Source organism: Oncorhynchus tshawytscha, linkage group LG05 (genome assembly GCF_018296145.1).
Source record: "Oncorhynchus tshawytscha isolate Ot180627B linkage group LG05, Otsh_v2.0, whole genome shotgun sequence".
Taxonomy (NCBI): domain Eukaryota; kingdom Metazoa; phylum Chordata; class Actinopteri; order Salmoniformes; family Salmonidae; genus Oncorhynchus; species Oncorhynchus tshawytscha.
In genome coordinates, this window is record NC_056433.1 from 44,596,504 (window position 1) to 44,740,682 (window position 144,179).

At 43.6% G+C, this 144,179-nt stretch overlaps 1 protein-coding gene and 1 long non-coding RNA gene across 11 annotated transcripts; one reads left to right on the plus strand and one right to left on the minus strand.

Moving 5' to 3' along the window:
- Positions 1-28,123: 28,123 nt before the first annotated feature.
- Positions 28,124-31,605, minus strand: LOC112250625. Its single transcript, XR_002953548.2, has 3 exons — positions 31,298-31,605; positions 30,646-30,707; positions 28,124-30,522 (listed from the first exon to the last, which is right to left on the minus strand). It is a non-coding gene; the product is annotated as an uncharacterized LOC112250625 (long non-coding RNA).
- A 3,334-nt stretch (positions 31,606-34,939) lies between these two features.
- On the plus strand, positions 34,940-90,606 carry LOC112250626 (dynamin-like 120 kDa protein, mitochondrial). Of its 10 annotated transcripts, none has more exons than XM_024420929.2 (30): positions 34,940-35,156; positions 35,896-36,223; positions 39,112-39,208; positions 39,735-39,851; positions 41,624-41,671; positions 43,766-43,854; positions 45,641-45,841; positions 49,152-49,205; positions 49,813-49,923; positions 50,104-50,190; positions 53,000-53,113; positions 53,600-53,680; positions 53,827-53,901; positions 53,983-54,054; positions 54,183-54,282; positions 54,498-54,628; positions 54,934-55,006; positions 55,191-55,263; positions 55,433-55,548; positions 60,886-60,950; positions 62,865-62,941; positions 63,767-63,932; positions 65,812-65,964; positions 66,130-66,238; positions 66,735-66,955; positions 67,409-67,525; positions 68,192-68,285; positions 71,582-71,692; positions 88,774-88,846; positions 89,489-90,606. In XM_024420929.2, the coding sequence occupies exons 1-29, from the start codon at positions 35,128-35,130 to the stop codon at positions 88,836-88,838; spliced, it is 3,174 nt and encodes a 1,057-aa protein (XP_024276697.2). In that variant the 5' UTR covers positions 34,940-35,127; the 3' UTR covers positions 88,839-88,846; positions 89,489-90,606. The 10 variants fall into 10 exon arrangements, with proteins under 10 accessions (XP_024276697.2, XP_024276699.2, XP_024276698.2 ...); XM_024420931.2 differs by having other exon boundaries at positions 49,813-49,917; XM_024420930.2 differs by having other exon boundaries at positions 43,769-43,854.
- The last annotated feature ends 53,573 nt before the right edge of the window (positions 90,607-144,179 follow it).

A 144,179-nucleotide genomic window follows, 5' to 3' on the forward strand; every position in this document is an offset into this window, starting at 1 on the left:
ACAGCTTACAGACAGTAGGCAATTAAGGTCACAGTTATGAAAACTTAGGACACCAAAGAGGCCTTTCTATTGACTCTGAAAAACACCAAAAGACAGATGCCCATGGTCCCTGCTCATCTGCGTGAATGTGCCTTAGGCATGCTGCAAGGAGGCATGAGGACTGCAGATGTGACCAGGGCAATAAATTGCAATGTCCGTACTGTGAGACGCCTAATACAGCACTACAGGGAGACAGGCCGGACAGCTGATCGTCCTCGCAGTGGCAGACCACGTGTAACAACACCTGCACAGGATCAGTACAGCCGAACATCACACCTGCGGGACAGGTACAGGATGGCAACAACTGCCCGAGTTACACCAGGAACGCACAACCCCTCCATCAGTGCTCAGACTCTCAGCCTATTGATGACAGAGGGTGGACTGAGGGCTTGAAGGCCTGTTAGGCAGGTCCTCACCAGACTTCACCGGTAACAACGTCGCCTATGGGCACAAACCCACCGTCGCTGGACCAGACAGGACTGGCAAAAAGTGCTCTTCACTGACGAGTCACAGTTGTGTCTCACCAGGGGTGACGGTTGGAGTCGCGTTTATTGATGAAGAAATGAGCGTTACACCGAGGCCTGTACTCTGGAGCAGGATTCATTTGGAGGTGGATGGTCCGTCATGGTCTGTTTGTGGTGTGCCACAGCATCATCGGACTGAGCCTGTTGTCATTGCAGGTAATCTCAATGCTGTACGTTACAGGGCAGCCCTCCTCCTCCCTCATGTGGTACCCTTCCTGCAGGCTCATCCTGACATGACCCTCCAGCATGACAATGCCACCAGCCATACTGCTCGTTCTGTGCGTGATTTCCTGCAAGACAGGAATGTCAGTGTTCTGCCATGGCCAGCGAAGAGCCCGGATCTCAATCCCATTGAGCACGTCTGGGACCTGTGGGGGCTAGGGCCATTGCCCCCTAGAAATATCCGGGAACTTGCAGGTGCCTTGGTGGAAGAGTGGGGTAACATCTCACAGCAAGAACTGGCAAAGTCCATGAGGAGATGCACAGCAGGACTTAATGCAGCTGGTGGCCACACCAGATACTGACTGTTACTTTTGATTTAGACCCCCTCCCTTTTGTTCAGGGACACATTATTCCATTTGTTAGTCACGTCTGTGGAACTTGTTCAGTTTGTCTGTCTCAGTTGAATCTTATGTCCATACACATTTTTACATGTTAAGTTTGCTGAAAATAAAACGCAGTTGACAGTGAGAGGACGTTTATTTTTTTGCCGAGTTTAGTTAGTTCAGAGTTCGTTTTGATATTTCAACCTGTGTGTCCTGATAGCGTCTGGTGTGTGTGAACAAAATCAACATGCACGCAAAGCGGTCTGGTCAGCATTTTACAGTTTTAACTTAAATCTACTATCTATGGCAAGACCTGAAAATGGTTGTCTAACAATTTTCACCAACCAATTTCACAAAGTGTGAATAATTTAGGGAAGAATAATGGGCAAATGCTGCACAATCCAGGTGTGGAAAGCATTTAGAGACTTACCCATAAAGACTCACAGCTGTAATTGCTCCCAAAACGGTGCTTTAACAGTACTGAGTAAAGGGTCTGAATACTTATGTAAATTTAATATTTCAGTTTGTTTTTATACATTTGCTACATTTCTAAAAACCTGTTTTCGCTTTGTCATTATGGGGTATTGTGTGTAGATGAGTGAGAAATCAAATATTAATCCGTTTTGAATTCAGGCTGTAACAAAATGTTTAAGTCAAGTGGTATAAATACTTTCTGAAGGCACTATTCAATCATTTCCTCCAAACTGCTTGCGCAAGCAAGTCCAACCTAACCCATCTACTTACTGTTTTTTTAGGCGCTTAAATAGGACGAGCAAATGTCAGAGTGGCATCGACTAGAAGACGGCTAACCTAATATTTGTATATTTCTTAATTCCATTATTTTACTTTGAGGAGTGTATCGTTAGATACTACTACACTGTTGGAGCTAGGAAGACAAGTATTTCACTACACCCGCAATAACATCTGCTAAATATGTGTATGTTACCAATAACATTTTATTTGAACTAGGTTTCCCCTTTATTTGTAGATTGTCAGAGTACAGAAGATTTTGTATGACTCAAAATATCCAGCAAAAAAAGGAACTTGTGCATTTCAGGTAAAATAACAACCCAATGTTTATCTCCCAGGACAAATTAGCAAGCAACAGCAAGCTAGCTAAATGGCCATGAATGTTTGTTTTTCAACCTGTTCCCAAATTAATATCATTGGTTTTGGTATTTTAACCTGTGTGTCATGAACGCATCTGATGGGGATAAACAAAATCACGATAGCGTGCAGAGCCGGTTTGGTCAACATGTAACATTTCCATGTGTTTTAGTATGATGAGTTAACTTGAACCTGAACCCTTCTTGTCCAATTATTTTGTCAAGTGATTGTTGCGAATCAGTTCCTCAGCAGCAGCCAAGAAAACCATAAAAAAAACATTATAAGCAGAGACATATCCAAAGTCTTTCAAATGAATGGGAACCTCATTACTGTGATGGCACCCCTATCTAGAGGCCACAAATGAAAGCATATCATTCTCCAGAAAATGTAGTGACAAAGTGGTCTAAAAATAGGATGGCGTTACAAAATATCAGTTATACATTTTTATTCCTGAAGGTCACAGTTGCCTTCCTGCTGGATTCAGTGTGCCCGTGATGTGTGGACGTGGGCGTGTGTAGAAGTGTAACCTCTGGTCACCCCAGCTGGGGAGAGCTGCTCTCCATCTCCTCCACTGTTTGTGTCCTCCCAATCCCCTTTATGACCGGAGATTGTGTGTGGTGTCCTTAGTCTAATGAGTGCTCTCGAATGTAGGAACATTGTCCAGATGGCAGTTCATTATGGTGACATTATTGTTGCTCATATTCAGCAAGTCAGAGAAGGTCTATGAACTGAAGCTCTGCTTTATGAGTGTAGATGTATTCAGTGCTTCCCCTACAGTTAAGCAAATCAAATCAAATCAAATTTTATTTGTCACATACACATGGTTAGCAGATGTTAATGCGAGTGTAGCGAAATGCTACAGGAACTAGAAGCACAAGCATTTGCTGCTAACCATGTGTATGTGACAAATAAAATTTGATTTCATGTTCACAATGTTGACATCAGAAAACCGCTCACCCACACAAGGCCACACACGTGGTCTGCGGTTGTGAGGCCAGTTGGACGTACTGACAAATTCTAAAAAAAAAATGACGTTGGAGGAGACTTCAATGAACATTCCATTCTCTGGCAACAGCTCTTGCGGACATTCCTGCAGTCTGCATGCCAATTGCACACTCCCTCAACATTTGAGGCATCTGTGGCATTGTGTTGTGTGACCAAACTGCACATTTGATTGGCCTTTTATTGTCCCCATCACAAGGTGCACCTGTGTAATGATCATTCTATTTTATCAGCTTCTTGATATGCCACACCTGTCAGATCTTGGCAAAAGAGAAATGCTCACTAACAGGGATGTAAACAAATTTGTGCACATTTGAGGTATCTTTTATTTCAGCGCATGAAACATGGGACCCACAATTTACATGTTGTGTTTATTATTTTGTTTAGTGTAGTAGTAAATATGGATTACTTACAGACCAGATTTACAAAACAGGGCCCATATTCATAAATATTTTCTCAGAGTAGGAATGTATAAGGCAAAAACAGATCCTATATCAACTACTTTGAAACTATTTGGCCCAGATTCCGACCCAAGTTAAGCGGATGTAAATGGAACGTTTTTCTATCTATGCATATTCTGACCTTGAATGTAAGCATGAGAATAGCATGCTATTAACCCACTAATGGTGGGTTAAGAGCATGCCACCACCTTTACGCACGAGGAAACCATTAACAAGGTCTAGCGAGCCTACATGTTCCAAGTGGGAAAAATATCTACTTCATTTTTCCCCCAATAGAAATAACAGTAACACTTGACACCCAGTGTCATACCTCCTTATGACATGGTCATAGCCATGTCATAACAGCTGACATAATAAAGGCAATCTGCCTATATGACTACAGACACGTAGCACTCACGTCTGTAGCCATGAAGTGCTTTGAAAGGCTGGTCATGGCTCACATCAACACCATTATCCCAGAAACCCATAGACCCACTCCAATTTGCATACCGCCCAAACAGATCCACAGATGATGCAACTTCTATTGCACTCCACACTAGAGGTCTACCGATTATGATTTTTCAACGCTGATACCGATTATTGGAGGACCAAAAACAGCCGATACGGATTAAATCGGTAGATTTTTTAAAATTATATGTAATAATGACAATTACAACAATACTGAATGAACACTAATACATCAATAAAATCATTTTAGCCTCCAATAAATAATGAAACATGTTCAATTTGGTTTAAATAATGCAAAAACAAAGTGTTGGAGAAGAAAGTAAGACTGCAATATGTGCCATGTAAGAAAGCTAACGTTTAAGTTCCTTGCTCAGAACATGAGAACATATGAAAGCTGGTGGTTCCTTTTAACATGAATCTTCAATATTCCCATGTAAGAAGTTTTAGGTTGTAGTTATTATAGGAATTATAGGACTTTCTCTCTATACCATTTGTATTTCATATACCTTTGACTATTGGATGTTCTTATAGGCACTTTAGTATTGCCAGTGTAACAGTATAGCTTGCGTCCCTCTCCTCACTCCTACCTGGGCTCGAACCAGGAACACATCGACAACAGCCACCCTCGAAGCAGCGTTACCCATGCAGAGCAAGGGGAACAACTACTACAAGTCTCAGAGCGAGTGACGTTTAAAACGCTATTAGCGCGCACTCCGCTAACTAGCTAGCCATTTCACATCGGTTACACCAGCCTAATCTCGGGAGTTGATAGGCTTGAAGTCATAAACAGCTGCTGGTTGAATCAATGGTTACGAGCCTGCTGCTGCCTTCCATCACTCAGTCAGACTGCTCTATCAAATCATAGACAGTTATAACACGACAACAGACAAATACGAGCCGTAGGTCATTAATATGTTCGAATCCGGAAACTATCATCTCGAAAACAGGACGTTTATTCTTTCAGTGAAATACGGAACCGTTCCGTATTTTATCTAACGGGTGTTATCCATAAGTCTAAATATTCCTGTTATGTCACAATTACGTAAAATTCTGGCAAATTAGGAGTCCCAAACTGTTGCATATACCCTGACTCTGCGTGCAATAAACGCAAGAGAAGTGACAATTTCACCTGGTTAATATTGCCTGCTAATCTGGATTTCTTTTAGCTAAATATGCAGGTTTAAAAATATCTACTTCTGTGTATTGATTTTAAGAAAGGCATTGATGTTTATGGTTAGGTACACATTGGAGCAACGATACGCACTGCATCGATTATATGCAACACAGGACACGCTAGATAAACTAGTAATATCATCAACCATGTGTAGTTAGCTAGTGATTATGATTGATTGTTTTTTATAAGTCTAATGCTAGCTAGCAACTTACCTTGGCTTCTTACTGTATTCGCGTAACAGGCAGGCTCCTCATGGAGTGCAATGTAAAGCAGGTGGTTAGAACGTTGGACTAGTTAACTGTAAGGTTGCAAGATTGAAGCCCCCTAGCTGACAAGGTAAAAATCTGTGTTCTGCCCCTGAACGAGGCAGTTAACCCACCGTTCCTAGGCCGTCATTGAAAATAAGAATGTGTTCTTAACTGACTTGCCTAGTTAAATAAATCTAAAACATTTTAATAAAATAAAAAAATCGGCCAGATCGGTGTCCAAAAATAGCGATTTCCGATTATTATGAAAACTTGAAATCGGCCTTAATTAATCGGCCATTCCGATTAATCGTCGACCTTTACTCCACACTGCCCTTTCCCACCTGGACAAAAGGAACACTTATGTGAGAATGCTATTCATTGACTACAGCTCAGCATTCAACACCATAGTACCCTCAAAGCTCATCACTAAGCTAAGGATCCTGGGACTAAACACCTCCCTCTGCAACTGGATCCTGGACTTCCAGACGGGCCGCCCCCAGGTGGTGAGGGTAGGTAGCAACACATCTGCCACGCTGATCCTCAACACTGGAGCCACCTACAGGTGCGTGCTCAGTCCCCTCCTGTACTCCCTGTTCACCCACGACTGTATGGCCAGGCACGACTCCAACACCATCATTAAGTCTGCAGATGACAACTGTAGTAGGCCTGAACAACGACGAGACCGCCTATAGGGAGGAGGTCAGAGACCTGGCTGGGTGGTGCCCGAATAACAACCTAACCAAGACTAAGGAGATTATTATGGACTACAGGAAAAAGAGGACCGAGCACGCCCCCATCCTCATCGACAGGGCTGTAGTGGAGCAGGTTGAGAGCTTCAAGGTCCTTGGTGTCCACATCAACAACAAACTAGGATGGTCCAAGCACACCAAGACAGTAGTGAAGAGGGCACGACAAAACCTATTCCCCCTCAGGAAACTAAAAAGGTTCTACAGCTGCAACATCGAGAGCATCCTGACTGGTTGCATCACTGCCTGGTGCGGCAATTGCTCGGCCTCTTACCGCAAGGCACTACAGAGGGTAGTGCGTACGGCCCAGTACATGACTGGGGCAAAGCTGCCTGCCATCCAGGACCTCTACACCAGGCGGTGTCAGAGGAAGGCCTTAAAAATTGTCAAAGACCCCAGCCATAGACTGTTCTCTCTACTACTGCATGGCAAGCGGTACCGGAATGCCAAGTCTAGGACAAAAAGGCTTCTCAACAGTTTTTACACCCAAGCCATAAGACTCCTGAACAGGTAATCAAATGGCTACTCGGACTATTTGCATTGTGTGCCCCCAACCCCTCTTTTACGCTGCTGCTACTCTCCATGTATCTTATATGCATAGTCACTAACTATACATTCATGTACATACTACCTAAATTGGCCCGACCAACCAGTGCTCCCGCACATTGGCTATCTGCATTGTGTCCCGCCACTCACCAACCCCTCTTTACGCTACTGCTACTCTGTTAATCATATATTCATAGTCACTTTAACCCTATCTACATGTACATACTACCTCAATTAGCCTGACTAACCGGTGTCTGTATGTAGCCTCTACTGTTTTTCACTGTCTTTTTACTGTTGTTTTTATTTCTTTACTTACTGTTCACCTAATACCTTTTTTGCACTATTGGTTAGAACCTGTAAGTAAGCATTTCACTCTAAGGTTGTATTCGGCGCACGTGACAAATACATTTAGATTACTGGTCACTATCATGACACATTTAGACCTGTTATGACAGTTATTTTATGGCTGTTTATGGCACCTACATAAGTGTCAAACCCTACAAAAACAAGGCAAAACATTCTATTACACCACTGCCTACATATCAACAGTATGTTATATAGATATATTTTTTACCATATTAAATTATTATTATTGTAAATGCGCACACATTTATGTTACACATGCACCTACCCCTGCTCTGTTGCTGATGACTGGATTGAATGCAGGAGCAGATTACAGAAGCAGGACAAGACACCCTCTTTTTGACTGATATAATGGTACACACGTGATAGGCCTATCTGGCTTAGATGATTAGAATGGTCATATTGCTTTTTGACAATGTCAAAGTGTATTTTCTAAAAGTTACTGTATTTAAAATGATGAACATGACTCAATTATTTATTACAACAAATTATTTATGAAACAAACTTTCAAATAAAAGTAAACTTCTTAGCAGGGGGAAAAAAAATATTGGAATAAATGTGGGTTTTGCCACTCGTGTGTAGGCTTTATAACCAGCCATAAAATAAGGCAATATATGTCACAACAGGTGAAAATACAGGTCATAACAGTGTTATGACCATATTATGACACGTTATGTCAGCTGTTATGACACCGGGTGTCAAGTAAGGGGTTACCAAAATAACACTAATTTACAACTTGATACGAGTTAGGTAAATGATATATCCGTTTGGAAAAGGGCATTGTAAATACAGTGAATAGGCTATAAATAGCTGTGCTTTTCCTCAGATTTGTAATAGTGTGCCCTCAATTTGTGTGGATTTAATTTGGATACCTAAGCTATAGGCCTCTGTAGGGCTGAATCTGCCAAACTTTTCAATATGTATAATGTTAACTCTTTCAAAAAAAGATTGGAGTTTTGGAAACTGCAATAAAATAGAAGTGCAGTAACTGCAGTCCAGTGTGTTATTTTGGACAGAATAACTGCAGTGTAGTTGCGGTTATACAGCACTGTAACTGCAGTTACAACGCAAAAGTATTGCAATTAAAGAACAGTGTTGTTTTGGATGCAGTATTTGTAGTGTACTGCAGTTATACTGCACTCTGACTGCAATCCTTTCAGTAAGGGAAATATTAGCCACTATCGGGAGCTACCATCTTTAATACCAACAAACATTTATTTTTTTGCATAATTGCATTCCTTTCAGTTTACCTTTTCTCTATCACATTCTTGTAAATTGAGCGTCGCTAGCATTCGTGGATCATATTAGGCTAACGTTGGGCAATATAGGACATGTAGCCGATTTGAATCATTAAAGAATTTAGACCACACTTAGCAGGTTAAACCTGGAGCACGGTTCACGACTGGACCGTCTTCATACAGTTCCATAATTATTGATAATTAGGGTAGATGTATATGATTGTTCAATCCCTATTGTACATTTTTCCCCACCTTCCAATATTTATTGGATTTAACTTGAATATGACAACTTTTCGGATGAATCAAACCACCATTTTTTTATTCGTCAATATACACTATTTCGTGCTTAAAGGCACTTCAAACCGTTTTAATGATTCATATGTTCCTAACCATAAAATTAGTTTAAATAAAATACAAGATCAGAGCATATTTAAATCTGCCAGTTGGTGCTGATACGGAGACTAATATGCATAGATGGCTTTCTTTAATTGATCTAGTTCTTTAGTTGGAGGCGGTTTACTGGTGTTTATTCAGAGCGCGCAATGTAGCCACACCTACAGAGCGCGCTACGCGACGTAATGGGATCTGCCAATACGTGTTCAGTGTGTCAAATCGGAGGGCCTGTTGTCCAGACCTCTGGCAGTCTCTATGGGGGTGCAACAGGGTTCAATTCTCGGGCAGACTCTCCTTTGTATATATTAATGATGTCGCACTTGCTGCTGTTGATTCTCTGAACCACCTCTACGCAGACGACATGTTATGAGTCTATAAAGTGCTTGTTTGCATTTACAATGATAAACATCAGAGAAAAGGAAGCTTATATTTTGGGTTCTCATGTAGTGTAACAGTTTAACTAAGCTCACGAGTCATTTAATAAGTTATATTCTTCAAGCATCAATGGATATAAGTCATATAAATCCAAAAATGAATGTAGGAACTACAGATTGCTCCTTTAAGTCTATCAAAAGTGCGCGAGTTTGAGCATGTGTCCATTAGGCCAATGGATTTTTATTGTATTTTTTAAATCAGCTTGAATTAGATTGAGCAATAAAAGCCCCACTTTTATTCCATAGGCTGGGATCCACACTATGCAGCCGTTGCAAGAACGCATTTTTCACTGGCCGTCCACTGGTTTCAAAAACAATGAATGACAGGCAGATTTAACTTCTTGAATTTAATTATTGGGTTCAAATACCGATTTAGATTTGTAAACAGCAATCCACAACAACCACAATCCGTAAGGCGCAATTAGCTAAATGAGAGAGCAGCAGTGTGATTCACATCAATGCGCTGTGTAGATATCAAGTGATGTCCGTATCGCCGTAGACCACACAGTCGCTCTCATATTTACCGCCAAGCGTTTAGTCAAATTGGACGCCGACAGCAGTCGCACCATTGGAAGACAGAGCTTGGACTGCAGGGTACAAAAGTCTATTCGTGCTCTTTTCCCGCGATCCATCAAACACATTTGGTGTGTCATCATAGTGGTGCCTGATTTACGGGCAGACTCGCTCACGCTATTCAAATGTAAAATTAGCTCCTTTTTACAATGCTGATTTGAATGTCATTAAGAAAAGATAAGGTGTCCATGTTTTTTTTCTCACAATTATCTTCCTTGAATTTAAAAGTAATCCTCTAAGTAATCTATTTTTTCAAAAGTATATGTAATATGATTACAATATTTTTTCTGCTAATGTAATGGATTACAGTTGTTTTTTTCCCATCCATCCCTGTACTGCTCCTGCTGGGAGCGAACCAGGGACCCACTATACACGTCAACATTTTCTATGAGCTCAGGTTGTCACGTTCTGACCTTTTTATTTCCTTTGTTTTGTCATTATTTAGTATGGTCAGGGCGTGAGTTGGGGTGGGCAGTCTTTGTTTTTCTATGATTTGGGTATTTCTATGTTTCGGCCTAGTATGGTTCTCAATCAGAGGCAGGTGTCATTAGTTGTCTCTGATTGAGAATCATACTTAGGTAGCCTGGGTTTCACTGTGTGTTTGTGGGTGATTGTTCCTGTCTCTGTGTTTGCACCAGATAGGACTGTTTTGGTTTTTTCACGTTTCTTGTTTTTGTATTCAGTTGTTCATGTGTACATTTACATATTAAAAGAACCATGGACACTTACCACGCCGCATATTGGTCCTCTGATCCTTTTCGCCTCTCCTCTTCGGAAGAAGAGGAGGAAATCCCTTACAGGTTATCTGTATGTCACAATAACTTGTTAGACTGTAGACCAGGTCTCAAGCATGGTTCACCAAAGCACCTCTGCTATGAACTTAAAGTATATTTAACCCCCAAAGGAATAAAAGGGTGTCTGACTGGGGGTCAACTAATGGCCTCACTTCCTGCTCCTGATTTTAGTATTCTGACCATTTATGGTTAGGGGAGAGTGGGGTATGTTTAGACATTATTTACATTTAGCATCACTCCTTCCAGGAAAATATAGTATTCTTTCTAATAAAGATACAGTGCATTCGGAAAGTATTCAGACCCCTTGACTTGTTCCAAATTTTGTTACAGCCTTATTCTGAAATTGATAAAATGTATGTTATCCTCATCTACACACAATACCCCATAATGACAACTGAAAACAGGTTTTGAATTTTTTGCAAATGTATTGAAAATAATAAGCAGAAAATACATAAGCATTCAGACCCTTTGCTATGAGACTCAATTCAGCTCAGGTGCCTCCTGTTTCCATTGATCATCCTTGAGATGTTTCTATAACTTAATTGGAGTACACCTGTTTTAAATTCAATCGATTGGACATAATTTGGAAAGGCGCACACACCTGTCTATATAAGGTCCCACAGTTGACAGTGCACATCAGAGCAAAAACCAAGCCATGAGGTCGACGGAAATGTCCGTAGCGCTCCGAGAGAGGATTGTGTCAAGGCACAGATCTGGGGAAGGGTAGCAAAAAATAAAGTCTGCATCATTGAAGGTCCAATAACATAGTTTCCTCCATCATTCTTAAATGGAATAAGTTTGAAACCACCAAGACTCTTCCTGGAACTTGCTGCCCAGCCACACTGAGTAATTGTGGGAGAAGGGACTTAGTCAAGGAGGTGACCAAGAAACCGATGGTCACACTGACAGAGCTCCAAAGTTCCACTGTGGAGATGGGAGAACCTTACAGAAGGACAACCATCTCTGCAGCACTCCACCAATCAGGCCTTTATGGTACAGTAGCCAGATGGAAGCCACTCCTCAGTTTAAGGCACATGACAGTTCACCTGGAGTTTGCCAAAAGGCACCTGAATGACTCTCGGACCATGAGAAACAAGATTCTCTGGTCTAATGAAACTAAGATTGAACTCTTTGGCCTGAATGCCAAGCAACACATCTAGAAGAAACCTGGCACCATCCCTACAGTGATGCATGGTGGTGCAGCATCATGCTGTGGGGATGTTTTTCAGTGACAGGGAGACTACTCAGGATTGAGGGAAAGATGAACAGAGCAAAGTACAGAGAGATTCTTGATGAAAACCTGCACGAGAGAGCTCAGGACCTGACTGGGGCGAAGGTTAACCTTCCAACAGGACAACAACCCCAATCACACACAGCCAAGACAACACAGGAGTGCCTTTGGGACAAGTGTCAATGTCCTTGAGTGGCCCAGCCAGAGCCCGGATTTGAACCTGATCAAACATTTCTGGAGATACCTGAAAAGCTGAACAGCAATGCTCCCCATCCAGCCTGACAGAGCTTCAGAGGATCTGCAGAGACGAATGGGAGAAACACCCCAAATACAGGTGTGCCAAGGTTCTAGCGTCCTACTCAAGACTTAAGGCTGTAATCGCTGCCTAAGGTGCTTCAAAGTACTGAGTAAAGGGTCTGAATACTTATGTAAATGTGATATTTCAGCTTTTTTATTTGATTTAAGATTGATACATTTGCTGAATTTCTAAACTTGTTTTTGCTTTGTCATTATGGTGTATTGCGTGTAGCTAAAGGGACAAAAACAAGTATCAATTTTAGAATAAGGCTGTGATCAGAATTCATTTGAACAGTTTTGATAACATAGCTTGTCCAAAAAAAAGTGGTCTTTTGGCACAACTTACGGGGTATGGGGTAAGTTTAGCCACAGGGTAAATTAAGCTGCCAACAAGTTTCTGTACTGAATTAAATATTAAATTCTTAGTTTAAAACCATGTCTCTATTTCCCAAACACAATCTTTTAATAATTTGAACCATCTTTTAACACTGACACCACCAGCCGTACTTTGCACATTTTAAAAATCAGATTTAACATATGAGGTAAGAGTGCCTGGCCTATCTCAGCTATAATGCCTTGCATTATGCCTGGGAAGAAATACTTGCTATTGGCTCAACTTATCCTATTGGCTGAGCTTACCCCAAACATGTTGACTATATTAGTCCACTCAGCTACAATGATGGACTTTCATGCTAGGTTTAGGACCTTATATAGAACAATCTTAATGATTTACTTTGGTTTAGATACAAGCATCATGAAACCTCTAACACAAATTCATTTGACTTGGTGTAAATCTTTTTTTTTAAATTTTTTTTTACTTAACTTGCTTACCACTTTCTCTGTGGTTTCTTCCTTCAGACATTAAAGGATAACCTCTCCCTAAATATCTGGTCAAATGATTCATTTTGTGTATGGTTTTATAGAAACAAGGGTGGCTCAACTTAACCAAACTCTCCCCAATATAAATATATTGAGGAAATACAATTCTCTCATCAATTGTTGTTTATAGGAAGTGAAACAAGAGTGTTAAAGATATGCTACAGTACATTGGTAACTAGTAAGTCTTTAAACCTCCCACTTTGGACTGGATGTGTCAATGTGTAGTTCATACTGTACATGCATAATCTATGAGCAAAATTATCGTTTTACCTCAATTAGTCACAAAATCCCTAGTTTGAAAGTGACTTATGGAAGTTGTGCTGCGCCATTTTCCCAACATGTGGGCCAGCCCTAAGCAATTCGAGTTCCAGCCAATGAGATTCAACCCCTTGCCATTTGAGTGACAGGTAGCAAGAAACACACATCAGAGTGCAAACTTTTACACTTTTTCCCCTTCTTCATACAACTTTAACTGAAGATACTATCTACATTAAACACTAGAGCTGAAAAACTGACACTTAGCTAAAAAACTCAATGCTTCAATGTCTGAATGCATTAAATTGACAACAGCAGTGCGTGTGTTAAAAAATAATCACTGGGGAAGCCAAGCCAGGGAAAAGCCATATTACAACTGTTGTGATAATTGTGTTGTTAGCTCTATAATATCCTGTTACATCATGGTTGCAAGGCATGTGAACTGTAGGCCAAAGGCAGAGACAAGAAGACAGTGGCAGAATAAGTTAAACCACACCTGTTTTATCATAAAAGCGGGAAAGCAACCTCAAGCAAGTTAATGTTTACGAAATTTGACTAAACTATTGATTTAGAAGTCGCAAAGAAACAGGCTCTGCCTCCATTATTTCAGCACCATTTTAGCTTCATCAAATCAACTATGCTCAGTCTAATACAGTGTCAACTAATTTAGTCGAATCAAAGTAATCTAAATATGATATTGCTGTCAATGGTTACAATTTGTGTGTATATGCACGTGCGTTCGAGTAGGAAAAACATGTTGACTCACTATAACGTAGACGCTGGGAGTCGGGAAGCAAGTGGTGAGTTTAATAATAAACAAACCATGGAACAATACAAGAAACTACATCATTACTGCCTGGGAAAAAACCCAAAGTGAGTGCCAGATATAGGGTAGGTAATGAGTAAGGAAATGGAGTCCAGGTGTGCCTCATCATGAGGAAGAGGTGAGCGTAATGATTGACGCCAAGTGCATGTAATGATGGTTGCCAGGACCGGTGGTTTAGTAAACCTGCGACAAGCAGGAGTAGACCTGAGATTCACCCTATTTGTGGAGAAATGCCAATGCCATCTGCCTTTCTTTCATGTTGACGAAACGGTCTATGACTCTGTCATACAGTACATGCTTTTATTTTTTGTTGTCCTAGGCTACCTGGCTAAAATCCTTGCTCTCTAGCCTTACTTCCTTCCATGGGCAACATTAGCTAGTTAATCTTCTACACCTAGCAACATATTGAACTTAAATCCTTTCAGTTCAGGGGCACAAAGTATGAATTTATGGTTGGATCAGAATTGCCGTTATAATCATTGGCCAGTACGGAGAACTAAGTAAAACCACAAGTCCAAATCACTATCTCCATCCATGGCTAATTTAGTAAAGGGCCAAGTTTAGCCAGCTAGCTACCGGAGGACAAGAACATAACAATTCAAGTTTTTTTTTTCCAATGACGTATCTCGTTGCGATGTGATAAGAGTGAAGCCAAATCCACACGGGCTTCCCTTGACTTTGTTTTGGTGCGCCAGGACCATTCACAGTTGAGCTCACTTAGTTTAGCTCAATGCTGTTTGGCTATTATTTTTTAAATTGTTTTTGGCTTCCCTTGCATTCAATGCTACAGGCGGCAACAATGTCATACTCTTTTTAACCAAACAGCATCAGATAGATGGCCTACACATACAGAGAGGCTCAGTTTTTCTTACTTGGATGCTTTCTCCGGTGAGATACATTTAGCCTCTTGTGAATTGAAGGAACATTATGAAAACACAGAGAGATGAAAGATACAAAATAATTGTATATGTTTTTTTGTTGGTACATTTGACAGGAAATAAAATGTATACACTTTTATTTACAACAAACAAAATAATTTCTCAACATTAATGTACAAGCAAGTGACTTAAGCTTTTGTTTAACACAGCACCAAATCATTTTTAAAAAGCATGTGACAGAAAATGAATGATTTTCTCGGCATATAACAAAAAAACCAATAGATGTACATTTTCGAAAAGTGCTATAACATAGTATCCACTATGATCCTTATCAGCACCATAATCGAAAGGAACCCCATGTGAAATGCAAAGATTTACATGATTATTTGGCATCAGCAGCATTGCTTGCCTCAGTAAAAGGGAGTGTAATAAGCCTAAGCATTTTAAAATGGTCCTGGGTGCAGACCCTCAGACAGACCCTCTGAGTCCTAGACTTGGCACTCCGGTACTGCTTGCCATGCGGTAGTAGAGAGAACAGTCTGACTGGGGTGGCTGGGGTTTTTGACTATTTTTAGGGCCTTCCTCTGACACCGCCTGGTGTAGAGGTCCTGGATGGCAGGCAGCTTAGCCCCAGTGATGTCCTGGGCCGTAAGCACTACCCTTTGTAGTGCCTTGCGGTAAGACACTGAGCAATTGCCGTACCAGGCAGTGATGCAACCAGTCAGGATGCTCTCGATGTTGCAGCTGTAGAACCTTTTGAGGATCTCAGGACCCATGCCAAATATTTTCAGTCTCCTAAGGGGGTAATAGGCTTTGACGTGCCCTCTTCACGACTGTCTTGGTGTGTTTGGACTAGAGGTCGACCAATTAATCGGAATGGCCGATTAATTAGGGCTGATTTCAAGTTTTCATAACAATCAGAAATCAGTATTTTGCCCATTTTTTAAATATATTTTTTAACACCTTTATTTAACTAGGCCAATCAGTTAGGAACACATTCTTATTTTCAATGACGACCTAGGAACGGTGGGTTAACTGCCTTGTTCAGGGGCAGAACGACAGATTTTTACCTTGTCAGCTCGGGGATTCAAGCTTGCAAACTTACGGTTAACTAGTCCAACGCTCTAACCACCTGCTTTACATTGCACTCCACGAGGAGCCTGCCTGTTACGCGAATGCAGTAAGAAGCCAAGGTAAGTTGCTAGCTAGCATTAGACTAAAAACCAAATCAATCAATCAATCATAATCACTAGTTAACTACACATGGTTGATGATATTACTAGTTTATCTAGCGTGTCCTGCGTTGCATATAATCGATGCGGTGCACATTCGTGAAACAGGACTGTCATTGCTCCAACATGTACCTAACCATAAACATCAATGCCTTTCTTAAAATCAATACACAAGTATATATTTTTAAACCTGCATATTTCGCTAATATTGCCTGCTAACATGAATTTCTTTTAACTAGGGAATTGTGTCACTTCTCTTGCAACAGAGTCAGGGTATATGCAGCAGTTTGAGCCGCCTGGCTCGTTGAGAACTGTGTGAAGACTATTTCTTCCTAACAAAGACAGCCAACTTCACCAAACGGGGGATGATTTAACAAAAGCGCATTTGCGAAAAAAGCACAATCGTTGCACGACTGTACCTAACCATAAACATCAATGCCTTTCTTAAAATCAATACACAGAAGTACATATTTTTAAACCTGCATATTAAGCTAAAAGAAAGGTAAGCAGGCAATATTAACCAGGTGAAATTGTGTCACTTCTCTTGCGTTCATTGCATGCAGAGTCAGGGTATATGCAACAGTTTGGGCCGCCTGGCTCGCTGCGAACTAATTTGCCAGAATGTTACGTAATTATGACATAACATTGAAGGTTGTGCAATGTAACAGGAATATTTAGACTTATGGATGCCACCCGTTAGATAAAATACGGAACTGTTCTGTATTTCACACAAAGAATAAATGTTTTGTTTTCGAGATGATAGGTCATTAATATGGTTGAATCCGGAAACTGTGTTATAATTAAGTCTTTGATTTGATAGAGCAGTCTGACTGAGTGGTGGTAGGCAGCAGCAGGCTCGTAAGCATTCATTCAAACAGCTCTTTCGTGTGTTTTGCCAGCAGCTCTTCGCAATGCTTCAAGCATTGCGCTGTTTATGACTTCAAGCCTATCAACTCCCGAGATTAGGCTGGTGTAACCGATGTGAAATGGCTAGCTAGTTAGCGGGGTGCGCGCTAATAGCGTTTCAAATGTCACTCGCTCTGAGACTTGGAGTAGTTGTTCCCCTTGCTCTGCATGGGTAACGCTGCTTCGAGGGTGGCTGTTGTCGATGTGTTCCTGGTTCGAGCACAGGTAGCGGCGAGGAGAGGGACGCAAGCTATACTGTTACACTGGCAATACTAAAGTGCCTATAAGAACATCCAATAGTCAAAGGTATATGAAATACAAATGGTATAGAGAGAAATAGTCCTATAATTCCTATAATAACTACAACCTAAAACTTCTTACATGGGAATATTGAAGACTCATGTTAAAAGGAACCACCAGCTTTCATATGTTCTCATGTTCTGAGCAAGGAACTTAAACGTTAGCTTTCTTACATGGCACATATTGCACTTTTACTTTCTTCTCCAACACTTTGTTTTTACATTATTTAAACCAAATTGAACATGTTTCATTATTTATTGAAGGCTAAATTGATTTTATTGATGTATTATATTAAGTTAAAACAAGTGTTCATTCAGTATTGTTGTAATTGACATTATTACAAATACATGTTTTATTTTAAAATCAGCCGATTTAATCGGTATCGGCTTTTTTTGGTCCTCCAATAATCGGTATCGACGTTGACAAATCATAATCGGTCTACCTCTAGTTTGGACCATTCTAGTTTGTTGTTGATGTGGACACCAAGGAAATTGAAGCTCTCAACCTGCTCCATTACAGCCCCGTTGATGAGAATGGGGGCGTGCTCGGTCCTCCTTTTCCTGTAGTCCACAATCATCTCCTTAGTCTTGGTTACGTTGAGGGATAGGTTGTTATTCTGGCACCACCCGGCCAGGTCTCTGACCTCCTCCCTATAGGCTGTCTCGTCATTGTCGGCGATCAGGCCTACCACTGTTGTGTCGTCTGCAAACTTAATGATGGTGCTGGAGTCGTGCCTGGCCATGCAGTCGTGGGTAGTGTGCTTCCCTTTGTAGTCTAATAGTTTGCTGCAGGCTCAGCCAGTTATTTGCAGTGATGCAGCTTGATCTGTATTTAGACCAGCCTGTGGGGCATCGCTACCTGCTCTCTGCCCCCTCCTCTCCGTCCTCTACATCCTCCTCTATGTCCTCCTCTGTCCGCTCAGTGACTGGGATGAGGAAAGACACAGTGTGGAGTTCAAACAGACCGGTCATAGCAATGTTAACGCAGTATCTTTGTTTACACACGACTGCCTACTCCTTATTCTGATAACAGAAAGCATCTACTAGTGAGGGGAGTCTACCTGGTACAGACTTACCAAGAAGTGGGTTCTGTTCAAAGGTGTTTCCCCCTCATCATTCAGATCCTCTATAAAAACAGAGGAAAACACAGTGGAGGAGGGACACTATTTGAGATGGGAAACACATGTATTCACTGATAAATAATCAACATACCCATAGCAGGAACCTGTTCAATATGAGTCTCCAGAAAGGGCACTGTAAAAAGAAAAGGTATTGAATGAGCAGAATGGACCAAAAAAATGACGTGGTACCAACGTGGAATAGACGTTGAATTGACGTCTGTGCCCAGGGGGACATCTATAGAAACACTTACAGGGATTTGTTCCATATTTTCCTCCAGTAGGGGCTCTGAAACCAGAGCAGAATAGGCAACACTGCAGTGAGGGTTGTACCTCATCAACAACAAAAATACAGATACCATGAGAATGACAGGTAAAAAGTGTCAATATTGTAAAGTATAAAGTTGCTTTGCTGTGTGTCATACCTGCTGCACCACTCAAAGAAAAGGCAGCATGGAGAAGCAGGGAAATTGTCAACATCGCCAAGGTGATGATGCACTTTTGAAAATGAGACGAATACGATGACAATATGTAACAATCAGAGGACATTTATGTTAGAAATAAGAAAGAACTCAAAACAGCAACATCGGTGTAGGGGTGAGAAGAGGACTTGTGAAGCACAGGTAAGTTCTGCAGGTTTTGTTCAGCTGGAATAAGAGGTGCACTTTTGTACTGTTAACTCACATGGCCAGGAGGAAACAAATTGGCAATTTGGGGGGGGGGGGGCTTTTTTGCAGAAGCTACCGATTGCCTCATCAAAATCTTATAGGATCTTTCCGATGCACATCAAAGTGCTGTCCACCTTCGGGTTTTTGGCAACTTTTCAGCGGGAGCTTGCCAATCGGCAACTAACATCCCTCGATGACACCAATGTTTTGGGTGCAATCTTCAGCATCACCAACTGTAAACATACAACAGGTTGAAGTAAAGAGGAGTTTCTTTGCAGTCAATGGGTTCCCAAATAGCCTACAAAACAGAGAAATAGAAGGCACCCACATCGTCATAAAAGCACCATCCCAAAATGAGTTCAACTTTGTGAACAGAAAAGGCTTCCACTGATGTGTGATGCACAAAATACACTGCTGAATGTGGTGGTAAAGTGGTCGCGTGGAACGCACAACTCCTTCATTCTGCAGAACAGCAATGTTGGCCTATAGGCCTAAAGAAGGGAACTGTTTCGGAGGTACACGCTCAGTGACCAGTTTATTAGGAACACCCAGCCAGTACCCCTTGCCTCCAGAACAACTTGAATTCTTTGTTGCATGGAAACATTGCTCAATTGGTATTAAGGGACCTAACTTGTTCCAGGTAAACATTCCCCACACCATAACAAACACCCGCACCTGCCTGCACCGTTTACACCAGGCAGGACTGGGCCATGGACTCATGCTACTTATGCCAAATCCTGACTAGGCAACGTTTTTCCACTCCTCAAATGTCCAGTGTTAGTGATTGTGTGCCCACTGGAGCGGCTTGTTCTTGTTTTTAGCTCATAGGAGTGGAACCCGGTGTGGTCGTCTGCTGTAATAGCCCATCCGTGACAAGGACTGACAAGTTGTATGTTCCGAGATGCCGTTCTGCACACCACTGTTGGTACTGTGTCGTTATTTGCCTGTTAGCTCGCACGATTCTTGCTATTCGCCTTTTACCTCCCACCAACTAGCTGCTTCGCAAACAGGACTGCCACTGACTGGATGTCATACCATTCTCTGTAAATCGTAGACACTGTCTTGAGTGAAAAGCCCCTGAAACCGACTGTTTCTGGGATACTGGAACCGGCGCGCTTGGCACCGACCATCATACCACGCTCAAAGTTGTGTAGGTCACTCGTTTTGCCCATTCTAATTTTCAGTCGAAAAGTAACTGAATGCTTCGATGTCCTGTTTGCCTGCTTTATATAGCAAAGCCAAGGCCACGTGACTCACTGTCTGTAGGAGTGAACGGGCGGTGTACCTAATAAACTGGTACATACGGAGTGTATTTGCCATTGCTAAAGCAACTTGACCCTATTGGTCCTTTCCTTGTAGCTATGTTTTTGGTTTTACTGGTGACTGGTCAAACGACAACTGAGCAAGACAAATAAAACCTTTTTGGTTGTACTCAATCTCTGACACTAGCACCTCTATTTCAGTCTCAGAAAATGTTTCTCTTCTTTTTTTCAGTTGGGCCATTACAGGCTATTTCATGGTAAGGCATTGTATATTCCCCACAGGCTTTAATGGGATTTATGACACATGATGAAACACATGCTGTGTTTGGATATTCATTCCAGTGATTAACGTGGACATTTCACACACTTGTCGGAATCTTTGCCGGTGTTGCGTCCATCTAGATGGAAGGTAGAAAGGAATGATATTGCCAGTGTTTAGAAGCTTATTTGGGGTTCCTAATCTTCACCACCATTGTCATTATCAACAACTTATCATCATCAACAACACTGGGATCCAGCCTCCTCACATTTCATATTACTATTTATACCTCCCCCTCCCTCACACACTAACTTCTATCGATAACAACAAATAAACAGTCAGATTACTGATTACCAGTATTGTTAGTGTGTGTGAGAGAGTTTCAGTTAATTGATTCTTGCTCACAGATACAAGACATGCAGAATTTACACCATTAAAAAACTGATAAACACTCACTTAAAATACATTAATACATGGTATAATTAGAATACAGGACACTTAAAACATGACAGGACATTTTTTTTTAATGATGAAAACTGCAATGTTTAAATGTGATAGTTAAAAATTGAATTCTGGGAAAAACATATAAGAGCCATTGTTGTACATTCTGACAACAGTGGGTAATGGTGTTTCTCAGTCGGTTTGTACAGGCAGCTAAGTTTGTGTGTGTCTCTCAGGAGCCTGGTGGCAGGTCACCTCTTTTCGGAGGGAGCTGGGGCCTCATTTAGCAACTGTGCGTACATACAAAATAGAGCCCAAAATGTGCACGCGCCAGTTTTCATGCAAAAGGCATTTAAATTGTTTTAACCTGACATGAGAATGTGCTCATGCAACTCACCTAGTGGTTGAAATAATGTATTGCAAGCTGGCAAGTAAGTATTTTGTGCAAATGGGGGATATATTGTATTTCATGGCTATGACGCTACAAGCTTGGCACACCTGTATTTGGGGGAGTTTCTCCTATTCTTCTCTGCAGATCCTCTCAAGCTGTCAGGTTGGATGGGGAGAGTCGCTGCACAGCTATTTTCAGGTCTCTCCAGAGATGTTCGATCGGGTTCAAGTCTGGGCTACTCAAGGACATTCAGGGACTTGTCCTGAAGCCAATCCTGTGTTGTCTTGGCTGTTTGCTTAGGGGTATTGTCCTGTTGGAAGGTGAACCTTCGCCCCAGTCTGAGGTCCTGAGCACTCTGGAGCAGCTTTTCATCAAGGATCTCTCTGCACTTTGCTTCGTTCCTCTTTCCCTCGATCCTGACTAGTCTCCCAGTCCCTGTCACTGAAAAACATCCCCACAGCATGATGCTGCCACCACCATGCTTCACCATAGGGATGGTGCCAGGTTGCCTCCAGGCGTTACTCTGGGCATTCAGGCCAACGAGTTCAATCTTGATTTCATCAGACCAGAGAAACTTGTTTCTCAAGGTTCGAGAGTCCTTAAGGTGCCTTTTGGCAAACTCCAAGTGGGCTGTCTTGTGCCTTTGACTGAGGAATGGCTTCCGTCTGGCCACTCTACCACAAAGGCCGGATTTGGTGGAGTGCTGCAGAGATGGTTGTCCTTCTGGAAGGTTCTCCCATCTCCACAGTGGAACTCTGGAGCTCTGTCAGAGTGACCATTGGGTTCTTGGTCACTTCCCTGAGTAAGGCCCTTCTCCCCAATTGCTCAGATTGACCGGGCAGCCAATTCTAGGAAGAATCTTGGTGGTTCCAAACTTCTTCCATTTAAGAATGATGGAGGCCACTGTGTTCTTGGGGACCTTCAATGCTGCAAAAAATGTTTTGGTAACCTTCCCCAGATCTGTGCCTCAACACAATCCAGTCTCAGCATGCTATGGACAATGCTCTGACAAGCACTGTCAACTGTGGGACTTTATATAGGCAGTTGTGTGCCTTTCCAAATAATGTCGAATCAATTGAATTTACCACAGGTGGACTCAAACCAAGTTGTAGAAACATCTCAAGGATGATCAATGGAAACAGGATGCACCTGAGCTCAATTTCAAGTCTCATAGCGAAGGGAAAAGAAAAAAGAGGACCAAGGCACTCTATATATAATTCATTAAAATGCCTTTATTTGTATGGCATGTTCAAAGGAAACAAAGTTTTTTTTAAACTCTGCAGCATGACCTTCGTAGGGAGTACAAAGAAATGATAATACAATGTCCTCTTTCGAACAGCTTTTTCCAATCAGCCCTGATTAGTAGAGGGAGTGGTTACAGAATTCATTGTACAACACCTAAAAAAATGGTTCTAACCTTAAACATGACTGGGCAAAGTGCCAAGAATAGGAGAGCCATCTATTCTATAGTACACCAGAACACAGCAAACATGGACCACAGTCTAAAAATAGCTGAGGGCAATAGACCAAAATGTCCACTAGATGAGAGCAAAGGGACCTTTCACAACCCTACAGAAAAGGTGAGAAATCCATGTCTTCATTTAAACCAGGGTAGTCAGTGGCCTGTAGTTTGTAAATCCAAAAACGTTCCCTTTGGTTTAGCTGTTTAAGACGGTCCCCTTTTTCTAATTGAGGCAGGAACCCATACCCATAGCTTGTAGGGAGGCAGGGTTGCCATGGTGTAAGGCAGGGGTGCACAATTTGAATTCAAAGAGGTCCAGTGACTAACATTTTCTCCCCCCAAAAGTTCCAAACCGTTAAAATGTCTAACGTGCGCTATGATTTGGGGGCATATGTAGTACATGTATAGCTAATAAACAAAGTACAACATTTCAATAATATTTATTGCACATCTTCAATGCAGACACATTATTTAACATGAGGTTAAATAAATATGCAGCCCAATCATAAATAAAAGTAGGCCAATCACAAATGTTCTCATTTCAAGCAAAACAAGACTGCAGCTTCACAAAAAAAATAACAAGAAGTGCCTGTTTCTGAAAAAAGTGCTTTGATTTTTAAACAAATAAGAAACCACAGGTTTAATATTTATTGCTCCCACTCCCTCGGCACTCTCCCACTTCACCATCTCTCTTCTTTAGTGAGGGAAATGGGCTGTTGCTTGCCCTGCCAGTCATTTGATCCTTGGCTGGAATGGAGTCAGTGCCATTGTCATGCACATACTGTATGTAGGTGCTCATTGGTGAGTCTAGAACAGTACTTATTGTTAATGATGTTCATAGTGGAGAAAGAAGACTCACGACTGTATGTGGAGCCAAACATGGTCAAGGTGTGTAGTGCTACTTTGGTTAGACCAGGGAAAACAGTCTCAGGCACGGCCTGCAGCCAGAAAGGGTCATGATCAGTCAGTTGAAAGTGCTCTCGCAGTGCAACATTTGCTTGCAGATCAATCTGTTCCATCTGTAGGAGATCCAGCATGTGTCCACTTGAAGGTCTGTGTCACCCCCTTTGAAAATCGCCTGACATCTGTGATGAGGAATGGATTCTCAATTAGAAGGAGCTGCTGTCCAAGCAATTTCTGAAGTTTCCAATCAGTTTGTCTCTGAAGTCAACAGGAGGAGAAACATCTCTCTCACCATGAACCTGTTCCTGCACTTTTGGGAAGTGTGCACAGTCTCCTTGAACACTTCCAGTTTCCTCTGGAAGGAGCGGACAGATGTCATCAAATCACAAACTGAATTGTTCTTGCCCTGTAGTTTCACGTTGAGCTCATTAAGGTGTGATGTAATGTCTACCAAAAAAACAACACTATCCATTTTGCTCTCGTCTTGCAAAAAAAGTGAAAACTGTGTTGCCTTCTGACTCTTGAGCTGTACTAGGAAAGCTGTTATTTCCTTTTTATAATGGACCAAAAGCGTTCCAACACCCTGCCTTTACTGAGCCATCTTAAGTTGTTGTACAGCGGTAGGTCATTTGCCTCAACTTCTTTCAGGAATTCTCTCAGCAGGCGATGTTGGTGAGATGAGGACACCCAGAGGAAGTTGATGTGTTTTATCATTGCATTCATCACTTCAGCATACTCTTCTGACAGATTGGCGCATAGGACAGACTGATGAATGATGCGGTGGTAAGCTGTGAGATCAGGGTTGTCCTCTTTCAGCCGTGCCACAGCCCCTCTCTTCCGATCATGGCAGGGGCCCCATCTGAGGTGATAGAGACCACTTGATTTAGATATCCCCCTCTTTCTCGGCATCTCCTTTATGGCCATGTATACAGTTGAAGTTGGAAGTTTACATACACCTTAGCCAAATTCATTTAAACTCAGTTTTTCACAATTCCTGACATTTAATCCAAATCCCTTGTTTTAGGTCAGTTAGGATCACCACTTTATTTTAAGAATTTGAAATGTCAGAATAATAGTAGAATGATTTAGTTCAGCTTTTATTTCTTTCATCACATTCCCAGTGGGTCAGAAGTTTACATACACTCAATTAGTATTTGGTAGCATTGCCTTTCAATTGTTTAACTTGGGCCAAACATTTCAGGTAGCCTTCCACAAGCTTCCCACAATAAGTTGGGTGAATTTTGGCCCATTCCTCCTGACAGAGCTGGTGTAACAGGGTTAGGTTTGTAGGCCTCCTTGCTCGCACAGGCTTTTTCAGTTCTGCCCACAAATGTTCTATAGGATTGAGGTCAGGGCTTTGTGATGGCCACTCCAATACCTTGACTTTGTTGTCCTTAAGCCATTTTGCCACAACTTTGAAAGTATGCTTGGGGTCATTGTCCATTTGGAAGACCCACTTGCGACCAAGCTTTAACTTCCTGACTGATGTCTGGAGATGTTGCTTCAACATATCCACATAATTGTCCTTTCTCATGATGCCATCTATTTTGTGAAGTGTACCAGTCCCTCCTGCAGCAAAGCACCCCCACATCATGATGCTGCCACCCCCGTGCTTCAGTTGCGATGGTGTTCTTCTGCTTGCAAGCGCCCCCCTTTTTCCTCCTAACATAACAATGGTCATTTTGGCCAAACAGTTCTATTTTGTTTCATCAGACCAGAGGACAATTCTCCAAAAAGTACGATCTTTGTCCCCATGTGCATTTGTAAACTGTAGTCTAGCTTTTTTATGACGGTTTTGGAGCAGTGGCTTCTTCTTTGCTGAGCGGCCTTTCAGGTTATGTTGATATAGGACCTGTTTTACTGTGGAAATAGGTACTTCTGTGCCTGTTTCCTCCAGCATCTTCACAGGGTCCTTTGCTGTTCTTCTGGGATTGATTTGCACTTTTCACATCAAAGTATGTTCATCTCTAGGAGACAGAACGCATCTCCTTCCTGAGCGGTATGACGGCTGCGTGGTCCCATGGTGTTTATACTTGCGTACTATTGTTTGTACAGATGAACGTGGTACCTTCAGGCATTTGGAAATTGCTCCCAAGGATGAACAAGACTTGTGGACATCTTGGCTGATTTATTTGGATTTTCCCATGATGTCAAGCAGAGGCACTGAGTTTGAAGGTAGGCTTTGAAATACATCCACAGGCACACCTCCAATTGCCTCAAATTATGTCAATTAGCCTATCAGAAGCTTCTAAAGCCATGACATAATTTTCTGGAATTTTCCAAGCTGTTTAAAGGCACAGTCAACTTAGTGTATGTAAACTTCTGACCCACTGGAATTGCGATACAGTGAGTTATAAGTGAAATAATCTGCTGGTACACAATTGTTGGAAAAATGACTTGTGTCATGCACAAAGTGGATGTCCTAACAGACTTGCCAAAACTATAGTTTGTTAACAAATTCGTGGAGAGGTTGAAAAACGAGTTTCAATGACTCCAACCTAAGCATTTGAATATGGAGCCATATTCATTTTTTTCTGAACAGAATGAGCATATGTTTGTCTACTGTGAAGAAAATTCACTGTGGAACACGCACCTGAATGCATTCATTACCAGTGGCGACCCGTCATTCAGGGCAGGTGGGGCTCCCAACATTTTTAGCAAAAGAAAATAATTTACATGCTAAAATCGCCATTGTTCAATGCTAATTTCTATAAGCACCATTACAATCGTTTTTGAATTTCCCTGTGAAAGACTAAACACAGTAAAATCATATTTAAAAAAAATAATTTAGCAAATCATGTTGGCATTAACATTGTTTACCCAGAAGTAAAATGATAGAACATTTGTAAATTCCCGTTTACATGTGAATCTGTCCATGAGATATTATGTTGGCAATAGAACAAGCTTTCAATTGATGCTCACCTGTGCCAGATTGCGATTTATAATGGTCCGTTTTTGGATTTCGTAAACAACAACAGTAATTGTGTGATGGCGGGGATGCAGGGTTGTGTTCGAAACAAAACATCAAGCTTGCTTCTTTGAGTCATAAAAGTGCATTGACATGATTTAGGAACTGTGCACACTTTGGAGAGGTGTGTGGCTGCTTAGAGACACCAGTTTGTCCTCTCACTCAAACCCTTGTCATGTATTTGTCTTGTGTTGCACCTACCCCTTCCTTTTCCAGAAATATTCTTATCATGTTACTAAATGTTTTTCAGATTTCGTCATCAACAAATGCCGCGGAAAGTACAGTAAATGTAAAATGCATATACAATCAACAGTGTAATGTTTAGATTGTGTCCGGTAGATTGTGTTGGTAATTATGGGACCACCTTGTGACCACAATTTTGGTATGATAATTTCCCCATAATTACCAAACTGTTCCCACTCAATTGCTGCCTTCCTTAGGCATACGTTTCTCATATTTATTCTGTAGGAAACATTTCAATTTAGCCCTATCCATACAAGTCAATTCACACAAGTATAAAGGGTTAATTAAACATTACATTTAAGTTCTGTAGAGTTTAAATTTATTCCAACGGAGGACTCCTCCTTCAGACGAGTGGCGGACATGGTGGACGGTGGCTTCATAGCCTCTCATTGTCCAATGCATAACATCCTCAATCTCGTGTTTCTATACATACAGTACGTTGCTCCCGCGCTGCCTCAGCCCAGATCGCACTCAACCAGCAGAGGGAGCAAACACGCAGCCGCCAGCAGGAGAGGAGGAGGAGAGGTTGTGAGACACGTTCTCCACATGTTAGAGCCAGTGGCAAAACTAGAGTTTTATACATGGGGTGGCCAAGGCTACTTCAGGGGGCCCATAGACCATGACAGAAAATGTGTGTGTAACCCTAACCTGGCATCTAAGGAGCATGAATGAATCCTATGATTGCTGAATTAGAGGTTGAAGTGATAATTCACTTAAGCCGGAGTTCTTCAAAATGTGGCAGATACTGTAGTGTGGTCCAAAAGGTTTACTTCACTAGAATTCTTTAACATACTATGAATAGTCAGTGTCTCTACCTCGGAACTGCAGCTCAATGTCTTAGTCACATATGGGAGAGACTTGGGTCACTATTTTCATGAATATATCATCTGGGTCTATAAAATGTTGAACATCCAAAATATTTTCAAAAAATAAAGCTCAAGCACCAAAGAGAAGATAACATTTGTGTGTTACATAAATTGCATTGTTTATTTACAACAACAAAAAAACACTGCAATTTGACATACCTGGTATCAAGCAGAAATTAACTTGAAAAATAAATTGGGAGCCCATCAATATTACAGACTTACATATTTATGTTCATAGATATGTTAACTAATAGCTAACAAAAGTTTTGGAATCTGCCTAATCAAGACCGAATAACATCTGTGTGACATGATACCCTTTGGATTTATGATTTTAGAATGTCAAGTGTTCTAGCTAGTACACAGTGCAGGTTTTAATCATGACCAGAGGGACCGCCTAAGTGCCAAATTATCCTAGGTAGATTTAAAACAGCATAATTCTACTGTTCTGGTGAGAACTGGCTAAATGTTTCACAAACTCATCCATGTCGAGGGAGCATGCCCTCCTTGACTCAACACTGAGAATTCCCGAGGTGACTTAACCTGTCATCGACCATTGTTGACCTCAGGTGGGTTTTAATCGGTTTTAAAGCTGAGAAGCTTATCTCGCAAGAAGCACTGCTGACTGGTGTAACAACAGAAATCTTGCAATGTCGAAATAGCTCATGGAAGACCTCTTTATAAGGTTCTAGAAACACAACAAAGTCAAGGAGAGGAGACGGTCTGTCCCTTCCACTTTTCTCTCTTGTAGCAAGAGGCCGCTTGGTTTGATGAACCTCATGTTTGAGGTCCTCTAAATCTGACTCAAAGGCAAACAGAGGCTCCTCATTCAAGAATGTTGTACTCTTTGGGTTGAGAGACTGGACCCCTTTGCATCATCTCGCAATTTTGCTTTGAAAAACGCTTCTGCAGCTCAGCTGTTAGACTGTCAAGCACCAGATAAAAGATAGCTCTTCGGAAGCTCTCACCATCACTTTGGTCACTATTTTTCTGTCCTACAGTGCTCATCATCAATGAGTCGTGAAATTTTGAGCTTGTTTTAGGCTGTCTAAGTTTGTACACTTATTTTGCAGTGCTCTGCAACCTCTTTCCATAGTTCTCCAAAGTCACCCTCTGTAGTCCTGTAATGTGTCTGTAAGGGCACCTACTAGATCCACAGCCCTTGCTAGGTCGAGAGCGCTTGATTGGTGCAAGTCAGAAAGACATTTGGCATCACCAAGCACTTTATAAAAAAAGGTAACCAAAAGCCCTATGAAATGTCAATCTGAGAAAGAAGGCCCCTTGCCTCCACTGATCTATCACCACTATTTTCAAGTGTGATATCCTGTAGCACTCTCAGAACTGCTGGAAGCCTGTCCCTCACATCACATGCCGTAATCTATCTGCATGCCCACCTTCCATCCGTAAGTCTCTGTCGTTCCCTGGGCTGCTGCGGCTACAGCTCTTTTTGAACTGCAAGCCACTTGAGATGAACGTACGAGCCAGATAGAAAGTTATAAAACTGCTGCAGGAGAGCAAAAAAGTGAACTGCCTCAGGCACCGATTTTACAGCATCGACAAGAACCAAAACCAAACAATGTGCGTTACAGCGCACATACAATTTTGAATCCGAACAGACACACCAGAATGCTTTCCGCTCATGACGGATGCACCGTCATAGCCTTGCCCCATAAGTTTCTTTCTGTAGTCCAGAACATGTTTTTCAAGGCAATCAATTATAATTTTTGTGAGACCTGCTGCATCTAAGCTTTCAGCTGACTGAAAGTGTAAAAAGCTTTCGTGGATGGCCCCATTGTTCTTCTTTTCTTTCAATCTCTGGTTTCATCTGTAATTACACTAAAAACGTATCTTTCTTTTACCTATCTTATTATTTCACTTTGTACCATCTCAGCTAAGCCCTCAAGAATTTCATTCTGGATTTGGTGGCTTGTGTACTTAGCATTGCCACATGCATTCATCCCTTTCTCTATGAGAGGGTCATGCTTTGCGATTTCTTCTAAGTGTCAAAAAAATCACCCTGGTTGTGAGAGTCAGACTCTCGATGACCTCTCTGCGCTATATTTTGAGTGGCAGTTAATAGGAGCACATCTGCAATTGTTTTAATGTAAGTACAGTTTTCCTCCACTTACTTTTTCCGGTCCTCATTTATGACGTCTAACATTAATGAGTTGCTGTCAATAGCCCCTTTATGCTGATTCCAAGCATACACAGCATTGATATGATGCTCTGCCTTCGAATGGAGCTTAAACCCAGAATCTTCAAATAGCGCCTTTTTCCAGTTACAATAACCCTACTGTGATGTGAAGGCAGATTCAGGTCTATTGGGCAGAGAAAAATGCATACAGGCGAAACAATAAGTCAAATCTTGATTTACAGAATATTCAAGCCATGAATTGTCCTTATTCCAGGAGATGTTGAAAGCCCTTTTCTGAGAACCATGCTGAGTTCTGGGAAATGTTTTCAAACACGGCTGGAACAGGACCCTCTTCTCTGGATCTTCAAAACGTCTGAAATACACGTTAAATGTTGTGTCATATCTCCACGGAAATGTATCATTTAGGCATCCACAAGATTAGATACTAACAGCTGCTAACTAAAACGTGTAGTTTAAAGTATAGGCCTTGGCCTACCATTGTGTTCTTTTGTAGCAGAAGTCTGATATCTCTCCCTTTCTTTTCATGTTTAATTGATCCTATACAAAAAAATAAGACATCTAAGCATCCAATTACCCACATTTTTGTCCAATCTCAATCTTAATTACAAATCCCCATTATCATAGCTGTACCTTAATTAAAATCATCTACCAGCCAACTGTAAATTACTCGTTAGATCATGTCTACCCCTACTCTGCAGTAAGTAACTTAGCTAGCTATACTTTCTTACACCTTCACAATAGCAAACAGGCTATCTGCAAATTGTGGTCATCTTTTGAGTAACGTTAACAGATTGATGATAATAACCAATTGTTCGTTTTGAGTTCAAGTACGAAAATCTAACGGAGTTAGTGGATTTCAAATTGCTGAATGTTAACTTGCTGAATACTGACAGCTGTAGCCTAACGTTACTAGTTACCCAACATGAGCTAAACACTGCACTGTGTTTGCGTGTATTACTAGCACAGATGAAAAACATAAGGTTAGGCTAAATTGGGCACCGATATCTCTTATCTGGTTAACTGTCTGTTAATGGAGCCAAATGTCTAACGTTAACTTACACAGCGACTCAACTTTCGTAAATGTTGTTCAGGAAACCGAAACCCGATGCTAAAACCTTAAAACTTACTTTAAATATGATGCTTTCGCCAATCGCGAAAAGAGCTCGTGGAACTGTGGAAATACTCTCTCTTCTTCTGTGTGTCCTTCTTATTCTTCTCTATCTCGCAACCAACGTTAACATTCTCTCTTCCTCGTCCTCGATTTGAATAACTGCGTCGCCGAACATCAAAATAAATGCTTCTTTCAACAAGAGGTGAAGTGAGAGGTCAATCAGCATCAAACTGCCAGGGGTGGCCAATCAGATGTCAGGGATGCCACCCCTGACACCCATCTGGCTCCTTTATTTAATGGGAGAAGCAAATCATTTGAACAAATGTCAAATCAAATAAAAATGTATTGGTCACACACATGGTTAGCAGATGTTATTGCGAGACTAGCGAAATGCTTGTGCTTCTAGTTCCGACAGTACAGTAATATCAAACAAGTAGTCTAACAATTCCACAACAACTACCTAATACACACAAATCCAAGTAAGGATGGAATAAGAATATATATATAGAAATATATGGATGTGTTTGTTGTATTCGGCTCAGTTTATAGTCTGCACCCCAAATGTCACCGTATTCCCTTTATACTGTATAATGCACTATTTTAAATGAGGAGAGAACCTCCAGAAACTGTTATTTTGTGTGACTGTGTGTGTGTGTGTGTGTGTGTGTGCGTGTGTGTCAGTGGCGGTTGGTGCTGTTTAAGAGGAGGGAGGAAGATTTTTTTCATGAGCATAGCCTTTTTTCCATTACAGCATATTGGATGATCAGGGTTGGGAAGTAAAGGATTACAAAAAAACAGCAACTGTAATCTATTACGTTACCAGCATTTTAAAATTTTTTAATCAGATTACAGATACTTTTGAAAAACTAGAAGATTACTTCGAGGATTACTTTGAATATCACTTCTCTGTTTTCTCAATGACATTCAAATCAGCATTGAAAAAAGGCGCAAATGTAAGTTTGTTCCACCTGAGCGAGTCTGACCACAAGTCAGAGACCACTATGATGACACACCAAATGTGTTTGATGGATCGCGGGAAAAGAGGAGAAATAGGCTTTTGTAGGCCGCAGTCCAAGCTCTGTCTTCCAATGGTGCGACTGCTGTCGGCATCCAAAGATTATCCAATTTGAATAAACGCTTGAAGGTAAGGATGACAACAGTGGTGTAGTCTACGGCGATACAGATATCACTTATTATTGATATCTACATCGCGCATTGATGTGAATCACACTGCTGCTCTCTCATTAAGCTATTTGTGCCTTACGGATTGTGTTTGTTGTGGATGGCTGTTCACAAATATAAAGGTGTACTTGAACCCAAAAATGGTTGAATTCAAGAAGTTTAAGATGCCTGTCAATCATTGTTTTTGAAACCAGTGGACAGCCAGTGGGAAATGCGCTCTTGCACAGCTGCATAGTGTGGATCCCAGCCTATGGAATAAAAGTGGGGCTTTTATTGCTCAATCTAATTCATGCTGATATTTTTTTTTTATCCAATGGACACATTCTCAAACTCACACACTTTTGATATACTTAAAGGGGCAATCTGTAGTTACTACATCCATTTTTGGACTTGTAAATTATATATAGTATATTAATGTAAAGATATCATGTAATCGTATTATTATGTGTAGTAGAAAGCGATGGGTTAGAAGAAGCCTACATAACCAACCCATAAAGTAAAATTTATCATCCATATATGGCCAGCTATGTCCATTTTAACATTGATTTATCCTGCAATAGATGTTGTTCAATTGGTAACATACATTTTTGTCTTATCTTATGCCGCTTAAGGGGAAAGTAATCTAACTGAATGTAATCAGATTACGTTACTGAGTTTGGATAATCCAAAAGTTATGTTACTGATTACAATTTTGGACAGGTAACTAGTAACTGTAACGGTTTACATTTGGAAAGTAACCTACCCAACCCTGTGGATGACTGTCATTCATTTTCCATACAACCAGTTCAATGTAACAGCGATTCGTTTAGGCTACTACATGTTACTCAAATTTTCCCTACACCCATTATGATGTGAATGAAAGTTTACAATGTAAGTGCACACAGGTCGAGAGAAGAATTTGAGGTGACAGACAGTGACACATTCAATACTGCCTTGAACACTCCAGCCTGCATCTAGCTGATCTAGGCTGTAATCATGAGTCCAACAGCTGCAAACAAGAGTTTGTATTGGACAAATTCAGGTATGTTTATCCCTGTTTTGTTCCGCTTGCTTCCATTTAAGAAACGTTTTCCACACAATCGGCAGAATGAATACACCCCTGATCACACGTAAACACAGTTCACTTTCATAGCAGCCACATTGAATTCCTTCTCTCATCTATCCGCTCTCCTCCTCTCACCTTTTCCCTAAACTTGTGGACTTCAATGCACAACACATCAGCTGTATGTGACCAGGCGGAAAAAGCCAAACAATATCATAACCGCTACACACAGCCAACATCATTGTCACCATATTAGCTAAAGCAATGTCATAGTTAACATAGCTAATAGAACGAGTTAGTAAACTCGCTACAATCATGCAGTAACACTACAGTGTACAGTCAGTAAGCAGTTTAGCACTTACACCGGCGGTCCCAGTGGCAATAAATTAGTAAAACCAAAAGCTTACCTTGACTTGGAAGAGTTCCAGTGTTATGTTGGACAGTCATAGCTGTTATGGGTGTAAGATGGCACAGTGAGGCCATCTGTTGGTAAATGTTCATTACTGCAACTCTTGTGTTTTACAGGGGTGCTTGAGATACCCGGATGTGTTGTGATGTACTGAACAAGACTGGTTACTGGCATCAATGCCTCTGTCTCGTCATTTAACATTCAAACAATAGCCACCTAGCTAACATGGCGTCCCTCTATTTTGGCAGTGTGTTTGAGTAGGCTAAACTAGCTAGCTGCATTTGCTAGCTAAGTAAGTGAAACTGAAAAAAAATGACAACCTCTCTCTCTCTCTAAGAAATTAATTTGTTCAAAACTGTTTAACTGTTGTCTTTCTCTCTCTTTGAGTCAACTACTCACCCCATTTTATGCCCTGCAGTGCTAGCTAGCTGTAGGTTATGCTTTCAGTACTAGATTAATTCTCTGATCCTTTGATTGGGTGGACAACATGTCAGTTCAAGAGCTCTGATAGGTTGGAGGACGTCTTCCAGAAGTTGTCATAAGTATTGTGCAAGTCTATGGAAGGGGGTGAGAACCATGAGCCTCCTAGTTTTAGATTTGAAGTCAATGTACCCAGAGGAGGTCAGAATCTAGCAGTAAAAATTGGACATTGTAAAAATTGGAGGATTCAGAGAGCGAAGCAATGACCCATCATAATTGTACAACATTGAGGAGTCATGAAGTTGATATTGTGTATTATTAGACCATCCACACCCTAGAGTATGAGTAGTTCTGGATTTGTGCTACTTTTTCAGCAATTTTGGGAGGTCCACAGCTTCCATGGAAGAACAATTAAGACACAATGGTGTTTTTAGTCAGATTACAGTGTGGAAATTCTTACTGTAATGTTTGAAATAATAATATATCCAATTGATTTACATGTTGACAAATTAGAGAAAATGTTATATCATATGAGATGTGATTGAGTATGTACGACAGATACTGTATAGGAACCTAAACCACCATTGACTGTGTTTTGGCAGTGCTAATTTGGAGGTTGGACTCATTGCCAGAAAGTAGACCTGTCATTCCGATTTCTTGCCGTGTCCTTGTTAGCTAGCTAGCAATAACCAATGTGTACCATCTGGAAAGATGATTTAAATAGTGCCTAAGCGCGACTTTATAATACATTTGCACTCACCCCTTGTTGGTAACTTAATAGCAACAGCTAGCTATGTTACGAGTTGGAAGAGCAGTGGCCTGGTAAGTGGGGTAATAATATTTCCAAAAGCTCAACCTTTAGCGCCAGCTGGCTAGTTTAGCTAGCTAGGCTATATCGAGCTAGTTAGCAATGCTGACCACAATACTATCTAGACAAGTTAAACAATTATACATAGATAGACGTTTGCAAACAGCCAATAGTTGATGGCAGTGATGTACAACTTCTAATGAAATGACTGGCTAACTTTTCTAGATAACGTTAGTTGGCTAGAGCCGGTAGCGGCTGATTACGAAAAGGTTGTTATTCCTCAGTTGATGGTCAGGAAGCTGGTTAACTGGCCATTAGGTAGTTACGTTGTAAAACAAATGCCAATCACTGACAAGCGGCCTGCTCGTAAATAGTTTTCCAACTAGCTAGCTAACGTTGGATGGGGTGTGTGCTGGCCATCTGCAAAACAAAAGCAAAGGCTGACATTCTGGTAGCCAGTTAACGTTAGCCAGTTAACGCAGTCAACTAAATTAGCTAGCTAACGTTACTGTAGTATTTTTAGGTAACTAACGTTACTGTAGTGTATTTAGCCAGGCAGGTGTTAAGCTAGCTTTCATATTTTTTTTTCCGCTTTCTTTCAATCAACACTGTCATGCCGTTGTTCATCATCGTGTTGTAATGTACAGTTATAATTAATCTTTCAACTAATCACACCAAACTGATGTCTGCAGAAGGTAGTGTTGAATTTACTTGTGGGTCTTAATCCCTGACTCGTTTTCTCTGTCTTGTCAGCGTGGCCTGCAAGAACCTGGTCTCCAAAAACATGGGGGTGAGGTTCAGGATGCCCTTGCAGAAGCTGCACCCGCTGTCCCGTGCCATCCACCACCGGTACAACGCCAGTGCCAACGCCCAGCACCCCCCGCACTGTTCGGCAGCCCGCCACTTCACCTCCATGTCCCGGCTGCCCATGCGGCCTCCCAAGCCTCCCCCAGGCGGCCATGGCGGCTGGCGCTACCAGCAGCACCGCAATTTCTGGATGCTGCGCCTAGCCTCTAGGCTGCTCAAGCTCCGGTACATCGTGCTGGGCTCGGCAGTGGGAGGCGGGTACACCGCCAAAAAGGTACCGCACATTTGAGGTGGAGGAGAGAGAGTTGAATGTTAAGGGAATGTATCCTAGACACATATTTTCCATTGAAAGTGCTTTGTAGTCCAGGACTAGGCTTAATCTGTGCCTGGGTTTCTGTCCCATAATTTTGATAGAGAATCTGTTTAAAATCTAGATAGTGGTTGACACTCTGACACTAATTGGCTTTACTTGCTTGGTAAGAGCTTTGAGAATAACAAACACATAGATATAGTGGTTTATTACCATTCACATTGGGCATAGGATCAAGTGATATTGAATTTGAATGCTGCTTTTGTAATCCTAATGTATGAGTCCACCTACTGTTCTTAACATCCAGTGAAACCGAGGTTAATTGCTCTACAGTTGACTGCTGCTCTGCTAGGGTGTATGTTTATTCAGGTCACGTGACGCGCTAGGCTGCCAGCACAATGAGATGCCCTTACGAGCGTGTTATCTCAAACCCATTTCACTATATGCACCAGGTTAACATATGATTCTGTTGAAGTTTAGCTTGTGTATGCTAGATGTCCAGACTCCCGTCACGCCTCTATTTTTAACCCAGACTCTTTCAAGACAGAAGAAAGGAAGGGACCTTTTAAAGACTTAACCCTTTCCTGTCACTTAGAATGTGAAATATGCCCTATTAAATACCATGGCATTGTTGAATACTCGTTTCTGATTGGCTTGAAGGGCATTCTAGAGCGTGCATTATTTAAGGGATAGTCTACAAATGCATAGAGCCCCAAGTTGATTAATAATCAACAGAGCTCAGAGTTAATTATTCCTTTTATACCATGGTTATAATTGAACACACTTGCTGTTAGAAATGTGTTAATTTGCTGGTAGAAATGTGTTCAACAGCCAGTGAAAAAGCAGCTCAATCAGAACATGTAAGAAGGAACTATATAGCCATTGAATTCTATTGTGCAGGTATACCGTGCATTATCGGGAAATAATGCACACTCAAGAATGCCCTTCAAGCCAATCAGAAACGAGTGTTCCATTGTATAATTCCCTATAATGCACGGTATAAGTCGATGGCTATGAAGTTCATTCTTACATGTTCTATGTTTGAGCTGCTTTTGAAAGCAAAAGCTGATTTTGAAAACATTATTGACATTGTTGAATTAGATTTTCACAATAGCAATATAGGACTAATGGTTTGGTTAGCTAAGCTAGCAAGTCTATTTGTTTGGTTACTAGGGCAACTCCTGTAGCTACCTAGTAGGGGTGTGCTGATCTCATCGTAATCGTATCGGTTTTATCACATTTGATACTTGTAATCGTATTTACTTGTGATCAGAAAACACGGAAGTGTGTTTTAAATGCCTGTAAAACATGAACAGTACAAAAAGTATGTATTAATGCACCATCATTTAGAGCACATCTCTGAGCACATCGTCGTGTTCCTTCACTCATTTGCACACATTGTTCAAAGTTAAATTACCCCGACGGATGAAAATGTACATGATTTTCATACTTAGTCCTATTCAATTATCAACAGAATAGGCTATTCACCTAATGCATGGCTGGCTGGCTACTACTGCCTGCATTTATCCCAGACACAGGTTTAGATGAAGGTAGTCTAATTCGTTTGTCCCATTTATTGTTTCACTTTCAAGAGGAGCAAATCATTTTTCCTCCCAACACTTATGCCACAACATTTGTCCAATCAAAACAAACGATCTACATTTGTCATTTTATTTTCTAATGATCTGTCGCTCTGTAAACGTGCCCGGGCAAGAATAAATAATAATAGCAAGCAAGCATGGCTTGTATCTCATCGTCAGCAATTGAATAAAGTTGACAGAAAATAACTAGATTGAGCAACAGTGACTAGCTCCAGATTCTGATTCATACATGAAGGTGAGACTTGTGCCCTGGGGGAGGCGGCAGAGATGCCTGCCTGTCTGGGGGAAATGAGAGCATCTTGTTCTAATCCAAACATTGCAGCAGGCTCAACAGATACCCCGCCCGTTTCTTTATAGAAAGAACTCGCCAATAGCACTTCATACTGTTTCAGTGAGAGAGAGATGGGTGCTGGCACCTGAAAATAACTTTATTTCAATCACGGATAATTACAAAAAGAAACTTGCGTCATAATTGTATTCAGAAAATGCTCCATATTAGTTATGATACTTGTTTTGAACGAGTACTCTGCACAGCCCTACTATCTAGTAAACCTGCTGGCTACTTCAGTGAATGTTGAACACGTTTCTAGGTGCAAATGTGTTGAATTCAGGGCTGGCTCAATTACTCTATAACCGTGTAACCGATAGTTATGGATGAAAATAAAATAACCTTTTTAAGAATTATTACACATTTTTGGAACGAATAGATGCTTGAAGACGGGATGGCCGGGCATTCATTCATTTGAGTCCGTTTCTGCCGTAACATGAACTCTTAACAACGTGATAACTTCCTGCTTTGCTGGTATGCAGGAAACTTGCAATGGTCGCCAGTCCACCCATTATGTCACCATTGGCTTGAACTGGGTACGCTCATTCCATTCAATCTATTTCTATAGCTTCACATCCATTTTTTTTTTGTGCTGCTGTTCTAACAGTTAATACGGTGACCGTGGTCTTTTGGTTGGCCAGTTACCATCATCTACAATTCCATGACCGTCACAGCCGTAGTTAGATTATAGTCGTGGTATAAGCGGGATAATCAACTCGGAAAAGATCTCTGGAAAATAATGCCACGCCATGGAAGTGCCACTCCGCTAGAACACATACCCCTTACTTATTGTCTCCTAACCCATCCCTTGAAATGTTGTTCTTGTTAGTCTTTAATGGAGGTATTTTGTTGTTGTCCCATATATATATAGAATTGTAAATTGACCATATGATTGAAATGCCACTTATGTTCTGTTTTTCCAGACCTATGAGGAGTGGAAGGATATGCTGCCTGATATGAGTGCATACAATTGGGTAATACCTGATTTTGTCTGGGAGCTGAGTGATCAAATTGACCTAGGTAGGTGTGTCCCCCTGTATGCCACAAAATGCCTCGTTAGAAGTCTGTGAACTTGAAAGTGTTAAACACCTTGTCATGTTGGTTTCTTCTCTGTCAGTCAGTGCAGTGTGTGGTTGTTCAGATGTGAATTGTAAAACATTTTAATAAGCATTCAGACTGAGCCATTGCTATTTTTCTCTTAAACTGGAATCCTTGTTGGTGAAACTGCCATGTCCGTTTTGCGATATTTCAACAACGAAGGAGTTGCTGCAAACAACACACTGTTTTTTTCACCCCCCTCTGACACCATTGCATGCGTGATATAATTTTTTCCCGATGTGCAATGCTCCCCAGCTCTGCTTTGTAAACAAAACAATAACAATAGCCGTGGGGCGGACAGTGGCGCTGTTTCCCTCTTTAAGGGAAACAGTGGATTCCATCTTTAAGGCTGCTTATTTAGTTTGGTTCATTTAAGTCTGATGCAAGGAGCAGAACATTTGTTCAAATGGTCATCTCCACTAACCATATCTCACTTTTCTACACACAGATAAACTAACCAAAATTCTGCCTGAGTTAGAGGAGATTGCCAAGCTCCTACCCGAGTTACCTGACTTTGATAAGATAGGAGAGAACTTCACCTTCCTGAAGAGCATACTCTCCACCGGTGAGTACACAGTTTTGTCAGATAAAAAAAAAAAAAATAGATTGCCATTTTATGCTTCAATATGCCCATGTTGGACAAACCAGTTAATCAACTATTTTTTGCATAGGATTAGATTTTTTTTATAGATCTTAGGTGAAGTGGCAAAAGTGCTCAATGTTTTGAGCTTTATGAATCCAGAATAGCTATTAGCACCTGCCCCAGGTGGTAGAAAGTCACACTCCACGTCATTGGTTATCTGAATTTGAAGTGGGCTTCTTTTGTCAAACCTTGTCTAATCACACCTGCATTACCTACTGTTTGCATTCTACTTTCCAGCAAACAGTTAAATGTTTTATTTTCGCCAATTTACGGTCCCAGTTCCAGCCACTTTTCACTTTCCCGCCCCTTATCTGGGCTTCTGCATCATTGATGTCCTTGTGAAGTGTATCTAACACCACAATTGGGCTGCCTTGTGTTGAAATAGTGCTGCTCAGTATGCTGCTTGCTGGAAGTCCAGAGGAAGTGAGGAGAGAGGGGTCACACTCTAGGGTGTATTCACTAGGAAGCAAATGGGCTGAAATGGGGGGGGACTTACCTGAATTTGTCATATAAGAAACTATTGTCTTCGTTGCTAAATGTTTTCCCTTGCAGAACATTTTGCTACGGCGTGCACTAATGAATACACCTCGAGAGCTATGGCGCCATTTCCACCCGTCTCTACGATTGACATTTTTCAAAGCATACTATAATTATGTACTGACGGCAGCTGTTTTTATAGGCTAAGTCACAGATTTTTGAATTTTGAGTACTAGAATGGACAGGAACCTTCTTCTGCTGGGCTAAAGCTCAGCCATTTTGGTCAGGGAGTTGGTCATCCATGATCTTCCAGTGCTGTGATAAGATATTGTGTAAAGTAATTTATTTTTTATGTGTCTGAACTGTATATTTGTTACCTAGGGAGCCAGACAGTTTTTTTTTTTAGAGGAATGATTCCATAAATGTTTCAAGTGAACAGCCAACATTCCATTCAAACAATGCAGTCAATCCACAGCCATGCACTGACTGAGATCAGTTGATGTTATGACTTAGACAAATTGTAAATGCAACGACTACTGCTATTGTTTTCCAAGAAAACAAAAATGGAGGCATTTATGTGCCATTTACATATATTTTAGAAGCTATTTATACATCAAATTTGTATGAAACCTATATAGATTGCATTTATAATTATATGACAATATTTTAGGGAGACAGTTGTAATTACAACATTTCTGATATCACATGCCTTTTATTGTCCTGTAAAAAGAGGGATTTGGCCTCTACCGCCGTTCAGTCCAATTATTAGACCAGTTTGGATTTCTCCCTGACTAATATGGCTGCCATTTTCACCCCATTCTGGAACTTTGAGGGTTTATGACATTGCCCCTCGAGTAATTTAATAGGATCTCTATGGGCTAAGTATAATTTCCAAAGTAACTGGGTCTAATTTAGGTCAATATTAGTAATTTGATATTGTATGCATGTGATGAGCATAAGTGAACAGTACCAATCCATTGATTTCACACAGTCAAATTAGGTCAATCGATTAGTTATCCTGTATAATGAGTAGTATCACAATTGCATGCCCAGATTGCAAAAGTCGCCTCTGGACTTGCAGGACGCAGCCACAACAACAAGCTCACTTGCCACATGTGTCCAGCAGTGACCCTGCTCTGACCCCTTTTTGCTTCAGTCTTTTGATTTTTTTGTTGTGTTCTTCCTCCCACCCCCCTCCCCCTCCGCATTCTTCACAGGTGTGAGTGTGGGTAGTGAAGGAGCTTCTGGTCTGCGTCTGTTGTTAGGTGTGTACACCCCACACTCAGCCCCTCCTCTCTCTTCCCTGGCGCTGTTTGAACACCCAACGTTGGTGTGTGTGCAGCAGCACCCTTGCACACGTGGTTAACAGGGGTTTGGAGCCAAAGACGATGTCAAGTGTTCCTGGATTGGCACCTCCTAACTCAACACGATTGGCTTTATTTATTTACCAACTGATTTATTTGTCCAATAGAGCATCACAGTGGAAATATCATAATACCCTTAAAACCTAGCAGTTAAACCATACATTTATCTCATTGGGGATTTTAAGACTTAAAATAAGCGCTGTGTTTCGTGTAGGTTTACCCTGGTGGTGTGTTTTGATAACCATGTACATCTCTCTCGGACAAGATGACTTTTATCAATATATTCTGCTCTATTTATTCTCAGATTTGAGCATGCTAATTAGCTATTTAAAACTTGCACCGAATTGTCAATTTAAAGAAATGTATCCAATTTATTCATTACTATGTTTAGCTAACATTAGATAGTTAATCCAGAGATTCTTACCTTTGCTTCGATTCGGCAGTCTCGTCCAGATCACGATGGTATTTGTAGTTCTTTATGATAGCCACGTTAGAAGCTAATAAGCATCTAATTTTCTTGCTGGAAAATACAAGTGAATATATTGATAAAAGTCACCTGTTCCTTGAGAGACTTACACGATTATCAAAACGTAGGGTAAGCCTACACGAAACACAGCCATTATTTTAAGTTTTTCTAAAATCACCAATCGGGGGGAAATGAATGGTGGAAAAACAATTGGAACCTTTTCCCTGTTTGACTGCTTGGTTTTATGGGTATTATGACTCATTCTGTGGTACTCTATGCTGCTGTCTGAGACGCCAATGACAAATTATTAATGGAAGGATTTGTCTTTTGGGTGGCCGTAGTACCAGAGTGTGCTTTGATTGACACACAGGCTTTAATTGATGCAGAGGATTTAACATTACGTCATATTGATATCAAAAGGGTGCAGAGAAGGACATTTTGTGTACTGTCCCATTGTGTAATTGAATTCCTCTAAAAACACAATTCCTCCGAAAACTGAATTGGACAAACTTGGAATTAATTGAATTGGATATGATAATGACGATCTTTATCCTTCTGGTCTACAGTGCTCTTAACAACAGATACAGTCTGTTTGTTTTGCATAGTCTCCTCTTCTCCCTTGTCATGCAGTTTAGTCTGACTGTGGCTTTTGTCTGTTCTGCTTGTGTGTTTCTGTATTTTGACTTTCAAGATCCTCCTCTCTCTCTGGCTTCCCTGGGCTCTCCCCCCTCCTGTACTTACATTATGGGATCCCTTATCCTTGGCTGAGAGGGCTCTCCTTGTCTGCTGGTAGCTGATGCTTCTCAGATGTTTGGAAGAAGCGCAGTGTCTTTGATGGATGCAAACACCTCGAACCACATCCCTCTTCTTTGACTTGCTAAAACAATGGGTGTATTCCTTTCATGTCCCAAGTGGTTCCCTATGTAGTGCACTACTTTAGACATGGGCCCATGCGGCTCTTTTCAAAAGTAGGGCACTATATAAGGAATAGAGTTCCATTTGGGACGCAGTCCTGTACGGTATGTGCGAGGCTTGTCATTGGCTGGACGAGAGATTGTTGTTCCATGACACTAAAGGGCAGTTTTTAAGCGATAAAGCCCGTGGGGGTTTGGTTTATGGCCTATACACCACGACGAACGGCTGTTCTAAAGCACGACGCAACACGGAGTGCCTGGATACAGCCCTTAGCTGTGGTGTATTGGCAATATACCACAAACACCTGAGGTTCCTTATTGCTATTATAAACTGGTTACCAAAGTAATTAGAGCAGGACAAATTACCACGGCTTTCAGCCAATCAGCAAATTCTATTGTGAGCAATATTTTCCAAACATTTGAGATTCTGTCACATGGGACCGGGTGCTTCTTCTGATCTGGGGCATAGATAAAGGCCTCTCTAATGTTGGGCATGCCAATACTTTTGACTCATTATTACTTATTGCTAATAAACTATTAAAGATAATGTATTATCATGTGTGGGTAACCTTATGTTTGTCAAGTGTTATAATTGACTGTTTTGTTGTCTCCTAGCAGAAGCCCCTGGGGACACTCCAGTGAAAGCAGCCACAGAGGCCCCGGTCACCACCACACCGGAGGCCAGCGACAAACAGTTCAAGAAGGCAAGTATGCTCTGCACCGCCTTAACTCACTTACCCTCGCTCAGCCTCGCTCCCTGTGACATATAGCTGTGTTTCATTGTAGAAAGAAACTGCTGCTTGTTGAGTTCGCAGTTTGGGGCAATTCCATTTCAGCTCCAGGCAATTTGGGAAATGAAGTGAGATTCAGTTCTTGAGTTGTAAACTACTAGAGGTAAAGGGCAGTATTCAGGTTGTTAACTGAATTTCTGCTTATTTTTACTGGAATTGACCCCCATTCTGGCTGCCTGTTTATGGATAAGTGGTTTTTAATATTGTATGTTGTTGACCATTGAAAATAGCAGATATTTGTACTCTGTACAACTGAGGTTCTTATACCAGCTTTTATTTTGTCACATGTACAAAATGATATTTTTTCCTGCTAGGGAATGCAGGTATGTATTTTTTTTTTTTTTGTGTTACCATTTGTGACATGAAGGTGATCATTATGTCCTCAATCTTACAGAGTAATTACATCATGGCTAGAAAATCATATGGGCTATATGCACTTGTGCTGATTATTTGCCCTTGCTCCCCCCTCATGCTCCTCTATGTGTTGTTTTTCCAGAAGTCTCATGCTGCATTCAGGAGATGATACTCTTTAGCTTCTGAACAGCACTTTTGTATCTTCCTCTGTTTCATTCCCGTTGTCTTCACATACTGCCCATTTTGTATTGTTCCTCTGCTCCCAAGAGGTTCTTCCACTGTTGTCCTCAAGTTCAATGGAATAGTCCTGCTTTTAATGTTTTCACGCTGTTCAACCCTAGTGACTTTCATATGTTAAAAAGAGTGACCTATTGTAGAACAGTAGGCTGAATATTAGATAATCTATGACATCCATATACCTCTACCCTGATTTTAATCGAAAGCAGTGGTCCCAACATGGGGACCGTTGGGCTTGAGCTTAGCTCATCTCCCACAGGCCTGCATCACGCTTTCTGCTCCATCCTTGACAGATCACTCATTGCTAGAAGTCCTGTTTAGCGGATTCACAGATTTTCTGCTTATTCCCTCCTGATTCCAGCAATATTCCAAATGGGATTTCTGGAAAACCTGAGAAATTTGCAACCCTATTCCCAGTGCAGCTTGCTTCGCTAATCATCAGGCTGATTTTAGCAGAGAATATCCTTTTCAATATAATTACATGTGTTGAATATCAGCCACACTTTAAATAGTTTACCCACTTTCAATTATGTATCCAGTACATCTACACATGGTCTTTTTTTCTTCAAGACCTCAATCCATAATTTCTTGAGTGTTCAGTTGTCATATCTACATTGCCTCGTCTAGCATAATCATTCTTTAAGTTGCAGGATATCAGTTGTGTTTTGGTATGACTAAAAAAGCCATAGTGATGGAAGACTGCTAAGAAACCATTACTCTACAGAATCCTTCCCTGTGTGCCACTGGCTGAGAGACACTGGTTGGGATATCAGTTGCTTCGTCCGCGTTCAGATCTCCAGACTGGCAAGTCTGTTCTGGAGTCTCTTTGACAGAGAAAGACTGACTTTGTTGGGTACCGATGATGGTGGCAAGATCTAGGAGCTAGACGTCGATTCAGTTTACCCACAAGCTTTGACAGAATGGTGACCATCGATGATGATGGGCATGGGCTAGGCATAGATCGACATTGGGTTGTCTAGCTGTAGGTCAGCCCTGGCTCCAGCTCCAGCTTAGTTGGTTGGTCAGTGGGTTGCTGGACTGACGAGTACAGTAGGTTGTGTTGACGGCTGTGTTGCTCCTGCCTCTCTCTCACTGTGACGTCCCTCAGGGTCTGCTCGGCGAGCTCATTCTCATTCAACAGCAGATCCAGCAGGCCGAGGAGGAGGTCCGGCGGGCCGCCGCATCCAAAAACGCACGGCCAAGCCCAGATCCCGCCCCCAGCCCAACCCCAAGCCCGCGCCTGATACCCGAGCCAATGCCAACCACCACCCCGAACCCCAGTCCCAGCCCCCCTCAGCAGAAACGCAAGGTGAAGGTCCTACCCCCCCCTCCCACCACCCAGCTCTCATCTGTAGAAGCCCCCTTCAGAACGTAAACAGTAGAACTGCCCACAAAACCACCCGCCCTCCTCAGGATGGACAAACCCCCTGCCGTTTAAATTCACACGAATGGAGATTTGCTGAGTAATTTAATATGGAATGCTGTTTATGAGATTGGTGGATGAAATTCCTATGGTCCTATACCGTTTGGATTTGCCTCATTTAGCAACCCTAGAGCTCCTTCCTAGCTCACTATCCTATGTGAAGTGGACAAGAAGGCACTGTGGTGCACTTTATTGTATCTCTAGTCATTGTTGATTTAAACTGCAGTCTTTTTATAGCTTCGGCCATATGCTACAAGCAACAAATTGTACTGTGCATTGTTACTTTCTGATCGCTGAGTACAATGAAATGATATTAGCAAATATTCAATTAACAGCATCTTTTGTATCACTTTGCAAATTTCTGGTCAGCTTTGAATTCATTCTGGTCTAGCTGCTTTTGTCTTATTAAGTTAGTTTGCATATGCTATTTAGCCTATATACAGTTCCTTGTAAAAGTATTCACCCCCTTGGCTTTTTTGCTATTTTGTTGCATTATAACCTGTAATTTAAATAGATTTTTATTTGGATTTCATGTAATGGACATAAACAAAATAGTCCAAATTGGTGAAGTGAAATGAAAAAAAATTACTTAAACAAATAACAATGTACAACTGAAAAGTGGATGTGTATTCCTTTGCTATGAAGCCTCTAAATAAGATCTGGTGCAACCAATTACCTTCAGAAGTCACATAATTAGTTAGATTGCACACAGGTGGACTTTATTTCAGTATCACATGATCTCAGTATAGATACACCTGTTCTGAAAGGCTCCAGAGTCTGCGACACCACTAAGCAAGTGGCACCACCAAGCAAGTGGCACCACGAAGACCAAGGAGCTCTCCAAACAGGTCAGGGACAGAGTTGTGGAGAAGTACAGATCAGGGTTGTGTTAAAAAAAAAAATCAGAAACTTTGAACAGCCCACGGAGCACCATTAAATCCATTATGAAAGAATATGGCACCGCAACAAACCTGCCAAGAGAGTGCCGCCCACCACAACTCACGGACCAGGCAAGGAGGGCATTAATCAGAGAGGCATCAAAGAGACCAAAGATAACCCTGAAAGACCTGCAAAGCTCCACAGCGGAGATTGGAGTATTTGTCCATAGGACCACTTTAAGCCATATACTTCACAGAGCTGGAAGGAAGAGTAGCTAGAAAAAAGCCATTGCTAAAAGAAAACAATAAGCAAACACGTTTGGGATTCGCCAAAAGGCATGTGGGAGACACCCCAAACATATGGATGAAGGTACTTTGGTTAGATAAGACTAAAATGTAGCTTTTTGGCCATTAAGGAAAACGCTATGTCTGGTGCAAACCCAACACCTCTCATCACCCCATCCCCACAGTGAAGCGTGGTGGCAGCATCATGCTGTGGGGATGTTTTATATCGGCATGGACTGGGAAACTGGTCAGAATTGAAGGAATGATGGATGGTGCTAGATACAGGGAAATTCTTGTGGGAAACCTGTTTCAGTCTACCAGAGATTTGACACTGGGAAAGAGGGTCACCTTCCAGCAGGACAGTGACCATAAGCATACTGCTAAAGCAACACTCGAGTGGTTTAAGGGGAAACGTTTAAATGTCTTTGAATGGCCTAGTCAAAGCCCAGTCCTCAATCCAATTGGGAATCTATGGTATGGCTTAAGATTCCTGTACACCAGCAGAACCCATCCAACTTGAAGGAGCTGGAGCAATTGTGCCTTGACGAATGGGCAAAGATCCCAGTGGCTAGATGTGCCCAGCTTATAGAGACATACCCCAAGAGACTTGCAGCTGTAATTCCTGCAAAAGGTGGCTCTACAAAGTATTGACTTTGGGGGGTGAATACTTATGCATGCTCAAGTTCTTTTTTTTTTTTGTCCTATTTCTTGTTTGTTTCAAAATAAATAATATATTTTACATCTTCAAAGTGGTAGGCATGTTGTGTAAATCAAAAGCTACAAACCCCCTAAAAATCAACTTTAATTCCAGGTTGTAAGGCAACAAAATAGGAAAAATGCCAGGGGGTGAATACTTTCACCAGGCACTGTAGGCTGCATTGCAGTAGCACACATCTCGCTTTATTCAACCTACCTTAACATACTACCCCGTCATCCCCCCGCAAACGTCCCATTAGTGTGAGCAGACATTGGAAAACATCATCCATCCACATGGTGTCCCTCAGGGCAGTGTGCTGTGACCGCTATGTTGTGCCACTGGTGGGATGGCATGTCTGATGCCTGGAAATCTCAGAATCACCTGTCACCAGTTCAGTACCGCAGTAACATAGCCTAGGCTCCCTATGTCATGCGAGCCGCTGGACTACGGCCAACAGTCCTCCCGTAACACTTCACTAACGTACGGACAACCTACACTGCATGGAGTGGAGGGACATACCGCTGCATGGTGTGCTGTGCACTTCTGGAATTATTCCAAATGTCAGTTATACAGTGAAATCTATCTAATTGGGTATAGGCCTATATCAGGATGTAGGAATCAGTACTAGATCTTTCTTCTTAGTCCACTAATCAGATTAACTGCTATAGCCTATTATCACAACATTGCAATTTGCACGTAGTTAGCACAATCACCTTTGCTATAGCCCCTTTCTCTCATCTATCAGTGTGTGTACTGTACTTGTTTGTGTGTGTGTGTGTGTTTAATCTGTTGTCCCTTCTTGCTGTCCCAATCCATCCGCTCACTGGTGCTCTGTCTCCTTCTGTCTCTGCTTTGTGATCTCCACCTCTCAAAAATGAATTGCAGGTGTAGAACTCTTTAATATGTGGAGGGGCTGCTGAAATCATGAAAAATCATGTTTGATCATTCTGTAATAATCTTGATAATGATCTCTTGATGATTGGTATAATTCAGACATCTTTTCCAGGGCCTGATTTTACTTGTGCCTGTGATTTTTGCCTGTGATTTTTTTTTGCACTATGATTTACTGTATGACATGTTAAGACCAAACAAATGACTTCAACCTGGACTGGAATCAGTTTTCCCCCCTTTTTTTCTATTAACTTGGCTTTCCTCCGCTGCGGTGCCCACTGGTCTGTGTAATGTAACGTGCACGTTAGCTGTCTGTGATGATGCTAGTGGTCTCAGTGGGTTTGGAGTGGCTCACAGTGGGTTTGGAGTGGCTCACAGTGGGTGATGGGTTAAATGTCCCAGACATGTGAGAGAGAGGGTTAATGAACTTGCTCTCTGTCTCCAGTCTTCAGACAAGGAGAAGGTGGACCAGCTTCAAGAGGAACTGCTCCGAACTCAGGTACAGCCCAATATGGTCCGTATCCTTCCTTGTTTTAACAGACCCCAAGTTTTTATACCACATAATACAAATCCGGGTTTACTGATTGCAAAGTAGCTGGGAAGAGATTTCCGATATAACGATTCCATGGCACATTGTGTGTGTGAACTGATACACAAAACAACGCTTGATTCAACACTTCAGGTTTTTCAGTTTAAATTATTATCTGAATTTCTTGCCACCAACAGAATGTTATATACACCCACCAGACAGTTTATTAGGTACACCAACCCGGTCACGAAAATGGAGTCACGTGGCCGTGGCTTGCTAAACAAAGCAGGCAGACAGGCATCAACGCGTTCAATGTATTGTAAGAATGGGTGAAACGAGTGACCTAAACGACTTTGAGCGTCGTATGATCGTCGGTGCCAGGCACACTGGATCCAGTATCAAATGGATGGGCCAATAAAATAAATCCAGATCTTTCCTAAAATAGACTCCACTTGTAAGGTACCACATTGACCTTGTGAAGTCAGGTTTAGAAAAATCCAGTTTACTTTGACAAATGGACTGAGTGAAAGCGAGGATTTGTTGTTAAAGCTTGAACTTCTTTCTCTCTTGCACGTAGATGAAGTACCAGCGCATGCTGGAGAGACTGGAGAAGGAGAACAAGGACCTGAGGAAAGTGGTGCTGCAGAAAGATGAGAAGGGCATCCACCAGAGGAAGATCAAGGTGTGTGTGAGTCACGCACACCACACACACACTTACACATTCATGCACATACACACACCAGTGTTCTGCATGGTAGTACAAGTTAATCAATGAGTTTGTTTCAAAACACTGCCTCCTGAAGAAATAGACTCAATCTCCCATCAGGCATTACCCTAAAGTATTTTTCTATCTGTGTTCCTTCTACAGAAGTCTCTGATTGACATGTACTCTGAGGTCCTGGACATCCTCTCAGATTTTGACTCTAACTACAACACCCAGGATCACCTACCCAGGGTAAAGATAAACCAAGGGGTCATGGCTGTCTGGAAATGCAATCAAATTAAGGAGACATTATTTTTGTATGTTCATGTTTCTTTAGTAGATCCCATAAATATTGAGGCCATACTTGGCAACAGAAGTAACCATTTTAAATTGAAATAGTTTCCTTCGGCTCAAAATGTGTATTAGCCAATTAAATTAAATTGATTTATGACAGAACGCTAAATTGGAGCTGGTCCCATTAGATAACATGGCTCACATTATCCCTATGCTAACCTCACCAGGTGGCAGTGATTATATCCTGGAATAAATTCTTCATCTGCCTATCAAAGATCGTAGACTTTATATCCCCAAACTAATGGAATTTCTTAAAATGGGTCAAACCTAACCACTAGAAGGATATTTTAAAACTACTAATTCAAGGTTTACTATTGTTCCTTTGGTCTGTAACAAAATATTGTCCATATTGCATTTTAATTTTATTAGGATTCCCGTTAGCTGACGACATAACGTCAGCTAATCTAATCTTCGTGGGGTCCAACACAGAACTAAAAAGACATTACAATTTATATTAAGATACCACAAACTAGAGGTCGACCGATTAATCGGCATGGCCGATTACATTGCATTCCACGAGGAAACTGCGTGGCAGGCTGACCACCTGTTACGCAAGCGCAGCAAGGAGCCAAGGTCAGTTGCTAGCTAACATTAAACTTATCTTATAAAAAAACAATCAATCTAAACATAATCGCTAATTAACTACATATCGTTGATATTACTAGTTTAACTAGCTATTCCTGCGATGCAAGTAATCAATGCGGTGCCTGTCAATTTATTATTGAATCACAGCCTACTTTGCCAAACGGGTGATGATTTAACAAGCGCATTCGCGATAGAAGCGCTGTCGTTGCACGAATGTACCTAACCATAAACATCAATGCCTTTCTTAAAATCAACACACAAGTATATATTTTTTAAACCTGCATATTTAGTTAAAATAAATTATTTTTAGCAGGCAATATTAACTAGGGAAATTGTCACTTCTCTTGCATTCTGTGCAAGCAGAGTCAGGGTAAATGCAGCATTTTGGGCCGCCTGGCTCGTTGCGAACTGTGTGAAGACCATTTCTTTCTAACAAAGCCCGTAATTAATTCGCCAGAATTTCACATAATTATGACATAACATTGAAGGTTGTGCAATGTAACAGCAATACTTATGGATGCCACCCATTTGATAAAACATGAAACGGTTCTGTTTTTCACTGAAAGAATAAACGTTTTGTTTTCGAAATGATAGTTTCCGGATTTGGCCATATGAATTACCTAAGGCTCGTATTTCTGTGTATTTATATTATAATTACATCTATGATTTGATAGAGCAGTCTGACTGAGCGGTGGTAGGCAGCAGCAGGCTCGTAATGCTTGAAGCACAGCGCTGTTTATGACTTCGAGCCTATCAACTCCTGAGATTAGGCTGGCAATACTGTAGTGCCTATTAGAACATAGTCAAAGGTATATGAAATACAAATGGTATAGAGAGAAATAGTCCAAAAATAACTACAACCTAAAACTTCTTACCTGGGAATATTGAAGACTCATGTTAAAAGGCTTTCATATGTTCTCATATGATGCAAAAATGTATCATACATAGATGACTTCTGTATTTTGAAAGTATTTGATGTCTTGAATTTGCCTGTCTGGTTTGGTGGTTGTTTTTTGTTGCTACTATACACCAATTGGTTTGAGGAATACTCTAGTTTCTTGAAGAATATAACATTCCTAAAGAACATCTAAAAACTGGATAGTCATTTGATGCATCCTTGACTAGGCTACTAATATTAGACAACATTTTCAAGTTTTCGCATACATGAACAAAATCCCACGTGTTTGTTTCCGTTTCACACATCCATGTGCGTTTCTGCAAAACAGATAAATGAGGACCTCGCAACATTGAAGTTTCCTAAAACATAAGAACCAAAGAGCCTTATGGATTTGTCAAATAGAATGTAGGCTACCATTATCACCATTGCTTCTAGGTGGCACACTGCTAAACGGTGAATGAATGTAGGCTATAGCTATGTGCACTCTGTTTAGCTACTCTACACTAATGCCCATCCTCCTTGGGCATGTAATATAGCATATGCACTATGATTATTAGGCAATAGCAGTGTGTGTGCTTGGCTGAACGAGGTAGCTCCTTACTCAATCCATTCTCCATCTTCAACCTGTTGGATGCAGGCTACGTCCCTTTTCAACACGCAAACCCAATAGAGGTGAATCGACGTTTCAAAGGGGAAAAGGGGGAAAAACTAATGTGAGATTTTGATCCATTGCTACGATCTGGGACAAATGACGTTTACCAGAGAGGAATTTGAGCAGTCAGTCGAATACACGGTGATGGTTTGCTTTGATGTTCAAAACGTGCTCTCTAGGTTTAGGACGCTCCCATGAACACGTGTTGGAACACCAGCTACGTGAACGATTTGAATTGGCTGATGCAGAACTTGTTCCAGAACAATACCACTGCCACGTGGTTAGCATAGGGCTAACATGAGCCATTTGAGCTGATGGGACCAGCTACAATTTAGCGTTCCGTCACGTGCAAGTAAATCAACGATTTGAATTGGTTGATACGGATTTTGAGCCGGAGAAACTGCTTAAATTGAAATGGTTGCTTATGTTTGCAAATATGGCCCCGACCTTTCCTCTTGTAAAGGCGTTGTTATGAAATGCTATGCCTCTACTGTCTGTCACACCCATTTCATCCAACCCTCCGCCTCCCCGCCATCTTCCTCCTTCCCTCCCTCCACTGTGCTATACTCTAGGTGGTGGTGGTGGGAGACCAGAGTGCAGGGAAGACCAGTGTGTTGGAGATGATCGCCCAGGCTAGGATCTTCCCCCGGGGCTCTGGAGAAATGATGACCCGCTCTCCTGTCAAGGTAGAAGAACTCATTTACCAGACTGCCTTAACCCCCTCAAAATCCCTAACTTCCAGCGCTGTAGCTACAAAGATATCAAAGATGTATAAGATCCAACGCTTACTTGGTGTTTTTATTTTATCTGGAATTTGGTACATCCATTTTGTAATTGATGTATAGCTGTTGATTTTTGGAGAATATAACTTTTAAGTGGCAGAGAGTGACTGCTTTGTTGTTTTTTTGAATCCCAGATTGCCCCTTTTTAAGGCAACCTGTCCAAACCTTACCTACTGCTGTGGCAATGCTTTGATGGATTTCTTCTTAGGCTCTGTAGGTCTACACGGTTCCATATGGGACGTTCTAGTCCTCAGTTTGATTGGTTGAATGAGGCCTGTGTGGTCTGGATGGATGGGCAGCATTACCAGACTACTGTTGTGGTTTTGGCCTGGGGACTTTGAAAGTGGTCAATTACATTTTGCCGCCTGCTGTTCTCTCCCCCTCCACTAGGTGACGCTAAGCGAGGGTCCGCACCACGTAGCCATGTTCAAGGACAGCAGCCGAGAGTTCGACCTGGGCAAAGAGGAGGACGTAAGTTTTATACAGCAGGCATATGTGCGGGAGGGGAGACTGGACTGTAAACAAATGGGGAAATCTGCCTCTTTCAATCTTAATTCATTTACTTGTTTTCTTGTTTATTCACTCACTCATTCATTTATTAATTATTGTCCCTGAAGCTGGCTGCCCTGAGACATGAGATCGAGCTGAGGATGAGGAAGAGTGTCAAGGAGGGACAGACAGTCAGCCCTGAGGTGAGGACAGAACCTCTATAGCTTTCAGCTTAAAGAATGTGTACTTCAGTTTGTGCCTAAATGTTTGTTTCCATATGGCAGACGATCTCTCTGAGTGTCAAAGGACCAGGCATCCAGAGGATGGTACTAGTGGACTTACCAGGAGTCATCAGTGTGAGTGTACACACACACAGCTACACACGCACAGAAGCACATACAGAAACACACTTGCACACGCGCTTGTGTACATTAACAGTGACCATACAGTGTTAGGTGCAGTGATGCTATGTAACTCCTCTCAGACTGTGACAGCGGGCATGGCAGCCGACACCAAGGAGACCATATTCAGCATCAGCAAGAACTACATGCAGAACCCCAACGCCATCATCCTCTGCATCCAGGGTGAGTCAACGCTGGAGTCCCCCCTTTTTCATGATCAAATATGAACAGATCATCCTTGAGCCCCTTTTCTTCCTCCGCTCCTCTATTCCCTTCTCTTCGGTCTCATCTCTCCTCTCTGCTGCCGCCTCCTCCACTCCTCTCCTCTCTGCTGCCTCCCCTATTCCTTTACCTCACCTGCTCTTCCCGAACCCTCCATCTCTCTTTCTCGTCCTCAGATGGGTCAGTGGATGCGGAGCGCAGCATCGTCACAGACCTGGTCAGTCAAATGGACCCGCAGGGGAAGAGGACCATATTTGTCCTGACCAAAGTAGACCTGGCAGAGAAGAACCTGGCCAGCCCTAACCGGGTGAGATTCGCAAACACACACACGTTCAAAATGTTTGTTTTGAAACTTTTTTTGTAACGTGAAGCAGAAATGAGTTGGACAAGTTTAGGTAGTCCTGAAACAGAGCATGGACAAAATGCATTTGTCAAGTTCAAATGTTCTGAAAACATTTATAATCCTCTTTAGCCAAAAAGGGGTGCCCTTTCATTAGTTTTAAAAGCTGGATGGTACACTCAAACAGTCAAGAGGTACAGACTGGATGAAACCCAATGACACTTGATTGCATTCTCCCTCGTCTTGGATTTGATGTATTTCTCTCCCTACAGATTCAACAGATTGTTGAAGGAAAACTGTTCCCTATGAAAGCCTTGGGCTATTTTGCTGTGGTGACGGGAAAAGGTAAGTTGCATTACAATTAGGGTGGCAAAATTCCAGTAACATGCCACCAGGATTTCAAGGAATTTGGGGAAAGTTACCGGAATTTTGCCACCCTCATTACAGAAATGTACATTAGTTGAATCTGGCCTGAGTTAGTCAGGTCTTTAATCACTGACATGTGCATCTGTTGTCCCTTCTTCCCAAGGCAGTGCCGGTGAAAGCATCGACTCCATCAAAGACTACGAAGAGGACTTCTTCCAGAACTCTAGACTTCTTAGGTGGGTGTCCTGACTCCCTATTATTGCACATTCGGTTTAGAAAATGAATTGCCGGTAAATTCATTAATTTGGTGAACGGCCATGGTTTTCAATGAGAATTCATTTAATTTTTTACGTTCTGCTGAAATTGAACATGTTATCCTGACCTGTGTCCCTCTCTCCTTCAAAGAGATGGTATGCTGAAAGCCCACCAGGTGACCACTAAGAACCTCAGTCTGGCCGTGTCCGACTGCTTCTGGAAGATGGTCAGGGAGTCAGTGGAGCAGCAGGCCGACGCCTTCAAAGGTAACCAGACGGGTTAGGATCCCAAACGACACCTCTATTAGGTTGGACACATAACATTTTTTTTTCTGATAAAGACCAGTTCACTGCATCCGCCGTGGAGCCCAGTTTCATAGTATGACCATATTTCCCAGCTGCTTGCCGTCGTTTTGAAGTAATCACGACAAAACAGGCCTTATTTTAGGGCATTTTTCACCCTGCCAGCTCCTATTAGTTGTATTGAGCACCGTGGCACCAACTCACCTTCCTGAATGTTCGATTCCCAGCTTATTGTTCTATGTCACAATGCCTGCTTCGCTATTGTTGGCAATGAGACTTGCTCACGTTGTTGGTAATTCAAATGTAAAACAACAACAAAAATACTCATGGAACTCTGAGGTCGTCCCGTTAGGCATGTCTGTCTATTTCGCCAAATATCTCGCAATGTGTTTATTTAGATCTTTTTCAATTCGGACGCCATTTTAATCATGAGAATCTCCTCTTTGTAATTTTGTATATCTGGGCAGTGAGCTCGGTTGTCATGAAATTCTAGCCCCAAAATACTTTTTGCCCTTGCACTGCTGAGCTCCCCTCATTGTTTTTCTATGGAGAGGCATGCCGATCTATTTCACCAAATGTCTCACAATGTGTATATTTAGATTTTTTTTTCAAGTTAGGCACCATTTTAATTAGGAGAATCTCCTCTTTGTAATTATGTAGGTCTGGGCAGTGAGCTCGGTTGACATCGATCACTAGACCAGAAATAGTCTGAAGTTGTCATTTTTCCCGTACTTTCTCATTATGCAGACATAAGCACAGTTGACACCATCAAGGTTCGGATGTTCACTTTCTACACAAGTATTTTTTTCCCCCCAGTTTCGTCCGACGAACAGATTGCAATGGTAAAATAAATAAAGATAATTTTTTTGTGCCATTTTGTCGAGATTGAATTCTAAGCATCACTCCAGTCAAAACAGGCTCTGCGAACGTTCTGTTCCATTCATTTGCTATGGGCTCTCGCTAGTGTTCCAGCTTAGCCAACGTTCTTTTGCCGTTTTTCAGCCTTGGGGAAATGTTGACTCGTTCTATTGTCCAGCCTGCATCTATATGAGGCGCCAAAGGCTTCAATGGCCTCCTTCTTTTCCTTCCTGATAGGCCATCTAGGCATGTTCCTCCTAGCCGGCATGTGTCACTCTCATTCCACGGAGGGCCAAATGTCTGCGGGTTTTCAATCCTCCCTTGTACTTGATTTATAGAATTAAGGCCAGGCAGGCACCACATCCTAATAGGGTATTTTTCCCCCCCTTAATCATATCACAGTCAGCTTTTACCAGTTGAATGTACACAGAAATATAATACTTTCTTGTAATACCATTTAAAAAAAAATATTTTGTTGACATATGCAAATGAGACAACTTCTCATGATGTATTTGCATATTGTGCATATCCATTTTTCCGAACACTGGAAGAAGTCAGCCTAAATCTTTCAGGATTTTTCTTTTTAGGACACTCCAGGACTAGGCTTGTCGATCTGTAAAATACTAAATATGTAAAATGCTTTTTTGGTGCATTTTTCCAAAGAACAGTATCTAGATTAAAACGTGATTAAACGGTAATCTTGTTCATCATGATTTGTGAATGACTACCTCCTCTCTGTACCCCACACATACAATTATCTGTAAGGTCCCTCAGTTGAGCAGTGAATTTCAAACACAGATTCAACCACAAAGACCAGGGAGTTTAGCCTATGCCTCGCAAATAAGGGCACCTATTGGTAGATGGGGTAAAAACTAAACAGAAGTGAATATCCCTTTGAGCATGGTGAAGTTTTTAATTACACTTTGGATGGTGTATTAATACACCCAGTCACTACAAAGATACAGGCATCCTTCCTGACTCAGTTGCCGGAGAGGAAGGAAACCACTCAGGGATTTCACCATGAGGCCAATGGTGACTTTAAAACAGTTTGAGTTTAATGGCTGTGATAGGACAAAACTTAGGATGGATAAAGAACATTATAGTTACTCCACAATACTAACAATTACAGAGTGAAAAGGAAGCCTGTACAGAATACAAAAATATTCTAAAACATGCATCCTGTTTGCAATAAAGCACTAAAGAAAAGCTGCAAATAAATTAACTGTACTGAATACAAAGTTTTATGTTTGTGGCAAATCCATCACATCACTCACTGAGTATCACTCTTCATATTTTCAACCATGGTGGTGGCTGCATCATGTTATGGGTATGCTTGTCATCGACAAGGACTAGGGAGTTTTTTTTTAGGGTAAAAAGAAACAGAATAGAGCTAAGCACAGGCAAAATCCTAGAGGGAAACCTGGTATTCAACAGACACTGAGAGACATTCACCTGTCAGCAGAACAATAACCTAAAACACAAGGCTAATTATACACTGGAGTTGTCTTACCAGGACGACATTGAATGTTCCTGAGTGGCCTAGTTACAATTTTGACTTCAATCAGCTTGAAAATCAATGGCAAGATTTGAAAATGGATTTCTAGCAATGATCAACAACTAACTTGACAGAGCTTAACATTTTAAGAATAATGTGCAAAATTATACGATCCAGGTGTGCAAACCTCTTAGACTTACTCAAAGACTCACACCTGTAATTGCTGCCAAAGGTGATTCTAACGTGTATTGACTCAGGGGTGTGAATACTTGTGTAAATCACATATTTCTGTATTTCATATTCAATACATTTTTAAAATGTGTATATTGGTGAGGGGGAAAACATATATTGAATCAATTTTGAGTTCAGGCTGTAAAACGACAACAATGTGGTATGAATACTTTCTGAAGGCACTATTCAATTATTTCATCCAAACTGCTTTGTGCAAGAAAGTCCCGCCTCACCCATCTACTCATTGTCCAAATTGGTTAAAATGTATTAATGTTGATGACTGTAGTAATGATAATAGAAATAAAATATACATTTTCATTTATTTATTTTATTAACATTTTGTTTCACTTTTTGAAAATACTAATATTAATGGACCAAAATACAAAAATCTCAAAATTGACAGGTAGATGCAAAAATATGATTTCAGCATGTGGTGCCTGGACCTTTAAGTCACTTATTAGTTAGGAACTCCCCTCAGCTGGTTGTGTAGGTCTTAATTGGACAAGCACTCTGCCATCCATGGAATGAGTTTGACACTCCTGTCCTCGTCTCTCACAGCCATGGCTGACCACCACCACCCACCTTTTGTTAGTGAGCGATGCACACTTTTCCTCTCTACTTTCTCCCCCCACCTGCTCCCGAATACCCTGCCACACTTCTCCCCTCGACCGGCACTGCTTCCCAGCCGCAATTATCCCAGACAGCCGGTGGTCCTCACTAACAGTAGCAGCAGGGACTAGATTTATTGCCCTCTGGCTGTGGTGTGGCTCTCCTTCCCATTGTGTGGCGTATTGATCTGCTGCACGTCAAAAACCATCCTCACAGGCCCAGTGTCTGGCGCCACTCTGGCCCAATAACCCACCCACGGGCAATTAGCGACATCTTCATTGTGTAGGGAGAGGAGAGGGACAATGGGGAGTGTGTATGTCGGGGAGTGTGTGTGTCAGGGTTTCCGTTCAAAATATTTGGCTCCGGACAACGTGACCGGGAAGATTTTAATTTACCGGACATTTAATAATTTACTGGACGTCCATATGCTTACTGAAGGTATGCATACTCAAGGTATACTGAACAAAAATGTAAAGTGTTTTTCCCATTTTTCATTGGCTGAAATAAAAGATCCCAGAAATTGTCCATATGCAAAAAAAGAGAAGCTTATTTTTCTAAAATACACAAATTTCTCATTCTGATTGGCTGGGCCTGGCTCCCCACTCGGTGGGCCGGGCTCCACCCATGGTTGCGCCCTTGCCCAGTCATGTGATCTCCATAGGTTAGGGGCTAATTAATTAATTTAAATTGACTTGACTTCCTTTAAATGAACTGTAACTCAGTAAAATATTTGAAATCGTTTCATGTTGCGTTTATTTTTTGTTCAGTATAAATACGGAGCACACAATTTAAAAATGTATTCAGCAGAAATATCTAAACAGAATGAAACAAAACACGTTTTGCATATTTAAAGAACTGGTTTAGATTAATAAATATGCCTACAATAATAATGCTATGCAATAATAATCATGATAAAACAAATGTTTATAAATAAATGTAAGTTCCAAAATTGCATCCTAACTGAATGGCACACAGTAGCCTGCATCTAACTTTTGTTATAGTGCTATTAAAAATACCATCTTCGCAATCAACAGTAGCCTAGGCCAAACTTCTGGTTTTCTGTTGTACCTGATAATTAATTACACCCACCTGGTGCCCCAGATCTAAATCCATCCTTTGATTAAGGGGATATTTGTCCTGTGTCCTTTTTGTCTTCTATAGCTCAGTTGGTAGAGAATGGCGCTTGCAACACCAGGATAGTGGATTCAATTCCTGGGACCAACCATATGTAAAAAAATAAAAATAAAAAAAATAAAAATAAAAAAAAAAATATTATTTTTTTAAAAAGAATGTATGCGCATTTGACTAAGTCGCTTTGGATAAAAGCATCCGCTATATGCATGGTGTTGGGCTGCCCCATTTAGTCAACTGGTTGATTGTTTGGTCCATAGGCTGTTAGAAGAATATTTTCAACAATGTTGCAAGTTGGCAAGCACTAGCTTAGGCCTGACCAAGTTAATAGTTGATACAATGTTTCAACTAACTTGCAGAAGGGCCATGCATGGCCTACGTGATTTATAGGTTGTGTGTATCAGGATGTTTTCTACCTGCGGGCTGCAATGTTTTTATTTGTTGGCTTTATGTAGGCTCTTTTTACGTATTTGCAATTGCAATAGAAGTTACTTTATAGATTGTATCATTTTCATTTAGATATCATTTTGTTCTAAATTATAATCAACTGTTCCACCAAAGTGTGCATATGAAAATCAGCACGCAGATCAGTAGAAATGGTACAATAGCTTGGCACTTCAAATGGAAAAGGTTGTCGACCGCCGGTGTTGTCTTATTGCTAACTTCAGGAGCATAACAGTAGAATCTGTGAAGGCCAGCAGCAGCGGGAGCAGGTTCGGAATATATGAAAATTGTATATAATTATATTGATCTCTGACTCCCTCTAGTAATTTGTCTGTCTTTGTTTTTGATCGCAGTGCTTAAAGCATCAGAGAAGCTTCGTAACCTACGTGTAGTTGATTTACCTCAAATATTTTGACCAATCAAGTCAACCAAGATTTTTTTTTTTTTTGTCGGGGATAGCCCTCGCATGGTGTATATATTATTTGAGTTAGCCTGTACTATGACAAAGAACTGTCTGTCCTCTCGTCCATCAGCGTCCCGCTTCAACCTGGAGACAGAGTGGAAGAACAACTACCCCCGTCTGCGAGAGCTGGACAGGGTAAGGACCATCGATATATACATATATCCATACATCTAAAAAATGTAATTATATATATACACACACACACATTCAGAAAGTATTCAGACCCCTGACTTTTGGTACGTTACAGCCTTATTCTAAAATTGATTCAATTGTATTTTTCCCTCACCAATCTACACACAGTACCCCAAAATGACAAAGCAAAAACAGGTTTCTAGAAATTTTTTCAAATGTATTTAAGAATACAAAACTGAAATATCACATTTACATAAGTATTCAGGCCCTTTACTCAGTACTTTGTTGAAGCACCTTCGGCAGCCATTACAGCCTCGAGTCTTCTTGGGTGTGACGCTACAAGTTTGGCACAACTGTATTTGGGGAGGATCTCCCATTCTCTGCATATCTTCGGGTTCAAGTCCCGGCTCTGGCTGGCTGGGTCACTCAAAGACATTCAGAGACTTGCCCCGCAGCCACTCCTGTGTTGTCTTTGGTGTGTGCTTAGGGTTGTTGTCCTGTTGGAAGGTGAAACTTCAACCTAGTCTGAGGTCCTGAGTGCTCTGAAGAAGGTTTTCATCAATGATCTCTCTGTACTATGCTCCGTTCATCTTTCCCTCGATCCTGACTAGTCTCCCAGTCCCTGCCACTGAAAAACATCACCACAGTGTGATGCTGCCACCACCATGCTTCAACGTAAGGGTAGTGCAAGGTTTCCTCTCGACGTGACGCTTTGTATTCAGGCCAAAGAGTTCAATCTTGGTTTCATCAGACCTGGTCTGATGTTTCTCGTCTTTTGGTGCCTTTTGGCATACTCCAAGTGGGCTGTCATGGAAGCTATTCCTCATTAAAAGGCACGTCTAGCCACTCTACCATAAATGCCTGACTGATGGAGTGCTGCAGAGATGGTTGTCCTTCTGGAAGTTTCTCCCATCTCCACAGAGGAACTTTGGAGCTCTTTCAGAGTGACCATTGGGTTCTTGGTCACCTCCCTGACCAAGGCCCTTCTCCCACAATTGCTCAGTTTGGCCAGCTCTAGGAAGAGTCTTGGTGGTTCCAAACTTCTTCCATTTAAGAATAATGGAGGCCACTGTGCTCTTGGACTTTCAATGCTGCAGACATTTTTTGGTACCCTTCCCCAGATCTGTGCCTAGTCCTTCAACCTCATGGCATCTCCTGTATACTAACCAAACCTTGTCACAACACAACTGATTGGCTCAAATGCAATAATTTGTGGAATTTCTTTCCTTCTTAACTTTTGACAAGGCACACCTGTTAATTGAAATACATTCCAGGTGACTACCTCATTAAGCTGGTTGAGAGAATGCCAAGAGTGTGCGAAGCTGTCAAGGCAAAGTGTGGCTACTTTGAAGACCCTCAAATATGAAATATATTTAGGTTTACTACATGATTCCTTATGTGTTATTTCATAGTTTTGATGTCTTCACTATTATTCTACAATGTAGAAAATAGTAAACATTTTAAAGTCCCTTGAATGAGTAGATTTTTTTAAAATTCTATTTTTTATAAATTTGCTAAAAAAATGAACATGTTTATGCTTTGTTATTATGGGGTATTGTGTGTAGGTTGATGAGAAATTTGTTTAATCCAGTCAGTTTTAGAATAAGGCTGTAACGTAACAAAAAGTCAAGGGGTCTCAATACTTTCCGAATACACTGTACAAATATATATGTATGTATGTATGTATGTATGTGTGTGTGTGTGTCTTGTGTACTATTATATTTCTTTAGGCCTATATATTGTTTTACTTAATTATAGGTAACTCTAGTCTAGTTAAGACTCTGTCTGCTTCTGTCCACAATGTCCTTTACCAGTCCAGTTTTCATGTCTAGGTTTTTCCTGACATTTTGAGAGAATGGTCAACCGTGCCAGATTCCACCAGCTAATCATGAGTTTTCTGTTCATCTTATCCTCCAGAATGAACTCTTCGAAAAAGCCAAGAACGAAATCTTGGATGAAGTTATTAGCTTGAGTCAAGTCACACCGAAACACTGGTGAGTGTTTGCCGTGGTGAACATGTAGCCCTTCAAATGATGTTTTATTACCTACAGCTTTATGTACATTATTTCGTTTTCTAAGTTATTAAAATAATATGGCCAACAACTTAGTTTTCTATGCTTCATAAAAAGGGTCTTTAAATGAATTCAGGAATTCCAGGGTCCTTAGACAACTTTGTCTGTAGAAGCTCTGACTGGTGCAGGTGGCTAGTGTGTGTGCGCCTGTCTGTGTATATGTGTGTTGGTCCCCCCACCCAGAGGTTAGCAGTAGGCTAAATGAGATGGATGTCCAGTGGTTGGTGAGAGGCTAAGAGCCCCTCCGAGCCCCATCTGTAGCACTGGATCAATGGCCTGATGAATGGGCTACGGTGCGACTGGGGTTGGTGGGGGAGCCAAGATGGCCCTGTTAGCCAGCAATGCAATCGAAGCGTCTGAGAAGTGTGTTGTATTGATACGAGTGGAGCTGGGAGCAAAAACAAAGGGTTGTGTATGAAATATGAGTGTGTGTGTGTGTTTTGTGATAAATGAGTCTTCACCAGCAGCCCAGGGGGATTGAGTAGGAGTTTGTCCCATTGTCATACAGTCCTGGTCCGATAAAGAGCCAAGCTTTAGTTAACAAGCTGCTGAGCTTTCATGGGGATTTGTCTCAAAGGGCATTCTGTTCCCTATCTAGTACACTACTTTTGACCAAAAGTAGAGCATTGTATAAGAAATAGGGTGTCATTTTGGGATGCACCCGCATAGTGTTGTCTCCAAAGCGGTGTCCAACCACAAAGCGCTCACTAGGTTGTATTTCGCCCCATCTGCCCTTTGCCCCTGCAGGGAGGCCATCCTACAGAAGAAGCTGTGGGAGCGCGTGTCCACACACGTCATCGAGAACATCTACCTGCCGGCAGCCCAGACCATGAACTCTGGCACCTTCAACACCACCGTGGACATCAAGCTCAAACAGTGGACGGACAAGCAGCTGCCTCACAAGGCATTAGAGGTAGAGTTAGACTGCTGCTCCCTCCATCTCTTTACATCTCTTCATGGCTGTGGAGCTATAGTGCATTTGGAAAGTATTCAGACCTCTTCCCCTTTTCCACACTTTGTTACGTTACAGCCTTATTCTAAAATTGATTAAATAAACATATTCCCTCATCAATCTACGCACAATACCCCATAATGACAAAGCAAAACTGTTTTTTAGAATGTTTTGCAAATGTATTAAAAATAAGAAACAACTTATTTACATAAGTATTCAGACTTTTTGCTATGAGACACGAAGTTGAGCTCAGGTGCATCCTGTTTCCATTGGTCATCCTTGAGATGTTTCTACAACTTGGAGTCCACCTGTGGTAAATTCAATTGATTGGACATGATTTGGAAAGGCACACACCTGTCTATATAAAGTCCCGCAGTTGACAGTGCATGTCAGAGCAAAACCAAGCCATGAGGTCAAAGGAATTGTCTGTAGAGATCTGAGACAGGATTGTGTTGAGACAGATCTGGGGAAGGGTAGCAAAGCATTTCTGCAGCACTGAATATCCCCAAGAAAACAGTGGCCTCCACTATTCTCAAATGGAAGAAGTTTGGAACCACTCTTCCTAGAGCTGGCCGCCCGGCCAACTGAGCAACCGGGGAGAAGGGCCTTGGTCAGAGAGGTGACCAAGGACCTGATGGTCACTCTGACAGAGTTCCTGAGTTCCTCTGTGGAGATGGGAGAACCTTTCAGAAGGACAATCATCTCTGCGGCACTCCACCTTTCAGCCCTTTATGGTAGAGGGGCCAGACGGAATCCACTCCTCAGTGAAATGCACATGACAGCCGCTTGGAGTTAGCCAAAAGTCACCTAAAGGACTCTCAGGCCATGAGAAACAAGATTCTCTGGTCTAATAAAACTCTTTGGCTTGATTGCTAAGCATCACGTCTGGAGGAAACCTGGCACCATCCCTACTGTGAAGCATGGTGGTGGTGGCAGCATCATGGTGTGGGGATGTTTTTCAGCCTCCTGGAACTGGGAGACTAGTCAGGATCGAGGGAAAGAAGAATGAAGCAAAGTACAGAGATCCTTGATGAAAACCTGCTTCAGAGCGCTCAGGACCTAAGACTGGAGCGAAGATTCACCTTCCAACAGGTCAATGACCCTAAACACATAACCAAGACAAAGCAGGAGTGGCTTCGGGACAAGACTCAATGTCCTTGGGTTGCCCGGACTTGATCCCGATCAACCATCTCTGGAGAGACCTGAAAATAGCTGTGCAGCGACCCTCCCCATCCAACCTGACAGAGATTGAGGATCTGCAGAGAAGAATGGCACATCTGTATTTGGGGAGTTTCTCCCAATCTTGTACTGTCATACCCAAGAACACTCAAGGTTTGTAATCGCTGCCAAAGGTGCTTCAACAAAGTACTGAGTAAAGGTTTTTTTTAAATTTAAAAATGTTTATACGGTCATTTTTAAAAACCCCTGTTTTTGCTTAGTCATTATAGGGTGTTGTGTGTAAATTGATGAGGGGGGAAAAACTTGTAATCCATTTTGGAATAAGGCTGTAACAAAATGTGGATAAAGTCAAGGGGTCAAAATACTTTCCAAATGCACTGTAAATGTCATAAGGAATTGTTTGTGTCTCATCAGGACTCTCTGTTGTGATTATTTCAGATGATGGAAACAAATGTATTATTATTGGCGATGGATGTTTTTACTGTGGTTGTCAATGTCCTTTTTGTTCCAAATTTGCGTCTTCCTCGGTATCACTATGTCTGTGACCGTTCTGATTGGTATGACATTAATGGTATGCAAATACTGTGGCATTGTCTCTGTAGCCGGCCATGGTGCTGTGTTGATACGAGGCCCGATCCTCTCCTCTGTCCGTCCCCTCCAGGTCGCCTGGGAGACGCTGCAGGAGGAGTTCGCCCGCTTTATGGCCGAGTATAAAGGGAAGGACCAGGATGACATCTTTGACAAGCTCAAGGAGGCGGTGAAGGATGAGAGCATCAAGAGGCACAAGTGGAACGAGAGGGCCATGGACAGCCTGGTACTTAAACATGGACACACACACACAGTAAAAAGACTGACATCGCAATACTCTTTACTCTTTCGCATATTCAACCACATACAGCAGGCAAACATTATTATACGCCCAGGTTTCCTGTCTCCCCTTGTGCGTAATGTCCTTACTCCTGTTTGTGTGGGTTGTCAGAGGGTGATCCAGCACAATGCTCTGGAGGACCGCTCCATCACAGACAAGCCCCAGTGGGACGCGGCCATCCAGTTCATGGAGGAGACCCTGCAGGCACGCCTCAAAGACAGTAGGTCACACACCCACCTTCACCGTGGCTTACTGCCTTTACAATCAACCTCTTCCTTGATCTTTCCCTGCCTGTGTTGCTGCTGTGTGTATGTCTCCCTCTCTCTGCACCTGACTCTCTCTGTTAGGGTTGTCACTATACCAGAATCGATGTACCACAACACCAGATTTTCCGTGGCGAAAAAAGAAAACAGGATTTAGACTAAACTCTTATGGTCCTATTAAAAAGCTACTTTATGTAAAATTGTGGGTGCTATAGCTCGCCAATTAAAACAAATGTGACTCTAGGTGACAACATAATGCTGTTTGTTTCTAACTCCGGGACTGTTTTCCTCAAGATATGAAATCCGCTTCTTGTTTTTTTCTTACCACGATACTTCTGAGGGTCGCGCTACTGGTATCGTGACAACCCTAATCTCCCTCCCTCCCTCTTTGCACCTGTCTGCTTCTACGCTACCTCTAATACTACGATCTCACAACCTCTGTGTGTCTCCTAGCGGACTCTGTGATAAATGACATGGTGGGTCCTGACTGGAAGCAGCGCTGGATGAGCTGGAAGAACCGCTCGCCCGAGCAGCACACCCGCAACGAGACCCGAAACGAGCTGGAGCGCCTGCTGAAGCTCCACGAGGACCACACGGCCTACCTGGCCAACGACGAGGTCACCACCGTCCGCAAGAACCTGGAGGGCCGAGGGGTGGAGGTGGACCCTGCCCTGGTGAGGGAGACCAACTCTGGTCACATTTTCTTAGTCTTAGAAACTCCAGTGGAGGAATGCATGTAATAACTTTGCAATAAGTACATATGCATTTATTGAGGAACTGGGCAGGTGGAAGTCGTATTGTGTTTTCAGATCACTGCTGATAGAGGAGATGAGTACTCAAAGACACAAGTATATCAATTCCCAATCTGTCCTTCATACCATCATGGCCACCTAATCATCCCCCCGTTTACAATTGGCTCATTCGTCCTCCCCTGTAACTATTCCCCAGGTCGTTGCTGTAAATGAGAATGTGTTCTGAGTCAACTTACCTGGTAAAATAAGGGTTAATTTAAAATCAAATAGAATTTAGATGCGCGCACACACACAACCTATCCCACATCCCAAGACACCATGAAGCATAGCCTGTCCCTCTCGCATTCTGGCCCTCTACTACTTCCTGTGTTCCAGATCAAGGACACGTGGCACCAACTGTACAGGCGTCACTTCCTGCAGAAGGCCCTGCAGCACTGTAACCTGTGTAGACGAGGCTTCTACTACTACCAGAGACACTTTGTCGACTCGGAGGTAAGTGACCTCAGCTCCAAGGCAAGCTGCCAGAGGTAGCTGTTCTCAACTAAGATTTCAGAGACATATTGAGGTGAATTCAACAAGGCTTCCGTTTCGGCGAACATGTTACCATAGTAACAATTTCAGTTGAAGGATTTGATTTGAATGAACGTTCCAAAATGTTACGGTGAAGGCACAAATAGCTCATTTTGTAAGGATTATTCATTCTTACTCGATATAATAGCCTAAATCAGAAGGTCGTTCATTTCCAATGGAATCTGCCGTTTGCCTTGCAGCGTTGCAGAGGCTGTTCTGTGTGGTGCGTATGTTGGATATATCCAACTGTATGTGTAGACTTGACAGAAGTGGAAGCAAAAGGTGAATGTTGAACTGCAGTTGCACACGTGTTCAGTAAAAAAATTGCATTACATAATGAGAACAGTTTGACTGCAGAATTTATTACGCAGCATTGATGCATTGACGCTGCAGTTAGCACAAAATAAATGGAACGTGTGTTTGTATGTTAGAAAAAGTTTGAGAACTATTTCCCTTGTTGAACGCACCTTTTGGACTGTAGTACATTGTCCATCGATCGACACTACCCTTTCCCCTGCCTGCAGTAAAAACCATGCGTGTCACTTCTACCCTATCTCATTTTCACAGTTTGTTTCTTTTCTTCCATAGCTGGAGTGCAATGACGTAGTGCTGTTCTGGAGGATCCAGAGGATGCTGCTTATCACAGCCAACACACTCAGACAGCAGCTAACCAACACAGAGGGTAGGCTGGGACCGGGGTATAGGGCTGGAAATTGGGATTTCAGCCGTTACAAAATGTGGAAATCAAACTGGAAACCAGTGGAACAGACTTCCTGTGTTCGTCGTTGCAGAGATTGCCATGCCAGCATAGGCTTCATGGCTAGCTTTATTATCATGAGTTAGCTAACGTTGGGCTAGGCAGAACTGGGTGGGGTCATCCAAGACTGAGCTACAATGAACTGGGGCTTAGCAGGGCAGAACCAACCGCCCATGGTCAATATTATTGTCATGTACCAACACACAAGCCCTCACTAGAGCATACAGGCAGGCAGCTGCATACCGGCCCCACCGGCCTGAAACTGAAGGCTTTATAACTCTGAACTGGTTCAAATGAGAGGGACGGTGAACAGTCCATTGAGTCATAGAGTTTGAACGGAGAATGTCTGCCCTCAGTCTGACCCTGTCTGAGTGAGCTACGGTGTACTGGGGAGCTAGGTAGCTGACACAGAAGAATTATAGCCCATGTCCCAAATGGCACCCTATTCCCTACATAGTGCCCTACTTTAGACCTAGTGCACAGTTGTTTACCAGTGCCCATAGTGAATACGGTGCCATTTGGGATGCAGCTACTGCCATTAGCTGAGCTATATGGTGGAACCAGATGTGCTGTAAGCTAGGGCTGGGCGATATTGTCTAAAACTTTTATGGACTTCACAGTATATCACATTTAAAAAAAAAAAATGTTTTCTCGAAAGAAGTTGATTGTACAATTAAAGGTCAAATCCACTGCACTTCAAACAGACAGCAATAATCTATTGAATTCAGAGCTCATGAAATTATACTTTAGGATAAATATACAGTGCATTCGGAAAGTATTCAGACCCCTTGACTCTTTCCACATTTTGTTAGGTTACAGCCTTATTCTAAAATTGATTAAATTGTCCCCCCCCCCCATCAATCTATACATAATGACAAAGCAAAAAGAGGTTTGTATTTTTGGGGCAAATGATTACAAATAAACTATCACATTTATGTAAGTATTCAGACCCTTTACTCAGTACTTTTTTGAGGCACCTTTGGCAGCGATTACGGTCTTGGGTATGACGCTACAAGGTTTCCTTCAGACGTGGCGCTTGGCATTCAGGCCAAAGAGTTCAATCTTGGTTTCATCAGACCATATAATCTTGTTTCTCATGGTCTGAGAGTCCTTTAGGTGGGAGTTGGCCTGACCATGGTCCTTCTCCTCCGATTGCTCAGTTTGGCCGAGTGGCCAGCTCTAGGAAGAGTCTTGGTGGTTCCAAACTTATTCCATTTAAGACTGATGGAGGCCACTGTGTTCTTGGGGACCTTGAATGCGGCAGAAATGTTTTGGTACCCTTCCTCAGATCTGTGCCTCGACACAATACTGTCTCGGCGCTCAACGGAGAATTCCTCTCGACCTCATGGCTTGGTTTTTGCTCTGACATGCACTGTTAACTGTGGGACTTTATATAGACAGGTGTGTGCCTTTCCAAATCATGTCCAATCAATTGATTGTACCACAGGTGGACTCCAGTCAAGTTGTAGAAACATCTCAAGGATGATCAGTGGAAACCGGATGCACCTGAGCTCAATTTCAAGTCATAGCAAAGGGTCTGAAAAAGTATGTAGATAATGTTTTTCTGTTTTTATTTTTCATACATGTGAAAAAATGTCTAAACCAGTTTTCGCCTTGTCATTCTGGTATATTGTGTGTAGATTGAGTCAAAGGGGGTCTGAATACTTTCTGTGTGTACGGTATGCTTTACCAACCATAAGACCCACTAATAATGGAATAATATAATGGCTTTCAAGTCTATGAAAATGCCCTTTCTGGTACAGATTTAACCAGAACCATGCATAATACATTCACTAATAATGAATAACTTCTTGTTGCAAGTTAACACAGGTCTGAACAATCTCTCAAGCACAAGCCCACGTGCTAGTGAGTAGCCAGCTAATCTTTTTTTATATTTGAAGTTAAGCCAACTTGAATCTATTTTCCTAGCTAACAAGGCAGAACAGTTGAATTGTTATGAACACACACTGTCCATCTCCGACTGTTTGAACAGCTTGCTAGCCCGTCTACTTTGTTCAGATGTTGAAATCAAGTGGCATACTTTATTTCTCAGAATGTTAAATGACTTGCCAATTTCTGATATAATTGTTCTTTATCATTAGTCTGTTTTTATAAATGTGCAATAGACAGCTGGTGTAACAGTCTTAGGCTAAAATGCTGCTAGCACTAAGTGATACCGCAATGCCCTGCGCGACAAACGGAGGCTTTTCCAGAATCAATGTTCATTGATACTCCCGTTTTTAGTAGTGTCTGGCTCAGCACGTAATTTGAGGAGTTGAGACATAAAATGGGTGTTGTTAGAAAGGTTAACTTCTCCTTTATTGCGGTAAAATAATGTCTCACTCTGTTTCAGCGTATGATCTATTCTGTTGGACCTAACCGCAAATGCAAATAGCGAGTTGAAACCGCTTGTCGGAGAGTAAGTGATCTCTCATCTTTGTTGATGTGAGTGGCAGGGGTAGGGGCTGTGTGTGTGTGAGAACAGCGAGGAAGAGGTGACGCGGGAGGTTTCACTCTGTCCAAAATAACCCCAGGGTGTTTGTATGGACTTATTCTGGACCTCAGCTTGTCGCTTGCCTTCCCGCCGTTGGAACAACGACTCCCATTGTTACGGCGGATACATGAGCATCTCGTCATTACATAGATATCTGGTGTAAATGGGAAGGTGCACCCAGCGCAGACGGGAACGAAGGAGACGAGACCAAAAAGACAACATTTTAGAACAAGTGGACGTCAACGCTCATAAAAACAATATATAGATTTGAATTAATCAAATTATTTTGATATCACCCAGCCTTATTGTAAGCTTAACTGTCTTGTCCAAAGAGCACTTGTGTGAAAAACCCAGCAGCGTTGCCGTTCTTAACGCAAACCGGTGCTCCTGGCACCTACTACCCCGTTCAAAGGCACTTAAGTCTTTTTTTTTTGTCTTGCCCATTCACCCTCTGAATGGCACACACACACAATCCATCTCAATTGTATCAAGGCTTAAAAATTCTTATTTTAACCTGTCTCCTCCCCTTCATCTACACTGATTGAAGTGGATATAGCAAGTGACATCAATAAGGGATCATAGCTTTCACCTTGATTCACCTGGTCAGTCTGTGTCATGGAGAGAGCAGGTGTTCTTAATGTTTTGTAGGCTCTGTGTAGGTCTATGTTTGCTTGCTGTGTCTTTGTCTGACATTTTGTGGTGTGTGTGTGTGTGTTCACATATTCAGTGCGGCGCCTGGAGAAGAACGTGAAAGAGGTGCTGGAGGACTTTGGTGAGGACAACGAGAGGAAGGTTCACCTCATCACCGGACGCAGAGTACAGCTGGCAGAGGACCTCAGTGAGTCACCTCACACACACACATTACACACACACACACACACCAGCTACACACACACACACACCAGCTACGCGCACACACACACTTCAGTTTAACCAGAATGGTACAGTCACATTTGTGATCCCTCCTGTTTATGCCTTACTAACGAATAGATCACTTATATTATGGTACCTAGTGGAAGAACAAATATTGTTTTGAATATGATGGATTTGGCTGTGCGTTTCTCTTTCGCCGATTTGACGGCCGTATGGTTTTGCAACGTACCAGACGCCACTAGATGGCAGTGGTGGTAAAGGAAAGGTGAGGTCTTCTCATTCACCATATGTCAGCACACTGGAAGAGCTTGACCATCCCCTGTATGTTACTGCTACGGATTGACCGCTAACAATGGGATGTCTGCTTCGTGGCACTGACGTCTTAGACAACGCTCTGACCACTGCGTAGCTTAATTTACTGTATTCCCCCCCCCGCCACATGCATGTGCATTCTGGACACACATTTTTACATGAACTCACACTTTAGGAACTTAGCAGACACACACGCTCTCTATTTCAAGATACGTGAATGCGCGTATGGACACACACACACACACACACACACACATACTCTCTCGCTCTCTCTTTCATCTCTCCTTGGGACTTGAGACTTTAATTGCTGCTCTCAGGAGAGGAGGTGGTAAGCAAAAGAGCGGGAAAGAGAGTGTCTGGCAGCAGCATTTAGGTAACAGTGTGCTGCCCGCCGCCTGTCATGTCGACTAGCCCAGCCCTGCTCTCTGGTAAGAAGCTCTGCTGATTAAACACAGCAATATGTGGAGCGGCCGAGTGGAGTGTCGACAAGCCCAGACTTGCTCTCACACACACACACACACTGATAACAGAGGAAGCAAAGTGACAGCGCCTGTCACTAAGTGCGTGTGCTTCTATAACTTTCAACATGGTCATAGTATCATAGCCACCGTTTGCCTTGATGACAGCTTTGCACACTCTTGGCGTTCTCATCCCATACCATCCCATACCATCTAAATTGGGTTGAGGTCGGGGGATTGCGGAGGCCAGGTCATCTGATACAGCACTCCATCACTCTCCTTCTTGGTCAAATAGCCCTTACACAGCCTGGAGGTGTGTTTTGGGTCATTGTCCTGTTGAAAAATAAATGATAGTCCCACTAAGCGCAAACCAGATGGATGGTGTATCGCTGCAGATTCTGGTTAAGTGTGCCTTGAATTCCACAAATTAACTTTTAACAAGGCACACCTGTTAATTGAAATGCATTCCAGGTGACTATCTCTTGAAGCTGGTTGAGACCATGCCAAGAATGTGCAACGCTATCAAGGCAAAGGGTGGCTACTTTGTTTCACACTTTTATTTGGTTACTATATGATTCCATATGTTTCATAGTTTTGATGTCTACACTTATTTTACAATGTAGAAAATAGTAAAGAAATTCTGAAAATCCCTTGAATGAGTAGGGTGTCCACATTTTTGACTAATACTGTGTACATACAGTGCCTTTGGAAAGTATTCAGACCCCTAGACTTTTTCACATTTTGTTACGTTATACAGCTTTATTCTAAAATTGATTAAAAAATATATATATCACCAATCTACACGCAATACCCCATAATGACAAAGCAAAAACACGTTTTTAGACATTTTAGATCATTACTAAAAAAAATGAAATCACATTTACATAACTATTCAGACCCTTTACTCAGAACTTTGTTGAAGCACCTTTGGAAGCGATTACAGCCTCGAATCTTCTTGGGTATTATGCTACAAGCTTGGAACACCTGTATTTGGGGAGTTTCTCCCATTGTTCTCTGCAGATCCTCTCAAGCTCTGTCAGGTTGGATGGGGAGCATTGCTGCACAACAATTTTCAGGTCTCCAGAGATGTTCGATCGGTTTCAAGTCCGGGCTCTGGTTGGGCAACTCAAGGACATTGAGGCTTGTCCGGAAGCCACTCCTGCGTTGTCTTGGCTGTGTGCTTAGGGTCGTTGTCCTGTTGGAAGGTGAACCTTCGCTCCAGTCTGAGGTCCTGAGCACTCTGGAGCAGCTTTTCATCAACAATTCTCTGTACTTTGCTTCGTTCCTCTTTCCCTCGATCCTGACTAGTCTCCCAGTCCCTGCCACTGAAAAACATCACCACAGTGTGATGCTGCCACCACCATGCTTCACCGTAGGGATGGTGCCAGGTTTCCTACTGATGTGACACTTGGCATTCAGGCTAAAGAGTTCAATCTTGGTTTCATCAGACCAGAGAATCTTGTTTCTCATGTTCTAGGAGTCCTTAGGTGCCTTTTGGCAAAGTCCAAGCAGGCTGTCATGTGCATTTTATCGAGGAGTGGCTTCCGTCTGGCCACTCTACCGTAAAGGCCTGATTTGGTGGAGTGCTGCAGAGATTGTTGTCATTCTGGAAGGTTCTCCCATCTCCACAGAGGAACACTGGAGCTCTGTAAGAGTGACCATCGAGTTCTTGGTCACCTCCTAGACCAAGGGCCTTCTCTCCCGATTGCTCAGTTTTGCCGGGCGGCCATCTCTAGGAAGAGTCTTGGTGGTTCCAAACTTCTTCCATTTAAGAATGATGGAGGCCACTGTGTTTTTGGGGACCTTCAATGCTGCGGACATTTTTTGGTGCCCTTCCCCAGTTCGGTGCCTTGACACAATCCTGTCTCGAAGCTCTACGGACAATTCCTTCGGCCTCATGGCTTGGTTTTTGCCCTGACATGTACTTTCAACTGTGGGACCTTATATGGACAGGTGTGTGCCTTTCCAAATGATGTCCAATCAATTTAATTTACTACAGGTGTACTCCAATCAAGTTGTAGAAACAGCTCAAGGATGCTCAATGGAAACTAAAGGCACCTGAGCTCAATTTTGAGTCTCATATCAAAGGGTCTGAATACATATGTAAATAAGGTATTTCAGTTTATTACTTAATTGTTTGAAACCTGAACATTTTACTTAATTTTATGAGTTAAGTCTTATCTTGTTTCAAAGTAGCCTAGGCAACCCTGATTGGCAATATGGTGCCATTTGGGATGCAGACCTAGGAGTGAAAGGGAAAAGAATAAAGGTTGCGGCGTGTGTGAATTAAGAAACACCTCCTTGGGTGGGTGTGTGCGCGTTGGTGTGTGATATAGCTTAGCTCTCCATTTTGTATCTGTTTATGATTTCATACATATTCAGAGGTGTGTGTTTCGTGGTCAACACAATTACCTGTCTGTTAGCACCGTATGTGTTTTCTGTGCGTATTCACATGTACTTCTGTCTCAACTCGTACACATACGATACCGACCCTTGAGGAGCAGGCATAGTCACAGTCGTGTGTCTCTTTCCGGTATGCCAGTGGGGCTGCAATGAGTCACTAGGCCTTGTTCCTGTCCGTTTGTGCATGCTACCGTGGTAACGGGAGACCCTGGGAGAGAATTCATATGCTGTTGGCCGTGACACACACACGCGCTCTGACCCCCCCAGGAACTGACCGTTAGTCATACAGAGGACTATACCAATAAAGACAAGTCCAGGCCTGTTGACAGAGTGTGTGTTGGGGTTGTTGCTAACTTGTGTGTGGGTGTTTACAGTAGCCTGTGTGTGTGTGTGTGTGTGTGTGTGTGTGTGTGTGTGTGTGTGTGTTTAGATCGTTGCTAACTGGCCCCGTGTTGGTAATTCTTTGTTGGTAGGCAGAGAGCGGCCCATAATAACAGGCTATTGTGCAGTGACAGACTGAGGCGTCCACACTACAGTAGCCTGCTTATTTAGTGAAGCCCTGCTAAGTGCATTAGTGGAGCAGCATGAGAGAGGCGTGCTGCCAGCCTGCCAATGCCTTGTCCTCTCTGTTTCCAACACACACGTGTGCTCACACATACACATTCACACACCATTTACCATGACACACACATACACACACGGTTGAAAAAATGAGGGCACACACACACAAACACACGCGCTAGCCTATTGTTAGTTCTTCCTCAGTTTAGTATGTTAAAGGTGTGTGCATTTGACGGCGCTTTCCACTTGCAGCTATGATATGGTTGTTGCTGTGTCTGGCTCCTATCTGTGTTTGCCGGCTAGACTGGCATTCAGGTGTTGCCTTGAACACACATACACACCTCTCTTTCGACTGTTTGACCCTTCTTCAACACACACACACAACACACTCTCACAAACACACCGTGTTTCACCTATAGCCCTGTGGCTGTTAAATCGTTGTCGCCACTACAAAATGTTTTTTATTTAATTTTTTTATAAATATTTCTGCTTTTTAAAGGGATATCTAGCTGCAAACTAGCATTAACACAATAACTGGAAGTCTATGTGAACAACTAGAACGCTAGCTGTTTCCATAGAGTTCCTTTCATTGTCCATAGCTAGCAATAGCTCATGAAACTGCCTTCAACTCCCTTCAAACTGCATAAAAAGACATTCAAATGGTATCTGGTAATTCATTTGACTGTTAAAAAAAGAAATAATGAATCCCGCACTATCCCTTTAAGATAAGTGACAAGTTATACAAAGTATAAGTCAGCAGAAGTGACCACAACCCCCCCACCCACCCACTACTTTTGCCACTGCTGCTGAAAACAATCTTTGGGGAAGCACTGACACATGTACACTCTCTCTCCCTCTCTCTGACACCCTCACTCACAAACACACGGACGCACGTACGCGCTCACACACACACACACACCCACACACACATCACTTGTTATGGTTGAGTTTAAAAGGGGCTGCCTTCACTTCCTCCTATGGGGGTCATGTTCTCTCACCAAACCACCAGAAGGGAAACAGAGAGGAATAGAATAAACGAGAAGACGCTCCTCTCTTCGTCCTCTGCTTCTCTCACAGAGGAGTTCCTAGACCTATGTAGGGAATAGGCTGCCATTTGGGATGTAGACACCTTCTCAGAGTGTTTGAGGAGGGAGGGTGGTGGGGCTGGGAACACAATGGTCACACACCATGTTGGTGGAGACGGAAGGGAGGTTACCTGCAAGCCAGACAACCCGCAGAGAGTATCCCTGCCTGGGCTTGTCCTCCTCCTCCGACGTCCTCTTGTCACTCGGAGGAACCGAGGAGGAGTGACGCTTCAGAAGTCGAGGCTGATTTTCAGAGTACTTTCACTTTATTAAAAGCTGTGCAGGAGGAGGATAGGGGTTCTGAAGGGATGTAAGATACACTATCAAGCGGGTATCGACCACACTACCTTGTGTAACAAGGCGTTGATCCATGGTGCTCCTGATCTCCAAAACGCTCATTGGAACTTTCCCGACGCTTCTGCGCTCCAACCTTAGGGTTTGCGGAGCACTTTTTTTTTTAAGACCCGAGCTACGTTAGGTCAAATGGGTTCAATCCATTCATGTAAGGTTGTCATTCTAGATGTAGTACGAGTTGAGGATCGTGCTGGTTAGCCGTCTGACAGTGCGGAGTTGGCTGTCTGTCTGTAATGTAGACCTAGATGTGTGCTAGAGGGGGCTGTGTCCCAACTGGCACTCTATTTCCTGTGGGCCCTGGTCAAAAGTAGTGCACCATATAGGGAATCGGGTGCCGTTTGGGACGTTGCCCTGGAGGTCTCCGAAGGGCAGTGGAGCCCATCACTCTAAATGACCAGATCGACTCTACTGGGCTCTGAGATAGGGCTCAGCGCACAGGCACAAGACTAAGTGTCGAAGTCCAACTTGGAAGTTTGGAGTTCTCTATAAAGTTAGGCTTTTTTTTGTTGTTGCCATTTCTCCCCTCAATTAGGCTTGGGCGGTATACTGTGTCTACTGGGGTATTTTTAAATACCGACGGTATGATTTTTCAATACCTTTTTAATAACGTATATATTTTGAGGCACCCTAAAGCATCTTTTTTTATTTAACCTTTATTTAACTAGGCAAGTCAGTTAAGAACAAATACTTATTTACAATGACGGCCAAACCCGGACGACACTGAGCCAAATTATGCGCAGCCCATTGGGAATTCCACTCACAGCCGGTTGCAATGCAGCCTGGATTCGAACCAGGGTGTCTGTAGTGACGCCTCTAGCAATGAGATGCAGTGCCTTAGACCGCTGCGCCACTCGTGAGCCCTATCTGAGATGTGCCAAATAAATGATCACCAGCTCAGGGCTCCAGCTATTCAGTTGGCTCGCTAACTTGCTAGCTTAGTGACAGGATTGCAAGATCAAGTTTCTTGGTTACAGCTTCTTCAATATGTGTATTATGATTTATTTATTTTTACATTTGGAATGAAATGGCGCCGCTTGTGTGCACTGCCGGTAATACCGTATACCGCGGTATGGTACAGGAACGGTATGAAGGTGTGAACATCTGGATACCACTCTACCCTCCATCTAGTTCCAAACTACAGGCCCGCGAAGCCAAATGCAGGCCCCGGGCAAAATGAATTTGAGGCTCTCGATCATCCAACAGTCACCTGAGGGTCGTCTTTAACCACGTATGATATAACGAGATCCAATACATTTTTCCTGGTAAATAGAAAATATCAAGCTAATGTATTTAATGGTGATATTAGACATGATACAAGTGGCCATCTTGTGATGTTTGGCTGAACTCTGACGTGGGCCTCTCCTCTCGCACACCTGTGTGCTGTCTGGCCCCTCCCCCTGCAAGACTTGACAGGAGGAGATCCCACCAGTTTAGCTGTGTGTGTGTGTGTGTGAGAGAGAAACTGAACACGGTGTTGTTACACACTCGTCATCTGAAGGCTGGAGAGGATGTCCCCTCATAAAGATATTAGGCCAGGCCAGGGGTTATCTAATGGAGGGCAGGGAAACTTTATTTCAATGCTCTTGCTCAAAGCGACCTGAGCCTCACCTGGCAGCATACTTTGAGGGGGGGTCAGGGGGTGGAGAGCACACTTCTCTTAACAAAGGCAGAAATGTGCTCCCTGGGGCAGTCTGGTGTTAAGAGCGATTTGCCCCTACTCGCAGCAGACAGGTAGAGCCCAGTGCCACTCAGGTTTCACACGGGGGGAGGTGTGTGTGTAGGAGGCGGATTGTAGGAGTACTAACAGTGGTGCAGGGTGTGTGGAGGTGAAGCGACGTGTGTGTGTGTGTATATGTATGGGGGGGGGCGTGCGTTTGTGTGGGTGAGGGGAGAGAAGAGGAGCGCACCACAGGCCAGAGCAGCTGCATGGCAGGATGCCTCCTCTTCTTCTCTCTCCCTGGAAAGGAGCCCAGTGCTAATATGGAACTGCAGGCCCGTCAGGAGACGACTGACTGGATGTGGGCTGCTCACTTAATTCCAGTAATACACAACTCAATTACAACAACCCAAGAATACACACTCTCCCTCTGTCTACGTGCCTCTTTTAACCCTTGCTCTGTTTTCCATCTCTCTTTTTTTCTTCTCCTTCTCGCTATCTCTTTCCCTCTTCCCCATCTCTCTCTCTCGCCTTTATCGTTTTTGCCTTGTGACAGACTGACACCCCTTTGATTCCTCATGATGGGAGAACATGTGCTGTGTGAACACCGCCCGCTCTGGTCTCCCTCCTCTCTGAAAGCATAAGCCTTTGCTTTTCAGATGCCATGAAGTTGTGGCCCTGAAAGGGAAGTTGCGGGTGTTTATGCAGCTTGTCACATTGATGGAGAGCGCGTGTCTCGCAGCACACAGGCAGGCGGAGTGCTCCTGTACACAGACACATGCCAGCGTGCGTGCACACACACACCACACACACACACTACACACACCATACGCACTTCTCTTTACCTTCATCCCTTGGTCTTTTCTAGCTCTCCCCGCGAGCTTAGTACTGGTCTTGTGTGTGTGTGTGTGTGTGTGTACAATAGCACTCTAGGTTGTCTGGACCTGCTCCGTGGAATGCCCTCACACTCCTCCATCTCACATCTTCTCCCTCTATCCCTTTTATCTCTCCCCCCCTCCCTTCCTCCCTCTCCTTTGAGCTGCTCTTCCTCTGGAGTGATTAGCGAGGCTCAGTGAGAAGTGCTCCTCTGTTTCCTCCTGTGGTAGTGGAAGACCTATAGGAGTATTGTGTGTGTGTGTGTGTGTGTGTGTGTGTGTGTGTGTGTGTGTGTGTGTGTGTGTGTGTGTGTGTGTGTGTGTGTGTGTGTGTGTGTGTGTGTGCGCGCAAGGTTTTACTGTGTTGGGCGGCAGGTCACAGCAGAAATGCCCCGCCCCTGCCCCCCCCCACCCACACACACACACTATCTGTTTGCTCTCTCCTCTTAGAGGAAGCCTAAGCATCTGCCGTAGGACAAGATGGCACTTGTCTGTTGCGTGTGTATGGAGCGACGTAGCATGTCCATGAGTTTTATGTACTGTTGCCTGTACTTGGGTTCTGGATTCCTGAGGAGCAACATTTCATCACACTGTTGCGTTTTACATGGGAGGATGCTTGGGGCTATACGTTTGATTTGGAGCTCTTTTTGCCAATCTACAGTCCCTCAGCCGTTTTACCAGAACAAGTGGCGGGATGACCGCTGTCTTATTTTTCAGATCTCGAATTGTCCCTTTAATCACTTAGGGGCCATTTGATGCTGCTCTTGCTCTCTCAAGGGCCCCGTTGCGTTTGAATGCGTTGGCAAATGAATTGGCTGCCTCTTTAGCTTAAGCTTTTACTCTCCTCTAGATCTGTACATCAATTTGGTGGTTTAAAAAAGCATTTTGTCGGCTTTCCCCTCATGTCTTCACATAGACAAATAGATGATGAAAGAAGTGCTTTTATCATAAATGGACGTTAGAGGCTGTATTTTCAAAGCAGAGTATTTTTTATTCTTTTTTCCTGAGTGTATATCCTCTGACTGTGCCCCAAATGGGAAGGCCTATGGGCCCTGGTCAAAGGTAGTGCACTACATAGGGAATAGGGTGCCGTCTGGGATTCAGACTCTGGCATTAATTGTAGTGCTAGTTTAGAAGTTTTCTCGTAAAGAGGAAACATCAAAGATTGACTCTGGGCCAACTTGTCCATTTTCTCCGGGGCTGGGAGTAGACAAACACTACATTTAGAGTTGTCATAACGCCGCTTTAAAACATACTGCTCTGTTTTTCCTTTCATCTGCAGCCAGCTCTCTTCCTGTCTTAGCTCTCTCACACACACCAAACTCCCGACCATGGATGGGCTCTTGCACGCACGCACACGGCACGCACAAGCTCACACGCAACGCATGTGTACACATATTTGTGTTGTGTTTTTTTAGTGTTTTTTTTTTACATAGAAGGAACAGGGAGCATGTCTGATGTTAAAAGCACATGTGGGTCTGCCCCCCATCCCCTCCTCTCTGACAGAGGACTGTTTATACCCCTCCCTGACAGCCAGTGGAGGAAACAACTTCCGTCTTCCCAACAGCTGGATCAGAGGCCCTCCCTACACCCGGCCAGCCAGCCGCTCCCAGTCCCACTCACGACCTCCTAACCTCCTCCCTCATCCCTCTCTCCTTTTCCTCCCCCTGTCCCCTCCTTCCTCGCTGAGACTTGGAGCCAGGGCGGGCTGTCCACGCTCCCTCCGACACGTCCCTGGTGTTTTGGTGACCCCGCGCCCTTACCCCATCCCCCTATTCCCCTGCATCTGTTTCACAGGCCCCGCAGCAGCAGTCCCCGGGTGGTTGTAAATCTCTCCTTGCTCTGCCTGAGTGTGGAGGATAAAGGGGCAGGGGACATTTTTGGAAACTGTCCACCCTGTCAGAGACTCAGCCAGAAAGAGACTGGGTAGGCTGTTGGACCTGCCTTTCCCAGGCCTTGTCTCAATACTAATCTACCCTCCTCTCCTTGCCTCCTCCAAGACCACTAAAAGCAACAAATGAAAGCACTAATGTGTGTGAAAGAAGTACAAGGCAATGGAAGCTGTTTCAGGCCATTGGGGGACATGTTTACGCAACCTGTCACGTATCGGTGATCATCAAGAAAAGGTTACAAGGAATGGAAGCCTCTGAGGAGTGTAGAGACACGTCCCTGGTGCTCCTGACAGAGTGATCGGTGGGAAAAGAGGAAGTGGAGGAAGTCGTGATGTGGGACAGATGAGCGCCCAGTGAGGATTCCGACCGTCTCTTTCCCTCCCAGCAGGGCCCCAAGGGCCCCATTCCTGCAGATCCTCCTGTCACTCAAGACACAGTCTGTCTCCCAAATTTCCTATGTAGTGCACCACTTTTGACCATGGCCCCATAGAGCTCCGGTCAAAAGTTGTGCTCTATATGGAGAATTAGAATGCCATTTGGGACGCATTGTCTGACAGCACTGTTACTGTTCACACACTTAGGCCCCTGTTAGCTGTCCACGGCTCAAATAAGAGGATGAGGTAATAGGAAAACCACACACTTCCTCCCTCGCATGGTAAAAATAGAGCAGTCTGTTTTAAGTCTTCTCTTTTCGTTTTTAGTTTTTTTGAACAGATGAAATGGGGGATTTTCTCAATGTACATGCTCATCGGCTACCAGGGGTTAGATTTGGATTAAGTTTACTGCTGAATGCTTTAAGTTGCCAAGTCTTCTCGTTTTTGTGTATTAGATATTTTATCAGACTTCTTCCCGTCGCCCACTGACAATAGCTAGATTTCCATCCTATTGGCGACAGATTTTCAATACGAATTCTAAAATCTGCATCAAAACAATATGCCCATTTTCCCGCCAGAGATGTTCCCATCAAGCGGGCTTTTTGCAAATCAAAGGCTTTGCGTAATAACATAGTGCACATAAAAACCACTTTTGCCATTTAAATGTACCACATAAAAAATACAGGTGAAATTTCCAGACATATTTTCAACTCACACAAACTGTTGCGTTATATGGACAATGTGCCCATTTTGGTCTTGGTACATGTGCTTTAGCCAACAGCTCGCAGATACGGTGCAGTTAGGCTAGCCAACATGATGAGATTATTATGGGTTAGTGAGATTTTTTTTTTTTTGTCAAATGGCAGCCAAGCATTGCACATCATGTCACCAGAATAAGACCCTCAATGTTTATTGGAAAGGAGCTTCAAGCTCATCACCATGTCTTCTGTAGCCTAATAAATTGCAAGCTTTCCCGAGTCGTAGTGGGAGTTCCAAGTTTACTTCGAATTTATGTTTTCCTCCGCCATTTCTTGCTTAATTCATTTTACAAACAAAAAGATCCCACCATGCTCGAAGGAACAAACCCCCCCCACGCGTCAGGTAATTCCTCTGCGTGAAATGGTTGGATGATATCCTGGTTATAGATAAAAGAAACTTGATGTACGTTTTCAGAGATGGTGTTTTGATTGTGCTTGCAATGACACATTTCACTCTTGCGGTGGCGTTAAGGAATTCAATGTTTGTTTGCAGTTCCTGCTGTACTACGTGTCACTGGGACAGGTGTGTGTGCTCTCAGGACCAGCTGGAAAGCCGTATTTAGCGGAGGGAGTGGTGTGTGTGTGTGTGTGTGTGTGTGTGTTCTGATGGGTGTCGTCGGCCGTCTCTGTGGTTCGTTTGGGATCAGCGCTGTTCCTTCATGGTACTTACCTTCGCGGGACTGACTGACATGAGTCGGACCTCCCAGATTCGTCTGCGTGTGATAGAAGTCGTGGAGACTGAGAGACAGATTGGGGGGGGGCTCTTTCCAAGGTGTCGACCCTGATTATGGATGTGCTGTGTGCCACAGTCAGACTATGCCTTGGTATTGAACACATTACAGTTGATTCTGTTCAATGTGTCTGTCTGCCTGCTTATGTGCGTGTTCACACACGCCCGGGCGCTCGGCGGCGGGCAGTCCACACCTGTGGCTCTGAGGGATTATGGCAGTGATTTAACATAAACACTCTGTCACCCCGAGATTATCAGGCCGACATTACCCAGTAAGATTGATTGTCCAGGCTACTTAGCTGCAGTACAGACCATCTGAGTGCAAAAGGTTGGCTTTAGAAGCCTGGGAACTCTGGCTCTCTGTGATTTTACCATGATTTACAACCCCCCCAAAACAACTCACAAATTACATAGATATTTTCTGAATTTCCAGCTTGAGTGTCTTGCACAGTTTTTACAGTATAAAAGACTTGTCATTACTCTGCGCTGGTATGTGAAATAGTCTCAATCGTGTCCAGGTAAAGTAAGATCAGTGATGTTATGATTTTGTTGGAAGAATTAAGAAATATGGATTCCTTTTTGTATGGATTCCTTTTTCTCAAAACCCTCTCAAATTCATCGTCCTCTGTGTTTGATCACACTGCTGTTTTCCAACATTAAACCTGTTGAATCCAGTAGTGTGCCGCGAGCTAAGATAAATCCACTTAGGAAATGAAATCTCCAGATTTTGCTCGTTAACCAATTTTACAATCCCCTGCATGCACAAAGTTGTTGACATCTCGCCCTTTTATAAAAGCTGTGTCGATGTCTGTCAATAAAACTGTACAAGAAACTACACAGCACGTCTTCACCTGGCGTTGGTTTTCCCCGCTCTGCTACTTTGTTTAGTCTGGCCCCTCTGGTGACCCCGGGTTGAACCTGTTCAGGCTCCGGGCTCGACTCCTTGGTTCTGCTCTCCTCAAGCATCTGGTTCCTAGATGAGCCCTCCAGAGCCAGCCCTGATTCATGGCTTTGCCACTGACGGGGCGCGTTTTGCCGACGACATTCCGCTTTCTGCGTCCGCCTCCTGCAGCCCTTATGTTTTTATAGCGTGTTACAATACAGATTTAGAGACGAGTCAAGTGACATGGCGACGGCCCACTCTTCTGCTTGTTGCATTAAGAGATCGTCTTTCAGTCAGGACAGGATCGCGCATGCAGACGTTCAAAGAGTCGGATCACCCCCCCCCCGACTGTAACCTTGCTTGTGACAAGAGAAGTTAACTCATTTCATTTTTTTGAATGATGACAGTTTGGGACGGGAGCCTCCTGACCAGGCAGTGAACTCTGTCCTGTCTTGAGTTGGCTGATGCTGGACTGGAGCACCATGCAAAAACAACAGGGGCTGGTCTTGGCACCGACCGTTACCCACAGAAAGCCTTGCGTTGACACTTTCTCTAATACAGTCTCCCTTCTCTAACGTCTGCCTTTCTCCTTTCACGTCAAACTCTAGAGAGGGGCATCCCCCATATTAAAGAGATTACGGTCTCTCTTCTCTCCATCTGTATGGAGCAGTTGTTCAGCCCGGACCACACTGTTTCACAGTCTAATTACAGGTCAATTAAAGGATTTTCCCTCAGTCCCTTCTCCTGCTCCGGCCACCGAAGGCTTACAGCCTTTACAGCTCAGCAGAGTGGGAGTGAAAGAGAGATAATTTCATGTGGAGATCAGCCGAGAGAGGGACCTGAAAGAGGGGATTGGGAAAGGCCCGGAGTCCCCCCCCCCTCAGCCAGCCACCTGAAAAGGGGCCTCTGGGATAGAGGCCAAAGGATTATTGGAATATTCATGACGAGATAAAGGGGAGGGTGGCTGAATAGCAGTGTCTCAGGGCTCATCTCTTAGGTAAACATGCGCCTATATAGATTTTTTTTTTTAATTATTCCTCTGAGGCAACAGAGGAACGGCGACTCTGTCCACCTCGTGTGTTGCATTTCCGTACGCCTCAAAAGGAAAGCCGCCTTGTTGTGGCCTTTTTCTTTCCCTTGTCGTCTTGTCGGACAAACAGATGGAAGAGAAATAAATATCGGTTTCTCACTGTTGCTGCCCAAAATATTGGCTTTTTCTGAAAGCTGCCATTCAGAGCCGTGCGTGCCCTCGCTTTTCTCCCGCAAGATGGCAGGGCCTTCATTATAACACCATTATAAATTAAAGGGAATTGCGGACCGTTTTACCTATCAAATTCTGGTAAAAGAATATATATATTGAGACCTCCTACAGCTATAAGGTAAGAGAACTGCTATAACACTGTAAAATGGACTTCAGGTAAGGTTACCCCCTGTGGTTGACCTGTTGCAGTAAGTGGTCCACATCGAGCAATTAACTCGACACAATAGCTCCCGTGTCACCGTCACATCTAGACTCCGCTCAGCAGTGACGCTCTGAAGGTGAGCCAGGGGTTTTCCCTTGTTTTGATGTGACAGAGATGTACCCTCTCCTCCTCCTTTTTTTCCCCCTCTTCTCCCACGGGTCTGGTCAGACAGATGTTGCTAGTACTCCTCATCCGATTGAAATGATGTTTTGCGGCCAGATCCTGGCCCACACTCCTCCTCCCGGTATGTGTGCTCCATAACTTTCTTTTTGAGCGGTATGGTTCGAGAGTGGGGCTCCAGCCGGGTAAGGTTTCAGCCTCGCCACACCTGCCGTGGAACCGTGTCAGCGTGCCCTCTCTCCCAGCCCTAATGCCTCCATTAGGTGTTGTAATCTCCCCTTACCGCCTCCCTATTGTGCCCTGACGTGTTTACTGAGTATCAAAGGCTGGGGAATTTCTTTTTGCCACCTGCCAGGAGTGTGTGTGTGTGTGTGTGTGTGTGGAGAGAGAGAGAGAGGAGGGGGATAGGTGCTTTTCTGACACTGCTTGTGCTGTTTTTCCACTGTTTGTGTGAGGTCAGTGTTTTCTCAGCACTTTTAGTGTTATATTTCAGGGCTCCGAGGTGTGTGCGCGAGCGTGTGTGCTTGCGTGCGCGTGTCCTCAAAGGCTGCCGTGTGCCTTTCATCCGTCAGAAAGGGATACCTCTGCACCCGTTCCCCTTCAAAGGGTCTCGCACGAGCCCCTCGCTCTAGGATGAGGTTACCCTCTAAAGCACGCATGCAGCTCCCACCTTTTGTGTTGACCTGAAATGGACACTTAAGACATCGTTGTTCCCATGTCTAAACCGCTATGATTTATTGTCCCCGTGGAAATCAAGGCGACTTGTGGTTTTGAAGCTTTCCAACCTTTTTGAGTCAAAAGTATTTGAAGATACTCTTCTGATTTGCATCTCGTGAGGCTGATTGGAAGTAGCTGAGTTGCAGTTTGTGCCTCAGAGTTTTGTTTGAGTTTGTGCTTGGGGCAGCTCCAGTCGGATTAGTCTACTGGAATAGAGCGCGAAGGAGAGACTGGGCCAAGGATGGGTGCAGCTGGCACTGCTACTCCCCTATAGGCCTCTTTTTCTCTCTCTCTGGCCCATAGACTTTACTCTTGCCATTGTTAAATCAGTGATTTAAAGAGTCTCTGTTACTGCAGTCCCTCGTGTGACAGTACATGTTGTCATATGGACGGATTTCTCCTCGAAACGACCCCAACGGCGGGAGTTGGTGACTCAACGTTTCTCCAGTATATTTTCCCTTTCATGTGGAATGTTGTCATGGTATCTCCCGTCCATTAGCTAGACGTGTGCCTGGGGGGACATAACATGTCATCGGTTCGGAGGGGGGGGGTCTTTGATGTGGCGGTGAGCTTACATGAAATGGCCCACAACTCCTCTTCATCAGAATATTTCACTGAAGTGGTCAGTTTTTTTTTAGGTTTGAGGGCTGTCAGTGGGGAACCATCTGCTGTTGGGCTGAAATAAGAGGTGACAGTGGAGGCACAATGGCCTGTGACAAGTCTGTTATTCTGCAACATTTCAGGGCGTTGGTTTCACAATTCACACACTGTGAAGGTATGCCATAGGCTATTATGAACACAACAAAAATATAAACACAACATATAAGGAGTTGGTCCCATGTTTCATGAGCTAAAATAAAAAAATCTGAGAAATTGTTCATATGCATAAAAAGCTTATTTCTCTCCAATTTTGTGCACACATTTGTTTTTCACATTTTTCACATTTGCTTTTCTCCTTTGCAAAGATAATCCATCCACCTGACAGGTGTGGCATACCAAGAAGCTGATTAAACCGTATGATCATTACACAGGGGCACCTTGTGCTGGGAACAATAGAAGGCCTCCCTAAAATGTGCAGTTTTGTCACACACAATGCCACAGATGTCTCAAGTTTTGAGGGAGCGTGCAATTGTCATGATGTCTGCAAGAATGTCCAACAGAACTGTTGCCAGAGAATTCGATGTTCATTTCTCTACCATGAGCTGCCTCCGTTGTTTTAAAGAAATTGGCAGTACATCTACCCAGCCTCACAAGTGCAGACCACTTGTAACCACGTCAGCCCAGGACCTCCATATCTGGCTTCTTCACCTGCAGGATCGTCTGAGACCAGCCACCCAGACAGCTGATGAAACTGTGGGTTTGCACAACCAAAGAATTTCTCCACAAACTGTCAGAAACCGTCTCAGGGAAGCTCACCTGCATGCTCGTCATCCTCACCAGGGTCTTGACCTGACTGCAGTTCGGCATTGTAACCGACTTCAGTGGACTCACCTTCCATGGCCACTGGCACGCTGGAGAAGTGTGCTCTTCATGGATTAATCCCGGTTTCAACCATACCGGGCAGATGGCGGAGTGTATGGCGTCGTGTGGGCGTGCAGTTTGCTGATGTCAGCACTGTGAACAGAGTGCCCCGTGGTGAGGTTAATGTATGGGCAGGCATAAGCTACGGGCAACGAACACAATTGCATTTTAACAATGGCAATTTGAATGCACAGAGATATCGTTACGAGATCCTGAGGCCCATTGTCATGCTGTTCATCCACCGCCCTCACCTCATGTTTCAGCATGATAATGCAGGGCCCAATGTCGCAAGGATCTGTGACCAACAGATTCATACCTGTATTCCCAGTTGTAAAATCCAGAGATTAGGGCCAAATGAATGGATTTCAATTGACTGGTTTCCTTATGCGAACTGTAACTCAGTAAAATTTGAAATGGTTGCATGTTGCGTTTTTATATTTGAGCTGTAACTTGTGTCACTGGTATTTGGACGCCACGGTTCTGAGAAACATCTCAAACTCCTTGGGTCGTCTCGCAAATACTAACACAATAGAGTAGAATAGGCCTCTTTTAGCAGAATCAACCACTCACAAGTGGTTTTCTGTGACGTACTGTATGAACTGAGGCATCTTGGATGCTCCATATCAGGGTTGGGGTCACTTCGAAGTCCGTCAATTCAGGAAGTTACTTAAATTGAAAAATTCTAAAATATGAACTTTTTAAACAGGTTCTCCTTGTCAATTTGTTGAATTCATTGAAAATAAAAATCCACAAAGTCATAATTTTTCGTTTATTTCTTGAATTGCCTGTCTTCAATTTGGAATTGACCCAACCCTGCTCCATATCCGCTGTTTGTTTTAAATTATCAACTAACCCACTCCCTTTGGTCTTTCCTCCTCTGCAGAGAAAGTCCGCGAGATTCAGGAGAAACTTGAAGCCTTCATAGAAGCTCTTCACAAGGAGAAGTAGAGCATCAGGTATCTGACTCTCAGTGATCTCATTGTAGATATCTCACATGTACTACAGTACATTGACTATTAGTGGCCAGCATTATACAGAAATGTCTCTAACATACCTCAAATCATGTGAATACATACAGTACCAGTCAAAAGTTTGGACACACCTACTCATTCCAGAGTTTTGCCAGCGGTTAAGAGTGTTGGGCCATTAACTGACAAGTTAATCAGTGGGTAATGAAAGTTTTTATTAAATAAAAAGTGGGGGGACAAAAACAAAGTGCCCCCCCCCTCCCTAATCTTATAGTGGTAAATGCTCAGTCTGCCCTATGGCTCAGCTCAAACACTACATCATTCACGCACTTCTCTCTCTGACCCCTCTGATCTCCAGCACTATCAGATATATATTTAAAATAGAAAACAATTGTTACTGTATTGAATTGAAATGAATCAAATCGCACCGATTAGTTCCACTAATCAAATTGCACCAAATGGTTTCCAGTTAAAAGTATCTTTCCTGTACCGGAGCCCATGGATCTAGATGCACATCCCTTATCTTCTATTCAAATGATGCAGCTCATTGCTGGTTGATAGTGTCACTGTCCAACCAGTAACGAGTGTTCTGTGGAATAATTTTAACTATCTCACCCTTTGTCTTTGCAGAAACCATTGGAAGCAAACCTGCGGATCCCAGAAGCAATGCACTGATCAAAGAAAACAACCCCCCCCCCCTCTGTAAATGACTACTCCCCCACCCCCAAATCTGATTTTAATGTCTATGGCTTAGCTTACCGCTCCCCTTTACACACCTCACCGACAAGAAAGGAGGGGAATGAAAGGAAAGAAGGAGCCGCAGCACATGGAAGAGAAGTGGAGTGTGTCGGACAGAGCCCTTTTAAACTGAGCTGGGTCCGTTTACCAGCGTGGCAGAGCATCGAGCACTTTCTCAGATCTGGGTGGCCTCCCTATCACAGCCTCATGCCTTCTCCACAGGGCTTTAAAGGCCCTGGATGTGTTCACCAGACGTGTCCTCTTCACACAGCAATCCAACAACTGTCTCCTGCCTCTTCTTTTTTTTTTTTTTTTTTGCACGTCTTTTCACTCTTTTGACACGGAAGACTAAGAGACGGGGAGGAAAAAGACGAGCTTGAAGTTACACACCACCTGACTGACCGAGCGACATCTCTCTTGCTCTGGACGATGTTGTACAGGTTTTCTCTCTCTTCACACTTCCTTTCCTTTGGTTGGGAATGTGTTTAATTGGCTTCAGCACCGGTCCGAGGGTTGCTTCCAAAATAGCACCCTTTTCCCTATGTAGTACATGATTTTTGAGGACTTCTTATTGCTATTGCACTTTAGTTAGCCCAGTGGCTAGCTCTAGTCCAACTCTTACAACTTATCGACGTCACTGAACCCCATAGTTCACACTGGTACAACGGTCATCCTCCATCCTCCCAAAACTCACATATATTAACAGTGGTTCATCTATTCCACACAATATAATGTAGATTTTTATTTTGTCGAAGCAGACCTGATTTGAGAGTTGTGCCTGCTATTTGATAGGAAGTGTGCACGAGCCCACTAAGTACCTCTCTCTGTGACCTTCTGTGTGTGTGTGCACCTCATTATCATCACAAGTTTATGTGCTAGCAGTTCATTTCACTATGGGACTAAGCAACCTCTGTACCATGTTCGTTCTGGAAAAGATCCAGCTTTGGTTTCTATTGGACTAGAATCCAGTTCAATCTACCGTGGATGGAACCACATTGGTGGGGGAAGGACGCAAGTGACCTCGCTCGATTCAAACGTGGTGATAAAGCACGGATTGGGTTCCTGGTACTGGACTCAATCACACATCATCCTCCCCTCCTTTGACTCGTACTTTCACTGTTTCTGCCTCTGCTTCTCCATGATCTTCTGCCTCTCCATGATCTTCCGCCTCTCCATGATCTTCCGCCTCTTTATTCTCGCTCTTCCCTCTTCCTCTCCTGTCGAGCCCTCTCATCTCCTCTGTCCACCTCATCCTCATCTCTATACCTCTCTTTTCTCTCTTTCTTCCTCTCTCCTTTCTTTCTTTCTTTCTCTCTCTCTTTCTCTCTCTCTCTCTCTCTCTTTCTCTCTTTCTCTCTCTCTCTCTCTCTCTTTCTCTCTCTCTCTCTCTCTCTCTCTCTCTCTTTCTCTCTCTCTTTTCTCTCTCTCTTTTCTCTCTCTCTTTTCTCTCTTTTCTTTCTCTCTTTCCCCTCTCCCCTTCACTCTTTCCCCTCTCCCTTCACTCTTTCCCCTCTCCCCTTCACTCTTTCCCCTCTCCCCTTCACTCTTTCCCCTCTCCCCTTCACTCTTTCCCCTCTCCCCTTCACTCTTTGCTCCCGGCTCTAAAGCCTATCTCATGATAAGATATACTAAAGGAGTTAGTCACATTCTTAACCCAGCTCATTCATATGTGTATGTGGGTATGTATACCGTACATTGTGTACATGTACATTTAATACCAATCATGCATCTGTTATTGCTTATGGGAGGAATATCAGAGTTCAATGTGCTTGTAACAGTATATCCATCGGTCGGTTCAACACGTACAGTTCTCTTATGTTGTATAATGAGGTGTTTGCATGGTATAGCCCTTCAGATGTGCTTTATTTATTACAGATTTGATTGTGTTTAAGAAAATAAGTGAAAATCAAATTGACGTCAATAAAAAAAAAAGTAGCATTTTCCATGAATTTATGTCCATGTTCTGTTGACTACATCCGTCTACCTTCTGCTGCCGCAGAGTGTTGTTGAGGACAAGACAAGCTAACACAAACCTCGGCCGAGCGCTGCGGGGTGGCCGTCTGATCGCCTCTGACCCCAGAACATTGGCCGTCGTTTTTGTTGTTTCGTTCCCCAGCGATTCTTCATGTTGAACTGTTCATACCCAGCAGGCGATCTTCTGCCACACGGACGACGGTCTTGTTGGTCTGACCTTTGACTGAAGACTTTTAGTTTTTCCCTCGCAGACATAGTATGCATCCTCCTGAGCTGCGGAAATCCCCCGTGCGCCCTCCTTCAGGTCTGTATCTCATTTGTCGACATTGAGTAATGTAGAACTTGAATGGTAAAGGAAAACAAAAAGTTGGCTTTGCGCTTGTTGGGAGAGTATATGAAATCACTTAAATGTCCACCCGATTTGTATACAGCATGCTTCTTTAGACAGCTGTGTTTAGTGTGTCGTTGTTGCTCAAACCTACAGTTGAAGTTGGAAGTTTACATACACCTCAGCCAAATACATTCAAACTCAGTTTTTCCACAATTCCTGACATTCAATCCTAGTAAAAAAAAATCTGTGTCTTAGGTCAGGATCACCACTTTATTTTAAGAATGTGAAATGTCAGAATAATAGTAGTGCTTTGTTTCAGCTTTTATTTCTTTCATCACATTCCCAGTGGGTCAGAAGTTTACATACACTCAATTAGTATTTGGTAGCATTGCCTTTCAATTGTTTAACTTGGGTCAAATGTTTCGGGTAGCCTTCCACAAGCTTCCCACAATAAGTTGGGTGAATATTGGCCCATTCCTCCTGACAGAGCTGGTGTAACTGAGTCATGTTTGTAGGCCTCCTTGCCCGCACACGCTTTTTCAGTTTTGCCCACAAATTTCCTATAGGATTGAGGTCAGGGCTTTGCGATGGCCACTCCAATACCTTGACTTTGTTGTCCTTAAGCCATTTTGCCACAACTTTGGAAGTATGCTTGGGGTCATTGTCAATTTGGAAGGCCCATTTGCGACCAAGCTTTAACTTCTTGACTGATGTCTTGAGATGTTGCTTCAGTATATCCACATAATTTTCCTTTCTCGTGATGCTGTCTAATTTGTGAAGTGCACCAGTCCCTCCTGCAGCAAAGCACCCCCACAACATGATGCTGCCACCGCCGTGCTTCACGGATGGGATGTTGTTCTTCGGTTTGCAAGCCCTCCCCCTTTTTCCTCCAAACGTAACAATGGTCATTATGGGCAAACAGTTATATTTTTGTTTCATCAGACCAGAGGACATTTCTCCAAAAAGTATGATCTTTGTCCCCATGTGCAGTTGCAAACCGTAGTCTGGCTTTTTTATGCCGGTTTTGGAGCAGTGGCTTTTTCCTTGCTGAGAAGCCTTTCAGCTTATGTCTATATACACTGCTCAAAAAAATAAAGGGAACACTTAAACAACACAATGTAACTCCAAGTCAATCACACTTCTGTGAAATCGAACTGTCCACTTAGGAAGCAACACTGATTGACAATAAATTTCACATGCTGTTGTGCAAATGGAATAGACAACAGGTGGAAATTATAGGCAATTAGCAAGACACTCCCAATAAAGGAGTGGTTCTGCAGGTGGTGACCACAGACCACTTCTCAGTTCCTATGCTTCCTGGCTGATGTTTTGGTCACTTTTGAATGCTGCTGGTGCTTTCACTCTAGTGGTAGCATGAGATGGAGTCTACAACCCACACAAGTGGCTCAGGGTAGTGCAGCTCATCCAGGATGACACATCAGTGCGAGCTGTGGCAATAAGGTTTGCTGTGTCTGTCAGCGTAGTGTCCAGAGCATGGAGCCGCTACCAGGAGACAGGCCAATACATCAGGAGATGTGTAGGAGGCCGTAGGAGTGCAACAACCCTGCAGCAGGACTGCTACCTCCACCTTTGTGCAAGGAGGAGCAGGAGGAGCACTGCCAGAGCCCTGCAAAATGACCTCCAGCAGGCCAGAAATGTGCATGTGTCTGCTCAAACGGTCAGAAACAGACTCCATGAGGGTGGTATGAGGGCCTTACACCGTGCAGGACGTTTGGCATTTGCCAGAGGACACCAAGATTGGGAAATTCGCCACTGGTGCCCTGTGCTCTTCACAGTTGAAAGCAGGTTCACACTGAGCACATGTGACAGTCTGGAGACGCCGTGGAGAACGTTCTGCTGTCTGCAAAATCCTCCAGTATGACCGGTTTGGCAGTGGGTCAGTCATGGTGTGGGGTGGCATTTCTTTGGGGGGCCGCACAGCCCTCCATGTGCTCGCCAGAGGTAGCCTGACTGCCATTAGGTACCGAGATGAGATCCTCAGACCCCTTGTGAGACCATATGCTGGTGCGGTTTGCCCTGGGTTCCTCCTAATGCAAGACAATGCTAGACCTCATGTGGCTGGAGTGTGTCAGCAGTTCCTGCAAGAGGAAGGCATTGATGCTATGGCCTGGCCGGCCCGTTCCCCAGACCTGAATACAATTGAGCACATCTTGGACATCATGTCTCGCTCCATCCACCAACGCCACGTTGCACCACACTGTCCAGGAGTTGGCGGATGCTTTAGTCCAGGTCTGGGAGGAGATCCCTCAGGAGACCATCCGCCACCTCATCAGGAGCATGCCCAGGTGTTGTAGGGAAGTCATACAGGCACGTGGAGGCCACACACACTACTGAGCCTCATTTTGGCTTGTTTTAAGGACATTACATCAAAGTTAGATCAGCCTGTAGTGTGTTTTTCCAAATCCAGGCCTCCATGGGTTGATAAATTTGATTTCCATTCATATTTTTTGCGTGATTTTTGTTGTCAGCACATTCAACTATGTAAAGAAAAAAGTATTTAATAAGAATATTTCATTCATTCAGATCTAGGATGTGTTATTTTAGTGTTCCCTTTATTTTTTTGAGCAGTGTCGATACTTTTGTACCTGTTTCCTCCAGCATCTTCAAGGTCCTTTGCTGCTGTTCTGGGATTGATTTTCACTTTTCCCAACAAAGTACGTTCATCTCTAGGAGACGGAACACGAAGCCTTCCTGAGCGGTATGATGGCTGCGTGGTCCCATGGTGTTTATACTTGCACACTATTGTTTGTACAGATGAACGTGGTACCTTCAGGCGTTTGGAATTTGCTCCCAATGATGAACCAGACCTGTGGAGGTCTGCCATTTTTTTCTGAGGTCTTGCCTGATTTCTTTTGATTTTCCCATGATGTCAAGCAAAGAAGCACTGAGTTTGAAGGTAGACATTGAAATACATCCACAGGTACACCTCCAATTGACTCAAATGATGTCAATTAGCCTATCAGAAGAATTGGGGAAAAGTCAACCTCCAGACGAAAATGTCTTTGTGCTATCAGATAAAGCCATGACCTAATTTTCTGGATTTTTCCAAGCTTTTTAATGGCACAGTCAACTTAGTGTATGTAACCTGACCCACTGGAATTGTGATGCATTGAATTATAAGTGAAATAATCTGTCTGTAAACAATTGTTGGAAAAATGACTTGTGTCATGCACAAGTAGATGTCCTAACCAACTTGTCAAAACGATAGTTTGTTAACCAGATATTTGTGGGAGTGAATGAGTTTTAATGACTCCAATTTAAGTGCATATAATCTTCCGACTTCAGCTGTATCTTGTCTTGAAGCTACAGTACTGTATTTCGGTGCTGGTGACCTGTGTAATCAAGCACTCGCTGCTCCCTGTCGGGCCCAACAGCCTGCGTGTCGAGGTCTCTCTCAACTCCTGGATGCGGCCCGCCCTGAGGTAGTATGGGGGAGGGAGCTGAGGTGTAAGGCCTGGCTGGCTGATTAATCTCAAAAGGGCTCGAGGTCCTCCACTCCGCTCCTCTTTCACAAGGACCTGGTTGTTACTGCATTTCCACGTCGCCAGGGGGCAAAGGGGGGCGGTGGTAGTTGGGACGTTAGGGGTCTGCTCGCTGCCACCACCTGAGGGGGGCGTACACACATCCGTGTTAACTGGCTTTATTTTTGCATTCGTGGGTGGCTACATACCCTTTTTTGTGAAGAAGAAGAAAAAACCTAACCTAATGACTCTGTACAGAGTCTCAGAAGAATGGGGGGAAAAGTCAACCTCCAGACGAAAATGCCTTTGTGCTATCAGATAACCATGTTCAGAGGAGGAAGGACACACTATACAACTATTAGCATCTCCAAAGGCTGTCACGTTGACTAATAGTCGGCCACACAACGGCACAGTGGCTCAGTTTGTTTCCCCCCCCACCATTATGCGCCTGACACAAAGGGGATGGAAGACTGGTAAAGACCTGTCAAATGTGCCACTGCAGCAGACGCTTACAAAGCTTCATTTCTCCTCTTTTCAAAAGAGTAGTCTTGTTCTTTTTTTTCTTTTCTTTTTTTTTAATCCTCCCCTCACTCGCACCCCTCCCTCCCCTGCATTTTGGCGGGATAGGGAGGTCAGGGTGAGGGGTGGGTGTGGACCGCACTACTGTGAATGAGTCTTGGGGAGAAAGAGAGAGAAATTCAGAGGTTGTGGTTCCTGACAGTTTGGGTCATGTTAGCATTTGTTTGCCGGCTTGTTGGAGAGTATTGCTTTGTTCCTCCTCTCTCTCTGTGTCCTAGGCTAGAGAGCGAAGGATGGCAAGGCTGAGGGACAGGGTGGGACAGGGTGGGAGAGAGCTTGTACTGAGAACCCCCATCTGCTTTTAAGGGGTCCATTCAAGACTTCAAATCCCCAAAACTATGTTTGAAAAGTTTTAGTGTTTGACCTCGTACTAATTTTTCAATTCTATTAGAGTTTTTTAAATGTATTATTATTTACTTATTAATTGAAGTAAAACACTTTAGCACGTGTATGTGTCACTTTCAATTGGACAGTAAGTATTTAATTTATTTGCACCCTTGCAGGCAAACTGACAGTCTGTATCTTATCAGACAGAGGGCTGAAGAGAAGCAACAGGCTCTTTTCTCCATTTTCAGCAACAAATACTTTACTGTCCCCAGGGCCCAGTGCTTTCTGTGCAGGGGAGAAAAGATGTCACAATTGGCTATTGTGCTCATTATGTCCCAGGCATCTTCCCATTGCGCTGTGGGGTCTACTCCAACGCTGAATTTGGCCCATGGGGATTTCGGCCAAGTCACCGAGGTCAGCGACCCTCCACACACACACACACACACACACACACAGTATCCTATCACCACTGTCGTCAGATTCTGGGTCAGCTGTAAACTACTCTAAATGCCTAGACTTTATTTTTGACCATCTGATGGGTGCATTGTAAAAACAGTGAACCCGTGTGTATCCTGTGTATGTGTGCCTGACACTGATAGCACAAGGGTGGCAGTGTATAACGCAGGGTGTGTCTCTGCCACATTTCTTCTCACCATTCATTCCTATGAGCCGGATGAAAAGGGGGGTGAAAAAATCCATAAAATGACCTCACCGTCTCGCGGCAGGGAAAGCCATAAATGAATTAGCGCTTTGTGAGGGAAATGGGTCCATTTAATGGATTCCCAATGGCTGATCTATATTTCTGCCTTAATCTCTCCCCAGACCGCTGTTGTCCACTCTCACGCACAGGGTCGCCCCCAACGCACAAACACCGGGCTTGTTCACCCTTTTCAATAGCCACGCTAACACACTGTTAGAATTCAATTAACAAGACACCCGCCGTCTACCAGGACAGAGGGTAAACAGTAATATCGAAACGGACCCAATGAAACACATTGAAACAGCAGGGATCGAGAGGGAGGAAGGGAGAAAAACGGCTCATGACAGGGACCAGGAACTTTCATGTGTTGATAAGGAGTTGCCATGGAAAAACACATCGCCACACAAAGTGTTTCTTAAAGCGAGAGGAGAAAGCGAGGGCTGGCCTGAGCTTTTTAGTTCACGGGGTAACGGGTTTGCATGGACTTAGAGGGATTACGACCAGCATTCATGGAAATCCGGGGGCCAGCAGGTGAGGTCTAGGCTCAGCTAGCTCATCCTTTAGGTAAACTGCTCTGGTGGGGCTGGCGTTGCCAGGTTTGGAGGATGGGGTGGGTTGCCATGTCCAGGCTGCGTTGCCAGGATGAATGTGTATCTGTGTCCACAGTGGCGGGAGGGAGGCAGTAGGCTGATCCCTCCCGGTAGAGTTCCTCTGACGGGGCCAACACTTGTCCCGGGATGGGGACACTGAGGACCCACTTTCACTGTCTAAGTGGCATAGTGTGGCCACAGCAAAAAGGGTCTGGCGACATTACTTGACTGGCCAGAATGGTATCTTAGCAGGCTCTAAAACCTTATGCAAACAGGGGGACTCGGAGTGAATACACAGGCTCAATGCTAGGGTTCTCTGACCGGCGTCTATAGCATGGCAGCGTTGACATTGGGTGAAGTCGAGTAGAGATGACAGCTCGGCTGGTAAAGTGAACAATGCCAAACAGTCTTTTTGTGTCCTTTTAGGAAATGCTGAGCTGATTTAGATGGAACTGATACTCTTAATTGGCTTAGCATTTCTAAATGGACTGGTGTGTGATCTGTTTTTGCCAGGAACTGTCAAGCATAAAAAAGACAACCTTTCATTGAGAGAATGGGAAGCTTTTTTTCCCCTGAGACTAGGATAAATCGGAGCCATGTGGCCGTGTCCGAAATCTGGCTTGCCTACTACTTACTTAAGCTGCATACTGTGTACTAATCGTACTCCGTACTATTTAGAGCATACTGTTTTTAGTAAAAACGTGCAGTGCCCATCAAATGTCCGCATACTAGGCTCATCCTGCTGAGAATGCTTCATGAAATGCGTTGATTCCCGCCATTCATTAATTTTCGTACAGCGCGTTGTCAGGCGCACGTGGGTCTCGAAAGACTCTTCTCTTTTCAGTAGTGTGCAGCGAATTCTACTAGATGAAAAGACTAAATGAGTATGACATCCTGGCCTTGAAAGCATTCTAAATGTTTCAAATTTCACATACTATAAACGACTATTTAGAACGCAAGTACGGGTATTCTGATATGGCCTCTTGAGAATGGTGTTTCCCCGACTTCTGTTGCTGTGAATTTGTGACTGGCTATTGTACATTTACAATCGCTTTCCCTTGGTTACATTGAATTTGTGATTTACTTTTGTGCATTTTCTCATTTAAGAATCTGTTTTTATACATTCGTACATTACTGTTGTCAATTTGATGAATACATATCACTAACTGAATAATGCGGTCTGTTATTTTTTTTATCAGTCTCAGGCCTTGAGTATTGAATCAGAGTACTTGGTTGAGTAAACGGCAACAGCAAGAAATAAAATAAACCACACACATACAGGCATCTCTGACTGACGCTTCAATGTAAAGTCCATGGAGAATAAGAGCACCTCCTCCCAGCTGCCCACTGCTCTGAGGCTAGGAAACACTGTTACCACCGATTTAAATCCACTATAATTGAGAATTTCAATAAGCATTTCTCTACGGCAATCTGGACCCTCGCTTTCTAAAATTATCTGCTGAAATTTTTGCCACCCCTATTACTAGCCTATTCAACCTCTCTTTCGTATCGTCTGAGATTCCCAAAGATTGGAAAGCTGCCGCGGTCACCCCCCTCTTCAAAGGGGGTGACACTCTAGACCCAAACTGCTACAGACTCCTATATCTATCCTACCCTGTCTTTCTAATGTCTTCAAAAGCCAAGTTAACAAACAGATTACCGACCATTTCGAATCCCACCGTACCTTCTCTGCTATGCAATCTGGTTTGAGAGCTGGTCATGGGTGCCCCTCAGCCACGCTCAAGGTACTAAACGACATCAAAACCGCCATCGCACCTGCTCGCCCGTCCAGCATCACTACTCTGGACGGCTCTGACTTAGAATACGTGGACAACTATGAATACCTGGGTGTCTGGTTAGACTGTAAACTCTCCTTCCAGACTCACATTAAGCATTTCCAATCCAAAATTAAATCTAGAATCGGCTTCCTATATCACAACAAAGCATCCTTCACTCATGCTGTCAAACATACCCTCGTAAAACTGACCATCCTACCGATCCTCGACTTCAGTGATGTCATCTATAAAATAACCTCCAACACTCTACTCAACAAACTGGATGCAGTCTATCACAGTGCAATCCGTTTTGTCACCATAGCCCCATACACTACCCACCACTGCGACCTGTATGCTCTCTTTGGTTGGCCCTCGCTTCATACTCGTCGCCAAACCCACTAGCTACAGGTTATCTACAAGTCTCTGCTAGGTAAAGCTCTGCCTTATCTCAGCTCACTGGTCACCATAGCAGCACCCATTCGTAGCACGCGCTCCAGCATGTATATCTCACTGGTCACCCCCAAAGCCAATTCCTCCTTTGGTCGTCTTTCCTTCCAGTTCTCTGATGCTCATGACTGGAACGAACTGCAAAAATCTCTGAAGCTGGAGACTCACATCTCCCTCACTAGCTTTAAGCACCAGCTGTCAGAGCAGCTCACAGATGACTGCACCTGTATATAGATGGACTGTTTACAGATGGGCTATCTACCTACCTCATCCCCACATTGTATTTATTTATTTATCTTGCTCCTTTGCACCCCAGTATCTCTACTTACACATTCATCTTCTGCCGATCTACCATTCCAGTGTTTAATTGCTATATTGTAATTACTTCGCCACCATGGCCTATTTATTTCCTTAACGTACCTCATTTGCACTCACTGTATATAGACTTTTTGTTTTCTTTCACTCTACTGTATTATTGACTGTATGTTTTGTTTAATCCATGTGTGTTGTTGTATGTGTCGAATTGCTATGGTTTATCTTGGCCAGGTCGGTGTTGCAAATGAGAACTTGTTCTCAACTAGCTTACCTGGTTAAATAAAGGTGAAATAAATAAAAATGGGTCATATACAATGAGTATACAAAACATTAGGAACACCTGCTCTTTCCATGATATTGATTGAACAGGTGAAAACTATGATCCATTTTTACATTTTACATTTCAGAAGATGCTCTTATCCAGAACGACTTACAGTAGTGAGTGCATACATTTTGTTTTGGTACTTTTTCCTATACTGTTCCCCTGTGGGAATCGAACCTACAACCCAGATGTTGCAAGTGCCATGCGCTACCAACTGATCCACACGGGACACCATTAGCACATTATTAATGTCTGTTGTCACCTGTTAAATCCATTTCAATCACTGAAGAGGAAGAGACAGTAGTAGGTGCTAGTGTGTCAAGAACCGCAATGCTGCTGCGTTTTTCACCCTGAACAGTTTCCCGTTCGTATCAAGAATGGTTCACCACCCAGGCCTGCCGAGTCGCGCAGCAACGCATCGCAGTGCTGAGGCGCCACTATAGCCTCGGTTTGCCTCCCAGGCTGTGTCACAGCCGGAAGCCCCGTAGAGTGGTGCACAATTGGCACAGTGTCGTCCATGTTTGGCCGGGAAGATTCGGAGTTTAAGTGCTGTAGTAGAGCGGCTTGGCGGATCATGTTTCGGAGGACGCATGACTCGACCTTCTCCCGAGCTTGTTGGGGAGTTGCAAGCAATGAGAAAAGATTGTAACTACCAGTTGGGAAGAAAAAAGGGGGTAAATTCACGCACACAAAAAAAGAATGGTCCACCACTCAAAGGACATCGAGCCAACTTGACATAACTGGTAAGAATTTGGGTCAACATCCCGGTGGAACGCTTTCGACACCTTGTAGAGTCCATGCCTCATCGAATTTAGGCTGTTCTGAGGGCAAAAGTGCGAGCAACTCAATTATTAGATGGTTTGGGCACACAAGCTGGTACTTTTTCCACAGAAATCACGGTTGGAAGATTCCTGGAATGAAGAGTAAATAAGCAAGAAAACTGAAATCCTCCAACCAATATTTCCTGAAGACCTGGGGATTTTTTTTAAAGTTACTGGAATTCTGCAATCCTACATACAAATAAAAGTCTGATCTGATCCAATGTAGGATTCAGACAGTCTTCGCGAGACAATAGGGCACCATCTCCCCTGCCCCCTCTCCGGCCTCCACACGCCCCTTCTTCAACCAGGGCGTCCCTTAACTTCCTCAAATATTGAGTCAGCGTCTTGGGGTAAGCAGTTACACTGCCTGTTGTGGTTGACAGTTGCTGGCGCATGGCTTTGTCCCTATTGTCCAGGACGGGTGCATGGCCCCTTGGCCTCTCCAAGCCAGGAGCTGCCCTCTGAAACCAGGGGAGAGGGTGTGTGTGTGTACTGCATACACCACGTGTGCCCGAGCATCCATCTGGGTGTGTGTTGTCACTATGTCTCTCTTTCCCCTCTCACTGTGGTCCTGTGCTCAAGAATGTTTGCTCTGACACTACGGATCAACTGTAGTCCCGTCTCCCTGCATCTCGCCTCTCCAGCCTCAAGTCAAACAGACACTGCCTTGGCGAGAGCCGAGCGGAGGCCCCTTTATCTCCCAGACGTGGTTCTTCCTTTTAAGAAGAGGAAGGTAAATAATGACAGGGATTTAATAGGTGGATAATGTGGTCTCCGGGTGCAGGGGCTTGACAGGGACTGTGCAAACAGGCCCATCCTCTGACCAGGGGGATACAGCACGTTCCCTCTACAGTGACCAAAGAGATCTGACTGCGGGGAGATTTTAAAGATCTGAAACGCACACATTCTGGGCTTTCATCTGAAACATACACACACACACACACACACACAGAATGAAAGATGAGGAGTTTGGTCTTTTGTATTGGTTTTGTTGGTTAAGGCGAGACTGTGTGGCTGGCACAGTGGGATTCTATTGCTCATAGAGGGCTTGCGACGAGGAATTCATACTCCAATAAAGGCCCCCAAACAAATTGCAGTTCAGTTTATTCATTCAAACCTTTTATACATTTTGTGCATTGTTCTGTAGTTCAAAGGAGATTTTGGCCCTAAAAGTTTTACTGTCTCCCATGCAAGCAGATAGGACCTGGCCCCAAAATAGACCTGCATTTTGTAACCTGGTGACTCCTCACATGCTGAACACTGGGCTTGGAGACATTGACCTGGTTGGTTAACTGCCCATAGACACGGGGTAAAGGCATTGTCTTTTTTATTTTTTTATTTCTCTCCCCAATTTCGTGGTATCCGGTTGTTGTAGTAGCTACTATCTTGTCTCATCGCTACAACTCCCGTACGGGCTCGGGAGAGACGAAGGTTGAAAGTCATGCGTCCTCCGATACACAACCCAACCTAGCCGCACTGCTTCTTAACACAGCGCGCATCCAACCCCGGAAGCCAGCCGCACCAATGTGTCGGAGGAAACACCTGGCAACCTAGGTTAGCACGCACTGCGCCCGGCCCGCCACAGGAGTCGCTGGTGCGCCATACCGACCAAGCCCTCCCTAACCCGGACGACGCTAGGCCAATTGTGTGTCACCCCATGGACCTCTCGGTCGTTGTCGGTTACGACAGAGCCTGGGCGCGAACCCAGAGTCTCTGATGGCACAGCTGGCGCTGCAGTACAGCGCCCTTAACCACTGCGCCACCCGGGAGGCCCAGGTAAAGGCATTGTCAGTGGTGAACTGTTGCCTTGTCTTAGTTCTGAACATACACTCGGACAATCTTATGTTGATGCTGTGGAAGGACTTGTAACCATTGTAAATAAGAATTTGTTCTTAACTGGCTTTACATAGTTAAATAAAAATATGTTAAAAAAATGACTCATGAAGTAAAATAAACTGATCCGTCAGTCACTCAGTCGATTGGCACCTTGGAGTGAAATATCTTTCTTGCTCTCGTGCATTCTGTCACGTGTACACACACACACCTCTAGGCTGGACACATTCATCATGGCTTGACTGTCTCCAGATAAGCGGTCTTATTTTTGAGGACGTTTCCACTAGTTCCACCTCGACACACCCTGACCTCCAGGGTAGTATTGAGTTTCCCTGCAGGCCTCTCTTCCCCTGTTAAATGTTGACCTCTTGACAATCCTTCTCCACTCACCCCCTGGCCCATTCCCTCTCCCAACACACACACACACACACGTGGGCACACACACCTTTTACTCAGTCTAGTCTGCTCCACGCCCGTCAAGATGAGCCCCACCCCACCCCCTCCTCATAAACACACACACACACCCCCGACAGGCACAAAATTCTTCTGAGGTCTCCAGGGACCAATTAAGGATGTCTACCTGCCTGAGTCCTTCTACCCCTCCCCCCTCCACCTAACACGCACCAGCCACCCAGACAGCGAGAGGTGAGGGGTTAGTGAGGGCCATAGGTCAATACAGTCTAAATTGGGAGGTCAGGACTCAGGACAGCTGCAGACTGGGGGAGACGGGCTCAGGAACTTACTGCAGGCCATGAGGATTGGGGACAAAATTATAGGAGCTCTTAGATATGACATTATTACAGGGCGTGTGCACTTAGTTTAAGACAGCATAATGTGAAAACTGCAAGGAGTGTGACCGCTTTAATTAGGCACTGTATGCAGACACGCACATACAAAGCAAGGTAAATGGCATTTTACCAATGCTCAACACACGTCGTCATCCCAGCCAGGAACGGCCACGGTTTCCGTTATTTCTTTTTTATTATACAGGTAGGCCCACATCAGATATAGGCATTGCCCATTTTAGTGAACGGAGAGACCATCTTAAGGCTCTCTAATAACTTTGTTATTTAATACCGTTTGTCTCACACATGTACCAAATACTAAATAAATATACAGTACCAGTCAAAACGTTTGGACACACCTACTCATTCAAGGGGTTTTTTCTTCAATTTGACTATTTTCTACATTGTAGAATAATAGTGGACGTCATCAAAACGATCAAATAACACATATGGAATCATGTAGTAACCAAAAAGGTGTTAAACAAATCAAAATATATTTCAGATTCTTCAAAGTAGCCACCCTTTGCCTTGATGACAGCTTTGCACACTCTTGGCATTCTCTCAACCGACTTCACCTGGAATGCTTTTAAAACAGTCTTCAAGGAGTTCCCACATATGCTGAGAACTTGTTGGCTGCTTTTCCTTCACTCTGCAGTCCAACTCATCCCAAATCATCTCAATTGGGCTGAGGTCGGGTGATTGTGGAGGCCAGGTAATCTGATGCAGCACTCCATCACTCTTTGGTCAAATAGCTCTTACACAGCTTAGAGGTGTGTTAGGGCATTGCCCTGTTGAAAAACAAATGATAGTCCCACTAAGCGCAAACCAGATGAGATGGTGTATCGCTGTGTTGTAGCAATGCTGGTTAAGTGTGCCTTGAATTCTAAATAAATCACTGATAGTGTGGGGGTGCTTTGCTGGTGACTATCACACCTCTTTCTCCATGCTTCACGGTGGGAACCACACATGCGGAGATCATCCGTTCACCTACTCTGCGTCTCACAAAGACGCCGGTTGGAACCAAAAATCTCACATTTGGACTCATCAGACCAAAGGACAGATTTCCACTGGTTTAATGTCCATTGCTCGTGTTTCTTGACCCATGCAAGTATTTTCTTCTTATTGGTGTCCCTTTAGTAGTGGTTTCTTTGCAGCAATCGACCCCGAAGGCCTGATTCACGCAGTCTCCTCTGAACAGGTGATGTTGAGATGTGTCTGTTACTTAAACTCTGTGAAGAATTTATTTGGTCTGCAATTTCTGAGACTGGTAACTCTAATGAACGTCTCCTCTGCAGCAGAGGTAACTCTGGGTCTTCCTTTCCTGTGGCGGTCCTCATGAGATCTAGTTTCATCATAGAGCGCTTGATGGTTTTTGTGACTGCACTTGAAGAAACTTGAAACATTCTTGAAATGTTCCGTATTTACTGACCTTCATGTCTTAAAGTAATGATGGAATGTAATTTCTCTTTGCTTATTTGAGCTGTTCTTTCCATAATATGGACTTAGCCCTATTTGGTAAAAGACCATCTTCTGTATACCACCCCTACCTTGTCACAACACAACTGACTGGCTCCAACGCATTATGAAAGAAAGAAATTCCACAAATTAACTTTTAGCAAGGTACACCTGTTAATTGAAATGCATTCCAGGTGACTACCTCATGAAGCTGGTTGAGAGAATGCCAAGAGTGTGCAAAGCTGTCATCAAGGCAAAGGGTGGCTACTTTGAAGAATCTCAAATATAAAATCTATTTGGATTTGTTTAACACTTTTTTTTTTCTGTGACTATGATTCCAGGTGTTATTTCATAGTTTTGATGTCTTCACTATTATTCTATAATGTAGAAAATTGTAAAAAAAATAAATAAAGAAAGAAAAACCCTTGAATGAGTAGGTGTCTAAACTTTTGACTGGTACTGTATACCAGTTACCAATGTAATTTGATCAACTTTGTTATTTTCCTAGGACTAACTGAAGGAAATCCGCTTGAAACAATGGCTCTGGTTATTCTCCACTGCTGGCCTGCTCTCCAAGCGTGAGCCTGAAGCCACAGACTGGCCAACCTCATGTTTCTAAAAATGGACTCAAAGGCACTAAGTAATTTTTTGTTTAATTTAATTATAAGTCACAGCCTATATGCGCAATTTAAACACTATAAGGAATGAATGCAACGAAATGTTGTTTAAGTGCTGTGCTCGTTATGTCCCTACCAGCCCATGTGTCACACACTATATTTCTTTGTTGGCTATAGCCTTGAAATAATTGAAATAATAAAGCCTAAATAATTCATTTTTGAGTGTCACAAAAATAGATGGGTGTTGGTGAAATTGTGATTTTAATGAATGGAGCTCATTTTCTTCCTGTGAGCTTGGAGTGGTTTTTTAGCACTCAACTCTGCTCACATGCTCTGCTGGATATCAATTCCATCACTGGTAAATTCAATCACTGGTAAATGTGTATTGTAGCTGTCTGTTCAATCCCACCCTGTTGGTCAGTGTATCAGGACATCAAAGCTCCAAGCTCAGTGGTGAAGACATAGGAAAGAGGATAAGACTACTGAGGCTAGACAACAAAACTAAGCCCCAACCTGAAAGACCAGTGAAAGACAGAGGGCCCAGTAATATGGGATCATCCCTGCTGTAACACCACCCCACCGCCCCCACAAAGAAAGCCAGTCAGGCCAGTGGTGGTGGTCATTCTCTGACCACGTATCCATGCCAACCCTGCTCTAACCCTTTCCCTCCTCCCCACATCGCCACCGAGGGTCCGGAGCCCTCTGCCCTCTTTTATTCCCCACATATTATAATCTGCTGGATTAGAGCCAGCGCTGCTTTGTCTCCGGACGTGTCCAAACATGGCAGGAGGTCAGAGGTCGCTTTGGCCACTGGCCTTGGCCCTCGGTGGCCCCCGGGTGAGAGGGCGTCCCGGGAGCATCAGGGCGTAGTAGGGATCCAGCGAGGGCAGGGGGTCCTCATAGCTGGCTTCTCCCTCCGTGGCAGGTCCAGTCTGTAATGTGCTCAGAGGCTGGTCTAGGCCCGGCTGGCTTTGTCCAGCTGCCCTCTCAAAGGCCTGGCTCTGAATGGGAGGGCAGGAAAAGGTCAGACTGGCCGCAGCGCTCCACTGCCTTTGAAATGCCATAGATACCCCCCCTCCTCGGCCCTCACGCTCCTCGCCCTGCCTTGCTCCAGGCCACTCTGCAACGACAGTATCCATGGACACTAGTTGTTACAAACACTACGGACAATAGTTACTTCACGTTTAGTAACATTGGTGTGTATCATTCATCAAAATGGGTTTATATTGGATTCGGAGTCTGTACGGGACATAAAGATACCTCCAAACACCACAGGTCCCTCAGTATCCTTACACAGGTTTTTTAGAGGTGTTCTAATTGAGTGCCGCCCCTAGCTATGTAAGGAGTCCCCAATCCCTCCACACTCCAGACATGTGCTCCGTCTGTTGACACAGAACTCAATTAGGGCTGATAAACGCACAGTGCCAAGTCGGTTGAACACAGCCGCTAATGTCTTTAGCCTCCCCTCAGAGAGCTAGCCTGGAAACGCTAATTCTATTACAGCTGTCTGCTCCACAGCGCCTGGTAATTCCATCAAGTGTCCCGTGTTAACTTACACATACTAATCACATTTCAGTACAACTAATAGTAATCAATGGAGAGAGATAAAGTGCCCAGAGGTAAAGTAGTCGGGGAGAAGTCAGGCAGCGGGCAGGCAGCCAAAGGGGCTGCCTGTTTTTACACACATTCCACAGGGAGAGGGAACATTAGGTTTGATTTGTGGCAGATTTGTGCAGCACAGTTTGGGGGATGAGATATTTCGATCTGAAGGTGAATTAGTGTCGTGCAACAGTGTTGCTTCCGTCCCTCCCCTTGCCCCAATCTGGGCTCGAACCAGGGACCCCCTGAACACATCAGCAACAGTCACCCTTGAAGAATTGTTATCTATCGCTCCACAACAGTCGCGGTCCTTGCAGATCAAGGTCTTAAAGCAAGCGACATCAGCAATTGAAATGCTACTAGTGCGCACCGCTAACTAGCTAGCCATTTCACGCCGGTTATACGCACCCCCCTTTGGCCGCCTCCTTCTCCCGCAGCAACCAGTGATCCGGGTCAACAGAATCAATTTAACAGTGTTGCTTCCTTCCGTCCCTTCGCTCGCCCCAACCTGGGCTCGAACCAGGGAACCTCTGAACACATCAACAACTGCCTCCCACAAAGCATCATTACCTATTGCTCCACAAAAGCCGGGGCCCTTGCAGAGGAAGGGGAGAGTGATGTAGGAGAGCGGAAAGTGGCGCACCACTAACTCCTTGGCCATTTCACACCGGTTCCAGTAGCTTATTGTCTGTCAGGAGTCCTTACTACCGAGGATTGCAATTTGTGTGGCTTTGTCATTTGAACTGATGATGGTTGAATGACTGTAGGCTGCAAGTTAAAATTATATTTTCAAATTGATCTCATGATCTGATTGATGTCTCCGTCAATCAACAACCTCTCCCCTAAATACAATAAATCTGATGCTTTCCTGGAATATTCACACAAACGTAGGTTCCCAGCAACACTCTTCATTACCCAAATGAGATGGCATCTCCCTGCTCTCTAAACACCACCAGAAACTCGTCCCCAGTTAGACACAAAATGGCTGACGTTGCAGCCAGACCTAGGAGGAAGAGCTACTGTACCTTAGTGTGTCTCCTCTAATGAAGCGCACAATGACGGGCCTCTTGGCTCTACAGAGGACGTGCGAGAGCCCGGACGCCTGTTCCCTGGTGCCTTACAGGCTAATAGGCTCGGCCAATGGAAGGCTTTTCTCTCCTTTTCTTTCCTCTCACACAACCAAGAGAAGCAATTAAATCCAATTGGAGCCTATTGCTTGGGACTGGGGGCCCCTGGAGGCCTCGGGCCGGACGTTTAATCATGAGGTGACCTAGTTGCCTGATAAATGGGCCTGGGGAGGGAAACTGTTCGCCGGTCATTAATCTACAGTCAGATCAGGACAACAGCACACGGTCATCTTGGCGTTAATTGGCAACTTTTGGAGGGAAAGGCTAGATGGAGATGGATGTTGCTCGAGTGATCCATAATTTGGCCCACTAAGGTTCTGATGAAGGAAGAGAGGGCGCCTCTCCAGGAATCCGAGGGCTTCCGCACCTCACGGTTGTGAAAACATGTTCCAAGGCAGCATGTAAGGAACAGACACCAGGTTACCACGGAATGTTATTCATCACATGCTTCTTAAACGACAGGTCTAGACTAACAGTGAAATGCTTACAACAAAGCAGAGGGAGAGAAAATAGAAAAATAATAGAAAAGCAATAACACATAATAATAAATACACAATGAGTAACTTGGCTATATGCACGGGGTACCAGTACCGAGTCGATGTGCAGGGGTACGAGGTAATTGAGGTAGATACAGCAAGCACTAAAAGTATTGGGAGAGTGATATATGTTTTTAATTTGGTCGTCTCTGATTATGATTGTCATGGGTCCTCGGGTATGTGTAAATTTAACAGACCCGTTTCAGAAACCGAACGTGACAGCTGCATTTGAAACGGAGAAATGTTATCATTTACGATGCTGCTCTTGCCTTTCACGAGAGTGGAGCCTAGAGGGTGTAGCTTGTTGGCTAACCATAAGTCATCAGCGCGGCAAAAGGCTACAGTCCTAGAGCCTCGCGTGGAGCAAAAGTTAGGAGATATCTAATCAATGGAAGATGGAATTATACTGAACAAAAATATTAACGCAACATGCAACGATTTCTATGATTTTGCTGAGTTACATTTCGTATTAGGAAAGCAGTCAATTGAAAATAATTCATTAGGCCACAATCTATGGATTTCATGACTGGGCAGGGGTGCAGCCATGGGTGGGCCTTGGAGGGCACAACCACTTGTCAGCCAGGCCCACCCACTGGGGAGCCAGACCCAGCCAATCAGAATAAGTTATAGACTCAAATACTCCTCAGTATTCAAAATACTCCCTTCAGACAATCCCGCAGGTGAAGAAGCCCGGATGTGGAGATCAAGGGCTGGCGCGATTAGGGTACACGTGGTCTGCGGTTGTGAGGCCGGTTTTACGTACTGCCAAACTTCTCTAAAACGATGTTGGAGGCAGGTTATGGTAGAGAAATAAACATAATATTATCTGGCAACAGCTCTGAAGGACATTCCTGCAGTCAGCATGCCAATTGCACGCTCCCTCAAAACTTGAGACATCTGTGACATTGTGTGACAACACTGCACATTTTAAAGTGGCCTTTTATTGTCCCCAGCACAAGGTGCACCTGTGTAATGATCATGCCGTTTAAGCAGCTTCTTGATATGCCACACCTGTCAGGTGGATGGACTATCTTACTATCTTGGAAAAGGAGAAATGCTCACTAACAGAGATGTGTACAAAATTGGAGAGAAATAAGCTTTTTGTTTGTATTGAACATTTCAGGGATTTTTTATTTCAGCTCATGGAACATGGGAATAGCACTTTACATGTTGCGTTTATATTTTTGTTCAGTATATTTATATTTTGACATTGCTCGTTCTAATATTTCTATATTTCTTAATTCCTTTCTTTTAGTTTTTTGGATTAGCATGAATTGTTATGTATTGTTCAAAATTACTGCACTGTTGGAGGTAAGAACATAAGCACTATGCTACACCCGCAATAACATCTGCTAAATATGTGTACACATCCAATTAGATTTTACTTGAAAATACCAGTGAAGACACTTGCCAGCTGGTCAGCGCATGCTCTGAATGCGCGTCCTGGTAACCCGTCTGGCCATTTGAATATTAACCTGTTTAAAGCTTTGACTCACATCGGCTACTTTTATTTTACCTTTATTTAACTAGGCAAGTCAGTTAAGAACACATTCTTATTTTCAATGACAGCCTAGGAACAGTGGGTTAACTGCCTTGTTCAGGGGTAGAACGACAGATTTTTACCTTGTCAGCTCGGGGATTCGTTCTTGCAACCTTTCAGTTACAAGTCCAACGCTCTAACCACTAGGCTACCTGCCGCCCAGAGAGTGTGACCACACACTCGTCCTGAACAGCTGGTGCTCTCATGCATGCTTCAGTGTAGCTTGTCCCGAAGCAAATGGGGAAAGCTTTTAGCTCGTCTGGGATTGTTCAATGTTTAGCTTGCAAACAACAATTAGGAGGATAGAGTTATAGTCAGATTTGCCAAATGGAGAGAGAGGGAGAGCTTTGTATGCGTTTCTGGATGTGGAGTAAAGGTCATCTAGAGTTGTCTTTTCTACTTGATATGCTGGTAGAAATGATGTTTTTTTTAAATTATGTAAGATTTCAGTTTCCCTGCGTTAAAATTATCGGCAACTAGGAGCTCTGCATCTGGATGAGCATTTTATTGTTTGTTTATGCCTTATACTGCTTGTTGAGTGTTGTCTTAGTGCCAGAATTGGTCTGTGGTGGTAAATAGACAGCTCTGAAAAATATAGATGAAAACTCTCTGTAAATAGTATGGTCTACAGCTTATCATGAGGTATTCTAACTCAGGTGAGCAGAACCTTGAGATTTCATTAATATTAGAGCTTGCACATCAGCTGTTGTTAACAAAGAAGCACACCCCTCCCACTAATCTTAGTCAATGCTGCAGTATGGTATTGACGAGCTAAAGGTACAGTTGAAGTTGGAAGTTTAAATATACCTTAGCCAAATACATTTAACTCAGTTTTTCACCATTCCTGACATTTAATCTAGTAAAAATTCTCTGTCTTAGGTCAGTTAGGATCATCACTTTATTTTAAGAATGTGAAATGTCAGAATAATAGTAGAGGGATATATTTCAGCTTTTATTTCTTTCATCACATTCCCAGTGGGTCAGAAGTTTACATACACTCAATTGGTATTTGGTAACATTGCCTTTAAATTGTTGAACTTCGGTCAAATGTTTCAGGTAAGCCTTCCACAAGCTTCCCACAATAAGTTGGATGAATTTTGGCCCATTCCTCCTAACAGAACTGGTGTAACTGAGTCAGGTTTGTAGGCCTCCTTGCTCGCACACACTTTTTCAGTTCTGACCACAAATTGTCTATAGGATTGAGGTCAGGGCTTTGTGATGGCCACTCCAATACCTTGACTTTGTTGTCCTTAAGCCATTTTGCCACAACTTTGGAAGTATGCTTGGGGTCATTGTCCATTTGATATATATATTCAATATATCTACATAATCTTCCTACCTCATGATGCCATCTATTTTGTGAAGTGCACCAGTCCCTAATGCAGCAAAGCACCCCCACAACATGATGCTGCGACCCCCGTGCTTCAAGGTTGGGATAGTGTTCTTCGGCTTGCAAGCCTCCCCCATTTTCCTCCAAACATAATGATGGTCATTATGGCCAAACAGTTCTATTTTTGTTTCATCAGACCAGAGGACGTTTTCTCCAAAAAGTACGATCTTTGTCCCCATGTGCAGTTGCAAACCATAGTCTGGCTTTTTTTATGGCGGTTTTGGAACAGTGGCTTCTTCCTTGCTGAGCGGCCTTTCAGCTTATGTCGATACAGGACTCGTTTTACTGTGGATAAAGATACTTTTGTACCTGTTTCCTCCAGCATCTTCACAAGGTCCTTTGCTCTTCTGGGATTGATTTGCACTTTTCGCACCAAAGTACGTTCATCTCTAGGAGACAGAACACGTCTCCTTCCTGAGTGGTATGACGGCTGTGTGGTCCCATGGTGTTCATACTTGCATACTATTGTTTGTAAAGATGAATGTGGTACCTTCAGGCGTTTAGCTCCCAACGATGAACCAGACCTGTGGAGGTCTACCATTTTTTTGGCTGATTCTTGGCTGATTTCTTTTGATTTTTCCCATGATGTCAAGCAAATTGGCACTTGAAGGTAGGTCTTGAAATACATCCACAGGTACACCTCCAATTGGCTCAAATGATGTCAATTAGCCTATCAGAAGCTTCTAAATCCATGACATAATTTTCTGGAATTTTCCAATGGCACAGTCAACTTAGTGTATATAAACTACTGCCCCGCTGGAATTGTGATGTGGTGAATTATAAGTGAAATAATCTCTCTGTAAACAATTGTTGGAAAAATGACTTGTCATGCACAAAGTAGATGTCCTAACCGACTTGCCAAAACTATAGTTTGTTAACAAGATATTTGTGGAGTGGTTGAAAAATGTGTTATAATGACTCCAATTTAAGTGTATGTAAACTTCCGACTTCAACTGTATATTATCCATATCCCTATTCAGCCACGCCTCTGACAAACATAGGATATTACAGTTCTTCAGGTCCCATTGATAGGATAGTCTTGAACGGAGCTCGTCCTGTTTGTTCTCCAGGGATTGTACGTTTCATATCAAATGTATTGGTCACATACACATATTTAGCCGATTTTATTGCGGGTGTAGCAAAATGCTTGTGTTCCTAGCTCCAACAGTGCAGTAATATCTAACAATTCACAATACACACAAATATACAAATAAAATAATGGAATTAAGAAAGAATATTTGACTAAAATACAGTAGAATAGAATACAGTATATACATGTGAAATGAGTAAAGAAGTATGTAAACATCATTAAAGTGACTAGTGTTCCATTATTAAAGGGACCAGGGATTCTATGCATATAGGGCAGCAGCCTCTAAGGTGCAGGGTTGAGTAACCGGGTGGTAGCTGGCTAGTGGTTGCCTTGAGATAGATGCTGTTTTTCAATCACTTGGTCCCAGCATTGATGCACCTGTACTGACCTCGCCTTCTGGACGATAGCGGGATGAACAGGCCGTGGTTCGGGTGGCTGATGTCCTTGATGATCTTTTTGTCCTTCCTGTGACAGCGGGTGCTGCAGGTGTCCTGGAGGGCAGGCAGTGTGCCCCCGGTAATGCGTTGGGCAGACCGCACCAGCTTCTGGAGAGCCCTGTGGTTGCGGGTGGCGCAGTTGCCGTACCAGGCTGTGATACAGCCTGCTCTCAATTGTGCATCTGTAAATGTTTGTAAGGGTCTTAGGGGCCAAGCCCAATTTCTTCAGCGTCCACCTTCTCCATTGCGGTTCTGTCAATGTGGATAGGGCCGTGCTCCCTCTGCTTTTCCTGAAGTCCACGATCAGCTCCTTCGTTTTGTTGACTTTAAGGGAGAGGTTTTTTCCTGGCACCACACCGCCAGGGCCCTCACCTCCTTCCTGTAGGCTGTACCGTCATTGTTGGTAATCAGGCCTAGTATGGTTGTGTCGTCTGCAAATGTGATGATTGAGTTGGAGGCGTGTATGGCCACTCAGTCATGGGTGAACAGGGAGTACAGGAGGGGCTGAGTACGCACCCTTGTGGGTCCCCTGTTTTGAGGATCAGTGAAGTGTAGGTGTTGTTTCCTACCTAAACCACCTGGGTCAGCCCATCAGGAAGTCCAGGACCCAGTTGCACAGGGTGGGGTTCAGACCCAGGGCCCCAAGCTTGATGATGAGCTTGGAGGGTACTATGGTGTTGAAGGCTGAGCTATAGTCAATGAACAGCATTCTTACATAGGTAGTCCTCTTGTCCAGGTGGGATAGGGCAGTGTGCAGTGCAATGGCGATTGCATTTTGTGTGGATCTATTGGTGTGGTAAGCAAATTGAAGTGAGTCTAGCGTGTCAGGTAAGGTAGAGGTGATATGATCCTTATTAACTAGCCTCTCAACGCACTTCATGATGACAGAAGTGAGTACTATTGGGCGATTAGTCATTTAGTTCAGTTACCTTTGCTTTCTTGGGTACAAGAAAAATGGTGGTAATCTTGAAGCAAGTGGGGATTGGGACTGGGATTGGGAGAGATTGAATATGTCTGTAAACACTCCAGCTAGCTGGTCTGCGCCTTCCTTGAGGATGTGCCCCGGGTTGTCATCTGGGCTGGCAGCCTTGCGAGGGTTAACACGCTTAAATGTCTTACTCATGTTGGCCACGGAGAAGGAGAGTGGGCCGTGTCGAAGGCACTGTGTTATCCTCAAAGCGGGCGAAGAAGGTGTTTTGCTTGTCTGGGAGCAAAATGTCGGTGTCCGTGGCACGGTTGGTTTTCATTTTGTAATCCTTGATTGTCTGTAGACCCTGCCACGTACGTCTCTTGTCTGAGCCGTTGAATTGCGACTCCACTTCGTCTCTGTACGAACGTTTTGGCTGTTTAATTGCCTTACGGAGGGAATAACTACACTGTTTGTATTCGACCATATTCCAAGTCACCTTGCAATGGTTTGCACTTTCAGTTTATCGTGAATGATGCCATCTATCCATGGTTGCTGGTTTGGGTAGGTTTTAATAGTCACAGTGGGAACAAAGTCCCCTATACACTTCCGGATTAACTCCGTCACCGTGTCCGTGTATACATCAATGTTATTACCAGAGTCTATCCGGGACATATCCCAGTCCGCGTGATCATAACACTCTTGAGGCATGGATTCCGATTGGTCAGACTAGCATTGAATAGACCTGCTAATAGAACAGAGAGTAGAGCGGATTATTTATTCGCCGACGCGGTTTCGTCAGGGTGCCCGCACGTTGGCGGCCTCTATTATGCCGTCGTCTTCTTCTTTTCTGAGTCTCTGGGACTTGGGCCTATCGGGGTGAACAGTATGTCCTGCGCCGCCGACTCGTTGAAGTAGAAATCTTCTTCCAAATCTAGGATAGTGATAGCTGTTCTGTCCAGAAGCTCTTTTTGGTCATAGGAAACAATTTCAGAAACATTGTGAACAAGTTCAGATCAGTGCAATAAAACACAGAAAATAGCAGAATAGGTCAGGAGTCCATGAAACGGCAGCTATCTATTGCAGAGGCCTAGACTGTACACATTTAAACTCTTCCATTTTTTTTGTTTTTCCTCATAGATAGCCTATTGTCCCCATTCTCAACTGGCGGAGAGCAGTCCAAATCCAGATCTGACTAAAAAAAATCTGTATATACTCTACTGTATATATATATTTTTAGAACTCATAACACATGGTGAAGTGTTGAATTGCAGGAAATTTGCTTTAAAAAAGCCAAATGTTCTCTCCGCCAACAATAGGGGTGGGAACCAATTGAACAGTTTGGGGTTGCATGGCTTGTGAGGTGGGTGGTTTGATCCTACGCAGAGAAATTAAAATATCCATCCAGACCTATGCCACCTCGGAAATTTGGATCTCCTCAAATAGTACTTGAGTACCCCTGGCCTATTGTTTGTGTCCATACAGATTTTGTTGAGTATATTGTATAGTATTTTTCTCATGATTATTGTGTCGGTTTTATGTACGGTATGTCCATCTACGGCAAGCTCAAAGTCCTGGGACAGTGACAAATGTGTTGTTTTGGCTCTGTACTTCAGCGCCTTGGATTTGAAATGATACAATGACTATGAGGTTAACGTGCAGACTGTCAGCTTCAATTTGTGGGTATTTTCATCCATAACCGGTTAAACTGTTTAGAAATTAAAGTACTTTTCGTACATAGTCTCCCCCACCCCCCCATTTTATGGGACAAAAGGTATTGTGTTCTGACATACAGTGGGGAGAACAAGTATTTGAAACACTGACGATTTTGCAGATTTTCCTACTTACAAAGCATGTAGAGGTCTGTAATTTTTATCATAGGTACACTACACACACTGTGAGAGACGGAATCTAAAACAAAAATCCAGAAAATCACATTGTATGATTTTTAAGTAATTAATTTGCATTTTATTGCATGACATAAGTATTTGATCACCTACCAACCAGTAAGAATTCCGGCTCACAGTTAGTTAGTTTTTCTTTAAGAAGCCCTCCTGTTCTCCACTCATTACCTGTATTAACTGCACCTGTTTGAACTTGTTACCTGTGTAAAACACACCTGTCCACACACTCAATCAAACAGACTCCAGCCTCTCCACAATGGCCAAGACCAGAGAGCTGTGTAAGGACATCAGGGATAAAATTGTAGACCTGCACAAGGCTGGGATGGGCTACAGGACAATAGGCAAGCAGCTTGTTGAGAAGGCAACAACTGTTGGCGCAATTATTAGAAAATGGAAGAAGTTCAAGGTGACGGTCAATCACCCTCGGTCTGGGGCTCCATGCAAGATCTCACCTCGTGGGGCATCAATGATCATGAGGAAGGTGAGGGATCAGCCCAGAACTACACGGCAGGACCTGGTCAATGACCTGAAGAGAGCTGGGACCACAGTGTCAAAGAAAACCATTAGTAACACACTACGCCGTCATGGATTAAAATCCTGCAGCGCACGCAAGGTCCCCCTGCTCAAGCCAGCGCATGTCCAGGCCCGTCTGAAGTTTGCCAATGACCGTCTGGATGATCCAGATGAAGAATGGGAGAAGGCCATGTGGTCTGATGAGACAAAAATAGAGATTTTTGGTCTAAACTCCACTCGTCGTGTTTGGAGGAAGAAGAAGGATGAGTACAACCCCAAGAACACCATCCCTACCGTGAGGCATGGAGGTGGAAACATCATTCTTTGGGGATGCTTTTTTGCAAAGGGGACAGGACGACTGCACCGTATTGAGGGGAGGATGGATGGGGCCATGTATTGCGAGATCTTGGCCAACAACCTCCTTCTCTCAGTAAGAGCATTGAAGATGGGTCGTGGCTGGGTCTTCCAGCATGACAACGACTCGAAACACACAGCCAGGGCAACTAAGGAGTGGCTCCGTAAGAAGCATCTCAAGGTCCTGGAGTGGCCTAGCCAGTCTCCAGACCTGAACCCAATAGAAAATCTTTGGAGGGAGCTGAAAGTCCGTATTGCCCAGCGACAGCCCCGAAACCTTTTGGAGAAGGTCTGTATGGAGGAGTGGGCCAAAATCCCTGCTGCAGTGTGTGCAAACCTGGTCAAGAACTACAGGAAACATATGATCTCTGTAATTGCAAACAAAGGTTTCTGTACCAAATATTAAGTTCTGCTTTTCTGATGTATCAAATACTTATGTCATGCAATAAAATGCAAATTAATTACTTAAAAATCATACAATGTGGTTTTCTGGATTTTTGTTTTAGATTCCGTGTCTCACAGTTGAAGTGTACCTATGATAAAAATTACAAACCTCTATATGCTTTGTAAGTAGGGAAACCTGCAAAATCGGCAGTGTATCAAATACTTGTTCTCCCCACTGTATTTGTATTGAAGTTTTAGTATTTGTTCCGATATTCCTAGCACGCCATGATTACACCAAGCTCGGGACTCTACAAATGTGTCAGATGCATTTGCTGTTTATTTTGTGCCCAATAGAAATGAATGGTAAATAATGCATTGTGTCACTTCTACATTAAATGTGGATGCTACCATGATTACGGATAGTCCTGAATGAATTGTGAATAGTGATGAGTGAGAAAGTTAGACGCACAAATATCCCACCTCTAACATATGCTAACCTCTCATTACAATAACAGAGGTTAGAATTTGTTTGGGTGGGATTATGATATTTGTGTGTAACTTTCTCACTACTAGAGTCACAAGCTTGATGTAATCATTGCGTGCTAGGAATATGGGACCAAATACTATACTGTTGACTACTTAAATACACAAATAAGTGAATTTGTCCCAATTCTTTTGTCCCCTAAAATGTACAAAAAGTACTATAATTTCTAAACGGATCACCCAATATGGATGAAAATACCCCCAAATTTAAGCCCACAGCCTGCACTTCAAATAAGGTGTAGACCTTACTGTGAAAAGTATACAATAAAATAGCAATAATGAGGCTATATACAGGACACACCGGTACTGAATCAATGTGCGGTGGTTACAGGTGAGTTTAACCTCATCGCCATTGTATCATTTCAAATCCAAAGTGCTGGAGTACAGAGCTGAAACATCGAACATTTTGTCACTGTCCCAATACTTTTGGAGCTCACGGTTATGTGTTTGTGTACACGTATAATGCCTACAAGACTTACACTTCTCTCTTTTTTTGTTGTTGCCATGTCTCTCTGTGATATGGGCAGTCCAATCAAGGTTTCGCCTTTCTAAGGTGAGGTGAGATGTACTCAGTCTTCCAGTCGGCTTTCTGGCTGATGGATGGAGGCAGGGAGCTAGGTAGGCACTGAGGCCCCGTACTGATAACAGCCATAATTCAACAGCGGCTTCCTCCCAATGTTTGTGCCCAGTCAAACACTGTCTGTCGGCAGGGATAGATGGATGTATAGGAGGGGGGTTAAAAAAGGGGGCTGATGGGGCCGAGGGGGTAAGGCAAAACCCGTCCTAGTCATACTCTTATCAGGCAGGCCTCTTTCATCCTCTCCCTCTCTACTCCCTCTCTACCCCCTCTCTATTCTCTACCAGGGTCATCCTCAGCCAGCAGTGCATGACCATAGCCCATACCGCCGCCTCATAACTAATCCAAGGTTTGCATTGGGATTTTCTGTTCACTATGACAATTGTCTAATGAACATATTCCACAATCACTATGAACTTCCCTTCTATTTACACCAACATCCCAGTTCATAGCCCCATTAGGGCAACCTACCCAGCCCGCCCTTCACACAACTTCATTCCGAACAGCTCCACACACAGCACTACACATAACCTCACACACAACCATGTGCGGACTTGAAATGCAATACCATCTAATTGGGACTTTTATATGGATCATTATGACAAATCTAATGAACAGAATGAAGATGTGGCCATATTGGGACCACTGAGGCCATATTCTCACTTGACACACAATTCCACCTAATTGGGACTTTTCACACATATTTCCAGTCTGGACAAGGCTACAAATGAGTGTGATTCCTTTCACGTCCAGAGCTCTGGACAGCAGCTGGAGAATTGCCCTGTTGGGTCCCTCACTGTTGGGCACTGATCTGTCCAGGCTCTAGTTAGCCTGTGTTGAATACGACCTGATCCCTCTGCTCTCCACAGGAGAGACCGGCCTGGAGCACCAGGCCTGACCCGCACACAGGGGGGAGGCCAGGGTCAGGCCCCAGTGTCAACAACCCAGGAAAGGGCTCCACACCAGCCCGTGCCCCCCTGTCCCTCTCCCAGCCCTCTGCATGCCTGGCTGGCACCCTGCTGTGAGGGGGGCCACCAGGGTTCCTGGAGGATCATTGTAGCTGGTTAGCTGCCGCTGACCACTGACAAAAGGCCCTCGGGGGCCAATGGTCAAGACGAGGGGGCCAAATGGGCCGGAGTGAGTGAAAGAGAGGGGATCGGGGCACCCCTGTGGCTTGGGCCTAATTTGGCAGGATGCCGGCCTGGTGTGGCGGCCACAGAGGCAGAGCCCAACAATGGCCGGGCACACAGGCACACAATAATGTTTGTGCAGGGGCCTTTCTGGGGGCCAACCCAGCACTCTGAGGGCCCATCTGGACTGAATGAGCTGTCCTGCGATGCTATTGAGAACATCAGTCTTCATTTCATGCGTCTTTTGATACAAGGCCCTCTGTGTGTTTGTACATTCCTTACAGATGGCTGTCGAGAGTAAACGTGAGTGACAGACGCTTCAGATTGGAGATGGTCGGAACGTGATGATGCATCTCTGTGGCACGTTTTGGCCATGGTTGTTTCACTGAGTCTCTCAGTCTTGAGGAGTGCGGTAACTGTCATCTATGGAAGTAGCACCTACTGTTTAAAGCACATACTGTACATCCCGTATAACGGTAACAGACTAATGAATCAATCGTCAGTATGACATGAACTAGACTCTTTGGAACATACATCTATTTGCATAATACTGCAAAATACTTTGTTCGGGCTTTAAGGAATATTTTCAGCACTGCACTCATAAGCATTTATTAGAGCAATTACCCACAAGTCATAGGTTGCATTTTTGCAACTCATAACGAACCACGCTTTTGACGTATCCAGGAAACCCAGGGAATTCTAGTCTAGTGACGTTTCGATTGTATACGCACTGACCGCAAGTTATTCTGGGTAGGAGAGCATCTACTAAAATAATTTATTGTCCGTTCATAAAGGAACCACAGTCCCCTGTATAAGACCTCTCATAGCGGCTGGAGAAGCGTGACTCACATCCCTGGTGGTGGGTGTCCCAAATACGACCCTATTCTGTATGTAGTGCACTACTTTTGACCATGGTCCATAGGTAGTAGTGCACTATATACTGTAGATAATAGGGTGCCATTTGCGACAGGCCCTCAGTCTGTTACCAGTGCCAGACTGGACTGGACTAGGGTGAATGAATGGGCGCTTAATGAATGAAAGTGGGTGAGAGGGGGAGCGTGTGAGAGCAGGGGAAGTGAGCACAGCAAGCTGCGGTAGAGAAGGCCCTCAGCAGGCCCCTAGCCCCAGCAGCAGCCCAGGGACAGGATGTGGGATTGTTCTGTGACAGGGGCCCGCGAGTGTTCCATGGCCCAGCATGCCGTGCTGCATGCGGGACGTCAGGCAGGAAGCGGCCAGGCGTGGGCTGTGACCCCTGGGTAATGAGTACCAGCCTCGGGGGGATTCCTGGCCTACTGGCCGGCACGCTCCCAGCACGCAGCCTTCCCCGACCGCCCCTTCGATCGCTACGCATAGCGTCCACGGTTCAACCTCCTCCTCGCTGATTACCCCAACGGTCCCCTGCTGATTTTTTTTTGGGGGGGGGTGGTTACGTCCTCCCAATCCAACCACCAGGCCCAGGTATGTTAACCTGTGGGGAACCTTGGAACCAGAGGGCAGTGACACAGAGAAACCAAGCCTCATTGTGTTGTCCACATTCCAGCTGGATATATCAGGGCCTCCGCTATGACCCCTGGAGAATGACCCTGGGGTTATCTATACAAACACTGAAAAACTTTATGAAAGACGATATATAACATGAGTAGGCATCGTAGAGGTGGATAGTATATATAGTTTGTTTTAATGTCTATTATAACGTCTGTCTAGTCCAAACAGTTTGAGCTACAAACTATTTGGACCCCATTATTGAAAGATGAGAATCTGCAGATGTTGGCTGTTTTGCTCTTTGACCTCCACAAGTCTGAAGGTAACCTGGTACTGGGTGGTAAAAATGAACAAAAATAAATGGTGTGTAGAATGTGCCATAAACAAAGGGGTTAATAATAATAATAAAAATAAATACATTTTGAGCTTTCTTATATCTTTCAGATATAGGACAGACACTTCAAAACATCGCAAAACAGAAATGGGGGTATGAGTGTGTTATTCAAAGTATTCAATTTCATCAAATACTTTTTTTTCCCTCTTTTTTTTTATACCTACTTGGGTCCTAAAATTCAAAATCAAATAGCTAAATATATGTTATCTATTAAAACAAATGATCGACAGACATGAGATAAAAGGTGCTTGTACATTGATAACCACACCAAAGACGGCATTAACGCTACGTTAGAAACGAGAGGCGCTAACTTCCAATAGCCTATTATTGTACACCGTTAGCCCGCTGAATTTGTGAGAATTTTTCCTTTCATGTTGATTTCTGAAAATGTGGCACTGACTCGCCCATGGATTGATATTTACGCATTGTCTCGATGAACAGTCCGGCATTCGACTAGCCACGTTCGACATTTACGAGCAGTTACAACCTGCTAGATTTGGCGGACAAGCGGTAATCATTGTCATAATATGGATGTAGCCTGAGCTGGAATGTGAAACTAACTGAAGCTTTTAGAAAACCTTGAGAAGATCTAGCTCGAGTCATAGTATACCACCGGAGGCACTCAGGCTTGAGTGTGTGTGTGTGTGTGTGTGTGTGGAACTGTGTGTGTGTGTGTGTGTGTGTGTCTTTCTGTCTGTGGGGAGGAAGCTCAGTCTCTTGGCAAATTTCGCTCTTCCCATGCCTCCTGCTCTCGCTGGCGCTCTGCTTGTTAAGGGCTGCCATTGTCAACTGTGTGTGAGTGTGTGTGGTGTATGTGTGTGCTTCCTTGACAGGCTCTCGGCGAGTCGGGGTGTCAGACAGCAGACTAATAAGGGCTAATTCATGAGGCTGGTCTTTAAAAGGGTCCCCCGTCATACAGCGCCATGGGCCAAGGCTGTACCAGTCAGGTTCCCAGGACACATCCATTCAACCAAGCCCCAGCCCCAGCCAACTCACTCCAGGCACAACACAACAGACAGGGGGGAAAGGGAAGGAAGAGACCGTGCCCAAACAGCCCAAAGACAACACAAAACCAAGGAGGCACCAAAGTAAACCGTGGACACATTCAGATCCCACGCAGGTAGCCTCGGCTAAAAGGGCCCCAAATTTGTTCTTAGTGACACAAGGGCCATTAAGCCAGGGGGGGGCGGACGTGTCTGCCTGGGTGTTGACACGGGTAAGATTGAAGAGGCGCTGGTTTTGCTGTCTCGAACGCAGCTCTCTGCTTGTCAGATGAATGCACATTCAGAGACAAACTTAATTAGCAGGCGTCAAGACTTGAAGGGGGTGTCAAAGGCAACAAAAGACGTTTCTTTTGATGTATGACTCTACACTAAACGTATCCCAGCTATCTCTAGCAGCTGATTTGCGTGTGCTCTACATATTAGAGACGGAGACCGAGACAGTGGGAGACTCAGACAGTAGGAGGACGGAGACAGATGATCACAGGCACTTGTCACCAGCTGGTTTGGTTTTGCATTTCCTATTTTCAATAAGACAGATCATGTTCAACATAAGCCTCAATGTTGTGTTCCCCTTCCAGCTCTGGAGAGAAGATCATTCAAAAACCCTCTGTGTACTTTCACTACACTCCAAAAAAAATTAAGGGTTCAACCAGGGGGACGTGTCTGCCTGGGTGTTGACACGGGTAAGATTGAATTAAGGGTTCAACCTGGGTTCTTCTAAGATCCTCAAAGTTCCTTGAAGAACCCTTAGGGTTCTTGGCACTGAAAAATGCCCCCAAAGGGTTATTCCAAGAACCCCCATAGGAGGTGGGGTTCATCGCAGACCTTCCTCCATTGGTGGGGGTTCTTGCAGGAACCTAACTGCCCAACTGAAACATTAAGGATTTGAATTTGAGATGACAGTAGGTGCAGGCACATAACTGAAAAATGTAAAGAGCTCCTCAATGTAAGCGAAGGTTTCTCCCTTTTGTATGATCTATATTCATATTGAAATTGACACTTTCTCCCTTTAAAAATAAATAAATTATAAAACAGAAAATGGACACAATTCAATGGATATCAATCAACAAAGTGGTGAGAATATGGTTATACCTGCATTGGGTGCAGATGACTGAACTGCTCCCTTTTGTGTGTGTCTGGGTCTGCAGGTATACTGACCAGGCACACAAAGGTATGTATACTTGGTATGTTGTGCAGATCACATGCATCATCTACAGTTCATTTAGGTTCCTCTAAAAACCTTACAGGACTCTGTCACAGCAGCCATCTTCCTCCTCCCTTACCTCTTCAATGGAAATCCCAGAGGCCTCTACATTGTGGAAATGTATTTGTATATAAAAAAAAAACATTATCAAAAGTGTTTTTCATTCACATTTACCACAAAAACCATGGTATGAATACTGCCATGTGCACGTTTCTTTTAAAAATCATCTGCATAATTATCTTTTTATTTTTTTGGATTCACACACCACCCTCCCCACACCTCTGATGAATATAACAGGAAACCTGTTCAATCACCATGCACTGGAAAATCATTCTGGCTATGGATACGGAGAACATCAACACATTCACATCAACATGCCAGAGGATATATCCATTGGACTTGGGGCTCGGCTGAATGTTTACCTCATCTTTGGATTTTTAATACTGCTTTGCCACTAAAATCATATTAAACACTGACAACTAAAATATTGTGCTGTTGTTATTGTTATGCATATCATTATTAAGAATAGGAGAGGGGGGAGTTAAAAAATTTACCCAAAAAGGTTCTTCAAGTAGGTTCTTCAAAAAGGTTCTTCGAGGATCCATTACAAGGGGTCATTTGAAGAACCACTTGAAAGGGTTCTCCGAATAACTTATAAAGGTTCCCGCACAGTTTAAATTTGAAGAACCCCTAAAGAATACTCCAGGAACATTTTATTTTTAGACTGTAGGATGCCTTTACCCTATAAGATTTACAGAAACGTGCGTGTGAATGTGCAAATGCATAAAAATAAAAAAATCTGAGGTTTGGACCTGAGCCCGTGCACTGCGGTTGGGTGGCACTCTCCATTACCCATCTGTGCCCTGTGACTGCTGAAGGGGCCTGATGAACAGTGCTTGTGGTTTACGATGGCACCGTTAAATTATGCTGTAGACCTTCGTCTCCCCAGGCAATAGAACATGAGGCATATTTCACCTTCTCTCGCTCCCCTATTAAAGAAACGTGGTGCTCTCTTAACCAGTTCATATTTCAAAGTACTGATGGCGGAAGAAGCGGCTTGGTGGGAGATAGCAGATAGCCAGCCATGTCACACACAAACAATTCATTTATGTCACCCAGATCTGTACAAGGGAAGGGTGATGCGGGAGGGGGGGGGGGGTCAAAACATCTCCATGACAACAAGATTGAAAACATTAAACTTCCTTGGGTAGAAACCCTATATAGGGGGGGTGGGGGAGGTGTATTTCGGGATGAGGGCTTGTTAACAATACCTTTAATGTCATAACCCAGTGCCCTCTCTTTGGGGCTTGGGCGGCGCACTGCGACCAACACAAAAACTCAAAGGCAGAATGGATTAGAATATGAGTGAAAAGATGTCTGAATTAAACCTAGTGGATTGGGGAGATTAGAGGGAGAGAAATGGCTCACATGAGCAATGACACAGTAATTACTATCTATTGCTTTGGGAGTGGAGTTACATTTATAAGTGACTTTTTCAAGGGCTTTCTCGACCTCTGTGTTTTCAACAACATCGCTACGTATTTTAGAGAAATACATTTTTTGGGGGGTCAAATAGTAAAGGCTTTTATTCACACACACAGCTGAAATAAATAAATGTAACTTTCTTTCCTATTTTCCAATTAAAATGGGATGAATGATTGAATTTCGACCACAGATTATACAAGACACTGAACTTGTACACGATCCTCTTCTGTTCGAGTCCAGTGCCGTAGTCAATCTAGTTTGTAGATCAGGACATTTAGGAATAAACACTTTAGGAAACAACATCAACAAGACATCCGGTCTTCACCTTTTTTAACAAACCAAAATGGATTTAACCTTTAATCAATACCAAGACAACCACTGCAAAGGTTGTTGCTTTTGATACGACTCCCTGATCTGTATCTGTTTGGCCACTCGGTCTCTGTTGCATCACTGAATCCAAACTCAGGACAAACTTTGACACAACACCTGTCCACCCCACAGAGGAGCCTTCTGGTCCATCCTGTTGACCAAATGATTTCCCCCTCTCCTAATTATTTGTCCAAACTCTTGTTGACAAGCATGGACCAGCACTTCTCCTGGGTTTGCACTGCTCTCCACATCTTCTAATTAGTCTAAAAGGGCAAGAGGAAGAAGAGAGAAGAGACAAAGGAGAAGAGTCCCAAAGGCAAACAAAACAACAAACAAAACCTCTGCATCATTGTTATGGAGGAACCCCCCCCTCCTTTTGTCCTTCCCTCCTCCTCCTCCCCTCCTCCTCCTCCCCTCCTGTCTTCAGAAACGCTGTGTTGTTGTTTTTTTTTTGCTAGGCTATGTCCGTCTCTGTGGAGACCTGGGAGCCCTTATTTCACCCTTTTCCGCTCTTCCCCCTCTTTCTCATCACTCGGCTCCCGGTTGACGCCCGTTCCCACCCTCCATTCACGCCGTCCCTTCTACCCTGTGTAAAACAAAGCAGGGCGCTGAAAGGACTCTGAGGTAGGTAAATGTATTCAGTGACACTGGCCGGATGATTCTATTCTGTGCCAGCCCTGTAACATTTGTTTCCAGGCTTGTCTGAGGGCCGGGACAGCGTGTTGGGACCATTGTCCCACGTGCTCTCCACACAGCCCCACAGTTAATGGTGCCCTTGTCCAGGGCCGCTGGAGCAGAAACGCTCACCCGGGCAGGCCCGAGCCACCGGGAGGTGGGGGGAGGAAGGGAGGGGGAGGGGGAGGGGGGGGGTCCGGTGCAGTCGGGCCCACCTTCGAGGTTGCTATGGGAAGTTGCCCGCTCTCGGAAAAACACTCTCAATGAAAGCTAAAGCTAGCTAGTGAGAGAGAGAATGCTGGAGAATGACAACAACGGGAGAGCCAACTGACTGAAGGGGTTAGCAGAACCGATACTAAACCCCCTTCCCTCCCTCCACCCTAATAGCCTCATCCCTCCATCCCTCCACTCGTCCCACATCTGGCCTATCTATCGGCTTCTCTTTCACTAGAGGCCCCTGGAAGTTGTCTTCCTCCCTCATTCTCTACTTGTCAATGTCTGGGGGTAATTCACCCTACCTTTTCCTTGCCCCCTCCTCCCTTCTCCTCTCTTCTCCTCTCCTCTCCTGTGTGATAGAGCAGTGAGAAGGAGGCCTCAGGGAGCACAATATCTCGTCTCCCTTTCTTCAGAGTGTGAGAAGCGGCCTGTATATGAGGGGATGAGGGGGCCAGGTGCGGCTGGAGAGGGCGAACGTGAGCGCTGGGGAGTGCGAGGGGCCATAGGGGGCAACGGTGGACCCCTCCACTGCCACTGTCTGGCGAGGGCCCCTGGGCTCTGAGATGGAGACTGGAGAGGCCATCTTCACTGAGAGGCTGGCTTTTTGTCTGGTGCTCTCACGGTCCAGGGTGGCTTGGCCTCTTGCTCTCGTCTCTTCTGTTAGAGGGAGCGGAGTCAGTCTGGAGCTCCTAGCAGCTACACTTGACTCCCTGGGATAATCTTCTGGGTACAGACTTGAGGGGTTCTGGAAAGGTTCTTTAAGGGTTCTTTTGGGCTTCTTTTGGGGTTATTTAACATCACAGCAGTGGTTCAGTGGAGCAGTGGAGAATAATCCACATCTAAGATCCAATCTATAGTGTCAAATGTGGTGGTGGTTATTGGTAACGGGGTCGGTGTCAATTCGAAATCAGTCAATTCAGGAAGTAAACTGATTTCATTTAAAAAAGGGCATCTATTTCCAATGACTTCTCAATAAACTGAAAAGCAGAAGATATTTATTTCAAAAGTTGCCCATTTTTCTATTTTTAATTCAAATCCCTTCCTGAATAATTGACTGCCTTCAATTCGAATTGACCCAAACCCTGATTGGTAAACATTGTTTTTGAATACATCACAACCACTCCGAATATATGCCATGGCTTGGGACTGTAAACTGGATCATGCAGATATCCAAAGCAAATGAAAAATAATTTGCAACTGCAAAGCCCATTAAAATAGTTTGTGCACTTATGAGGAGCTGACTTTGTCTTACATGTATAGATCTTTTATATGTGAATCCAATATGATTCATCTATGGATGTTATCTACAGTACAAATGGATATTATTGAGTGTTTGTACACACAAGTGGCATTGAAACAAGTTCAAATGCATTGTATGGGTTTCATTAACTATCTTCAGCCATACATTTATAATGAAACGACCACCTCTGCTACAATGGAGCCTGGCCGGCCATTGAACTAAGCCGAAGTGAAAGCGACCACTTGTTTGAAAACGGTACCCCGTCTGTCTGATGGGATTTCTCATACATTAATTCACTCATGAAATCCCTGTATAGAAATGTCCCCTGGCTATTATGCTGCCAGTCTCGGGGAGCTGATTCTCACCAGACTCAACTAAACAGGAGTTAAGTCCGTAGTTTACCACTGCAGATGTGTGTGTGTGTGTGTGTGTGTGTGTGTGCGTGCGTGTGCGCTTTTATGCACATGTGAGCGGGGTTTCAAACACTTTCAGAGGCTCACAAGCCGCACTCACCATCAAAACCAATGCTGGGTACGGGGCACCTTACCGAAATGTGTAGGATTACGAGCTCCTTGGCTGATTCTTCAAACCCACTCCTCTCAGCATGACCAAGTTGATTATGACGCTTAGATATTCCCTAAATGAGGAGGAGATGAAAGGAAGAATAAGGAGGAAGGGGAGGAAGGTTCTCAAAGAGGAATCGGCCACGTCTCGCAAAAATGAATCTATAATCTGTAATCCTACAAAGGAAGTGGAAGCCATCAGGGTGTCGGGCTGGTTTGCTGACTGTGGCTTTATGTCTCTGTTGCTCCAATTCAGACTGTGAGGTTGAGAGGCACAATAATGATTAAGGACATTAAAGGTTAGATTAAAGTAGGGACAAGGGGGCCCTTAATCTGTGAGGTACTTTTATGGCAATTGTGTTGGTCTCTTAATGGAAAAATTCCTCAGGGCCCATAGAGAGACACTGGGCTTTTATGGATCACGTCTCTATATTGCATTACTTCAAATGGATATTACATGTGAGCACGCGCCTGCACGCACACATGCGCACACGCGCACACGCGCACACACCAACCGTCAGTCAAGTGCCACGCAGCTCCACAAGTGACTGCACATGCACACACTGTTATGGGGTTAATGCGTTGCACGATGTAAACGGGTGAATATTATTACAGCTTCTTTTTCAAGCGCATTACTTTCAGAATCGGAACTCTGCCGGCGCATTCTATTAAAAGAAAAGCTTTCTCTGTCGAATTCATGCTGGAACTCGTTTCCTGTTGTCTGACGAATGGATTGCTCAAAAAAAAAAGTAGCCTCGCTGAAGAGATGGGCCTTATGTTCGGGAAACACTGTTTTCACAGCAAGTAAAATCGCAGTTGTTATGGCCTTCTCGTGTTGTTATTTATTTTGATGGGTTATTTGACTTCGAGGCGAACCCTGTAGAGAAATGTTAGTTCAGGCCATTTTGGAAAGGTTCGAAAACATTTTGTCACTGCTTTGAAGAACTGAAAATGTCTCACGGGTTGGTGTTTTATTAGGCTACAAGCTGTTGTCACATTGAGGCCTGGTCACACCTTATTACCAAATGAAGAAACCTGTGCTCAGGTAGACGTAAATCCGGGACACTCCAACTAGTATAATATGTTACGTTTGGTATGGTATGTATTCATTTGTGGATACCATAAGAGAACACTTTTTTTATTTGATCTTTATTTAACTAGGCAAGACAGTTAAGAACAAATTCTTATTTTCAATGACGGCCTAGGAACAGTGGGTTAACTGCCTGTTCAGGGGCAGAATGACAAATTTGTACCTTGTCAGCTCTGAGATTTGAACTTGCAACCTTACTAGTCCAAAGCTCTAACCACTAGGCTACCCTGCCGCCCAACATGTGGTTTGTATGTTATGTCTTAGGGATCTTTAGTGCGTTATCTTATTACCGTAGAATTATTGGGCAGTCATGTAAACAATGTCAAGACGTTAAAGTGAAGGAGAGCTCATTATGATGTGCTGATTAACTATATCTTAAGTTGACATACTGTGTGCCCGAAATGTTTGAAATTGAAAAGGCTGAATTAAGGCGTGGCCTTATCACATTATTATTGTAACATGTCGTGCTAATTGGAGTGCCCCAGATTTACATGTACTTTGTCACATCTACCCCTGAGTACAGGTTGTACTAATATGTGGGTGTCCATCATCCATTGTGTATGATATGTTCCGGATTACAATTGGTATGATATGTTACGAATTGCAATTCGTACAATATGTTGCAAATTCCAATTTGTTGTAGCTAACATTAGCTAGGCTAGGGGTAAAGGGTTAATGCTACGGTTAAGGTTAAGGTTAGCGTTAGGAGTAAGGTTAAAGGGTTAGTGGAAAGGTTAGCTAATTTGCTAAGCATTTGCAAAGTAGCTAAAAGGTAGTAAGTAGTTGCAAAGTAGCTAATTAGCTAAAATGCTGAAGTTGTCCGTGATTAGTTTCAAACATGCAACCTTTGGGTTGCCAGACGTTTTTGTTATACGCCCACCTATCTATCCACCCTGAACAACCACCCAACTTTCATTTTTGCCTTAACCCTTGTGTGCTATGTAACCATACCAAACGCAACATGACATAATCATTTGAGTATCTTGGATTTACGTTTACTATGTTACGTCTAGTCTATGAGACCAGGCTGAATTAAGGCGTGGCCTTTTCATATATTATTGTCAAATTGTGAATAAAAAGAGTCTGATGATTAATAGCAGGTGGAATTGACACAGACACAGAGAAAAGACCACATGCCTTTTTTCTTATTTTAAACATTTAGATTTCTATGTATATTCTGATATTTTCAAAACACCTACTCTTGCTAAACAACTACATAATGAGCCACTGTGATCTATTTCAAAATATCACTTTTTTGGAAAATAACTAGGAATCCATGTTCCTCAAGTGAGCACTGGTGAGACAAAAATTTGTGTGGATTAAATATATTCTCTTTTGATGTTATTCTGTTGAATTCCATTCTTAACCATACACTGAGTGTACAAACAATTAGAGACACCTTTCTAATATTGAGTTGCACCCCCTTTTGCCCTAAGAACAGTCTCAATTCGTCAGAGCATGGACTCTACAAGGTGTCCACAGGGATGCTGGCCCATGTCTATTTTGTCTCAAAGATTGAAAATCCTTCTTTAACCTGTCTCCTCCCCTTCATCTACACTGATTGTGTAGATCACAGTTTACGGGATCATAGATTTCACCTGGAACCTGGTCATTCTATGTCATGGAAAGAGCAACTCTCCCTGAGGGAATTCCAGGGACGGCCTGTCATAGCAGACATTGTGGGGTGGTGAATAGGAATGCCTCCAGATCGGCCCCTGGGAGCCTTGGGATTTTATGTCTGTCATGTCATTAGAAGTGTATCCTCTTCTTCATTATTAAATTGATGGATGACCAACATGCTTCGTTGGCAAGCTTAATTAGTTTGTGAAAGTAATGCAAAAGTAATGAAACTAGCAATATAGCGCATTACTCTGCACAGAAAGTAATATTGTAACTTAACATGTTACTTTTGATTGAAAGTAACGCGTTATACGCAATGCATACCTTTTTCAGGTAATGAATCCCAAGACTGCACACACATATCAAAAACTTTAAGAGAAAGATTTGCAGGGGTGGAACTATAATAGACCGCCAGGGTGAGTGTTTCCTGTAGGAATGGTTTATGGCCAGGAAAGAAGGAGACAGCTCATAAATCAGGGTGGTGGTCCTAGCATGCAGTCAGCAGACTGCTACTGGGTCAGAAGGCAAACTGTGTAAAGGAAGTGACATCATTCAGTATTAGACAGGTGCGAGGCTCAGGCAGTTGAGGTAGCAAAGAAGTGTTCTGTCCCAAGTGGCGCCCTGTCCCTATGTAGCGCACTACTTTTGACCAAGGCCCATAGAGATGAAGAGGATTAAGTCGGTAAGGGATTGTTGACGAGTATAATGATGATGATACTGCCTTAAAAAAAAAACATACCAGAAAGCTGCATCACATCGTTCACACACACACACACACACACACACACACACACACACACACACACACACACACACACACACACACACACACACACACACACACACTCTCTCTCTCTCAGTGAGAAGCCCATCTCTTGGCTGTGTCCCTGGGCTGCAGGCTGAGTAAGAGAATCCTGTATTGTCCTGCATGGCTTGGCAGGTAAAAGTGCTCTGGGGCAGTAGGGCAGGCTGCAGTGGAGCAGCTCTCTATTCACTACCTAAGAAGGTATAGTGTACTCCTGGGAGCAGTGAGAGGCTCCAGTCTCGTCTCAGGTGGCCAGAGTTAGTGCACTCAGACCAGGGTGTGTCGCCAGTCGCCACTGAAGAGCTGATCCGATAACGGCAGGCACAGGAGTGACATCACTTGAGACCTAGCCATAACAGTAGCTCAGAGCTGCTGGTGATACAGCTGTCATAGGAGTGAACGGACTGGCCTGTGTTGTGAGATTAATAACGTGTTATTAATAGCTTCTCCTATGGATAACAAGAGAAGATTGATGGCGTCATTTAGAGGGCTAGACATGTTCTTGCACATATAAACATGATATTCTTCAAATGTCTCATTTTACACATTTACCCCCCCCAAGAGATCCTGATGTATCCCCCTACCAGATCCCACTCCCCCCTGGTGTCCCTGACGGAATTCCGGGGGCGTTCTGTCATAGCGGACATTGTGTGGTGGTGAATGGGAATGCCTGCAGATCGGCCCCTGGGGGCCTCGGGATCAGCTGTGGCTCAGTTTGCCACGGGCCCGTAACTGAACCTTGGAGATGGAGAGGGAATACTCCAAAGGGAAAGCCTGGGATCCAGTCATGAGAATGTGAGCTACGTTATCGGGTGTCTCTGCAGCCCCAGGAGGACTCTGGAGATACATGAGACGTGGTCGTTGCAGTGGTGAACTCAAAGCAGGCTTTTCTCTGCTCTCAACACAGCATAGGGGTGTTGTTGGAAGTCCACGGGACATGACAAAAGTGCAACAGGAACTAAATCCAATGGATTGAGACACCCGAAAACTAAAACAGAGACTAAATATTTATTGAATAAAGAGTCCCAACACAATTTGAAATATGTGTGTGTAACAGTGTACAATACATGATACATTTTGTCTTATTCTTATCGGCCCCTGGGAGCCTTGGGATTTTATGTCTGTCATGTCATTAGAAGTGTATCCTCTTCTGCATTATTAAATTGATGGATGACTTCCCAATGTTTATGTCACTTGTATAATTTCTCATAAACATAGTCAACTGCTTGAACAAATGCAAATATGCTCGTAAAACGGTCATGATAATAATGCAAATATGTCAAATCCCCAAACAGTCTCTTGACTTTTGAATGATTAGGCAGGGCCAGATTAAGGCCCCCTGTATACTGTGACCACTAGAGGGAACTGTTGGTTCTTAATGGCCACTGATATAATGCTCATTGTCGAGGAGATTCACCACAGGAGAAATGATCCTTTATCCATGAATGACATTATGCCAAGTAATCCCCACACAAGATTGAGTTTTACTGAGGTGTGAAGTTATGTTTGATTATATTTTCTTCTATGTACACAGTACCAGTCAAAAGTTTGGACACATCATTCAAAGGTTTTTCTTTATTTTTACTATTTTCTACATTGTAGAATAGTAGTGAAGACATCAAAACTACGAAATATCACATATGGAATCATGTAGTAACCAAAAAAGTGTTAAACAAATCCAAATATATGTTATATATGAGGTTCTTCAAAGTAGCCACCCTTTGCCTTGATGACAGCTTTACACGCTCTTGGCATTCTCGCAACCAGCTTGTGTTGTGACAAGGTAGGGGTGTTATACAGAAGATACAGAATCCCTATTTGGTACAAGACCAAGTCCATATTATGGCAAGAACAGCTCAAATTAGCAAAGAGAAACAGTCCATCATCACTTTAAGACATGAAGGTCAGTCAATATGGAACATTTCAAGAGAGGTTCTTCAAGTGCAGTCAAAAAGAAAAATCAAACGATATGATGAAACTGGCTCTCATGAGGACCGCCACAGGAAAGGAAGACCCAAAGTTACCTCTGCTGCAGAGGATAAGTTCATTAGAGTTCAACTGCACCTCAGATTGCAGACCAAATAAATGTTCAAGTGCAGGCACATCTCAACATCTTATGTTCAGAGACTGCATGAATCAGGCCTTCATGGTCAAATTGCTGCAATGAAACCACTACTAAAGAACACCAATAATAAGAAGAGACTTGCTTGGGCCAAAAAACATGAGCAATAGATATTAGACAGTTGGAAATCTGACCTTTGGTCTGATGAATCCAAATTTGAGATTTTTGGTTCCAACCGCCATGTCTTTGTGAGAGGAAGTGAACAGATGATCTCCGCATATGTGGTTCCCACCGTGAAGCATGGAGGAGGAGGTGTGATGTGTGGGGTACTTTGCTGGTGACACTGTCCGGGATTTATTTAGAATTCAAGGCACACTTAACCAGCATGGCTACCACAGTATTCCGCAGCGATACGCCATCCCATCTGGTTTGCGCTTAGTGGAACTATAATTTGTTTTTCAACAGGACAATGGCCCAAAACACACCTCCAGTCTGTGTAAGGGCTATTTGACCAAGGAGAGTGATGGAGTGCTGCATCAGATGACCTGGCCTCCACAATCACCCGACCTCAACACAATTGCTTTGGATGAGTTGGACCGCAGAGTGAAGGAAAAGCAGCCAACAAGTGCTCAGTATATGTGGGAACTCTTTCCAGACTGTTGGAAAAGCATTCCTCATGAAGCTGGTTGAGAGGATGCCAAGAGTGTGCAAAGCTGTCATCAAGGCAAAGGGTGGCTACTTTGAAGAATCTAAAATCTAAAACACATTTTGATTTGTTGAACTCTTTCTGGTGACTACATGATTCCATATGTGTAATTTCATAGTTTTGATGTCTACATTCTGCTTCTTCTTCTTCTTCTTCGTTTAACAGTGGTTGTCATCCAATAAATGTAACATTACCACCACCTACTAGACTGGAGTATAAGTCCCTTACACTTTGCAACCCCCCCCAAAAAAAAAAAGAGACAAGGAAATAAATCAACAAATACCCAACCACCTTAAACACCTACCACCCTATTTAAATCTATCTAGTCCTACAGAACTCCACCCCTCAACACACCCTGTAACTCTTCTGACATCAAGTCTCGCATACCCAAAAACTTCTCTGCAGCTGCCACCACCACAGCCTCAATTTTTCTGTGACTTACTATCCAATCCCTGCTGTACAGTTGATAACCATTCCCATAAACACACGCACAAAATAATCTTCCTGAAGCATATATCACTTGTTGGCCCCTCCCTCTGTACTGGTACAGATCTACTGGTCACACCCCTCCTCTCAGGATCCATCCACCTTGACCCATCTTCCTCTACTTCCTTCACTGTCTCAGCATATGACGACTTCTGCACTACTCTGACCCCGGAAACCTAACCCTAACCCTGCCTCTCTCCCACCGGATATCCCCAGCCCCATGACCATTTACACACACCGCTACTTTTCCCCAATGCTTCACATTCCTTTTTCCTTATGACCTTCTGCAAACTTCTCACACCTAGGAACCTCCCTGCTACACACTGCTGCCACATGCACATAAGCTTGACACCTGTAACAACGTAAAGCTCGTATGGGATAACTATAAATAAATAAATATATCCTAACACAGGGGTGCATCTTTGGTTTTAGAAGCATTGAAAGTTGAAAGTTGTGCCCCTGTCCTAACGTCATTTTGTTTGGAAAAGACTCCACATCATCTCTGCACTTCGCCCTTTGTTTGGAAGCCATCTCATATGCTGCTGTGGGTGCAGAGGCAAAGTAGGCGTATCACTTTGCCAAGAAGCAGACTATCACTACTGAAGATGTAGGCAGCTTAGGTAAAATACAAGTTTGCCCATGGTGGAATGTGAGTACCCCCAACTATGTGGTTTAGTTCCTATTGGGATGGGATAAAATAATATATTTGAATGTATATAGACTACTGGATGATGGAATTTCCACAGGCAGAAATTCAGAGGATGTGCACAAGCAGACAACCAAGCATAAAACTTTGCCTCAAGCCACAGGTACAAGTAGCCTAGGCTTAATTGCGGCCAGCTGCATCACTATTAAAGCTAGTTAAGGAGGAAAACGATGCCTTTGCAGCCTGAATGGAGGACGCTTTATGTGTACGAGCCACTCCACAGGGGACACGGGTGTATTACGGGGAATGCACATCGATCCTAAGCAGATCTAAAGGCCACTATTGGCTGCCTAGTCAACCATGCGCGGCAAACAACCGTACAAGTAAATTGTGTATTACGTGAGCACTGACGTCGGTGAGTGCATCTCTTACTCATAATCCATTAAATTGTAATAATGCTCAATGTAGCTTTGTCATATTTACGATAAACTGGATGTATCCTTTTCAAACACCCTACTCTAGACGATATCAACACAAGAGCCTTCCTACCATCTCCAAACAGCAGGGTTGGGGGTACTCGGTGTGTCTCTTGTCTGTAATGGTTTCCCTTCCGGGCCGTCTGTTGACTCAGATGGGGTGAGTAAACAAGTCCGAGGTGAGGCCCCCTGTGGGGTGTGGGCCCTTCATTCTCATAGAGCCTGCCTGCCTGCACAGTACACCCAGTGGATTAGGCTAATGCTGGCCCATGAGGGGGCTTGCGCCTCTGATCTACCCTGACAGGAGGTGATGGATTAGGGCATTGTGATGGCAGACGTCAACCCAAGGGCCGAGCGGGACCGAGGAGGGACAGGGCCAGTGGGGCCACCCAATCCCTGGGCTCAGCGACGTGTCGACAAGGGATTATCCCGTTTGTCATGTCATGTGAATGGGTCTAGTGTAGGGCTCTCAGTAGGTAGGGCTGTAATGTAGGGCCTTAGGTAGGGCTGTAGTATAGGGTCCTCCTAGGTAGGGTGAGAACTGAGCTCCCTGTGGTTAGAGGAATCAAGCTGAGGCAGGTTGACTAGATGGCATTGGGGATTCTGGGTGTTGGTCAGAATGGACTAAAACGTATGAGCTAGGCATTACTCAATGCAAGTGAAAATCATCAATCATCAATGGGCGTTGACAGCCATTCAGGCATATCTAACGCTAGGATTTTGGCCCTAGCAGTAAGCAAGAGGTTTAGTTTCACATTAGAGACACCTCTCTTGGAAACCGCAGTGGCACATTTTAGCACATTTGCCTGAATCCTGCTCGGAGAAATGTGAAAACCAGATTGCCCAGTGTGTATTTTATGGGTTTCTTGACCCTCCCTCCTCAACGTTTTTACTACATGCTCTGTCTTAGTTCTGGAAACCTCCTACACTCCAGGTGTGCGTCCCAAATGGCACCCTGTTCTCTATGTAGTGTGCTACTTTTCACCAGGGTCCATATTAAATTGGGTGATCTTCACACGTAAGTATTTGTACGTGGCCACTCATTCATTAAAGTAACCGCAAGGCAAATTTGGAGCCTGCCTTGTCCACTGTGTCCAGTGTGAGAAAGAAGAATGTGTTTCTGGAATAGTGCATTGCCAGTGAGGACGATGTTAGCCACACGCTTGGCACGCTGTCTGCGGCTGGCCCTGTCTAAATGCAACGACTATGTGAAAAGGTTAGCGCTTCTCAGTGATGGTATTTGAAGTCGTATACTGAACAACACACTCTGCCATCCACACACTCTCGGCTGCTTCCCAAATGAGACCCTATTCCCTATAGAGTGCACTACTTTTGTTTTGACCCAGGCCTATACGGTAGTGCACTAAACAGGGTGCCAATTAGGATGCATTTATAGGGTGCCATTTAGGATGCATTTATAGAGTGCCATTTAGGACGCATTCATAGGGTGCCATTTAGGACGCATTTATAGGGTGCCATTTAGGACGCATTTATAGGGTGCTATTTAGGATGCATTTATAGAGTGCCATTTAGGACGCATTCATGGGGTGCCATTTAGGACGCATTTATAGGGTGCCATTTAGGAAGCATTCATAGGGTGCCATTTAGGATGTATTTATAGGGTGCCATTTAGGACGCATTCATAGGGTGCCATTTAGGACGCATTTATAGGGTGCCATTTAGGACACATTTATAGGGTGCCATTTAGGAAGCATTTATCAGGTGCCATTTAGGACGTATTTATAGGGTGCCATTTAGGATGCATTTATAGGGTGCCATTTAGTTCTGAAAGAACAACATACAATTGTTGTTTTAGGAGGTGCCTTTTTTTACTCCTGAGATAAAAAAAAAGGGAAAATATACAGTGATGGTAGCTCTTGACTGGAGGATAGGGTGAGAATTTACCGTTTAGCTGAGCGTATTTACATCAACGTACAGGTTTCAAGACACAGATGTGCATTGAGGACGCATTTAATTGCCAGCTTGAACTCATAGGAATCACTCTGTCCACATCACAAAAGAGAACCTCAGAAAGAGAAGAAGTGCGCGAGAGAGAGAAAGAGAAGACACGATCAATCGTGTGTGTGTGTGTATGTGTGTGTCTGTACATACGTATCTTTGTGTGTGTCTCTAGTTGTGTTCTGCTGTGACATGTGGCATGGAGGCTGCCGAGCGTCATCAACTCACCACGCTCCGTGTGTCACGGCCTGCCGCTTACGTGTGTCATGCGTGGGCGTCTCCTGACACGTGTGTGTGCGTGTGTGTTGTTGGTGTGTGTGTGTGTGTGTGTGTGTGTGTGTGTGTGTGTGTGTGTGTGTGTGTGTGTGTGTGTGTGTGTGTGTGTGTGTGTGCGTGCGTGTGTGTGTGTGTCTTGTCCGTCTGGGCTGACGCCGTTACTGAAACACACCCACATAATGACACTGTCTGCCGTGCCATCAGGCCCTCCACTGTGCCCAGACTGGGCCCCTGGCACCCCACCTCTCTCGTTCTCTCTCTCTCTCTAACTCATTCTTTCTCTCTCTCTAACTCATTCTCTCTCTCTCTAACTCATTCTCTCTCTCTAACTCATTCTCTCTCTCTCTGTAACTCATTCTCTCTCTCTAACTCATTCTCTCTCTCTAACTCATTCTCTCTCTAACTCATTCTCTCTCTAACTCATTCTCTCTCTCTAACTCATTCTCTCTCTCTAACTCATTCTCTCTCTCTAACTCATTCTCTCTCTAACTCATTCTCTCTAATTCCCTCTCTAATTCCCTCTCTCTCTAACTCATTCTCTCTCTAACTCATTCTCTCAATTCAATTCAATTCAATTCAAGGGCTTTATTGGCATGGGAAACATGTGTTAACATTGCCAAAGCAAGTGAGGTAGATAATATATAAAGTGAATATATAAAGTGAAATAAACAATCAAAATTAACAGTAAACATTACACACACAGAAGTTTCAAAACAATAAAGACATTACAAATGTCATATTATATATATACAGTGTTTTAACAATGTACAAATGGTTAAAGGACACAAGATAAAATAAATAAGCATAAATATAGGTTGTATTTACAATGGTGTTTGTTCTTCACTGGTTGCCCTTTTCTCGTGGCAACAGGTCACAAATCTTGCTGCCGTGATGGTACACTGTGGAATTTCACCCAGTAGATATGGGAGTTTATCAAAATTGGATTTCTTTTCGAATTCTTTGTGGATCTGTGTAATCTGAGGGAAATATGTCTCTCTAATATGGTCATACATTGGGTAGGAGGTTAGGAAGTGCAGCTCAGTTTCCACCTCATTTTGTGGGCAGTGAGCACATAGCCTGTCTTCTCTTGAGAGCCATGTCTGCCTACGGCGGCCTTTCTCAATAGCAAGGCTATGCTCACTGAGTCTGTACATAGTCAAAGCTTTCCTTAATTACACGGAGGATATTTTTGCAGAATTCTGCGTGCAGTCTCAATTTGGTGTTTGTCCCATTTTGTGAAGTCTTGGTTGGTGAGCAGACCCCAGACCTCACAACCATAAAGGGCAATGGGCTCTATGACTGATTCAAGTATTTTTAGCCAAATCCTAATTGGTATGTTGAAATGTATGTTCCTTTTGATGGCATAGAATGCCCTTCTTGCCTTGTTTCTCAGATCGTTCGCAGCTTTGTGGAAGTTACCTGTGGCGCTGATGTTTAGGCCAAGGTATGTATAGTTTTTTTGTGTGCTCTAGGGCAACAATGTCTAGATGGAATTTGTATTTGTGGTCCTGGTGACTGGACCTTTTTTGGATTTTGGACCATTATTTTGGTTTTACTGAGATTTACTGTCAGGGCCCAGGTCTAACAGAATCTGTGCATAAGATCTAGGTGCTGCTGTAGGCCCTCCTTGGTTGGTGACAGAAGCACCAGATCATCAGCAAACAGCAGACATTTGACTTCGGATTCTAGTAGGGTGAGGCCGGGTGCTGCAGACTTTTCTAGTGCCCACGCCAATTCGTTGATGTATATGTTGAAGAGCGTGGGGCTTAAGCTGCTGCATCCCTGTCTCACCCCACGACCCCGTGTGAAGAAATGTGTGTTTTTTTGCCAATTTTAACCGCACACTTGTTTGTGTACATGGATTTTATAATGTCGTATGTTTTACCCCCAACACCACTTTCCATCAGTTTGTATAGCAGACCCTCATGCCAAATTGAGTTGAAAACTTTTTTTAAATCAACAAAGCATGAGAAGACTTTGCCTTTGTTTTGGTTTGTTTGGTTGTCAATTAGGGTGTGCAGGGTGAATACATGGTCTGTTGTACGGTAATTTAGTAATAAGCCAATTTGACATTTTGACATTGAATCTCTCTCTAACTCATTCTCTCTCTCTAACTCATTCTCTCTCTCTAACTCATTGTCACGATCGTCGTAGTGAGGAGACCAAAGCGCAGTGTGATGTGAATACATACTTTTAATGTAAGACGAATGAACACGAAGTACACTGAACGAACAAACACCATGAACATGACCGCTATCAACACTGAGTGCAAACATGCAACATCACATAGACAATCACCCACGAATTACCCAAGGAATATGGCTGCCTAAATATAGTTCCCAATCAGAGACAACGATAAACAGCTGCCTCTAATTGAGAACCAATCTAGGCAACCATAGACATACAAAACACCTAGACTAGTAAACAACCCTATAAACATACAAAAACCCTAGACAGGGCAAAAACACAACAAACCACCCCTTGTCACACCCTGACCTAACCAAAATAATAAAGAAAACAGGTCAGGGAGTGACACTCCTTCTCTCTCTCTAACTCATTCTATCTCTCTAACTCATTCTCTCTCTCTAACTCATTCCCTCTCTCTAACTCATTCTCTCTAACTCATTCTCTCTCTCTAACTCATTCTCTCTCTCTAACTCATTCTCTCTCTCTAACTCATTCTCTCTCTCTAACTCATTCTCTCTCTCTAACTCATTCTCTCTAACTCATTCTCTCTCTCTAACTCATTCTCTAACTCATTCTCTCTCTCTAACTCATTCTCTCTCTCTCTAACTCATTCTCATTCTCGAACTCATTCTCTCTCTCGAACTCATTCTCTCTCTAACTCATTCTCTCTCTCTAACTCATTCTCTAACTCATTCTTTCTCTCTAACTCATTCTCTCTAACTCATTCTCTCTAACTCATTCTCTCTCTCTAACTCATTCTCTCTCTAACTCATTCTCTCTCTCTAACTCATTCTCTCTAACTCATTCTCTCTCTCTAACTCATTCTCTAACTCATTCTCTCTCTCTAACTCATTCTCTCTCTCTCTAACTCATTCTCATTCTCGAACTCATTCTCTCTCTCTAACTCATTCTCTCTCTAACTCATTCTCTCTCTCTAACTCATTCTCTAACTCATTCTCTCTCTCTAACTCATTCTCTCTCTCTAACTCATTCTCTCTCTAACTCATTCTCTCTCTCTAACTCATTCTCTCTCTCTAACTCATTCTCTCTCTCTAACTCATTCTCTCTAACTCATTCTCTCTCTCTAACTCATTCTCTCTCTCTCTAACTCATTCTCATTCTCGAACTCATTCTCTCTCTAACTCATTCTCTCTCTAACTCTAACTCATTCTCTCTCTCTCTAACTCATTCTCTCTCTCTCTAACTCATTCTCATTCTCTAACTCATTCTCTCTCTCTAACTCATTCTCTAACTCATTCTCTCTCTCTAACTCATTCTCTCTCTCTAACTCATTCTCTCTAACTCATTCTCTCTAACTCATTCTCTCTAACTCATTCTCTCTAACTCATTCTCTCTCTCTAACTCATTCTCTCTTTCATCATCTATCTCATTATTTATCTAATTCTCTATTTCATTCTCTAACTCAATGTCTCCTTCCTCTGTTCTCTCTCTTCCTCCCTGCCCTTTCTTTCTTACTTTCTTTCTTACTTACTTTCTTTCTTTCTGTCTTTCTTTCTTTCTGTCTTTCTTTCTTTTTGTCTTTCTTTCTTTTTGTCTTTCTTTCTTTCTCTCTCTCTCTCTCTCTCTCTCTCTCTCCCTCAGCACACAACCATTAACCGGCAATTTTGGCCTCCTTGCTCTGAATCATTATGTTTAATGTAATTACGCCATGCATAGAGAGGGCGAGAGCTTTGGGTTCCAGAACCATCTCTTGGAGGGTGTTCCTCTGCAAATAAAGCCTGTGGCGCTGTAAATCGTCAAAGTGCCTCTCTGAGCGGGCCAGCCAGAGGAGAGAGTGCCAGTCCTCCACAGACCAGGCGTCGCTCCGACCCCACTCGCACCATCCGTAATTGCCTGCTTGCCGGGGCCTGCTGCTGTGTAATTTGGACGTGGCGGTGCAGTGGCTGGATGGTGCTGACAGGATAAGGGGCCTGAGATTTAAAGCTCAACTTTCTCTCTTTCTCCCGGACCAACTTTTTAGTTCTTTCTCTCTCCCTCTCTCTTGGTTCTTCTGATTCCGTGAATCTTCCAAGTGAGATTTCAGCCTAATTCCTCTAATCTTACTCGATAACTTTTCTGTGGTCCACGGGTATAGATTAACTGCTATTCTCCTCAATCATAACAAAAGCAATGTTTTTCAATTCCACGTTTCACATAGGATTCGTGTTATGTTGCCTGTAAAAAACAATTGGGCAATGTTTAAATGATTATTGTTGGCATTCACCTTTTATTTGGGCCATTGCTTAGCTGGCAAGGAGCAAGAGACAGTCTACTTTGACAGTGTTGTTGTCATAGTTGTCATGGTAACCCGATCTGACAGAAGCAAGTACTACATTTCTCCAACAGAATACACAGCTTTTGTTTTCTTCACGTTCACAACAGTAGGTTAGTAGCTTGCCATACTTGTAAATCATTTGCAAAAAAAACGAGCTCCTGACGTGTTCATTTCCCTGTGATGTTGTCCTAAAAAGTCGCCTACAGATAAACTCAAAACGTTATCAAATGTGTTCTGATGATTACTGAACACGAGCTGGCTAGACTGATGGGTTATTTGGTGAGAAAAGTAGAGCCGGTAACTTTGCTATTTGGATCAGGCTGCAGCAGACAGCCGATTATGTGTTTACACTTTTTCATAATGACAAGTTTGATGTTGGACAACAACCATAGAATGTTCATGATTTACTGCGTGGTACTTTTAAACATATTACCGCATTCATGACCACCTCGATTGGCGGAAATTAAAGTACAGGCTTTGTTACCGGCAATACCTTTCAGATATAAAGAAAAGGGTTGAAAAATTGGTGGCATGGTAAAGTTTGTGGCTTTACCTCTGGGCTTGAAAGGGTTTCGAGACTATATAACGCAATAAATAATGTGCTTACTATGCTTATTAAAATTCTTTGACAAAGACAATAAGTACAAGCATCCTGACAGATGCAGGGCTTGTCCCGCTGCACTCATGCAGGTGTGTGTGTGTAGGCAGTGTGTGTGTGTGTGTGGGTTTCCTTCGATGCGTCCCACTCTGCATAAAGAGGGGGAGGAGGAGGGGAGGCTGGGTCTTTAGTGACAATAACCCCCCTCTAGACCCTCTCCGATGGTGTGGGCGTGGGACAGTTAGGTGTCCATTCAACACCCTTTCAGACCCCCCCAAGCCGCCCCTGCCGCATCCCAAATTCTGGGGATGACTACCTGCCCAGGAGCCCTCCTTGGCCCTCCTCGGCCCATCTGTCTGCTCCGGGGCCTGGGTGGAGGGG

Excerpts from the sequence above, each read along its gene's own strand:
- LOC112250626 (XM_024420929.2), top strand. The coding sequence starts at position 35,128 with ATGTTACGAGTTGGAAGAGCAGTGGCCTG. Across the intron at positions 53,114-53,599 it reads TGACCCGCTCTCCTGTCAAG|GTGACGCTAAGCGAGGGTCC; the intron begins GTAGAAGAACTC and ends CCCCTCCACTAG. Across the intron at positions 55,549-60,885 it reads GCAGGCCGACGCCTTCAAAG|CGTCCCGCTTCAACCTGGAG; the intron begins GTAACCAGACGG and ends CTCGTCCATCAG.